This window comes from Epinephelus lanceolatus, chromosome 3, assembly GCF_041903045.1.
Source record: "Epinephelus lanceolatus isolate andai-2023 chromosome 3, ASM4190304v1, whole genome shotgun sequence".
Classification (NCBI taxonomy): Eukaryota; Metazoa; Chordata; class Actinopteri; order Perciformes; family Serranidae; genus Epinephelus; species Epinephelus lanceolatus.
This window is the reverse complement of record NC_135736.1, coordinates 31,630,683-31,733,619: the sequence shown is the minus strand read 5'-3', so window position 1 is coordinate 31,733,619 and position 102,937 is coordinate 31,630,683. Positions and strand designations below refer to the sequence as shown.

General features: G+C 40.8%; 1 protein-coding gene across 1 annotated transcript; it reads right to left on the bottom strand.

Moving 5' to 3' along the window:
• Positions 1-46,739: 46,739 nt before the first annotated feature.
• tacr3a (tachykinin receptor 3a) lies at positions 46,740-102,121 on the bottom strand. Its single transcript, XM_033625017.2, has 5 exons — positions 101,471-102,121; positions 94,465-94,653; positions 92,945-93,095; positions 58,393-58,589; positions 46,740-55,800 (listed from the first exon to the last, which is right to left on the bottom strand). The coding sequence occupies exons 1-5, from the start codon at positions 101,836-101,838 to the stop codon at positions 55,467-55,469; spliced, it is 1,239 nt and encodes a 412-aa protein (XP_033480908.1). The 5' UTR covers positions 101,839-102,121; the 3' UTR covers positions 46,740-55,466.
• Between the last annotated feature and the right edge of the window lie 816 nt (positions 102,122-102,937).

Here is a 102,937-nt window from a genome sequence, read left to right as displayed (position 1 = left end):
CACAGCCGCCTCAGTGTTAGTGTCAGCTAACCAAGCTAAATATCACATTACCACCAACGCCTGTCAAGTTGCGGTCATCAGTTTGTGGCTTGTTGTCACCAGCTTCCACTCAAACTCTAGCCTGTTGTAGTGTCACTTGTAGTTTGCACACAGCATAACACAAGAGCATTGATGACAACCATGTCCTGTCCTGCCGCCTCCCCCATTTTACACAGAAGCTGACCTGACTCTGTTGCTGCCTTCCCTGCTCGATACAGACCATGTGCTTTCTTTGCACAAGGAAATAATATAAACCAGGTGTTTTACCTACATTATCAGTGTGTTTAGAAAAAGACTGCATGCTTCTAACAAGCAGAAGCTGTACATTTATTGTGAAAATGTGAGTGTATTTTGAAAAGACCCAATGCATGTGACAAGCAGAAATTGACACACCATCCCAGAACAGACACAGGACCTTGCACTTGGGATATTTGATGAGTTGGGATGAAAATGCGCTGGTGCTGCAGTGGTTAGCTACAGAAGAGGATTAGGGCCACTGTGGGAAAAAAAGTGAGTTCTGACTTTAACCTCAGAATTCTGAGTTTAATCTCAGAATTCTGAGTTTAAACTCAGAATTCTGTGAGTTCTGACTTTAAAGTCAGAATTCTGAGTTTAATGTCAGAATTCTGAGATTAAAGTCAGAATTCTGAGTTTAATCTCGGAATTCTGAGAAAAAAGTCAGAATTCTGAGTTTAATCTCAGAATTCTGTGAGTTCTGATTTTAAAGTCAGAATTCTGAGTTTAATGTCAGAATTCTGTGAGTTCTGACTTTAAAGTCAGAATTCTGAGATTAAAGTCAGAATTCTGAGTTTAATGTCAGAATTCTGTGAGTTCTGACTTTAAACTCAGAATTCTGAGATTAAAGTCAGAATTCTGAGTTTAATCTCGGAATTCTGAGAAAAAAGTCAGAATTCTGAGTTTAATCTCAGAATTCTGACATTAAACTCAGAAGTCAGAATTCTGAGTTTAATGTCAGAATTCTGAGATTAAAGTCAGAATTCTGAGTTTAAAGTCAGAACTCACTTTTTTTTTTCCACAGTGGCCCTAATCCTCTTCCGTAGTTAGCACTGTTGCCTCACAGCAAAAACATGTTTTCATGTTAGTATGGGTGGTTGTCTGTGTGAGCCTTGTAATACTCTGAGGACCTGTCCAGGGCGTACCGTGCCTCTTGCCCAGTTTCAGCTGGGATAGGCTCCAGCCCTGACTCTGAATAGGACAGCAGTTCCCAACTGGTGGGTCACGGTCCACAAGTGCATCGTGGGTCCATTCTGAAGGACTTTATTTTTAAGCACACTGAATTTCTGGCACAGAGCTTTTTATTTTGAAGTGCCATTTCCTGCTATAGATTAAGTGACTAATGGACAGCTACTTGGCAGAGACAGCAAACCAGCTCAATGCCTCGTAAAACACAAGTATGAAGCTTATTGTATTAAACTGTGTGGACCTTGAAGTAATGACTAAGGAGAAATCTGGACCCTGGGTTGGACCAGTTGGAAATCACTGGAATAGGATAAGTGGTTACAGACAAAAGATGGATGGATGGATGATATAAGAAATAAAAACACACTGAAATCTAATGTTTTATCATCAGTAATTTTAAATAATTGCGCACATTTTTGCCCTGGTAAATGCTTGATTGATCTGGACATGTGCAGGGTGCTTTGTGTCACAGCTCATGTGCTGCTTCAGGTGTTGTTTTGCGTCACATCTCAGCCATCAGTCTATTGACCATTTTAAACTTGACAACATGAACATTCTAAATGGACCCCCGTCTATTTCCTGGTGGAATGTTAATGCAGTAGCTGACAGAAAATGAACAGGGGCCAAAGCTGTTGCCCTAGCAACCCAGTAGCAATTAAACGGTCTGTAGTGCTGGCTACTGGAACACACCACCTCACAGGCATTGTCCAACAGCATCTCTCTCATCATCTGTGCTGTACATTAAAGCAGAGCATCCCCTCTGAAAGCACGCACCTATGGTGATTTATCCACCAGGGACTCAATTATCTCGAAACAGGCCCAAATTAATCACTGAGGTAAAACTAAATTTCACTTTTAAATTGCCCACGAAATGAGCTATACATTTGAAATTTAATTAAATACTATATTCCAGCAATATATGCATATCAGCTGTTTTTTTTGTCCACTATGCCAGAAGGAATCACCCGCTTTATGTGGTGTGTGAACCTCATGAATAGCATATCTACAGCTGCTTACACCTGTGTTGTGTGTTTGCATGTTTGCGGCTGAGAGAAATAAAAGCTGCAGCTGGCAATTAGTGACACTAAAAATATTTTTAGGTGTCCTGTAGCTCATTTCACATTTTAGCGGTTTCTGAGTTACACGACATTCTATTTCTGAAACCGCATCCTGCAGGGAATGATATTTATGAAGGCCATTTATCACTTGGTATTGAGTTCTTGCTGAAATGTGCACCGGTTAAAAATATCCTTTGATGTTATAAAATAATTGCAATTTCTTCATTAAATATTCCTGTCACTACCAACAGACAGCTTCTCCTCAGCAGCACAAACTTCTCCGACTGCCAACACCTGTATTACTAACGCCACAGGTGAGACCACATTATTTCAAGTCTAACCAGCTAATGAATGAATGTGACAATAACACTTTAAAGGCAGCACCCAGGGAAGAGCAGTGGTCCATATTTGGAAACCGTCCTGCATAGTGATGATGGCAGATTAATCATCCCTACGGTCCTTGGAACATGAAATATAAAAGCAAGCTGGAAATGTGACACTTTTTGAGCTGCTGCCAGTTTCTTGAAAAATACATGTTTCACCATTGAATTATTGTCATTTAGCTACTCAAAAACATCCATACTGAGGATTATTATGGGGCAAAAACCGTTGACCTTGACATACAGCTCTGTTCAGACTGTCTTTCCATCTCATTAAAATGCCATTTCATGTTAGGAAGTGTAAAAATAACTCCTCTTATTGGGAAATGAGGACCCAGGCTTAACAGTGACCATCATACAGATTATCTACACGGGTACAAACACTATGTATTCATTAGATTTGTATAGTTTAGTGTTTAGACTCATATTCACTATTCACAATAATAGAACTCACAATAATTTCCTAATAATTTCCTGTGGGTGAAAGTCCCTTGGGTGGTGTTGTCGACAGCATAAAAAATAACTCCTGCCACCTGAGTCATTTAGATTGGGCTTTTAATGTGAGAGGTAAAAATGGTAAGAGTAAAGCGCTGCCGTGGACAATGTGGACAATTTGTTACCTGCAGAATTATAACAACCAACCTCCGATCTGAGGTCAAGAAAATACAGCCCACCAAAGTGAGCCCTCCTTGGTCGCGGAGGTTGGCTGTAGCCCTGCACTAGATAAACAACCAAAAATTTAGCATAGCATTAGTTCAGGCAGGACAGGGTGTCAAGCTCAGCTCACATCCCAGCTACACCAGCTCATCTCAAACAGCCCAATCAACTGATGGAGCAGCTGATTGATGGAAGGGAGTCAGCTGATAGATCACATGATTCGTTTCAATGCAAACTACTGGCAAATCTGATTCAGAGCGCCTTGTTTAAACTGCTCTGGCCTGACTACTGTTGCTGCTTCCTCCTGACCTATCAATGGCATTTCTGTTTGTCATTGATGCTGCTCTGTTCTGTTCTCAGGGCATCTTTGCTGCTGCTCTCCCTGCATTAGACTTTCCATGTAGGCGCATGGAAGGGCAGGGAGGTTTGCTCTGTCTGCCTCAGGCTTGCTGCGTAGGCCCAAGGAAAGGCAGAGGGACCCCAAAACAGAGCCATCCCGCCAAATATAATACTGCAAATGGAAATAAAGTTTTCTTTGACTAAGGTGTTCCTGACTGAACTGGATTCTAATGGCAGACAGCTGCAGGTGACAAAGAATTAATGAAGCTTGTGGCTGGATATGTGGTGGATGAAATGTTGCTCCACAAGTGTCTCTCTTTCTTTCAGGCAAGTCCTTGGGTAAATACTGGCCACAGGCAACAGAAAACTTCCAAGTAAAAAATTATTTGCAAGCTATCCAGCCACATGAAGCTACACTTGGCCTACACTGACATTAACACAGAGGTACACATCTGAATATCTGGGAGTCACGCAATTACCAATTTATAGGGTGCAGTGGAAACATGTTGTCAGGGAGTAATATGTAAAGTTATAGTAATACATTTGAAAAGAGTTACGAGTAATGAATACATTTTTAGAGAAACGAGCCCAACAGATAAGATATACACCAAACTTCTTTTTTCATATTACATACTTGCCAACTCTCCCGATTCACGCGGGAGACTCCCGATTTTTAACCCTATCTCCCGCGATGCTCCAGGTCAGTAATTTCTCCCGCTAATCTCCCGATTTTACAGTGAAGGAAACAAGCAATATTGTGGGGGATATCTGTCGCAGTATCTGGCAACCCTGGCCTGCCTGTGCGTATGAGGCAAGCCGGTGACGTGACGCAGTCACTCCCTGGAGGCAGTGATACGCCAAGTAGCGTTGATACTGCCGGAAAAGAAGAAGAAGAAGTCACTCGCTGGTTTCTGTCTTCCGCTCAGTTCAGCGCCCAGACAGAGATGGATAGAGAAAGAGAGACACCTGACACTCCTCCGAAGAAAAGAATAATTGAAAAAGAAAAAAAGAAATATGCTTCCAGATTCAACACAGTGTGGGCCGAGACCTTCCCCTGGGTTAGAGCCAGCCGGTGTAGTACCCACCATGCGTTTTGCAAGGCTTGCAATGTTGATTTGCACAGTCAGTGGCACGCACTTTTTAATTTGATGTGCAATAAATACTGCATACTAAATGCATTGCAGTGTTACCGCCTTATTATTTAGCCTTCTGGAACTCATTTCAACAATTAAAACTGCTCATTTTTTCATTGTCCTCAATGGTAAACAGAATCATTTATTGAATATCAAAGAAACAACATTTTCAGAACAAGTTTCCTTCATCAGGTTTAAAATACAAGGCAAGAAATGACGACAATTATACGCACACCTGGCGAAGGTACCTTGTTCCTTGGGCCGATACACCGATGAAAAAAATCTCCCTATTTTTCACAGCCCAATGTTGGCAAGTATGATATTATGAACCTACAATTTAAAAAAAGATACAATTAGAATATACTGAAGATGTTGGCTCATCAAACAATATCTCCTTAGCAAAACAGAAAGGAGGTTTAAAGGAGTATTGAGATAGAAATGTCTGTGTCTGACATTTTCGCAGTTATACTGACTCAGTTGACTCAGAAAATCTGAATGGGATTTTGCACTGAACTGACCTGAACTGAACTGAACTGTGGTTGGTAAAAGGTAACAGAACAAAACACCACAGCACTCCAAGCTCCTGTTTTTAAAAGCATTTGCGTATACACTTAGTACAGTCAAAGAAAGTGACATAAAATGGACAGATGGAAACAATGTAGAACATGTAAGTAGAGCGCACGCTGCAGTGCGTCAGCCATCTGACTCACCCACTCACTGATCAGAAGCCCTGGGTAGTTTGACGACAGATATAGATGTGGCTTTGGTTTCCATGTCAGCAGTAACGTCCCTGCAAAATTTTCTGAATGACAACTGCCGTCAGAGGCAAAACACTTAAAGCCATGCTGGCAGCATCAACAACTTAGCAACGTGTGAAATATGTCAAATGACCCTCAAACACTTATCACACAGCAGCATTTCCTGGCTTTACTCTTGAGTACCGGCACAGTGATTGCTTTAAAAAGCATGTCAGCTGGTGAATCTGTCATTTGATTCTTCAATCAATGCCAAAGAGATGTGACGAAGACTTGGAAAAAGGTGTCATAGACAAATAGCTGTTTGCAGTCAGGCCTCCTGTAGGGGTACTGAGGTCAAGTGATGAATATAGCAGAGAGTGGACATCATTTCTCTTATTGTACTCTGAATGGGGCCCATTCTGAATGGCATGCTGCAAAAGAAGTACGAGCATCTTCTCTTGGCTTTTGCAGTTTCATCCCTCTCAAGGAGAAAAAGACTTGTGATGGTGATCTTGTGGAACAATCTCTAAAGAAGTTCGCAATAGATTTTTGCTTTATGGCACTTGGCCAAAATGTCTTTTAAAATGCTTTTACCTGGTTCCTGGCAGCAGGTGCTGCGGCCCTGTACGGCAAAAAAACTTTTAAACAGAAACAGCACATCTGTCTATTCAAAGACGTTCCAAGAGGAAAGTCTGTAGAAATCCCCCAAGAGATTACTTCACTGAGTGCATTGCATTTGTAACTGACTTGGTGTAAGAGGGTGTCTGTGTTTAAACAACTTCCTCTGCAATAAAAGAAAATAATGAATTTGTAAGCCGTGCAAAACTGTCACAACTGCAGCCTTCTAACCAGTCAATTCTACTGCAGTGTTGTTGCCAACAAAAAAGCTGCTTCCAAGATTTACACATGAAGTATGTAAGAGCCAGTCCATGACGCCAGGGATCAGCATGCCCAGGGCCCTGGCCCTGCCTGCCACACGTCACCCAGGTCTGGCTCCGGGGGGGCGGGGGGGCGGGGGGGGGCGTCCCCATATCAGACAAGTCCTCAAGGTATGAATGTGCCGTTACATCAAGGTCTCCTTGAATTGCTCTCAGTCTGGCCCCTTCCCTGGGACCACTTTGCCTTGGGAGACCCTATCAGGGGCTATTAGCCCCAGACAACACAGCTCCCAGGTGCACAGGGACACACAAACCCCTCCACCATGTTAAGGTGGTGATTCTCGGAGGAGGGTAGTAATAGGGTAAGGAGCACGGGCATCCAGAGAGAGCTTGGAGTAGAGCTGCTGCTCCTTCTCATCGAAAGGTGTCATTTGAGGTGGCTCTGATATCTGCTCAGGATGCCTCCTGGGCGCTTTCCTTTGGAGGTGTTCAGGGCACGTCCCACTTGTAAGATGACCTGGGGCAGAGCCAGAACACGCTGGAGGGACTACAAATCCGATCTGGCCTAGGAACACCTTGGGATTCCCCAGGAGGAGCTGAAAGGTGTTACTGGGAAGAGGGACATCTGGGGTGCTTTGCTTGGCCTGCTTCCTCCGCAACCTGGCCCCGGATAAGTGAAGAAAATGGATGAGTGGATGGATGGTATGAAAGAGCAGGGAGAGCCTCTCAAAAAATGTATGTCGTTGAGACCAGGCAGTGTATGTTGTCCCTCCACCAAATAATGTCAGACGATATCGAAGATATTGGAACACAGGAACTCGTAACTCAATGAGACTTTTTCCATTTTTTTCTTTTTAGTTACAAAGCAAGTCACATTAATCTAAAAACATACAGTTAATGTGGAGTACAGTTCCAGAGGAGTCTGACTAAGCATGTGCACTTCATGCATTTCATAACATAACTAGGTCAGCGCTATTCTTGAAAGGCTTTGGGATAAAACAGTGTCCCAGATAACATAACCTTAAGTAGTCGTAACTGTGATGTTATGTTAGGTGAGAGGATCCCCCTAAGTCAAAACAAAATACACTCATACAGTAAGCAAGTGAAAATCCTTCGATATAGTGTAACCAAAGAAACTGTTGGCAGAGGACACAGGTCACTGTGAGGAATCAGGTTAAGGAGCAGTAACAGAGGAGTCAATCAATCCATCCACCTATCTATCTATCTATCTATCTATCTATCTATCTATCTATCTATCTATCTATCTATCTATCTATCTATCCAGGCAACGTGTCATTTCCCCTTTCTCCCTACTTTCTTGTCAACCTCCAGCTGCACTATAAAAAAATCCTGAGGAAATAATCATAAATCAATCAATCCATATTTCATTCCCATATTTCATGCATTTGGTCGTGTTTGTACTTGTGTGTCAATGTTTGTGTGTGTGTATCTGTCTGTTCGCAAACTACTAGACCAATCAGCCTAATGAAGCGCCAGCGAAAGTTCAGTCAGGAAGACAAAACTTTTCATGCTCAGGCTGTAAGTTTCTTTCTCACCCTGCCATTCACTCCTTGCACATATGCTCATTCACTATCTCTAGGTGTCATTGTCTGGTTGGGGCAATTGAGTCACCAGCTGATTCAGAATCAGCCAACAGCACAGCGACACACCTTCTCTGTCAGCCTATCATCTTACTGCTCCTCAATCTAAACATAGTTCTTTCATCAGATTGAACTGGAATCAAAAACGCTGTCAAAAGCAAGAGAAACACAAACTCTATCTAAATTATGTTTACAAGTTATCTTATTTTTTATTTATTTAACCCATTTTAACCAGGTAAGTCCTGTTGAGATCAATAATCTCTTTTACAAGGGAGATCTGGTCAAGACAGCAGCACACAAAGAGTTACAGCCAAACAGCCACACAATAAAGAAACATAAAGGATACACAGTAATATGTACAAATATAAGAACACCTATGCACAATGACAAGGACCAACCGATTCATTCATCCTTGTACTTATGAGAGCTTTAAAAGCAGGCAGAGAGACCAGTTCACGCAGTTTCAAATCTTTTTGAAGGTTATTCCAGGTGAGGGGAGCAGAGCACATAAAAGCTTCCTTTCCCAGCTCAGTTCCAGCACCAGGAACAGACAACTAAACTGAGTCTTGAGATCTCAGATTATAGCTACAGATCTCTGTTCAATCAAAGTACAAATGTATGAGGGGAGTTTACCCAATATGGCTTTATAAATGAACAAATACCAGTGACTGAGCCTACGAAAGGTCAGAGATGGCCAACCAGTCCTGGAGTAAAGCGTACAGTGAGGAGTGAGGGCTTTACAAGTTGTAACAAATCTCAGTGCATTATGATATGCAGGTCTCCAAAGTGGGATGGTCCGGTCTGTAGAGGATTTCCTGGTTGCATCACCAGTTGTTCTCACCCCGACCTGTTGGCGGTCCTGTTACCTTGCAACCAGCTGCACTTGATTAAAGAAGGAGTTAGCTACGACCGGAGACACCACTTTTGATATATTTCAGGCTGATGGACTGTTTTCAGGTCAACTTATTAAATTAAGATTGTTTACGCTGTGTGCTTTTAGCTGATAGTGATGTTAACAACAGTTAGCCGTTAGCTAGTTAACAACTGTTAGTTAACTTAATATATAATCGTCACCGGCACACAATGCATCTTTGGATAGGCTGGGCCACGAAGGATTCATCTGTTGTATCCTAAACATTCTGGGAAAGAAGGCTGCATTTCTTGGCCTCATTTGAAGGATCCTTCAAAATGGGACAGCCTTGGTTGCTGCGATGTGGCGCAATCTGTCTTCAAATGCAGCCTTCGAGAGTATATATGCTTTGAGAGAAACGTAATGCCTGCTGGACTACAGATTATATCAACATCATAAAAAACACACTCAATGAATGTATATGCAAAGTCGTTAAATTTTCATAATGAAAGTTACTGCAAAATGTATGGACAATTCAGATCGGGACAACCAAAGCATGTTTTCTTATTTAAATGGTTATGCAACCCAAAGAACGTGATTAAGGTTAGGGTCAACACTGGTGCAAATCCAGACAGAATATGCTACACTGAAAAGGTTTATTTTTACCCCAAACACCTCCTTATGATTTCTGTACTGTACAAGAACATAAAATGTCCACTGAACATAATCCATGACGCAATATACATTTAATCCAAAATGTAATACAGAAAAACAATTTAGGAGTATATAACATAACTTTCAGAAGACAGGGTTGATAACACTCCCAGACATTATAAACCGTCTAATACACACTGTATACAGCAGGAGTGCATAACACAGCCTCAGCGTATTGATAACCACCTCATGGATTTATATTCTCTCCCCTGTTCTACTTCCTCAGCACTATTGGGATTCACAGAGAAAATGAAAGAGCTGGCATTAAATGAACCGCCAGCCCAATTCCTCCTACAACTCTGTGTAGATCACTCAGCCCAACACTTTGTCTTGATAACTGACCACTGCTCTTTGCTTCCTCATCCTCTCCTAACTCCCCCGGGGCTCCACCACGTAGTCTGCCTCCTCTGTAACCTTTCACCACTTACTCCGAGCAATATCTGCAGTATGAGCCCTGCTAACAATGAAGACGATAGAGAGAAAGAACAGCCCTCGTTTGCTCAGGCAGGTGTGACTGATGAGGTCAACAAGGTCACGAAAAGTTCACCTCGGCCTGGCAAATACTTGATCTGACACTCAGTTAAAGCAAAACAGTAGCAAAGCAGCTGAGTCGTCATGAATGAAGTTAGACTCTAAGCACACATATAGAACTGAGAATAAGGAAGGCGGTAGAGGAGCCACTCTTGCTCTCTTATAAAAAAGACGACATATCTCATCAAATGTTGCTGCAAATAATTGCTGTCTTCATCTGTGACATTGCAGGCCGTCCATCATCTGGATTGATTTTGACTCTGCAGTCATCTTGTTGATTTTAATACTGATTGATAAACCCCTGAAACACTATCCTGCATGCTCAATAATGTTAAAATGACTCAGCATATTAAACCTTTGAAGGGCCACACTATGGACATTTAAATGTTTCAATATCTCTGTAATTGAAATAATTGCCTTTTAGTTCTCTCCTGTGTTTGTGCGAGACTGTTACATCTATTCTAAAGGTCCAGTGTGTGAGATTTAGGGAGATTTAGTGGCGTCTGGTGGTGAGGATTGCAGATTGCAACCAGCTGAAATTTGTCACGATTAGAATTCCCTCAGTGTTCATTGTTCAGGAGGTTTTTACCAGGGGCCGAATTATCTGCAGAGGTTTCCAATCCAAAACAAACAGATCCGCTGATTTAAACTGGTAAAAACACTGAATAAAGCAGATAACATCACAAATAAGTAGGGATGCACGCCATTGGTGTTGGACAATATCGGCTTTAAAATGAATCAGCCAACATGCTTTTTCTTATTTTGCACAATGAATGAATATTACATACATTAAAACGCATTATATTTCATGTCTCCATCTGCTGGTGGGTCATCACGACAAAAGTATGCATGCATAATATGATGTTCCACTACAGAAGAGACTTGATGATCACTAATATTAGCTGGGAAAAAAGGTGGATATATCGATATTGGTATTGGTTGTCAGTCAAATAGTTGTTATATATCGGCAAAAAATGCAATATCGTGCATCCCTACAAATAAGTGTTTCTCCTATGCTGATTGGCACGTGGCAGACGCGCCAGTCACCCAGTGCCTGCTAATCTGTGCCTACCTTTGTTCTCTGATAACATAATGTGTGCCCACCTTATTTCAGATCCAGATGTTCAGCAGGTTATTACTGTGAGCTGAATTATCCAGAGAGGTCTCCTCTTCTACAAAACAAATGAATCCGGTGATTTAACTGGTAAAAACACTAAATAAAGCAGTTTCAAATTACAAATCAGTGTTTCTCCAACACTGTTCATCGGGGCTGTTTGCATAGCACTTGCTAATGAGTGCTCACCATTTTTTTCTCTGATCCAGATGTTCAGGAGGTCTATAATAGGAGCTGAATCATCCACAGAGGTCTGTTTCTCTCCAAAACAAAGGGACCCACTAATTTGGCCCTGTCTAAAGCCAGTGTTTGGTTTTTCTGTTCTGGATTATTGTAACAACATGGTGGTGCAACATGGTGATCTCTGTAGATGGGGACCAGCTCCCTATGTAGATATGAATGGCTCATTCTGAGGTAACGAAACCACAACAATTCTTATTTCAAGGTGATTATACACTACTGAAAACCTACTTATTATATTTAACTCATGCCAATATATCCCCCTAATGCTGCATTCACATGGAATCAGGTAAACGACAGATGGCAAACCGGATGTCATGTTAGTGGATGAGAGAAGGACGGTAAAACTTGGGCGAGGCTGGCAGAGAATACCGTCCATGGCAACGATAGATGGCAATGCTGTCCAAAGTTAAAATATTTTAACTTTTACCATTCACCGGCCACGGAGATGTCCAGCAGATGTCTCCCATCTGCCGCCTGCCGTCTGCCTGATTCCATGTGAATGTGGCATAAATCCTACACACTGGACCTTTAAATCTTACAGTGTAATTTTAAAATGGTGACCAGTCAATCAGATTTTTTTCTACCTCATCTGTCCTCACTTTGGTTTCACCTTGTAATTAATCTCAGTTCCAAAATCACAAGAATTGTTATTAATGCTGTTGCCCCTACAAGAGCTCAAACTATTTCTCCTAAAAATATAAATATAAATACCAATTTCCCAAAAATGGAAGAGTTGGAGAGCCAAGTACAAAACTCCAGGTTATTTATGACATTTATAGACTTCACATCTACACTTTTAGGACTGAGAAGTGCAAGACATTGAAGTCTCTGATAAAGTCTGGGTAAAGTGAAATAATGTTATACATGTTAGAAAATACTTGTCGGACACATATGAAAACACTTTTCAGTACTTAATTGTAAAGTTTGACAGTTAAACTGTTTTTCACTGTTTTTGTGATCAGGATTTTTTAGCAGGCCTGACATGGCTCGATGACGAACTGGAGCAGGGCTGACCCTGGGCATAGGCAGTATAGATGAATGCTAAGGCGCCGTCATCCATCAGGGGCGCCATTAATGGGGGAAGAAAAAAGTCTAAATGTTTATCTTTTACTATTTTTTCCTAATACTATTACTACTGTCATTTTGAAATATTACATAGGGCCACAACAACATAACAGCAAAACAAATAATAGTGAGGCCTCTCCAGGCCCCCTCCCCAGCTAGTTACACTTTACCTGCTCTCTGGGGGAGATGGGCGAGTTATCCAACGTCAATCCAAAATACACTATATCGTTAATCATTTTTGTTTCAGTTCCTTCAGAGGACATGCCCCAGCATCTCACAGCAGAGAATATTGCTTATTTTTTCATGAATTTGAAACCCAGTTTCATAAACTTGGAGATTTTTCTCATCATTCAAATTGGCTGGGTGAGTAATAACACATTTTTCTGTGGTGTGACGAACTCATTTATTTTTGCTTTATGTGAACATTAACAGGATATTAATATATGTTCCTCATTTGCTACTATCGATGGACTGAGAATCACTAGTAGCCCCTGACACCTCTCTACTAAGGCATGTAATGACTTTAGGCTCAAAAAGTCCTCCAGATTAAACGACAAAATACATCATCTGTCCGTGCCCTCTGGAATGATTCAAAAAAGCGTTTTCTAATCTGATCTCTACCAGCAGGACAACATCATTTGTGCCTTCCCAACAAATCACTGCTGAAGTTCTCCTTGGGAGGACAGTCTCCTTTGGCAAATTTCACAAGATTAGTCAAGCTGTCAGTGCCTCAATACCGCTCCGGCATTGACATAAAATGAGTTTTTGATCCCAATCTACTGCGTGTTTTATTTGCAAGGCATCAGCCGCACTCCAGGGAGTAAACAGCTCTCCTCTATCAGGTTGTTTTCCAAGATAACTGTGGTTATTTGTTCTTAAACTGCAATTTAGAAGCTAAGTAAGTAGCAATTACAGGCCTATTTCAAACCAACCGCATCACATTGAAAAAGCTGTTTAACAAGAGCTCAACAATTTCTCGGCTTTTGCTTTTAACAGTTGCTTTCCAGGCAGCCCAGCCTTTTTTCCCTCCCAATCACCAAACAAGTCAATCAATCAGCCACTGACTGTGCCCAAATTTACTCCAGCTGAACAAAGGTTAGAAAGTAACAACTGCTTTAGGGAGCGAACAAAAAGAAAACACTCTCTACAAGTGTTATTGATTTAAACAAACAGCATCAGGGGCATTTAACTGTTCTTTGTACACCTCTTATCTGGTTTTAATCATGTTTTTTTTTATAGTCAATCAGGAATTGCACCTTTAAAACAGGAAAACTGATATTATTACAACATCTTCCTGCCCTGCTCACCATGTCCCAGGCTCCTACGACAAAAGGCCTTTATCACAAGTAATTTGTTACTCCCGTTCTTGGAATCATTCTCCTTCACACACATACACAATATCAAGAGTGATCCAAGAGTAGATGTCCTTCAGTTGCACTTGTACACAGTTTCTTCACAGTAGTGTGTGCTGTGTTGGATAAACACTTTACCCTACTTTGGTTTTGTGAATAAAAGCAGTTGGAACTCCGACACAGGAGCTCTTTAAAGCAGCAGCCCTGAGGCTCGAGGTAATGGATGACACAGTTATAGGCTATAACAAAAATGCTTGGTTAAAAGCTTTGTGTGATAGGCATCCAAAATTGATCCAGAATCCAAAAGTAAATGTTTGTATTGACTCAATGATTTGTTGTCTCTTATGGAAATGTACCACAGGAGTCACGTCAAGTTTCAAACTAAATTCAGAGCAACTTTTAATTGACTTTTCATAAAGTATAGCCACAACTATAAGCAGCTGGTGGCGGTAATTATTCAGTAGGGTGCCATCAAACCATTGCAAAAGAAGAGGGCGCAACAATGTCTTTATGAAAAGAGTCCTCAAATGAACAATGCGGAAAAAAAAGGAGCAGTGTGTAAGATTTAGGGGGATTTAGTGGCATCTAGTGGTGAAGACTGCAAATTGCAACCAGCTAAAAATTCTCCCAGTTAGAATACCTTCAGGGTTAATTGTTCAAAAAGTTTCTACCAGAAGGTGAATTATCCGCAGAGGTCTCTTCCTCTCCAAAACAAACCGACCAGGTGATTTAAACCGGTAAAGGTGCTAGCCCAGCACATGCTAATGTGTGCTCACTTTTTCCTCTGATAACATAAGATCCAGATGTGCAGGAGGTTTTTATTGAAAGCCAAATTATCTGCAGAGGTCTCTTCCTCTTCAAAACAAGCGGACCAGCTAATTTAATCCAGTAAAAACACTAAATAAAACAGTTTCATATCAAAACATATGCATTTTTCCTATGTTCTTGTCACTTTCAGGGCCTGATAAATATGCTGGCCAACACCAAAAATGTGTTCTCTCCTGAAGGCACCAATGGCAGTATCTGTAAGGTTAAATATGCCATCTTAACACCTGCTTGGAGGTAGATCGTAATCTTTCGTCCACCCTTTTATTTTTATTATTATATATTATCATTCACTGTTTGTGAATGTGGCTCACTTTGCTCTTCCCTTTTTCTTTGATATCCTAAATTTCAGACATTTAGGAAAGTTTTACTGAAAGCCAAATTATCCATAGAGGTCCCTTCCTCTCTAAATCAAACAGACCCGGTGATTTAAACTGGTAAAAACACTGAATAACCAACGCTGCTCATCACGGAGGGGCTACTAACTACAGTAGCTGATGTAAAGACGCAAATGGCTCCATCTAGAACCACTGTTTGATTTGTCTTTTCTGGGTAGAAACATGGCGGTGTAACATGGTGGACTCCAGGGATGAGGACCTGCTCCCTATGCAGATGTATATAGCTCATTCTAATGTAATGAAAACATTTTCAGATTATTATACACTGAAGAAAAATAATTGTTATGTTTCAATTCTGCCAATATATTCTCATGAATCCTACACAGTGAACCTTTAACCCTTCACAGATGTCACTTGTTTACACATGGTTGATAATGATGTGCTCTGTTCTCGCATTGATTTTAAAACTTACTAGCTCACATGCTGTGTGTAAAGCATTGTGCTGGATCTTCATGGCTTAATTCCCTCCATGCAGTTGTCATGAATGAAAGTTGGAAACATCAGAAGCGAGACAGCTATTATTTCTGTGGCTGCTGTCGTGTCTCATGTTGATCTGATGGCATTCAGTTTGGATCTGTGTACTGTAGGTCCAAGTTAATTAGACTGTCATCATGACTTTTACGCACAAGTGATTCAGGCACTTATTCAGACATGAAAACAATACATTAAATTGCCATCACATTTACGTGAAAGAGCATACATGTCTGAAAGGGGGAAAAGTCAACCTATTTCTTTTTAAATGGAAACAATACGGCAGAAAAAAAAGAATATGACCTGTAGCTTTCTACCCTGGACTGATTTCACATACAAACACACACAGAGATGTTGTATATCCATATAGTCTACTTTGAAAGGTTGCTATGGATCAGGTTCAGTTGTGTTACATTCTTATCATCACATGCATGCAAAATTATCACAAGCACACCACTAAGAAGTTGCTGCAGTAGCATTCACGCCTGAACTCTGTTTGATTGCTTAGTTGGTAAATGCCAATGAGATTAACTTGCAACATGGCGTTGCTCACATTTAATCAAACTCGCTCCAACCTCATTAATTTGCACAAAGCCATGTTAGATAACAATATTTAATCTGCCACATATGATAAGGTTAAAGTTTTCACTGCTTGTTTGGATAAATTCATTAACTGTTACATGAAAATCATTTCAGCCATAGTATAACAATACGTCAGACATGAAAATGGATGAATTGTTGATGCAAATGTGAAATGTCAGATGTGGTACATGCTGCGGACATCATCATAATCGTTTTTACTGATATGTGACAACAAAGCCATTGTTTTACAAATGCTGTGTTGTGTTGCGAAGAGCAGGGTTTAAAGATTAATGATTTTATTGAAGCGTTTTGAAAGAGTGTGATTTCAAGCAGTCAAGCTGTGTCATTTCTTAATCTAAATAAAAATACTGTAAGTGACATTGTTTTCTCCCCCTATATTTTATTTATGACAATGTTCCATTTTTACAATACAAAAAACAAAAATGAAAAAATAGACATGACAGAGTGTAATAAATTAAACAACTGCCAGCTCACAGAAAAAGTGCACATCAGTCCATATGATCGCTGTCTACGAGTGGACTGAGGGTCAGAAATCCATGGAACCAAGACAATGGTGCTTTCACACCTGTCCTGTTTGGTTCAGTTTAATCAAACTCAAATTTGTTTGCCCCCGAAGTGCGGTTCGTTTGGGCACACAGCACTTGCACTTGGGTGTGCACCAAAACAAGAGATCCAGACCTTCTAGAAGAGGTGGTTTCAGCCCAGTTACAAACGAACTCTGGTGCAGAGCGCCCCCTTACACTATGGGCTCCCGGGCCTGTGCCTGGTAGGCCTGTTCAGAAATCCTTTAAAGGTCCCCAGCTGTTGTGGCAGTTCAACTTAGGACCGAAATGCAAACACCACCAGGAAACAGGGAAAGGTTAAAGGCAGTTTATTGTAGTTTAAAGAAGTGTAGCTGAAGGCTTGAGTGAAATGATGGCTGAGGTGGGCAGGGAGTGGTGAAGCAGAGCAGGCAGATTATCTGAAGGCAGAGCGGTCCGTATCCGGAGGCAGAAGATGAGAACAAGGCTGGACGTGGCGGGTTATGGTTGAGGCTGAGACACAGAACAGAGTGTGAACTGATGTCCAAAAGTACAAAAAGACAAAGCATCAAAAAATTGAAGTTGGCCTTGATGTCTGTACCTTAGAGAAAACTGAACACTCTGGCAGAGTCTGGATGTCTGAGCTGGGGTTTTATACTGCAGTGGCTTGATTGTAGATGAGGTTTAGGTGTGCAGGTTCAGCAGCTGCTGGCACTCAGGAGCATCGGCAGGAGGAGGGAACCAGAGGGCCATGCCCAGCGAAACACACAGAGACAGACTGAAAACAAACATGAGACAATATGTGCGTTTACATGGAGCCATGTATTCCTTTTGCATTCGGGTTGGAAGCCCTACCCGAATAGAAATGCTCCTTGTAAACACCTCAACCCGAATGAAAACAGCCAACCCGAAAGAAAATCTAATCGGGTGCACAGGGGTGGAATATTCCTTTTCAGAACCCGAATAGAAGAATTTTTCTGTCTTGTATACACCTCCTACCTGATTCCAGCCATTCTGGTCTTTCTGCGCATGCTCGCTTCCTTGCCCTTCTGGTGCGATGACGTAGCGCATAGCAATGGGCTGAGATAGAGCAGTCGGACTCGTTGCACTCACTGGATTCCATATGCCAAAGCACGGTCTTCTATCTCCCTTCTTCGACCTTCTACCTCCCTTCTCCCCCTCAACAGACGAAGCATTAGCAGAACAAGGTTGTTGTCGTACTGCTGCTTCAAGAATATAAGCAACACAAGCCCGAAAAAGGCACTAAGAACGGTGTCATCAAGCATCTTATTATCCGAAACGAGGACTACAGTGTTTTCTTCCGGTAAACGTAAACACGTAACATCCACCCCGCCCTCTATCCAATCAGAAACCTTCCCTGCCCCAAACCTTGCGCGGACCCGAATAAAGGCAATTAAACTGATCTCCCGTGTAAACCCTCATTCGGAATGAATATTTCCCGTGTAAACTCCCTGGAAAAACTTTAATTCCAAATGATTTCATTCAGATTTATTTCATTCCAAATGAGAAGCCATCATGTAACCGCACCCACTGGGAAGGGGAAACAGGAAGCACAAGGGAGAGGCAAAACTGAAACCCTGAGGCGGAATTTATACTTCTGCGTTGAACTACATGTTGCGGCAACGCAGACCTCCTGTTTATTTTTGTAAGCTGAAACCATTTCCCTCAGTGGAAACAAAGCTTTTATTTACTTTTATTTCACAGATAAGAAACAATAAATTGTGAAGACAATAAAGCCTCCACAAAAATAGCATTTTAAGTCTTGTGTGTGATTTATCCTGGCTTCATATGAGCAGAGGAAATCTACGCTTGTCGCTAGGCTAATTTATACAATACAATGTTACCACTGGGAACTGTGAAATTGAGCAGGTGGAGTTGTATAAATATTTGGGTGTCATTTTTGATTTTAACTTGAAATGGAGCAACCATGTTGATTTTCTGTGTTCCAAGCTGGCCCAAAGAATTCACTTTCTTAGAAGACTAAGACTGTTTGGAGTTAACCCTGACACCATGCTAACATTCTACAATGCTGTGCTGGACAGCATCATTAGATATGGTTTGGCGGCTTGGTACGGCACCGCCACTGTCCAGCTAAGAAACAGAATAACGAACATGATCAAAACTGCCATGAAGGTGATAGGCAGAACTGTTTATCCTTCCCTTCAGAACACTTTTGAAACAGTGGTGGTCAGACAGACGCACAGGATTCTTAAGGACCCAACAAATATTTCACTGCCCGAATACCAGCTCCTGCCTTCAGGCAGATCCTACAGGGCTAGCAGGTATAAAGGCAACAGATACAAACTCTCTTTTATACCTACATCCATAGCGCTCCTGAACAAAAAACCAGCCCTGTTCCCTCCGTAGTGAGGAATAGCCTCAGTCTAAACATGGTCTCCTCTTAAATTTAGTTTTTAACTTTTAATAATTTAATTTAATAATTTTCAGTTAAATTATTTTAACTGTCCAACTCTTCCTTAACTTTCTTTTAACTTCTCTATGCACTTTACGCTGCCGGGCTTAGTAGTGGCCGATGCCTGCATGGTGGCCGGTACTTGTCCTATTGTACACTATGTGTACTTGTAAGTCTTTGGAAAAACTTTGTCTATTGTTGTTTGTGTACTGTGTGTTGTGTGTCAATGTAAACACAGTTTTCACTCTGAGCCCAAGACGAATTTCCTGTAAAGGACAATAAAGTTTATTTGATTTGATTTGATTTGATAAAATGCCATAGGCTTGTGCTAATAACGTCAGCATGTTATATTTGTTTGGAAAACATGTTCAGTATAAGACATTTGTTTTGGTGGTGAACCTTGTGAGTTGTGATATACTCAAATTTTGTAACTTTACCTTTGTTAAATGTTGCTGTTGTCCCTGGCTTCATATGAGTAGAGGGAAAGTTTGCTAGCGGCTAGGCTAAGTTATACAATGTAAAATGCCATAGGCCTGTGCTAAAACATTAGCATGTTGTATTTGTGGGGAAAATGTGTCCAGATAAAGACAAATGTTTGTCTGTGAATGCTGCAAGTTATAGTGAAGCCGATTTGTGTATTTGTGTTTCAATTGTCCCTATTAATCCATGTTTAATGTATGTTCAATCTGTGTTTTGAGTCAACTAAACTTTACAGCACGTCACAGAAACCCCACTGCTGCCTAGTGTTTCTGAGGTGTAACTGCAGAGTGACACACACCACCGCACAATTGTAAATGCTCACAACAGTGTAGGCAACGTTTGAAGACTACGGCATATGGTCTGCCGCGCAAGTATATATCTCGCTTAACACCTAGATCTTAAGAAACTTGGGGTGGACAGTGGACAAAGTATACTGAATTTGTTCAAGGTACAGACACAAAAATATATAATTTAGCCATTTTTTAAAGCAAGGAGAGGAAACTGATTTTCACTCTCTCAGGGTAACCTTTTTCACTGTGACCTTACCACACACGAGGGCTTGTTATAAAACTAGGCATGACCCAAAGCATACTTGGAGCAAACCAATATCACAGAGAGACTGACAGGGATTAGCTTGCTACTCTATATATCGATGTGCAAATGACAAATGCTATCTCAGGAATTCCTGAGCTTGAGGCAAGACCAGAAAAGGTGACCTCGGGTCCTGTCCCCTGACTCACACTTTTCACAGGTAGGTAGCAGAGACAGAAGGAAAGAGTCTGTTCAGTTTGGTCTTGGAGAAGTGGAGCTGAAGCATGACTATAAACTGATAATCATCTTTGTTGTGGCAAATGAGACATTAAGCCGGCAACCACTGATTGCATTGTCTGCAATGATTACTGTTGTTGCTAATTGTAGTTAATTATTGTTAATCTGTCAATTGGTGAAGGAGCAGAAAATAAACTCTTATGTCTGTTGTCTGATTAACTTAATATATTCTCTCCAGCATTAGTACCACTTAGACTTTGCTCCAAATAGTGTCATTTAAGAGGAAACATCACTCTGTATAATACTGATGATTAATACAGAGTGGGTTTTGCTTTTTAAAAAAGACCAGGGGTAAGTGAGTCTGTGTCTAGAAACAATCTAAACGATCGCCTCACATCAATTTCAGACGAGTACCCTGTGTAGACAGCTGCTGAACAGAGCTGTCTGAATCTATCAGTTAAACTTCTAAACACATCACGTCAGAGTTTTATGCTTATCAATGTAAAAGTTCTGAGCAGGACCTCAGGGAGTCAGGGCTGTGAGGCACTTCATTAGCAGTAACCTTGGCCGGCACAGCATCAGCGCAGAGCTGTCCACAGTATTAGGTAGAGTATAATTAGTCCAGTATCAAATCAATGAAATGCTAATGATGTCTTTTTATGTTCCAAATGTGAGCTTGCTTTTATGGTGTGTCCATGTACTGAATATAAAATCTAAGAGGCGGCTTGATTGCACATAAAGTCGATGGAGCAATGTGGACATGAACATGTGAATTTACTCCAAGTGAGTTTAAAGCAAAGACAAATCCTTGTGGATTGAAAATGTTTTAAAGATAAATGTTTGTGCAAGGCTGCATAATGTGCAGAGTCAAGAGTCTGGAGGAAAGAAACTCAAACAGGAGTTTCTTATTACATTTTGATAGCAGCCTGAGCTGTTACAGAGGACACAGTCCCACAGTTGGTAGCCACAGTTACAATCAGTGCATCACTGGCTGTTTTGGTGAGTGAACATCACAGTTCAGCTGTTAAATTTGCATGAGTAATCAATAAAAGGTAGCAAAATTCCTTTTTGTGGCTTAATGTGACTGCACCATCTAATGTAAGTTATTCTGGCACAAGTAGAAATGCTTCATAGCTTCACTTCCTGTATTCATGTCAGGCAGGTGGGTGGAAGCAGCATGGGAAAGATCCAAACGCAGATAGTCCAGGCAGACAGTGACAGTTCAGTGATTTTTTCCAAGAAGTGAAGGTACATATGCTTATATGCAGGCGGGAAAGCAAGACACAAAGCATAACTGACAATCTGGCAACTGACCTGGGAAAAGGGGCCGGTAAATGCACTGACAGGCTGACTGGGAAATTAGATACTGGTGAGCAGGAGGATATGGAGGAGACAGGAGACCAGGATGAGGGGAGCATTTGGTGGAAAGGTGGCATTAAAGCTTGATAGAGATGCACGGGCATGAGGAAGCTTGACTGTGGCTCGAAGGAGGTTGAGAGAGAAAGAATGGGCCAAAATAAAGTGAAGAAGCCGACGTGACAGTTCAGACATCAATTAAAGTCAGAACTCAGATAACATCAGTATGGAAACAGCCTTGTTTGTTTAAAAGGGCTGAACACACCAAACTGACATCAAACTAGTGGTGATGAAAGCCAACTATTGCATCTCCTCACGTCGACAGTATCTCAGCCAAAAAGTTGCACTTGAACAAACCGCAAAGACTACAGCCAACAGCTAAGTAGCATGGCTAACTGCACCTGCGTGAGAGGAATCAGCAGGTGGTGGTAGTCTGTATTTGTCATTCAAATAAAGAAACTGGAGGGGTGCCCACTGGCTTAGTGGATGGAGCAGGCATCCCATATCATAAGGCAGTGTCCTTGCCACAGCAGCCGTAGGCTCAATTCCAGCCTGCAGCTCCTCGCTTTTGCTTGTCCTATCCAAAAAAGCCCCAAAAAAATCTTTAAAAAAAAAAAAAAGAAATTAAAAGACTGACATGGCAGACTCAAAATGCTAGTTAGCCAGTTAGCTCATTAAAAACATTAAAAACCTGGTGTTAAAAGAACAAAGAATATATACTATCTACTAACTAATGCTATGCTAATCACACAAACTGTTACAAACCATTTTGGCTAACAACACAGTCTTACCTCATACAACAAGTTTGTTTGATCTCACTCCCTCTCGACTCCAGTTTTTGTTTACTTTCCTTACTTCTGTTTCTGTTTTCATGCACTGCTCTGAACTGCCAATCAGAGTGATTTCATTCACTATTGGGCTCCACTGGTTCCAAGGCTATTAATTGTGCTAAAACAGCCAACGCAAAAGCCCATAAGGGCTGACCAGTGCCAATGATGCGGGATAAACTGCCAAAACCAACGTCTGGCCGTCAGCTTGGTGTGTCGGGGCCCTTTGAAAAATAAGTGCCAGGCCCCTACAAAAGCTGGAGGACAACAGGGTAGAAAGTGAAATCACTGGTATCTGGTGCCATCATGAATACATGGTCAACTCTTCCCATAATTGTCATTGTCGTCCCACAGCAAGAGGACTCCTGGTTTGAACCCAGGGTGGGGTTCAAATCTGCGTCTGCGACCCCTAACAGGATAAGCTGTTATGGAAAAAGAATAAATCAATGAGGTTACAAACCACACACTCAAATTAAAAGTTAATGTGGAAACAGACGACTTTTTTCAACTTTTCCTCGCTAGGGTGTACTAGTGGTATTATTGTTGGCGCAGCTGTCGCAAAAACAACTGGATTGCTTTCTGTGTCCTTAGAGTTGAGCAACTAACAACAGCACAGGACACACTGCATTTTGGCTCCCACAGTCACTTTGGTCGTTCCAGCATTTGCCATTTCCGCTACTTGGGATAATAACTGCAAAGGAAATACACTGATAACTGGGGATAGCTATAAAAACGTGAAAAAACAAAAGTGCTATCCTCTTCCTGTTTTGGTTGTGCAATGGTCGATGCACTTCCTTTGTGCTGTAAATCGAGCAGAGGAGAGATCGTACCTGATGGCAGACAGAATTGCATCGTGAAAGTTGGGCGTATAGGGAGCCAATCTAACAAATGATGATGTCATTGCTCTGTCGCAGTTACAACGGCAAGCAACATTTACTTCATTATGATAAGATAAAGTAGAAAAATTAAGCTACATAAGGTTGAAAAAGGCAACATAGAGAATATTATATTTGGATGTGTGTATTTTTCGACATGCTGGAGAAAGTCACACCACCCATTGTCAATCGCAACGCCTTTGTGCTGCTGTCACCACAAGCTTTCAATAAAATCATCAGTCTATGTTTGTTGACTCCTATCTTCGTCTCCATCACCCCCTGCTGCAGATATGGACTGTCTTTATGGTTCGGACTCATGTACTGCTGGCTCAAAGATGAACAGATAAACTTGTGTGTTTATGTCCTACTGGTCTTCTGTAGCTTGCAGTCTGGGCCTCTCCCTGCAGTGTCTCTGTTTCATATTCATCCCCCTGTACCTCCTGCAGTCCAGCCATAATGCTGCTTAACAGAAGCCTCACTGTCTCCTTCTCCTATAAGTCTTGTACTCTGCATGGTATGTATTTGTCAGCTAGTAGCTCGCCCTATGTGTGACTTCAGCATGTTGTATGCGATCCATGATTCAGTCGAATATTTTCCCTGTGCAACCTTCAGAAGAAGACCTAAATGTTCTATCCAGCAGCTGTTTGCGTCCCCAAATGTATTTCCATGATCTCACAGACATCTTTTCCTCAATGATTTCTGCCTGAGGCAAGAGCAATGTTTATGTCCAGTATTTCCACAGAGGCTATGTGTGATGGAGTTAATGCAATGCTGAATAGGCCCATAAGTATCTGGTTTGTAATAATTTACTATATCCTCCTGAGACCTGAACTTTTGTTTGGCATGCAATTCTAATTTCTCCTCTCTATCTGGGATCAGTGGGACCTGATAAGTATAAAAAAAAAAAAAAAAAAAAAAAAACACTGTCAGTGATAATTAAGTCCCAATGTCCTCAAATGAGATGACAATAAAGTCCCAACGTCTTTAAATGAGTACTTTTCTGATTAACAGTGTCTTAGCTTGTTAGTGTTGCTAAAATAAAAAATATATTGTATTGAGATCAGCTGCAGACTTTTTTTTTTATTGTGCTCTTACTACCACTACCAGCTCAGTGGCCTTGTGGTAGAGTGTCCGCCCTGAGACTGGGAGGTCGTGGGTTCGATCCCCGGCCTGGTCATACCAAAGACTATAAAAATGGGACCCATTGCCTCCCTGCTTGGCACTCAGGATCAGGGGTTGGAATTGGGGGGTTAGATCACCACATGATTCCAGAGCGCGGCACCGCTGCTGCTCACCGCTCCCTCAGGGGATGGGTCAAATGCGGAGAACAAATCTCACACACTCAGGTGTGTGACAATCAGTGGAACTTTACCTTTCCTTTACTTTACTAGAAAGCACAAAAATGAACGAAGGCAACAGGTACCCTGGAAATCCAGAGTTCTCGCTAGAGCACAATTTGAATTTGCTCAGCGAGTCACTCTGGCAATCAATAATGATGCTCATTACCCATGCCGTTGGAGCCGAGCTGCACCAATCACATCGGTGTATCTGATATAGGCGGGCCAGAGGCGAACTAAACAGATGATGACAGTGCTGCGACAACGAAGTCCGGAATCAGTCTGTAAACATTGCAAGATGGCTACAGATGAACACCAGTTGTTTGAAACAGCTTTGGCTGGTACAATGAACGAGTTAGACTTGGCTTTTTCTCTAAAAGAGGAACAGAAGACGGCGCTTGAATCTTTCCTTTGCAAGAAGGACATTTTTGCTGTTTTGCCGACTGGATACGGCAAGAGTCTAATCTACCAGTTAGCTCTGCTGGTAGCTAAGCGTATACGTCACCCCGTGTATTGTTCTGATTGGTCGTAGTGTTATCCAATTGCGTGCAGTGATATTTTCAAATGCATGCTTGGTGGTGCCCGTCGAGTTGGGCCATTTGCATTACTCGTAGCCAGACCCTAAATCTTTCTAGATTTGGGTCTGGATTTCCAGGCTAGGCAACAGGTCTAAGTAGAATGAAGTATAAGATCAAGTAAACCCAAAATATGATGTCCTCATGCAACACGGGGTCTCAGAAGGATACACTCAATCAACCATCCGAAATGTCATTTGAAATATTTATTAATTAGGATAACAACATAGCTAATCATTTGTTGAACTCAGTGGCACTCACACCTCATGTGGCAAGAGACACTCTGACCCTGTTTATACGTGGTTTGAAAATGCATTTCAGTGATCTGAACACAAGTAGACAGCCGAGACACATCGCCGCTCACACCTGTGTTCATTATTTAACACAGTCTTATATCCATCTCATTGTCCACCACGCAGTCTTATATCCATCTCATTGTCCCACACGCAGTCTTATATCCATCTCATTGTCCCACACACAGTCTTATATCCATCTCATTGTCCCACACGCAGTCTTATATCCATCTCATTGTCCCACATGCAGTCTTATATCCATCTCATTGTCCCACACACAGTCTTATATCCATCTCATTGTCCCACACACATCGCTGTGTGCTTTATGATCTGGTTTCCTGGCCCTCCATCAGCCTAAGGAGACAGCAGCACTGGTACATTTTTACTTACATACTCGGTAACCCCCCTCTGAAACTGTGTAGCCTCCTGTCACTCACTGACAGCTGATATGATTTTCACTCGACTAAAAGGCAGCTCTACCAGATACACAGAATTTGCTCTGAAATTGGTGGAGCAGCTTTCTCCTACTTTGCACCCTGGTCATGGAATAACCTTCAACACACTACAGCTTGATTTAGCCTTTTTGGGAGAGTCCAAGCTCTGATAAAAACATGTTTAACCTAAGAGCGATTGCTATTCCTAAACTGGATTTTATGTTATGTATCTATTTTTCACGTGGCCAGGTCACCCTTTGAAAAATAGAATTTAAAGCAGCTGTGCGGAACTTTTTACCATTAATAAAACTGTCCCTAGTTCGTATCAGCCCCCCTTGAAGATCCGCATATTTATTTGAACCCAACAGCGACAAAAAAGCCTTTCTCTATATGGCTATTTAGCATAGCCTCACTCGGGTCGGACACAGTGGAAGTCAGCAAACCAGAATACGGCACCTGGAGGTGGAAGTAAGTCTGCACTCCTGCAGCGACCCGCAGCCATTAAACCACAGAAGAAGAAGGAGCCGTGTTTACGAGTAGGATTTAAGAAACAGGCTAAATGACATGTAGTAGGGAGTAGTGAATGATTTTGGACACATTGCACATTCTTGTACAGTAGATGGTGGTATGCACCTGGCAGTTGTTTGCGATCCGCCAATAAATTGAGAGAAGAAGAAGAAGGAGCCGTCTTTACAGAGTGTGTTTTCAAGTATGTGGTACGCAACGGGCATTGCTGAACACATAACAGTTTTACCAGATGTATCTATAAGGACTTGGTTGTATTTTCGATGTCATGGCGGATAAAGAAGGAGCACGCACCATCTAAAAGAAAAAGAACAGAAGAAGGCTAAACGGGACAGTGATAGGGCTCGAGCCCAAACGCATGTAAACCTCGGTCAGGCATTCACCAAGTGGAGAGAGCTGAGAGATTTGAAAGGTTTTAAAACTGATCCCGAGTTGGCCCTTTTGCTAATCGACAGGTATGTAATTTTTGTTTTTGTTTAGAGAATATACCGCAACTTGTTAGATGTTGTTTCACTTCAATATATGACAACATGGAAGTTATAAGCAAGCTAAATGTAACGTTAGCTGATGTGAAGCGCTTTTGTCTAGTAACGTTACAACAAACGCCACAAAATTATCTGTGACTGTGACCATGAACACAAATATACAGCAGGCAGTTGTCCTCAGTTTATAAGAAATTCAGAGCTCCACCAGAACATTTATGATTTTCCTCTCGCTCTCCAAAACAAATGCATGCAGTAATTGCCGGTTGCAGTTGCAGAGATTTTACGACACCAGGCTGTGGGTGTCACACCGCTTCGACCAAAGGGGGCACTATAATCAACGAAAATGTAAAGTTCCGCACAGCTGCTTTAATCTACAGGGACTTCTGGTTAAATAAAGATTCAATGAATAAATATGTCTCAGCTGACCACTTGTGTTCAGAAATTTCTTACTGTCTACATCACATACACTAGAGGGGACACAGAGGGCCTTGCAAACAGTTAATAGGTCCACACTCTCACCAGTCATAGTAGTAACGGTTGTGACGGGATAGCTTGAGATATTGCTATCATCAGAATTCAACACGTCTTTCTGAATGGGCAAAACAGTGGACAGTCATGCAACACTTTTGTCAAGGGACATGTACCTGCTAATATTTTAGGAGGACAGACTTGTCCCAACCAATATTTGAGCAAAGTCATTCACATTATTCTCATTGTAACAGTTCTGCACATGAAAATACTGGACAAATCCAACTTATAGGCTATTGATTCAACATTCAGTATGGGACGATGCCTGATCAGAAGTGTTTTAAGTTAGTTTCGGTATTCCACCTCCAATGAAGAGCATCACACAGCCGCTTAAACTTCCCCTCCTCCAGAGAGAGTCTCAGATAGTGCTCTGTGTGTTTTAGACGGTCTCCGGAGGGTGCCACCGTATCAGCACAGCAGTAATGTAATGCACAGCTTGTAGGCGTCTGAGCAGTGGATCAAGTAGAGCAAATGCATCCCCATAATTTATTTAGGGGAAGAAAAGTTATGTTTCTGCCACCTCATTTTTCTTCTATTTAAAATATAAATCATCATACATTCCCCACAATCAGGTGATTACATTTAAGCAGCCTGTATCGATAATAATTTTACTATTTTCATCAACTGGCAAAAACAAGTAGGCCTAATAATAATATAAATTGAAAAAACAACAACACACTTTTTGACCTCCCTAATCGCTGATCAGTCGATCAGAGCAAAAGCCTGACAGCACAGCACAGTGACAGAGGCAGACAAGCAGAGCGAAGCTTCTCCTCACAGCACCAAAGTGTCTGAAATAAACAGTCAAATGTTCAGCGCTGGAAAGTGATTTCTTTAGATTTTGTTTTAGTTTCAGTTTTAGTCAGACTTTGGATGAAACTCTTTCTAAATATGAGGCTGCACTGCTCTCCTTTCATCAGCTGCCTTTCACTGTGCTCCCATTATTATTACCTCCAGGGGCGGATTTATTGCTTGGGGGCCTTTCTCCAACTGAGAATGTTGGTAGATCAATGTAGGTATTGGCAGCTATAGAACTTTTTTTCTTAAGTGAAACTATTAACAGCCTGCAGCAAAAGTTGAAGTCGAAGTCCTGCACTCAGCAGAGGTTTTATCAGCACGATGTATATAAATTAACTGAAAGTCTGCTCAAGGTGACGCATTTCATTCTTATATAATGCAGACTAGTTTATCAAATAATAATGCACCATATTTTAATTGTTAAATTTTGTGAGTAATAATCTGAATCTGCAACATAACCACTAACATGTATCTGTTAGGTGAATGTAGTGATACAGTGTTTTCCTCTAAAGTACCAGTATACAGTTATGCGGATATGTTTGGAATGTACAGAAAGTTTTTGACATGAACATCAATCTTGCTGAAACAAATAAATTAATTAATCATTGGTGTGAATAGGTGACACTTGCATATTTAAAGAACAGAAGACACAAAGTAGGTTGGAAAAGTGAACTATGCCTTCACATGTATTGACTCAGCAGGGATAACATTAAATGAGAAAAGTTGATCTACAGGAGACAGAGTGCCCGAGAGCCTTACTGTATTATATTCTATAATTTAATTTTATATTTCAAACTGTCACCTTTCACTTAAATTTTGTTTTTTACATAAATAAAGATATTTCCACCTTAAATTGGTACATAAAACTTTATCAGGATGCATGTTTAGGCTTGTATTTTGCGCTGTCCACTTGATCTGAGCACCCAAGATGTACATTAAAACCAGGTGTGAACAGGATCTGTGTGTCCTCTTTGTCAAGCTCTGTAAATCCCCTCACAGCCAGGTGGCTCCTTTTGCCTTCAGAAATCGGACAACTAGCATAGTAATACAAATTCCAATGGACTGTACCTTGAACTTGAACTTGTACCCTGAAATTTGTCACATGAAGAGGAAACACAAAATAAAGATGAGTTCTTCCCTCTCATACTGGTGATTTGAACTAATGTTCCCACCTCCAGCTCAACAGGATTGGCCTTACGCCAGAACTAGGTCGTCATAAATATATTGTATATTAATAATAAATAACTAAACTAATACACTGACAGTAGAATAAATTAAGATGGAATATATCAATTGTTTATAAAATTAAAAAAATCAATAAAATATGAATACACAAGATAAATTAATAAATAGGCACAACATAAATAATTGAATTTAAATCTAAATAAAACAATAACCACAGAAGTAAATGAACATATTTATTATTATAAAATTTCCATCCCAGCTCTATTCTTCATGTGTATATGCATTTCATTTCAGGCTAGCTACAACACCAGCAAAAGCTCATATCTGTGCACGGTGTCATTACATCATACAGAATATAAAAGACAACTAAGTAATTATTTTCAATAAAACTTATTAAGCTCCACAGGATTTATTATTATCATCCTTATATAAATACACCATGACATAAATAAAGTAGGCCTGCAAAGGGGGGGAAACAGTCAATAGATATCTAATTATCTATTCAATTAACATAATTATGACCTATCTATCAAATCACCTCAGCTCCTTCCTGTAATCATAAAACACGAGCAGTAATTACCAGATTATGTCAAATTATTTAATTGTACACACTGCGCGTTCACTTGAATGATATTAAAGCTTCATTAGTTACAATGACAACAAGACCTTAGGGTATCTAACCAGGCAGATAGTTGTGATATCTATGTCAGATTGTGTCAGTGAGCATCACGCCTGGAAGACAGACAACATTTAAATAATCCTCCACCTCGGTGATCACTCTCCTCACTGGGAAGGGCTGACTCTGTGTCCAATCACTGACACAGAAATCAGACAATTTTCTCAAACAGATGCATTGAGGGCTTTATGAATAATAATCTGATGTCACAGAGGCTGATTACTTTGGAATATATTTAGAGAAATGTATTTATTTACCACCACTGCTCCGCCCTGTATCCTCCTGAGACCAGAGCTTTTGCTTGGTATGCATTTTTAATTTCTCCCAGCTAGGATTAATAGGACACAAGTATATTAAAAAAATAAGCACTGTCTTTAAACAGGAAGCAGTTTTGGAAAAGTCTTCATATGGGAAGAAGGGGTTTATTTTTAATAGTCAAAGTAACTGCCTGAACATTGCTGTACAAAAACAAAATAGCAAACAATGCAATATCTCTGAAAGCCTTGTGATTTGTGAAGGTGTGACGCCATATTTATTTTCCTTGCTCCAGCTAGAATTGTCGTTTTTGTTTGTAGGAATAGTTTGTCACACTTAATTGGTCTGTGCTGTGATAAAACATTAATAAAGTCCCCATGTCCTCAAAAGCGAACTTATTAATCAACAGTGCTAACTTGTTATTATTGCTAAAATTGGTCAAATTCATATGCAATATGAAACTACAAATATTATTAAGTATCAATAAACAAGTTTTAACCATAAAGTTTGATCAGGTTTTGGACCTTGTCCACTTTTGTGTTGGGATTAGCTGTAGAATGACTTGACCGAGATGGCGGCCATCTTGTTTTTACACGGATTATTGTGCTTTTTGCTAAAATGCAATGGCTTATAAATGTGTCTACGAACGAGGACAACAAGTCTACGGGTGCTTTCAGACCTAGAGTTGTCTTGCTTTGGTCTGAATCAGGGACTCATTTTGTTACAAAGTTGTATAATTGCCTAGAGTTGGTTTGTCTTCTCACGGCAGCATTTACAAGTGGACCAGATCAGATGCCTTGTGTGAGAAACCTGCCCTTGATTGGTCAGAATTTCCATGTGGGAAAAATCCAGGAAGAAAACAAAATGTTGAAGAAGAGTACACTTGCAAGATAAATGCAACACTTTCTAATGTCACAATGGAGGGACAACTACGCAGGTTGATTTTAGCGCTGCTCATCGTGGACTATATTGCTGTCATTGTTCATTTTAGTCAAACCATACAGTTTGAAAACGAGGCGCGGCTCCAACTAGAAAACAATGTTCTGATGCACTGGATGTGCTGAATGTGCATATTAAGGCAGTACAGGAGGAGGTGCACATTAATAATCCTCCAGGACTGTAACATGCTCATGTTTAACCCAAACAATGTGTCATGTGACTGCAGTTGGTTCAGATCGAGGTCGGAACACGTTCTCACCACAAACAAACCGCACCAGAGTTCGTTTGTAACCAGACCGAGACCACCTCTTCAAGAAGGTCTTGATCTTGTAGTTTTAGTGCACACCTGTGTACGATTGCTGTGTTCACACCTGCCCAAATGAATCCCACTTAGTGGACAAATGAGCTTGAGTTTGATTGAACCAAACCAAACAGGGTAGGTGTGGAAGCACCCTAATACACACAAAAGTTAAGCTGAATGAAGTATGCGGTGCAGCAAACCTAAAATGTAATGTCCTCATATGAGGACACAGGGTAGCAGGGGGTATACACTTGGAAGCTTAAAAACATGCTCATTTTGCTATGGAGTGTGGTTTATCTCATTTGACAGGCTGCTGCACTAAACTGGCAACAATGTGCCCATTAATTCAGCAAGACATCTGTCTGACTGTTTACCTCTGCGGTAGACTGGTGACATGTCCGAGGTGTACCACCCTGTTGTAGTGTTTAGAGGAACTCTGTATGTGTAAAGTCATTTGCTGTAAATATCTCCAATCATTCATTTGATTTGAATAAATATTGGTGTTTCTGTCAAGCCTTCGCTCGTACGTATGCCAGCCTACGATAAACTGGAGATAAGATTATACACCGAATGTTGTTCAAGAGTACACAGGATTGTGTACTGCTGTAACTATCCCTTCACAGTGGATAGTTAATGTTGGCCAGTGAATAATGAATACTGCAGCTTGTCCTGTGTGGCAGTAACAGTGGAAAGTCCACCGAGGATTAGGCACGGAGGATTCATTTTTAACAGTGTTTAATCAAGTCAGCTGCAAATACTGTCGCTGATGTCTAAAGTTTGTTGGTTGCTATCGGTGCTAACAATTATAATATAATAATTCTAAAATTTTTATAACAAGATCATATGAGAATATAGAAACTGTTTGTTATGAAAAGACATCTGGAGCTTGTTGGCATACTGCATGTTGTAACTGGATTCAACACAACCCAATCACCAGAAATAATGTTGGCATTGTACATTTCTGCAAACCACAGATACATTGAATTTGTATGTTACTTTGTAGTGAATACACTGAAACTTGAATAACTAAAATTAATTAATTATGATTAGGAAAAGATCATGTTTTGGCTCAAAATACCCATTTCTGGGGGCACGGTCCCCACTGAAAAAGCAGCAATGTCGGCAATAGTTGTTTTGGCACTATCACTGCTGGAAAAATAGCGACACTTTACGAAGTTCGGGTAAAATAACACAGCCTTTGTTGGTCAAAAGGTAGGTCCAGTACACAGAAGGACGATCAGCTGAGGCAAACAAATCCAGTAGGGGTGAGGCAAAGGCATATCAACAACAGGCTAAGTCTGTTGGTCTGGAACGCTAGACACACAAGGAGCTAAGACAAACTGGCACTGAGGCCTAGTCCACACGAGCACGGGTATTTTTAAAACCAAACTTTTTTGGCCTCCAGTTTTTAAAAAATCTGCGTCCATACGAGTAGCACTATCAAGCAATGTAATACACATGCCAAAGCAGTAGGTGGCGATATAACTCCTAACTGTAAGGCCATTGTAGCCAATCAGAAGGCAGTAAAATGTCATTACCGGAAAAACAACAAGCGCGAAAAATCAACAATGGCGAATCGAGGCATGGTGGAATCTTTTGTGTGGACTGACAGCGAGGTAGAATTACTGCTCACTATTACAAATGAATATAAAGTGAACAAGATTCAGGAAAATGTGGACTGGGAGTTGTGCCAGTCGAAGTATGTGGATATCCAAGCTCTTTTTATTGAGCAGTACCGTGAGACGTCCTCCGACTTCTCTTATCGAAAGGAGGACATAACCAGGGCCATCATCATGAACAAATTGAAAGCAATACGGATGAAATACAGGGGAAATCGTCTCTCGCACACACTGGATCGGGTAATAACACAGCTGTTTTCTGTTTACGTCGCACACTGTGACGTCATACAATGGAGACGAGACAAAATAACTGCAGTTATCCTGTCCACACATGACTGCTGACACTGGACTTTTCCAAAAAGTTCACCCTGGACTCCAGTTACAAATAACTCTGGTTACAGGGGCCCAAAACTGCGGTTACGTGTGGATGAAAGGCCAAACTGTGAGCAAAGAGTCACGGTTTTATAAATACCCACGTTGGTACTAAATACTCTGGGGAGGGGAAGTATAATGAGACACAGGTGAGGCTAATCAGGGCGGGACAGACAATCAGACACAGATTGCATCATCAAAAGGGAGGGAAAACACACAGGGACAGGAAGTGAAGTGCTCTGAAACGAGGGGAAATGTGAGTTTCAAAGTAAAACAAGAAACAACAAGCTAAAAAGACACTGGAAACACAGCAACAGGTCCCTTAAAAACATCCACGTCTGGGGGCTTTAAACCCTTACAATGCCAACATTTGAGCTGATTAAAAGCTATTGAGTATGGAATTTTTAATGCTCCACAAGCATATACACCTTGTTACATAATATATACATTACTAAACATTTATTCAGTCTCAGTGAGGAGTTGTTGCAACAATATTGTTGTGCTTTCTGTGTGTTATTCACAGTGATTTATGTCTTCGTTTCTCTGCTCTGTAGGTACCTCAGACCATGTGGACTCACACAGTTTGATGCTCCTGGTATGTCATGCAAGACTTAACTCACACTGAAGTCTTTATGTTACATTCCTTCACTCAAATCAAGTGTTCATGAGGATGCAGCTGAGGTTAAACATTCTTTTCAAGGGCTGTAACCCATGAACAGGTTCCTTAAGTACTTCCAAACAGTGCTTTGCAGATAGACACAGTTTAACATTATGCTTTTCACGGCTTGCTTTTTTTGTCACATGATTACACACTTAAAATTCCCCGTTGATAGCCCTTTTTTGCAGCAGACATTGAGGCTTGCAGGAGAAGCACATGTGTAACTGATAATATTAATGATAGCTTTGTTGATGTTAGATACATTACTGTGGTCAGGAAGTGGAATACCTAAATAGACCGGAGCCATTATTTATGTTATTTATTACATCCATGTTTGACAAGTCAAAATCGTTGTGCTGCTGAGAAAGGCCTATTATGTCTAGACACTTACACAACACTCACATCAGTCACCTTATCCACACAGTTTGGTTTACGCGGAAAGTCCAGAAATTGTAAACATCTCGGGTTGAACCACAGGAGAACGCACACATTTATCACGGTAACCTTTTCAGTGTTTGCAGGCAGATGGTGCTCGATCTACCTGCTTCAAACATCAGTCATAAATAATCAGGACTTGAGGACTGGCAGCATGTGGCTGAGCCCTTTTTCTTTGTCATGCATCTGTTATATCCGAGGCAGAGGTTTCAGGTCATGGCTCTGTACTCGAGACCTGCTCACTCACATGCTGCCTGACATCACTCTTGTACAACTTTGTATGGTTCACTGGACCAGCTCAGTTCCTGTGGGTAGCTCAGAGTCAATGTGTCTCCAAAGCATTTTTGGCTTTTTTTTCCTGTCTGAATACACCTTTTTCACACCAGACATTTTGACTTTGACTGGCAGCAGAAGCACAGGTGTTACTGATGACATTCATGACTGCCCTGTTCTTAACTGTTGCAGTAGTGAGCTGGCATACACAATACCAGGACCCCAAACCTGGATCAGCAAAGTGGAATTCAGCCATCATTAATTTCATGCCTGTGCTTTTCCTTTTGTGAAATGTAAACATGTCCTTCATAAAACCCAGCCTGGTCTCACTTCCTGGGGTGAAAATACGCCACTTAGGGAGTGTCACCAATGTGTCTCAGACGCTAAACGGTGTCCTCAACGTGATATTTTTTTTCCTACTATGGCGAAGGCAAGACCTGCCCTACTCTGCCTTACTCCGCCTCCGAGTGACTTACCCTGACATTCTTGCCCTAACCAAACGTATTCCTCATGCCTAAACCGAACCAATCCAGGCAAAAAAGGCAATGACTACTAGCCAGTCAGAGGGAGAGTAGGGTGACCTATGCCTTCGCCATAGTAGGAAAAAAAATCAGCACTCTGACATGCCTGTGTGATGCAGGGGGCACCATTTGTGTGAGAACCACTGCGCTTTCCACCAACTCCAATGTAAACTTATATGCGTTATTATCAGACACCTGTTTGTCCTGTTTATACCACAGCGATTTCAACTGAATACGGTAAACTTGAGTCACATTTTGACTGATCATTTACACGACAGTGGTGATTTGGGTGCCTGAAAATGCAGCGTTTTGAAAATGGAATGCAATTTTTTGGAAACAGCACCGTTTCCATTGTCATGTAAACTTCCAATATGCAGTTCCTCTGAACGGAGACTTTTTGCACATGCGCATTACAGTTCCAGTCACTAGGCATGTGTGAGAAAGTCAACCATCACAACAACAGTGACTCCTGAGCTTCTCCAGCAAAGTGTAAATTTACTGTAGTCAATAGTAGTAGTGTGCACAGGTGCGTGTTGTTTCATTAAAAAGTCACACCGCCAACTACAGGTCTGGCATGTATACTACAGCATTTCTGGTCATTTTTGCGGATCTGTGTGCACGGCGATTGTTACCAAAATGTTGTCGTCTGAGCGCAGAACTTTTTTCAAAATCAAAATGAGAAACGATTCTGTTTTCAGCCAATCATTTTCCTGTAAAACATGGCAATGGACATAGTTTTGAGAGCATGAAAATACACTCAGGGGCGAGATGGATGGGTCCAACAAAGATGGACTTTGGACCCAGGAGAAGGGTGTTTGAGACTAAGGGAGCGATCACACCGAGATGAAACGCTAGAAATGCGACGGCAGTAAAACCATTGTTTTCCTATGATATGGTGCGTCTGACTGGCATTTTTTTAGACGCTTGTTTTTGTAGACGCTTCTTTTTAGACGCATGTAGACGCTGAAAAGTTAAAATATTTTCAACTTTTTGAGCGTCAGACGCCAGTAGCTAGCGCGCATTGAATAAGCGCTTCCAGGGTTTCAAGCTTCTTTGTAGCGTCCGCGTCTCTAGCATTTGATTTCTGTGTGATCACCCCATAACAAACAACATTATCGGTTGCGGTGTATGTACTACTAGTCAAGGCCAGGTGTTTTTTTTTTTTGTGGCGTAAACCTAACAGCTTACCTCTTGTGCGTCAAGATTCGATGCAAAAAGCTGCCCCCGCCATCATTTTAGTAACATCCGGGGCCTCTGCCCAAGAGGCAAATCCTAACAAGTAAGAATGAGACCATGTTCCGAAAGCTGAAGCTAGAGCCAAATGGCCTCATCCCCAAGAGTTTCCTGTCAAGGTAATTAAGAGAGCCTTGATTAGCCTCGACTGTGACTCTCAGCTGACGTTGACTGAGTCTGCCTTTTTGAACTCCACAAAGTAGGCTACCTTTTAGTAAAAATAAACTTTACACTGTCCTACAAACATGTCTGAAGTCACACTCAGTGTAACAGAGGATTAAGCCAATGTTTAGTTATGGTGCTGATGTTCACTGAGATCCATTACATTAAAATATAAATATCCCTTCTAAGAGAAAAATGACATGTCAGTGGGAGCTTTTAATAGAGTTAGGTGTCATATTCACTTCACAGTAAGCTCACATCTCATGGTTTCACAATACGTCCATCCTGTGTTTAACTTTTATTTAACCTGGTAACTCTCACCATACTGAAACTTTCTCACAGTGCTGGCTAATAATGTAATGGCCATGGGATTTAAGTTGTTGTTATCTCCTCCAGGCAGAAGTCTGGAGGGGATAATGTGTTTGGTCATGTGCTTGTGTGTGTGTATGTGTCTGTCCACAAGCTAATCTTGCAAAGTACTGGACCAATCAATGTAATATTTTCTGTGCACATGCATGACTGTGTGCTCTTGTGGCTGTAGTGATTCACAATTGTAGAACAACTTGTTATATTGACCGTTTTATACCATTTGCTTACTACCCACTTCTCTTAACAGCTGGTGGGAGGGATAAATTTTCCAGAAATAATTTCGGCTACTAACAACAAACCCAACCATCTGTCACAGGCCACATTTTTGCCCCTGCGTTGTTTCAGAACCGACATCCATAGAGAAGTTTGGTCATATTTTGAACTGGAGAACCTTGAGATCAATTCAATATCTGATATGTTGTGATCCACTGACATTAGGCACTATACGAGATAGAGACATCCTTGTTTTTGTTTTCTTCATCTACACCTACCTAAGGGAGCTGAAAGGGCTTGTACTGTAGTAGTATCAGAGCTTCACTCAGCAGTGGTGTATGAAAACATTGTTTTCCTTGCACACCTGGGGCTTCTTAATACACATCAACTCGAGTTGATGTGCGTTAAGAAGCCCCACTCTACAGCACTGATGGTGCATGTCAGCTCTCCAGAAAAACAACAGTTTTATCACATTACCTCCCCAAGGGGTACCTTCACAACTTCCTGTGACATCCACAGAAAGTTTGGTAACTCATCTGCTGAATTGCAAAGCTTAAGGCAGGATTCACAGTGATATTTGTTTAATATGAGCCATGTTCAAGAGAGCAAAAACTAAACTTTCAGACATGCAAATACGCAAAAATTGACCCTTCGCTAAGCCCCGGCCCTTTGTGATAGAGTAAGCATGGAGCCCACACTGTAACTAACTGCACTCCATGGAGAAATATTATCATATTTTTGGAAAACTGAAACAGTGATTGCAGAGAGAAGCAGACAGAGGGGTCTACAGTCTGTGTTTGAAGGATATATCCAGGATGTCAAACTGACTCAGCAGCAACAACAGGTTAAAAAGACAAAGATAGTTAGAAGCTAAAGCCGAACTATAGGCTACAGATCACAGTGTAAAAGTGAACCACCACATCACTGCTGATCGCCACAGAACACAATGAATATAAAGGGAAACTTTGCTGATATTGAACCAGCTGTGTGGCATCGCAGTGTGTGCAGATGAACAGTGTTTGGCCCCCTTGATTGCTGGAAGAAGTGAAACAACGTTCATCTGCGCACAATGCGATGACACAGAGCTGGTTGAATATCAGCAGCAAGTTTCCCTGCTTCCCTTCACTGGTTCCTGTACAGCAGGGTCGGTCTTTGTTTCGCTGTTATAATCATTACGAAGCAAAAGCAGCATGTGTATACATTCAGTAGGCTATATCTTCAGTAGCTAGCTAGCTAACCCTACACTTTCCAGGGTTTGATTTTGGTTTTGGAACAGGGAAGAAACGTATCTTTTTTCAACCTCTCCAGGTAACGAGTATCATTAATACACGACGTGCCCCAGGCACAACATTTAACTCCAAATCCACAAAACCAGCCTGAAAATGAAGGAAATCTGAAACGACTGCATTAGAGTCAATGGAGCACAGCTGTGTTGTTGTCGGACCCTGGTCTCTGAGCTGGCCGATGTTACGTTGTGATTGGCCAGTCTGCATTTGGGGGCGGGATTTAGTGAAGGGTCAAATGACATCTACTGTGAATCATGCCATCATGTACTAATAACGAAAAGGAAAAGATATCTTAAATGCTTTTTGTGGGGGCTGTTTCTACACAGATAAGTGTTTCCATGTGAGACCACGTGAGACGGTCTCTTAGTAACACAATCTAACTAATAACCACCTGCCACTGTTCAGAGTGACATTTGATGTCCATAAACCAATTAAATGTCAGATCTCAGACCACATAGCTTATCAAATCGGTGTAAGTCAGGAAGGGAGATGTCACATTTACCTTGATGTATGGTGCACCAGCTGACAGTTTGGTTTCGCCTGCACAAAGTCACACAGGCAATTAACTTCTCACTTTTCCTGAGTGACAAGCAGCAGTTTGAGATGAAGCTCAGCGATGAGCTGTACCTCTAATACTGTTTCATAAATCACAGAAAGACATCTAAGAACTACAAAGCTTGAAATAACTGTTTTTATATAAGAAAGTGAACGTCTGCCAAATTCAAATTGCCATGAAATTACTTAATTCAAACTTCTTACATGATATGCACGTTGAATAATCATTTCAAAGGCAGTATGGAGATTGTGGTAAATTACTTTGGTCTAATTTGCATATGGAAGATAGCAGCATGATAATCCCGTCTCACTGTGGGAGGAAGTAATCAACAGACAGAAATCTTTAATATCAGTGATGTTGCAGCACATTTTGTCTCTGCACATTAAGAGGCTTGAAGAGACCCCTCAGTGTGTGTGGTGAATCCTTTCAAACTGATTGCAATGGATTCCCGAACAGTGGCAGATACTAAGAATGGTTACAAATGGATGTGAGGAGCATGGAAGAAACAGGACAGCAGTTTCCACACAGCTGTTGTTAGTGGCTTTACTGAGGCGAAACAAGGAGAAAGGAGCACAAACTTTTGACTTCTCATTAGAAGGATATTCAAAGACTTGCAATCACTCATTGCAATTCAGTCATGTGCGATATTGGTGCAATATCAGTTGCATGAACCTGCAGGCAGCCGGTCAAAAAATTGAAACACATGTTGGATGTGATCCATACAAAACAAAGAAAAGTGATTTTTCCCACAACCTGACTGATTTTCCCGGCGTGAACATGACAATGTTGCAAAGTTCAGACGGGAAGACTTTCTTTGTGCTCATCCATTCACAATTCTCACCATCCCTATCCCACTGCTTCCTCCAATCAGCTGACTATGGGTGTTCACTCTTCTATTTCAAACTTTGCCATGATCTCTCTCAGCCAATCAGGATGCTACTACAAAATCTTTAATCTGCTCTCTCCTCTGCTGCTGTCAGCTGTCATTTTAGGCAGAACTGTCGCGCCCTCCTCCACCCCATTCACCTACAGCCATCGAATCAATAGTCCAGGAAAAACTCAACAAAGGCCCATTTCTCTACTCATCCAGATTGTCAGCACTTTTTTATCTTCTCCACATCTTCCTCTCATCTCATCTTCACCACCTCTACGATCACCAGTGTCAGTGCCCCTAGGGAGGGGGCTCCTTATTCTACGATGGATTCATTATCCTCTTTAAATATATACCATCTCAATGGGGTCTAATCGCCAAAGACTTTTCACATTACTCATACATATTAGCACAAGTAAACAAATATTCTTTTCACAAAAAAGGGTCTCTCCTGACTGAAAAGTGAAAGTGTACAAGAGTGTAGTGGACTATAACTATTTTGTGTGTAGTTTGGTCCATGATGAAACAACTGCCATTTTGCTTTTGGCCAGGTCAGTAAATATGAGTATTATTATTATGAGTATAACTATGTTTTGCATTTCAACTCTGTACATGGATACACCGCGGTTACCAGGTAACGTAAACTAACTTTAGCCACTATTTTCAACCTACTAGGTCAACTGTTTCCTGAGGTCTCTTGAAACAATGTTAAAATCTGAACTGTGGCTAAAAACACGGGGAAATTGCCACAGCATATTGCAATTGCAGCCAGGTAAGGACATTTTAAACACAACACTGTAACGTTTAAGTTTGACATTAGTTGACTCTGCTCCTCTAAAAAACTGAGGTGTTTGATCCACATCTGAGGCCATGGTTCCTTGCTGGAAAACCAGCGTTGCCCCCTGTGAGTTGAGAGTGGTACTGCCCCAAGCTAGGGAGATGAAGTATCTTGGGGTCTTGTTCATAAGTGAGGGTAGAATGGAGCATTAGATGGATCAGCGGTTTGGTGCAGCATCTTCAGTGATGTGCAAGTTTCGAGTTACTGGTCCATCTACGTCCCAACCCTCACCTATGGTCATGAGCTCTGAGTAATGATCGAAAGAATGAGGTTGTGGATACGAGTGGCTAAAATGAGTTTCCTTAGTAGGGTGGCTGGGCTCAGCCTTAGAGATAGGGTAAGGAGCTTGGACATCCGGTGGAAGCTTGGAGTAGAACCGTTGCTCTATATCTCGTCTGGCCTGGGAACGCCTCGGGGTCCCCCAGGAAGAGCTGGATGGTGTTGCTGGGGAGAGGGACGTCTGGAATGCTTTACTTGGCCTGCTGCCCCCGCAACCTAGCTTTGGATAAGTGGTTGAAAATGGATGGATGGATGGATGGACTTCTTTCCTTTACATCTTTCTAGTTTCTGGACATAAAGTGGCCCTTGTTTTTCCCCAGTATGATCGATGGGAGCAGCTCTTAACGGCACTGATCATGGGCATTTGTGCAGTGTTGGTAGGCTTTTTCCTCCAGTTCCCTGACCTTCACCAGCACACCAATATATGACATCATATAAAAAGAAGCTATATTTCCCATGTGCAATAAAGTGAATTTGACCATTCAGCCTGTCTACTTACAATATTTTTCATTTTACTGTTCACTGATTTATTATATTTTGGTTTCTGTTTTTACTGATGCTTCTTGTTTTGCCCTCTCCTCTTTGCAGAGTCCCTGCTGTGGGACAAATAAAGCATTTTCTTATCTTATCAATCGCTGAACCTGCTCCCTGCAGTGTTCTGTTAACATAAAATCAGTGGCAACAACAGTAAAATGTGTTTTGGTTTTAGAAGGGCAGAAGCAGTAAATGATTTTAACTACCAGACATTAAAGTGTGTACATTGGAAGCAACAGTGCCAAGGGAATTGACAGCTTTATGCTACTTCCCTTCTCCACCGCTGTGGTGGGTAAGAGGCTGTTCTAAAAATTGACTGACCTGCCAAGTGGTCTGACACAGACCAGCAGACTGGCACTCCTCCATGTGCAGTAGACATGGATTGCTGAGTAACAATTGCCTTATTTAGTGGTGCAGATCCACGCTTCTACTTAGAGTGAAAAAGCACTTCCTCTTTAGAGACAGGACCTTGTGTCAAAAACATGTGCATTGAGTTTTCAATTCAACATCGAGTAGATTCAGTGTTTACTGGTCTTTAACGCTGGGAATCAATTGATCGGAAAAAAAAATTGTATGTCACTGTCTTACATGTGATCGAGCCATGATCTGGTGATATGAATATATTAAATGCTCTGTTATACTTTGTCATATAATTATATATTCAAATGCAAACCTGACAAATGCATTGTCACAGACCAGACTGCACTATAAAGCAGTGTCGAGTAGCAGAGACGAGCTGCTGCATACCTATTGCCTTATTAAGCAGTGCTCACCACTGTAGAGTAAAATAATAGTTTAATACAACCTTGCTGAATAATTGAACAACCTCAGGTTTTATGTGCTTGAGAAATTAATATTTCAGCTCCATACTCTGACATCTGCTATTAGTTTGACAAATAGAATCTGAATCTGATGAGGTCTGAACATCCCCTCCTTTTTATAATTCTTTACATTTACAAAAAGGACATCTTCCCGCTGCTCTTCCAGATCAAGTTATACTTAAAAAAAGAAAAATACACCCTCAGCCATTACTATCAGTCATAGTGTACGACATATAGTAATTTATCTTTTGATCTTTTGCTGCATCCACTCTCTGTGTCTTAGCATTCATCACGTGCGTCAGCTTCACTTGGTGGCTTCTTATATTTCCCACGATGTCTACTGTATAAACAACCTCCAGTAATTAAACCACGAGCTTCTGATTTAACCAACCAGGGCTGATGTCACAGATAATAGATTTGGTCACAGACACAACATCATTGTCATCTGCTGATGATTGAAGTAATCAAGTAATCTCAAAGGTGGCTGTTTGTTGCCTGGTTACATGCACATCTGTCTGCCGAAGCATTCACTTGTCACTCTGAGGACGAGGCACATATGGAAGCTAAAGCGCACAATCCACAAAGCAACTCTTGTTTGGAAAGCCATGTTGTTATATTGTTTGAGAAGAAAGGCAAATGAGACATTGAGCCATTTAACCATAATTTTCATAATTAAGGTCTTTCGATGGGACAGACCAACTTTGAAGTCAGGAGGAGTTCGCTAAAGTACGACCCCTGGAAATAGCCAAAAGTGCGCCAAAATTGGATAGTAAATTCAAAATGGCGGACTTCCCATTCAGTTTAGAGCATGGGTCCAAGAGGCTTCTTTGTACATCATGGAGTGTTACAGGTGCCTACCAAGTTTCGTACATGTAGGGGAAAGATGCTTTGGGGGCTGCTTTGCAGAAATATTGTAGGGGGTGCTACTAAGCCTTTTTTTTTTGTGCCTGAGCATGAGCCGCTTAAAATATCAAATTTTTCACCAGATGTGATGTACAATACAGGCCAAAAGTTTGGACACACCTTCTCATTCAATGCGTTTTCTTTATTTTCATGACTATTTACATTGTAGATTCTCACTGAAGGCATCAAAACTATGAATGAACACATGTGGAGTTATGTACTTAACAAAAAAAGGTGAAATAACTGAAAACATGTTTTATATTCTAGTTTCTTCAAAATAGCCACCCTTTGCTCTGATTACTGCTTTGCACACTCTTGGCATTCTCTCCATGAGCTTCAAGAGGTAGTCACCTGAAATGGTTTTCCAACAGTCTTGAAGGAGTTCCCAGAGGTGTTTAGCACTTGTTGGCCCCTTTGCCTTCACTCTGCGGTCCAGCTCACCCCAAACCATCTGGATTGGGTTCAGGTCCGGTGACTGTGGAGGCCAGGTCATCTGCCGCAGCACTCCATCACTCTCCTTCTTGGTCAAATAGCCCTTACACAGCCTGGAGGTGTGTTTGGGGTCATTGTCCTGTTGAAAAATAAATGATCGTCCAACTAAACGCAAACCGGATGGGATGGCATGTCGCTGCAGGATGCTGTGGTAGCCATGCTGGTTCAGTGTGCCTTCAATTTTGAATAAATCCCCAACAGTGTCACCAGTAAAACACCCCCACACCATCACACCTCCTCCTCCATGCTTCACAGTGGGAACCAGGCATGTGGAATCCATCCGTTCACCTTTTCTGCATCTCACAAAGACACGGCGGTTGGAACCAAAGATCTCAAATTTGGACTCATCAGACCAAAGCACAGATTTCCACTGGTCTAATGTCCATTCCTTGTGTTTCTTGGCCCAAACAAATCTCTTCTGCTTGTTGCCTCTCCTTAGCAGTGGTTTCCTAGCAGCTATTTGACCATGAAGGCCTGATTGGCGCAGTCTCCTCTTAACAGTTGTTCTAGAGATGGGTCTGCTGCTAGAACTCTGTGTGGCATTCATCTGGTCTCTGATCTGAGCTGCTGTTAACTTGCCATTTCTGAGGCTGGTGACTCGGATGAACTTATCCTCAGAAGCAGAGGTGACTCTTGGTCTTCCTTTCCTGGGTCGGTCCTCATGTGTGCCAGTTTCGTTGTAGCGCTTGATGGTTTTTGCGACTCCACTTGGGGACACATTTAAAGTTTTTGCAATTTTCCGGACTGACTGACCTTCATTTCTTAAAGTAATGATGGCCACTCGTTTTTCTTTAGTTAGCTGATTGGTTCTTGCCATAATATGAATTTTAACAGTTGTCCAATAGGGCTGTCGGCTGTGTATTAACCTGACTTCTGCACAACACAACTGATGGTCCCAACCCCATTGATAAAGCAAGAAATTCCACTAATTAACCCTGATAAGGCACACCTGTGAAGTGGAAACCATTTCAGGTGACTACCTCTTGAAGCTCATCGAGAGAATGCCAAGAGTGTGCAAAGCAGTAATCAGAGCAAAGGGTGGCTATTTTGAAGAAACTAGAATATAAAACATGTTTTCAGTTATTTCACATTTTTTTGTTAAGTACATAACTCCACATGTGTTCATTCATAGTTTTGATGCCTTCAGTGAGAATCTACAATGTAAATAGTCATGAAAATAAAGAAAATGCATTGAATGAGAAGGTGTGTCCAAACTTTTGGCCTGTACTGTATGTGCAAAGTTTCATGACTTTTCGAGTATGTTAAGGCCCCAAAAAGGCAATTAATTTGGAGGAAGAATAATCTTCCTTGCATTTCAATAGGGTCCTTGCACTGCGTGGTGCTTGGGCCCCAATTAGCAGTTGCTACTAACCCTGTAAAGAAACGATTGCTATCGTTATATGGCATTGCTCAGGTTAAACCATTTGTAAATCATGAACAAATATACAGAAGATGAATGCCTTAGAACTTGGTTTTATGATCGTTTTAAATTTTGCTAACTGGTAATGTTGCACTGTTTATTGGAAATCAATTCTTCTTCGCAGCTCTAAAACAGGTGTTACCAGTGGATACAAAGTGCAACTGGCTGTAGACTACTGCTTTAGAGCTGCAAAGACGAAGAATTGATTTCCAGAAAAACTGTTGTTTTATCCGGGAGTGAAACTACTTTAAAGGTAATTAACAAATTACTAGTATCAGATCAGTGCATTGACTCACGGCCAAAATACACGGGTCATGGGACCATTATAATTGATTGAAGCTGCTACACTGAACACAGAAGCCGTGCTTGCTTGTGCGGGCACCACTCTACTCAGCTCTATTTTTGCATCGCTGGTCTATTTTTCAATAATCACCTCATCATTTTATCCTATTAGACATTTGTGTGAAATTTTGTCACAATTAACATAAAAATTCCCAAGTTATGGCCAAAAACATGTTTTCAGAGGTCACAGTGACCTTGACCTTTGACCTTTAACCACCAAATTCTAATCAGTTCATTCTTGAGCCCAAGTGGAAGCTTGTGCCAAATCTGAGGAAACTCCCTCAAGGCCTTCTTGAGATATTGCGTTCACGAGAATGACAGTCACAGTGACCATGACCTTTAACCACCAAATTCTAATTAGTTCATCCTTGACTCAAAGTGGATGTTTCGTTTTTCAAATATCGGGTTCACAAGAATGGGGCAGACAGAAGAACAGACAAACGGATGGATGGGCAACCCAGAAACATAATGCTTTTGGCCGTGGCTGTCGTTGGCGTGGAGGCATAAAAATAGCTCTTAACAGGGTTGTTCATTCAGATGTCTGCTGCTGTAATCTGTGGATTGTGGAGGTTTAGAAAGCTTTTTGGTTTAGTGTGAAACTCCAGTTGGTTCCCTCACAGATTGTCCACTATAATGAAACAGTTGATGTATAAAATTCTGGTACTGACTCTGCTCCAGTGTTCACACTCTGTTTTACAGTATGAATTTTAATTTATTAACCATTTTTTATAGCAAGACAGAGACAACAACACATGTTGACACTTAAATTAAGGTCAATTTAATGTTATAATCCGCAACATTTGAGTTAATCTCAATTTTGGTGACTCTTTTGGTGATGAGTGGTCATTGTACTGCATTTCAATGGTCTGACAGCAGCTTCTAAACAAAAAAATTAATAAGCATGGGTTGTTGTTCTGCTGCTGACTGAAATGAAGAGAATGACAGAATTACAGTCTGTGCTGTACAGTGACCATGTCTACAGAGAGATTCATCTTTAAGATTATACGTACATTTTTTGGTGTGTTTTTAATCATGGAAATTAATCAGTTTCTTTTCCTTAGGAGTGCATTATTTTTGTCTTGTCAGCAACAACATTTTTACTGCTCATACCAAGACAATAATGGCTAATATAAGATCTGGGAGCGGTTGCACAAAACACCTTAGGTTAAGATTTTCAGGTTTTCTTCAAAATAAAATTAGTTGCACAAACATCTTTGTCTTCTCCTTAAAATTTGCACTTATGTATTTATGGTTTTATCCTTGTTTTTGTCTTATACTTTAGGAATCCCTAGACTGTTGCACAAAAGATCTTAGCAACCAAAACAAGGTAAAAAAGAAAAACAAACAAACAAGAACAACAACAACAAAAAACAACAAGTATGTCTGACTCTATCTCAACTGCAGAGTTTATGGTAATAAATGAAAAAACTAACACACCCTGAGAAGAGAGTTCTGTGACCAGGAGACCAAGAGAGATAGGCTTTTGATTTTACACTCTAGCTTTAATTGAATTAATTTTTGTTGCAGTTTCTTCCTACAATCATTTCCTGTTTTCTGGTATTTGTTGATCAAATTTACTTTGTAGTATGTGTTTTCTATGAGTGCATTCCTCCAGACGTATAATCTTTTCCTCCTCTGTCTTCTGTTCTTCTGCCATTTTTTCACCATCTAACTATAAGTCAACTTTGTCAGACAATAACAGGCATCACAAGTGAGTCCAAGCAAACAAACAATCTCTGTGGAAACTTGTACCATTGTAAAATCTCCTTCAATGCAGTAAATGAGTTAATGTTTTTCTGAAGGACACCTTTTAAGGGATTCTGTGCAACTGTGTCCCTCAGCTAAGGAGAAATTAAGCCTTAAGTGTCATACTTAAGGAGAGAACTAAGGTGTTTTGTGCAACTGCTCCCAGTATCTGTATGGCTGTGGGTTTTTCAGTGTAAGAGCTTCCTGTTCACACGTATTTACAACAGCATATGTGAAATGTTTAACAAGCTGGGAAGAGGTCGCTATGGCAACAACATTGTGATAACAAGATAAAGATGATGTAATAAACATCAAAATGCTTACATATTATTATGAGGAGTGGTCGGAAGTGGAACTTAAAGTACGTCTACATCTCTCTTTCATGAATGCAGTTTGCTTCCATGGGGTCAAATCTATGATGCTCTATGACAGAAAATTGAGATATTTAAAAGTTGCGGATTATTACCGCGGCCTGCATTGTTTCTGACAACAAACATAAAACAAAACACTATTTCTCAGTCGCTGAGTTTTTTTTCCTCATTAAAACTGACTGCGTTTGCAACAAGTCACAGCTACATTTCGTAAGCATGTCATGTCACTTGTAAACACTCATGAAAAGAAAGTAAATAAGACCATTGCAGTGAAGCCACATTAAGCAAATACATTAGCACTGACCAAGCAACAAAAAAAAAACCAAAAAACCTTTTGGAGGTCTCATTGTAAGAAATATGATATAGAATTGTAAAGTCATTTAGTATCATCAATAACAAAGAGTTCTTACAATTCCTCATCTTAAATTACTAAAATAATTGTCATTTGCCAGCAATTATAATATTATACTAGTAGTTTAAAGGATAGTACAGTAGTTTATTTCAACCTGAGTTTTGTTTTTGAATTAGAGCGGTGAAATTAGTTCTTCTGGCAAAATATAGGGGACATAAGGTAGTGTAATAATAGTGTGCCACAGGAATGAGTCCTAAAACCAGGAACTGAGTTAGCATGTTACTACACACGGTTCCCTCGTCTCAAAGTCGATTTTTTTTAATAGGTTTTTGGTTAGATGCCTGAAATAAGGTCTGTGGATAACACGAGCTTAAGAGACTTTCACGTTTGGTTCTATGACAGAATGCATCAAGAAATCCCCCAACTCGTGAACTCTGAAGCCTCTATGTGTCCTCAAAAGTTGATTGCTAACAAGTGGCTAAATGAGACCACAGTACGTCATCGCACTGAGCAGTGCTAAACGTGGTTTCACGATCTTGTTATGGTGGTGAGGTTATGTCACGCAACCATAGTTTAGTTTCTTTTTTTTAAATAGCCTAATGTTTCGGTGAAGATTCTCATTCATCCAGGTCATGGTAATCATAAGTGCTATATCATAGGCAACTGGACTTGCTTGCATTTCTTGAAGACATTTTGCCTCTCATCCAAGGGGCTTCTTCAGTTCTAATGGACTTGTCACATGTGAGTCGTTGACCCGCCTGGCCATCATATGTGTCGTTAGGGTTACCAGGTGTGAATGGGTGTGAAGTCGTCTTGGGAGGGATCCCAAGACTGCATTGTAGGTGGGTGATAAGTGGTGTCGTAGGTCACCTCCTCTGTTTAATGATGGGCATTCCAGTTTGACATAGATGGCCTCTTTCAAACTATCTTTCCTCTCTGGCCAAGATGAGAACATTGCTGTCCTCGAGAGAATGTCCCTTCTCCTTTAGATGTTAATGGACAGCTGAGTGTTGACTTGAGGAGCTGGCTCTCCTGTGCTGTCTAATGTTAGCTTTTACTTCTGGTGACTGCATTTAGACTTCAATAATCATGAAAGTGGTGTATCATAAACGTTTGTCACAGAGCTTATTTTCAGCAGTAAACCAAAATCCATTAAAGAATCCCCTAGACTTTTTGAGAGGGAATCAGTGCGATGCTAACTTCCATGTCAGCCTACAGAAAAACATCATTCCTTGGGCACTCTATGACGTCAGAGCTAAGAAATGAGGCTCAGGTTGAAATTAACTAATAATCCTTGAAAGACACAACAAATAATATGGTCACCACTTGACACAGATAGAGGCACACATTGTACTGTACATTCGTACAAAACACATACATTTATACAGAGAAACATGAAAATAGATCGATTAGCAGTACATACAAACATTTAACCAACTTCAATATAATGATCAGATGACAGCTCAAAAATACATGACACTGAAATGCACAACTTGTTTTTCTTCACATTCTTAAGTAAATACTTTCATGAAGTCTTCAAACATTCAAAACTGTTGGTAATAATAATTAAGATGTCATTTCGTTCCACACATGACAGAGTCAATTTCCTGGAACCTTTTACCACTTGTTAAACATAATAACTTCCCGTCACACACTGTCAAATCTTTACTGCAACTATTAGGACATTTTATATATATATGTATATATAAATATATCTTTTTAAATATTTTAAGTCTTTTAAGAACGTATGTTTGGTGAAAAAGTAACACAACAAAATGCTAGGCTACTGATAAAAGCAGTCAAACAAAACTATTGTTACGCTTAGTTCCCAGCCACGAGTCATGTCTGTGTGTTGATGTGTACAGAGTGAGAGGGGATACACTGGTCCAATGGTTTACAGCATATAATCCTTTCACAGTATGGTTCCACTTATCGTACTGTAAACCTAACGTGCCACAGGCTAGCTATTTGCTGGGGCAGTCTCAACACTTTATGCGCACACAAGCAGGGGAGTTAAATAAAGATGTAACTCAGGATAACAGCATGCTGGAACAATTTACAGAAAGACCAAAGACTGCAAAAGGCAAAAATGAAGGTTATTATATTGTAACCCTAGTTCTATTAGCACAGGCAAAGCCTTCTACTGGACTCTGTGGTAGCGGATCCCAAATGGTGGGTCACAGTCCAAAAGTGGGTCATGGATCCATTTTGAATGGACCACAAGTGACTTGTGAACATGTCAGGTTTGTTAAAAACTAATTTTGAACTATGGTGAATTTCCTGCACAGAGCTTTTATTTTGAAGTGCTATTTCTTTCTGTAAAGTCATTGACTAACAGACAGATCACAGGCTCGGCCCTCTGATGGACTCTCTGGATACAGTGGGTGAAGCCCTATGAATTATCGTCCTGTCGCAACATAGCATCGACACATACTGATCCTGACTGGCTAAAAGTTACTCAATGCTTCCCGCCTACTTCTCTGTAATCTTGGTTGCTACAATGGAGAACCTGGGGGCCCCAGCCTGCCCAGGTGAGAAGCAACCGAACTGGGTGGAGCTTTAGCCTAATCCACAGGGGTTGAAAGACAAGCAGGAGACACCCTGCATATCACATTTCCTGGTCATCGAGGAGCATGGGTACACATAGGTTTAAGGAAGGTGGAGTCAGGCGCAACACACATGACATACACCCAATCCTTTAACAGTCCTGCGTCATTCCAGCGAGCACAGACTCTGAAGAAGAGCCTGACATGTCCAAGAGATAGAACTGTATGAAGAGGCAGGGCATAAACCATGACACTACCATACAGATGTCTTTGACTGTGCATGGACCACAATCAGAGGGTTCCTGCCAACCTGCCTATTATGCTCGGGGGCCAACACAACCCACTGTGGGGAGTCTCAGCAGAGAGATGTCGGCTGTGGACTCCTGCGGGACACCGATAAAATGTTGTAATCATCATCTGCAAACAAAGTTGTTGTCTCAGTGGGGATGGCCGAAGGCAGCAGCAGAATTCTGGCGGTTGGATTAGGATCTGAGGGTTATGCATCTCAAGCTCCGGCTCACTCTCATCGCAGAGAAGCCTCAGGTCGAACATCTGAAATGATCCCACCGCTGCTGGCATTTAAACTTGGGTAGCGCCCAGCAAGCCTCACAGACTGGTGGCTGCTGAACACCGCTCTCTGCATAGTGTGTGCCAACGGAGTGATAAAGCTCCTGAAACGGTGACTCCATCCATGGAGAGAGATGATTGGTAGGCAAATTGAAGTTAAAAAGGATGGCAGACTGCAGTGTATGCTGCCTTATATACTGCAGGCTCCGTATGTATACAGGTAGGCACATCCTGATTGGCTGGCTACATTAATGCAAATTTCAGTGGGCACATGCTTGCTTATGATTGGAGGAGAGTATAGAGTATACAGAGTAGGGCCTGTGTGAGATAGATCTGTTTTGCTTTGTATGAAGGCATTTAAAAGAACACTATACAGTAGAACAAAGGCTGCACTTCAATGTGCAGCTTTTTTTTATCACTGTAAAAATGACAGCCATCGACCCACAAGGCTCTCATTAGTTTGTTTGCTTTTAGTCTGTCCATTCTCCAGCAGCCTGTCTATTGGCGTGCGCAAATGTACACTGGATTTTGCCTCTGGCTTAATGCCAGTTACAGGCACAGCATGTCCAACCATTACACAACTGAAAGCCGAACTCCATTTCAGTACTTGCAGAGCCAAACTCAAAGCCACATACAGAGCCAAATGGAGTTTAATCAACAACAGCCATTCCATCGGTGACTTTCGGCTGCCGCTCATTCATAGCTTCAGGGGCAAATAGTTGCAGAGTAAATTCTCTGCGTCACATAAAGTTTGCAGTTAATACTTATAGATGGAAATGAAACTACGACATACTTACAGAATTACAATCACCATGGCGTGTTTTCAGATTATCTCCATTGTGAGATGATCTCTCACTCAGAGCAGCAAAACGACAAGCGGAACTGATTAGTTTCATTGTCAATCATTTGAACCGTGGGACCCAGACCTTCATGAAAGTGTGCAGTGTGCTGACTGTATTTAAATGCTAATCTCAATCAGAGCTGAATGTTCTGTAATGAAACAGGTACTTACAGTAGTGTTTCATTATTGCAGAGGGACTGGATAAGGAGAAAACTTAAGGCGTAGCACTTTGAATTTAGATGATAATACTGTATTAGAAGTGTTAAGTTTGTCTGCTTTTTAACATTAAAAAAAAGTAGTCCTGGTCTTAGTCTTACGTCAATTGTCCTTTTTTTTTTTTTAATTATATTTAGTCAGCCTGATACTGTTTTAGTCTGTTTTTTGTTGACTTTAATTCTGGGTATTTTAATCTTATAAAGTCATCAGATTATATTAAACATTCCACTCGGTCTGGTCAACTCTGTTCTAGTGTTGATATAATATGATGATATAATTTAAAGAAATATATCCAGACCTGGAAGACGTTCTGCTCTGATATTCTGGAAGATGTTACTGAACAAAACCTTGTTGTTGTCACTGTTAACTTCAACATAAGTAAAGCCCCTTTTCCACTGGACAAAGAAACCCACTAACACCTGCTAACATCTAGCATTTGTATTTAACAAATTACTATATTTATTGGTTCAAGCTCTGATTGACTTTGATCGGCAGTGACGGAAATTTAACACCTGGGTGGATGCGCTAATTTTAGCTCCTTTGCTGGTGTGATGTAATGATGGGCTGTCACATATTTCATCTGTTTCCATCCAAGCAGTGTCCAAACATTTTTTTAAATGTAGTTGGCACCAATTTCTAAAGAGAGACTGCATAAATAAGAGATATAAAAAGGAGCAATGACTGTAACATTTTAAATGGCATCCATACTGCTTTTTACTGTTTAAAAACTAGCAGTCGCGTTGAATGTACCACACCAGAAATTATTTATCAGTGGGGTTTCCTGCATTTAAAAACTGTATACATACACTAATTTGGTGGAAAAAGTCCAAGTCCCAAGTCCCTACTGTACCAGCCCATTCTGATTCTGCAATTTTCAAATACTGACACTTTATCACGCCCCTCACTGTGTGATATTGATGCCAAAGACATCCTTTAACATGTCAATGAGCCAGGCCACCAGGCTTTCAACCAACTCCAATGTAAACCCATCCATGGCAGTACTCAACGAGAAAGGCTGTATGGAATGGGAGAGAGGGGAGGTAGATTGGTCAAACAAAACATGACTTTCACAGAGTAGACGGCGATGTGTATCTCGTTTGAAACCAAAAGTATGTGCTGCTTTTCACATAATGTCACGTAACTTACGTACCTACATCCTACTGTTTTAATGTAGCGTTATGTACGTATGGTTGTTGGGCAATGATGTAACTGAAGTGACGTACTTACACTCTACATAACAAATGTACTCATTTTAACCACAAACATGTTTTGTCTAATCCTAACCAAGGAGTTTTGTTACCCAAACCTAATCTCGACTGTTTCACAACATTAACCATGTGTTACAATGTGTTTCAGCTGTAATGACATGCTAAAGAGTGCCCTGTGCATCGGTATCACACACTGAGAGGTGTGACATAGCGTCTGTATTGACGACCTGGGAATGAGAACAGGTTGACTGTGCTCATTGTGTGCCGCTGGTGTAGTGCTGATGGAGAAAATAGACCAGATGCTGAAAATGTCACTGCAGATTGTGAGCTGGATGTGGAGCTCTCTGTTGCAATGTGACCTGTCTGAGCAGCTGGTTAATGGGCGCTGAAAGGAGAGTGGGCAGAGCTTTGTGACATTTTGTAATTTAAAAAAAGGAAAAGAAGAAAAAGATTTCAATAAAGTCCTTTCTTTCAAACTAAATTTCCTTCTTGTCTTTTTAGTCAACAATATTGCGTGTTGATTTAGTCACAGTTTGTTTTAAATGATGTCAGTATCCCCTCGTCATCGTCTTGTCTTGGTCATGGAAAAAAGTTGTGATAGGCATATTTTAACACTATTTAACAAGTTCAGCATTGTTCACTTCATATGTTGTTAAGGGTGCTCCTGAGCATGGATGGATTATGAGACAATGGGCTCCTGGGGCACAGACATGTAAAGGCCCCCCTATATTAGCACCACCCATCCCAGCCCTAGTTGCTAGCCATCAATTCAGATTTTTTAGGAGGCTATTTTGTAAGTAAACTCTGACTTCATGGTTATGCTATTAGTTGAGAACAAACCCTGAACTTAGGGAAGGCTGTATGAATCTTTTCCAAAGCAGAGGCCTGTTTAACCAAGCTGCAGTTTGCGACATGAAATAAATTCCTCTCCGGTTGATGCCTAAACATCTAACAAACACCACAGTTGTGAGCCATGCATGTGGATGGAAGAGAGTATATGGAATTTACAAACCACAGTCCTTTTTTAATTGTGATGATGACACTTTTGGGACCTGTGTGTAAACTTTGCTCGCAAATTGAGCCAGTCTCACAGTGACAGCTCTCTCCACAGAAAAACATACAAAATAATATCACGATATCTATTCTGCTGTGAAACATACTTAAGTTGCTTCACTGTAGCCTAATACTGTCCGCTGTATTATGTAGTGAAAAAGAAGCAAGCATAAAATAAATTATATTTGCATCACAATCTGGCTCCAATATTAAAGGATATGGGGCAAACAAACACACAAACAAAAACACCATAGTAGAGGCTTCACTACTTTTGATTAAGCTGTGTGGGTTTCAAATAATAACTGCTAATAACATTCACTCTAAACTGACCCCTTGAACTTCACATCTGTGCCCAGTAAGCCCACTCAGTGATCCATCCACACTCCAGGATATCTTTAATATTATCCATTGAGCTAAAATATTAATAATCTCTGTGTCCACTTGGTCATTCTTTGCATGTTAAAGTAACTGCTTCGATAAAATGCTTTTACATCTAAATTAAGCGATGACCTGTGCACCATTTGTATGTACAGAGTATTATGTGTGTTCTTTTCTTACATGTGTGTGTGTCAGTCTGCGAGAACACCCTTCAAGAAAACTCCTCAGGCTGAGCGCTTGGAGCTCCTCCATTTTGCGTTTTTGCATCGCCACCGTTGCATCCAGAGACTTCCGAGTGGCGAGATGTGATGTAGCTCCTCTTCCTAGCCGACAGGGAGTGCTTCCTTCCGGACCCACCGCCGGCGCCGCCATCTCCCTCGGTGGGGTCATAAACCACCATGACGGTGGTATCCATTCGAGACAGCGTGTACATGCTGCTCTGGCGTGTTGGGTGAAGCCGCGTGGAACGTAGCTCCAACTCGTCATAGCTGGATACCTTGATGAACGGGCACCAACGAAACGCTCGCTTGAAGCCAGCTCGGAATCTGGTGCCACATCGAGAGGGAGAGGGGAATAGTTGGAAAACACAAGGCAGGTTATTGTTAGGAAAATATAGAAAGAATAAAATGGAAAATGAATAAATGTTGTTGTTTTTTAAAAAGATATTTTCATTTAAAGGTCCTGTGTGTAAGGTTTAGGGGCAGGCAGACATTTTATAAAATATCTATAACCATGTTCTAGTAGTGTTCAATCACCTGAAAATAATAATTCTTGTGTTTTTATTACCTTATAATGAGACATTTACATCTACATATAGAGATGGTTCTCCTCCATAAAGTAGACCAGAATGGACAAAGCAAACACTAGCTCCAGATAGGGCCATATGCATGTTTGTGTCAGCCACTATTGTTCTCCTTGACGCTTGCCACATGGGAGACGTTGCAGTTTTGCAACCTCACCCCTAGATGCCACTACATCCTACACACTGGACCTTTAATAAGACCAGAAGCAGAATACACTGTACACAGTGCTGTACCAAAAGGTTGGCTCCTCAGCTGAGAAGAGATTGTGCTGAGGTGTCCCTGACGCTTTTAAAAAGCCAGTTACTGATGAACGTCTAAATGTTTGTGCGGTGATGAAAAGCACGTCAGTTGGTGTGGAAGTGGAGTATTTACTGTGAGAGTACTCAACGGGGAACCAACAGTACTTGAGAGCCTGGCTGCGGATCCTTCTCTGAATGCACTGAGGCTGTATTCATTCATACTCCAAAGAGGCTTCAGATGCTTGAGAGAAGCAATATGTATTTCTTTTAAACAATAAAATCTGTTTTTATAAGTAGACTCAGGGATGTGATAGCCTTACTACAAAAGAGGCAGTTCTTACAGTCACATTGTCATATTCAGTCTATAAAAAGTAATTTTAGCTGTCATTGTTAAAAAATAATTTCATCATTTGAAAGATGCTACAGTACGTTTGTGTTGTAATAAACCCAAGACGATGGTTAAAGTAAAAACCCAGAGGGATGAATGGAGAGAATGTAAGGAAACAAAACAAACAAACAAAATAGCAAGTAATCTTACTAAATTGGTCACTTTGCCATGTCATATTAAAATTATGAATTCATGCCTGACTTGTATCCTCTAGTATAACATATAATGGAACTTAATTACACTCAGTGATGTGATGTGACAACGAAATCAATTACACTTTTGTGGTCACATTCAAACTGGGCATGCACTGATGACTGACTCAATACAGTCACTCACAGACTCCACTATTCAAAAACCAAATTAAACAAAATGTATCTGTCCTTGTCTCCACTATGCGACAGATGTAAAGTTGCAGAGGGCTCTTTGACGCACCTTTTATAGCTCTGTCTTCATCTACACAATTAGTGGTGCAAAATATTTCAGTGGTTCTGTGGCACTGGCATACATTCCCCCTGATCCAGAGCTGGCACTCTTTGGATGCTCAGGGATGACTTTGAACTACACATCTGAGGAACAATTAGCATTGATGCTCTGGACTGTAGCTGCCAAGAAGATGGATCTAACCAGCTGGAAATCACCTACATCCCCTAGCTTCCAGAACTGGCTCAATGAAATGCTTATTATCATACAAATGGAGAAAATACGGTCCTATAAATTTGCAGCATCCAATAGATTTTGGAGCATTTGGGGTCCATTCACTGACTATTTCAAAGGTAAATAATTGTCCTATAATTGACCTTTACCTGAGGCCTTTTACACCTGACTATTTGACATCCCGAAACATTTTAATACTGAGGGTGTGTATGTCTTGCAGTTTTTTTCCTTTCCTTTTTTCTTTTGAGTTTTTCTTTGTTATGTTTTCTAGTCCGTTGTAGTTTTCATTTTGCTATGTAAAAAATAAATAACCTGGACATGCACTGTGTGATTTGAGTCTGATTTTTGAGCCCTGCAACTCATTTTAGAGTCAAACTGAATTTCAGCTTCGGCGGGCCTTGTTTGCTGTGCAGTGTACTGGGGTGGAGCGAGGACCGATCATAACCCGATCAGCTGCTCCTGACCGGCTGTCAGATATTCAGATGAATTTCTCACATATCAGATATTTTGGCTGGCTGTCGTCAGGCTCTCGCACAGTTGAAGCAGATTCCCCAAAGTCAGTGCCTTTTTATCACTCAATCAATTGTGCAGTGTAGCTTATACTCAGTCTGGTTTGTTGGTGCTGCTAACTCACTAACGTGTGTGTGTGTGAGTGTGAGAAAAAAGAGGGAGACAGGGAGAGGGGGAATCAATACTTGGACAAATCTGTTTTTGCATAAATGGACCTTGAAGCTCTTCTTGGGAGGTCTCTCTCTACATTATTTTCAGCAGTATCTCTGCTTGCAGACAAACTTCTACCTGCCCCAGAACTTTTAACTGAATCTTTATTTGCAATTGTCAAAAGCTGGAACAGTCCGTAGAGGCCAATTTTCTATTTTACATGTATAGTGTGAGCACAGGTTGTGGCTTGATGATCGGACCGTACAGTGTGAACACATAAATCATGAGCTTTGGATCAAAACAAAATTTCTACAGTGGGCTCAGTGTATGCCCAGGTTCAACATCAAATATTTAGTTTTTTTAGATTGTCAGCACCACGCTGTTGTTACCCACCTGCTGTTGAGGCAGCAGTAGATGATGGGGTTGTACATGGTGGAGCTCATTGCCAGCCACAGCACTGACAGGTAGACCTGCTGGATGTACTTCCATCTGCTCAGACGCTTGTTTAGACCCGTCACAATGAAGTAGACGTGAAAGGGGAGCCAGCAGAGGGCAAAGGTCACCACTACTATGATCATCATCTTCACCACCTGCAAGAGGAAGGAGAGAACGATGATGAGAAACATTCACAGGCTGTCACTGTTGGCTGTGTTTAGGATTCCTGGAAGCAGTGAGGGAGAGAGTGAAAAACGGCAGTGTGTGAGTCAGGAAAGTTACACAGGAAAGAAAACAGCAGTATCTTTAAAACTAATGAATATTTGGGGGGTAGAACGTGGAGCATGTCATTTCAGTCCATTTCCGAATGCCAGTCACATCACGCTGAAGGCAACAGCCAGGTGATGCATCACTGTAAGGCTGTAATGGAAAGCAGGGCAATAAATTGTTGTTGTTCCTTTGATCTAATAACATGTTCATGTATAATCAAAACTCACAGGGGGCTTCGTCACATGACCATGTACGCCAAAACCTTTTAAGCACAGTAGCAATGTAACATCAAAGTCTAAAATAAAATTAAATTCACTGCATTAGGATTAATTCCTCAAGTTTTCATCATCTCGTTTTCAAGAGGTTCCCAGGAGAAACAGAAAACAAAAGCACAAGACAAACCACAAAACACAACACCTAACAACACAAAGGAAAAAATACTCAAACAGACAAGAGTTATAATCATTGAAATTGTTGTCTTGTTTGAAGAAGGAGCCATCTGAGTGTACAAAGCAGGGTGCAAAACAACTGAGTACAAATCTGCAGAGACTGTTACATTATTTAAAACACTGAAGGAAAACAGAGTGGTTTTTAGGCATTTCAATAGACAGTGTGAGCATAGTCCAGCTTTCTGAAGGAATGTACTGTCTTTACAAGCTGGGGTTGAGGGTCTGTCTCACACCAAAACAACCTAATCCCCTGACAAAATGTTGGCATTATACATTTCTGCCAACCATGGACACATTATATTACGTTATTATGTAGCAGATGTTAGCGGATACAAAAACCAGTTGGTTATGTTTAGGAAAAGATTATGTTTTGGCTTAAAATACCCGCAGCGATGTCTCAGTAAAAAACAATTGCTTTTCCTTACACTATCCCTGCTGGAAAAACAGCGACAGGTCACTGAAAAACACCCATGTTTGGGGGCTAAAAGACCTGGGGTTGTATTCACAAAGCTTCCTGGTGTTAAGAGTTGCTCCTACTGAAAAGAAAATTCTTAGAATTGTGACATTTCCGCCTTAAAGTTAAGACTAGGTCCTTGTAAAAGTAAAAGTTATTCACATACAACTGCTCAACTCCTGAGGGGAAAAACTGTCAAGAGCAGGGAGGAGGATTTTTAAGAAGCTTAAGTGAGTTAATGAAATGCCACAGAATAGATCGTGCAGGGATATTGGGTTGATCTCATTATAGATACACACACATTTCCCACCCAACACAATAACATTACAATGCCAGAAATAAAATTATCACACTAACAATGACAACACTTTCACAGTCAGCAGTTCATGTCCACTGGGTGTCCACACCTTGCAGGCTCACAAGAGGGTGTGTCTGTGACAACCAATCACATCTGAAGAATGTGTCATGCCTAGCAACAGGGTTAACCACATCTCTTCACTTGTTGTGTGTTGGTCAGAAGTCTGCAGTGGTCTGCTGCTTGGCAGGTATCTCACTTGGGTGACACACCATCCACCGCCCTCTACACCTCCAGATGAAAAATTTAGCTCTTATATGACATCACTTTAAAATGTTGATATAATATGAATGAAAGGTGCAAATGTAACAAATTTGTGGTTTGCAGAAACATACAATGCCTACATTTTCTTTAAGACATGGTTTTACTGACACTAAACAGCACTGCGAATGATAAGTTAGTTAAATTAAACTAAAATTCTGAGAAATGTTGGATTTTCTGGCCGTACAACAGGACTCTCTGAGCAGATGCCTTAAAACTAATCTCTTAATCCCTAATTAAGGTGTTCAGAATGTTTTCATAGTTTGATATTATTGCCCGCCATTAACAAGGTTAAAATTACCGGATGTTTTGTATGACAGTAAACCTTTTTATTAATTATAATCACAAATACAATATGCTAATAAAGATAATTTTAGACCACGACTTTCACCGTTAACTTGCATTCAAAATACCATATAAATTAAATACCATTAGAAAAATTAGTTGCCATTAGTTAAAGTGGTACGTTTCATTATTTTACCAACCAGACAACATCCTCAATATTTAAATTCATGCCTGGGGTGTTAAAGTACAGGAAAACCATTATGGTTAATAAAAATGCAAACATTATTTGCAGGGTTTGAAACAGGATTTGAATGCTGGTCCCCTGCTGCTCCCATCTTTACTTTCACCTTGCACCATGTAGGGCACACTACCGCCTGTGTTGGCATTGGGCATAAACTGAAAGGTGCAGAATTGTCCAATATGGATGCACTTACTGAAATACAGGGCTGCATTTTACTGGAAATAAAAGTTACAGGAGAAAGACAAATGATAATAAACAGTGCTTCTACTATTTACATAGATAATATCATTCACTTGCAGGCCCCTTTGTAATTTAATTCCTCCATCTATCTATCTTTGGATTAATCTTTCAATCTCTTTTTCTAACTGGAAGTGAAGTCAATGATGTATTGTCTGTTTGATAACCAGGAACACTATTCATAATACAGTGTTGCTCCTCAGAGGCTGGCTGCTGAGGAACACCGCCGGAGACAAAACAGAGTCCCTCCTGAAATCCAAACAAAAGTCCAGGCACCCCTTGTTTTGAGTGCTTGTTTCAAGATGTTTATGGCATAACACAAGATGTAAACCATGCTAGGTGGCTGCTAAACAGTGGTGAAGCAGTCAGTCACTATGTCTGCTTGATGATAGTGTGGACATATAATGAAAGCTGTGATTCTCTCAAGACGATACAAGTCAGGCTTGTAAGGGAAGTGCAAAGTCGTTGTTACAGGTGCAGTGTAAATGTTTCCGTTGCATGTGACAAGCTCTCAGTGGTGTATTAAAGCACTGAGGGGTGTTCAGAGGGGAAGGTGAGGAATCCAGTGTGTTTATTTAAAGTATGTGCACTGAATCAGTCAAATCTGTCTGCAGTTATGTAAAAGTGAAACTGCATTTCAGCTCAGAAGTTTGTAGCTCAGAGGTTAAAGGATGGCAAAACCTACATGAATGTTTTTTAAGCCACTATCAACTACATGATTTTGCCAGCTGGTAACAAACAGCTTGGCTATGAAGTCTTTAAAGGGATACTTTGCTAATTTTCAACCAGCTTTGTATCATATCAATGTGGGTAGTATCTGTAAATGAACTTTGGTGAACTTCCCTCCATCTTACCAGCACCTTGATCTCCCTGCTTATCTCTCAGCTTGAATCCACAGCAGATTTTCGCTGGCTCTAGGGCTGTTTTTCCCAAGTAAAGATTGTACTTTAACATTTTTGTATGCTCAACACCACAGACACAAATACTATAGATGGGGATCAAGAGAAAAACCCCACCCTTTCGCTATCAAACTCAGACCAAACTCAGGTAAAACAGTAAAACTAGGCAGCGCTGATCAGATATAAACCAAGATTCTGTTACTGTGCTGCCCATCTCTCACCTAAAATGTCTTTAGAAGTATGTTTTAGTGCCCTGTTAAGCTGTGATATGAGAATTTGTGGACAGGAAGCTGGTGCCGTACTTTTTTTGGTAGTGTAAAAATGGAGGCTGAAAAAAACATGATCAAACGGTAAAACTAAGCGGTGCTGACCAAATATGTACCAAGATTCTGTCACGTTTGGTTCCTTTCAGTCACTGGTCTCCTAAAGAAGAATGTGGAGGACAAAGAGAGAGACCACACAGGCCCATTTTCTGCTGAATGTCCCCAACAGTTATGATGAAGATAAGTGGCACAGTCATTTTTGCACGTTGTTGAACACTTGACTTTGTATTGGAACTTCGAGCCACACCTGAGATGCAGGGCAACAAACTGTCTACAGCCTCTTTAACCGTGGCTTCAACTCGCCATTGCTTTGGAGTGGAATGCTACCCCACATGAAAATCAATCCATTAGCTGTATTTTTTGTATCAGTGTCACCACTATGTGTGTATTGGTACACCAAGTTACGGCACCATTGGAGAGGGCCCTTTCTAAACAATATGTTGATCTATTGAATGGTGGACACCTTCAGAGGACAATGGACAGATTTACCGAACTAGAATATCCAATGTGTGCCAGTGCCATCATGAAGACACACCAGCCTACTATAATAGTAAGGGGTGGCACTCCATTGTTCTCCAAACCGTTGTTGAACACAGTTACTGGTAACTGTGCATTCACACCAAAAGCATCATGAGCGTCTTAAGCGGTTGGCAGCCATTCATTTTTGCGATGTCAGCGACCAGAGCGTCAAGTAGAAGTTGAGAGAAGCTGAACTTTATGCAAATGAGCAGCGCCGCTGCTGAAGCAGCAGCCAATTGCAGACCGGGATTCGGGTATGGAGGTCTGGGTTCTCCCGGAGCTGTATGAGCCGGTGAAATTCACCGCTGGCACTCATGACGCTTTTGGTGTGAATGCACAGTAAGGGGTCGAACAATTAATGTGTTTGACATGTAAATTGATAACGTTACACACAGTCCTTTATTTGTAACAGCTTCACAGATGTCTATATGGGCTGGCCTGGTTGCACACATAATACTTAAGGCGAGACGACTCTGTTCTCTCTATTCACAGATGATACCTACAGAATGATAATGGCAAAGCATTCTCGCCTTGAAGAGGCTGTGTAAAAGGGGCCTGTGTGACCATTTACTATATATAGTTTGTGACATCTACCACAGGTCTATAGCACAGATGAAAAAGCTATCAGACATTGGTTACACACACAATTCATATCAGCAGGATCAATTCATTTAACAGCCAGAAGTGTTGAACTTCTTGTATTCTTTTCTTTCTTAGTTCTCTTGTTAATGCCTTATTTTAAAGCTAAGCTATCCCATCATTGCAAAAGAGATCCCCAGTAGGCTAAATATGTAAATAAACTTGAGGAGGAGAAACATATTTGCTAAGTGCTCTTGGGTCTTGTTTAAAACAGTCCATATTTGGACTGCCAGAGAACTCAATATAATCCATGTAACTAATGTGTAAACACACAGGATATTTTATATGTGGCTGGCTTCTCGAGCATTTAGACTATGTATCTGCTTTAACACAGTCTCTACTTAGACTCATTATTTTGACATATACCTAAAGCACTACAATACAATTAAATTATTTGCAAAGTGCCCTCTAATTTTAAACATGCATTCAAACTCGTCATCCCTGTCTTTAAATGTTGCTGGTGCCCTAAACAAGCAAACAAGTGTTATTGTGCCTGTGCTATGAGCCATTTTTAACAATCCAAAAGGGAACAAGTAGAAACAGCATTTCTTCAAGATTATCTAAAATAAATTACATGGCACCTATCATATTAGGCATTATACACATGCAACATTATAGTCAAAAGACAACAATAACAAATGATATAATGCCCAGCTTGGTCAATCAGCATAAGAACAAGCATCCTACCCCACAACTTTAACTGTAAATCCAGTCATGGGGGCCTAGATTTTGAGCATGATAAAAAGACAGAATCCATAGTCTTCCTTACATGGCTACATAAACAATATTAAAAGTATATCCTGTGAGGCGCAGGAGGTTTAGGTGAGCTCATGCAGTGGTATAAACATTGGACTCTCTTTAGAGCTGCAAGCTACACAAAGACTCGTGTAGATTTTTTATCATGAGGGATAATGACAATGTCAAAGCACACATTTCAAGCCATGTGCTCATATTATATAATATTGTTAATGGCAATAGTGCGGCTGCAATTTATAAAGTTCTTAACTGAACTGAGTGTGTGGACATCTTGCAGAATGTATTGGTATAATTCACTCTGTCAACAAGAAAAATACAAGAGCTGTTTTGTTTATTCGTTTACAATAATTATTCTCTGTGACAGACATCTACTGTTTGCATGCACAGTGTTTAAACATTCACTTTGACAGCCACGTCAAAGTTGCAGTTGCAGTTGCAGAATGAGAATGAAAGTAGTAGAAAGCCTGACTGGTGCACAATCAGAGCTGAAAGGGAAGATGGAAGACTAAAATGGGCACTCTGAGGGAAATGGGTTGTTTTAAATGTATTGTTTGTGATATATATCACCATTACAACATTACAAAGTGTTAAAATGAAACAGATGGAGAGCAGATGCAGATGCTTTTGAATTACAAGACAGAAAAATAAAGCAGGGAGTTGCACTGTGTCCAGGTTGTTCCTATGCATTGTTTGTATGTATAGCTGTGAAAAATAATGTACAACAATTTGTATTCAATCCTCATAATCATGAGCCAGTTATTTATAACCCATCAGAAAGGCAGTGATCACATGACCAAGGTGCTGATGGGAGTAAAGAAGGAATTAGTGTAAAGAGTGAAAGTCCATTAAGGAGGCAGATGGGGGCGGTGGATGTGTCAAACACAGGACTTTCCCCCGGGGGACTGGTTTTAGGAACCACGGGAAAACGAGTAAACTTTAAAATATTTTAAATTACGTTGTCATCATGATCCTTTTTACTTAACCCACGTACAGTACAGGCCAAAAGTTTGGACACACCTTCTCATTCAATGCGTTTTCTTTATTTTCATGACTATTTACATTGTAGATTCTCACTGAAGGCATCAAAACTATGAATGAACACATGTGGAGTTATGTACTTAACAGAAAAAGGTGAAATAACTGAAAACATGTTTTATATTCTAGTTTCTTCAAAATAGACACCCTTTGCTCTGATTACTGCTTTGCACACTCTTGGCATTCTCTCCATGAGCTTCAAGAGGTAGTCACCTGAAATGGTTTTCCAACAGTCTTGAAGGAGTTCCCAGAGGTGTTTAGCACTTGTTGGCCCCTTTGCCTTCACTCTGCGGTCCAACTCACCCCAAACCATCTCGATTGGGTTCAGGTCCGGTGACTGTGGAGGCCAGGTCATCTGCCGCAGCACTCCATCACTCTCCTTCTTGGTCAAATAGCCCTTACACAGCCTGGAGGTGTGTTTGGGGTCATTGTCCTGTTGAAAAATAAATGATGGTCCAACTAAACGCAAACCGGATGGGATGGCATGTCGCTGCAGGATGCTGTGGTAGCCATGCTGGTTCAGTGTGCCTTCAATTTTGAATAAATCCCCAACAGTGTCACCAGCAAAACACCCCCACACCATCACACCTCCTCCTCCATGCTTCACAGTGGGAACCAGGCATGTGGAATCCATCCGTTCACCTTTTCTGCATCTCACAAAGACACGGCGGTTGGAACCAAAGATCTCAAATTTGGACTCATCAGACCAAAGCACAGATTTCCACTGGTCTAATGTCCATTCCTTGTGTTTCTTGGCCCAAACAAATCTCTTCTGCTTGTTGCCTCTCCTTAGCAGTGGTTTCCTAGCAGCTATTTGACCATGAAGGGCTGATTGGCGCAGTCTCCTCTTAACAGTTGTTCTAGAGATGGGTCTGCTGCTAGAACTCTGTGTGGCATTCATCTGGTCTCTGATCTGAGCTGCTGTTAACTTGCCATTTCTGAGGCTGGTGACTCGGATGAACTTATCCTCAGAAGCAGAGGTGACTCTTGGTCTTCCTTTCCTGGGTCAGTCCTCATGTGTGCCAGTTTCGTTGTAGCGCTTGATGGTTTTTGCGACTCCACTTGGGGACACATTTAAAGTTTTTGCAATTTTCCGGACTGACTGACCTTCATTTCTTAAAGTAATGATGGACACTCGTTTTTCTTTAGTTAGCTGATTGGTTCTTGCCATAATATGAATTTTAACAGTTGTCCAATAGGGCTGTCGGCTGTGTATTAACCTGACTTCTGCACAACACAACTGATGGTCCCAACCCCATTGATAAAGCAAGAAATTCCACTAATTAACCCTGATAAGGCACACCTGTGAAGTGGAAACCATTTCAGGTGACTACCTCTTGAAGCTCATCGAGAGAATGCCAAGAGTGTGCAAAGCAGTAATCAGAGCAAAGGGTGTCTATTTTGAAGAAACTAGAATATAAAACATGTTTTCAGTTATTTCACCTTTTTTTGTTAAGTACATAACTCCACATGTGTTCATTCATAGTTTTGATGCCTTCAGTGAGAATCTACAATGTAAATAGTCATGAAAATAAAGAAAACGCATTGAATGAGAAGGTGTGTCCAAACTTTTGGCCTGTACTGTACGTAATTTTACTTACCTAAATCTAGTCTACATTAATTTAGTTTAATTGACTAATTCGTTAAATATCATTCAAACCATTGTTTGTGCATTTTTGTGAGATAAACAAACTGTTCTATAAAAGATACATTACAGTGGCTCATCCCCAGGTTTCACAGCAGCGATAGGCTACTAAAAATAAAATAAATCAAATTCACACTGGGATTTTTTTTTTTGTATTTTGAGTGTAATTAAGGTACTAGAGTGCTCAGCCTTGAATGTCTTTAAATCCAAAACACCCCTGTGTGCACCTGAACTGTGCAGAGCTGCTGCGACTAGATTTGTCTCTTGTTAAAAACAACTAAGGACAGTAAATGCTAAAACATTGAAAATAGGGAATTAATTTACGATACATACTGATAAATTAGTAAATTAGTTCTGACTGATTAGCACTGATAAATTAGTAATGTTTGTTTAATATCTGGCCCCTGGTCCCCATGTAGATTTAATTTGTGTTTTGAGGCCCAAAGGCAGCCTGTAGACAGAAAGTGATAGTGGACCTAGAATTGTTCCTTGGGTACACCACAAGTGCAGGGATGGAATGTACAAAGAAGTCCCTTATATTCAGCCTATTCTCATTCCAATCTCATCAAACACTGCTGCTTTGTCAGTGATCTCGATATCAGACTGACACAGAGAGGCATCTTTTATGGAGATATGATACACACCAGGCAAGAGCAGTTATTGACGTACCAGGCCACAACTGAACATGTTGAATACTGCTGCTTTGTCAGTGGACATCTGCATCAGATACTTAAGCGCAAAGGCACCTTTCACTGTAATTGTAACGCTGCCGGCAACTACAGTAGGATAAAGAGCAAAAATGTCTGTATAGGGCCTTATGAAATAGACCTAAAATGAGAAAAGCCATTGGCCAAGAAAGTTTTTTCAGTAGAGGTTGATCTATAGGGTGCTTGTACTAGATGCGGACAAACTCCTGCAGACTGTCTAACTTTAAAAAATAAAATAAAAATAAAAATGGAAATAATAAATAAATACATTTATTGCGATGTAACTAGACCTTCATCAGGCAAATCAGACGGTGTTAGAATGTGAACAAACAGTGGGTGGGAATGTTTTCTAATGAGCAGGATGTCATAACAGAAATGAGACTGACAGGTTAATTTCTTCAGTGGGTGAGCACAGGACCTGCGTCAGTGGAGATGCTCATGCTCAGTTCTGTAAATCAAGGGGAGATTTGAAGTGTTATCCTCTTAGCCTTGTTAATAATTAAGAAGCTCCTCATATTTTGAGTGGGTGGCTGAAGGACACTGGTGAAAGATGCACTTATCACTGAACTAATGGTCTGACCTATAAGCCTGAGAATGTGGCCACAAGAAGTAACCAGAAAGCAAAATATGAATGTTTTGCCTGTTTAAAATCACAAAACTGGACGTATAGAATAAGCCTTGATTAACTGGACTATACTGTAAGTCAACTACAGCTCGTACAAAGAAATGCAGACACAGTTCTATTTTCCAGTGAAAATTAGAACTGAAGATAAACTCCCTGTCACTGACATAGCTCTGAATGTTCCTGCACAATACACTGTATTTCTGACATAGCTATGAATTAGCCTCTCCAGATCACTTAAGTCTGGCCTTTTAAAATCATCAAGAGTCTACTCCAAGACTGGAGAAGCTGCATTTTTATGCTCCCGTGAGCTGGAAGTGAGGGTGCAAGAGGGTGTGCAATGTGCTCCTTCAGTTTCCTTTTTCCAGAACAAACAGGAAACCTTTTCATTAGGTATGGAAGACGCCTGTTGACGAGAACTTACCAACGCAATTTGTTATGTCTGGTCAATTAAATGTGATAAAATATGTTGTGTTTTTTGGTCTTTATGCATTTATATTTTTGGGAACTGCCCATTGGTTCGACAGCCCATTGGTTCGACATCCCATTGTTCCGACCATATTAAACTCATTGTTCCGAAGTCCGTTCCGAAATCATCATGACGCCCTGTGATTAAGGTCTGGTTAGGTTTAGGCACAAAAACCACTTGGTTAGGGTTAGGAAAAGACCATGGTGTGGGTTAAAATAAAAAAGAAAGTGACAAACACATATGCTGTGAGCCTGCTCCGCCTCAAGCCAGTCGCTGCGCACCATACGCCCGTCGTGAGCCGTTCAGCACCGCGGACAGTCGGACTAATGGGATGTCGAACCAATGGGCTGTCGAACCAATGACATGGACCCATATTTTTTACATCATTATATTTTACTGCATTGTGATTATCAGTATGCCTTTCACAAATTACATTCACAATGAGGTTAATTTTGGTTGCAGGTTACACAACAACAGGAACATGTTCCATAATATCTATTTAATGAAGGGAAAGGAAAAGTCCGGGGAAATTCAGCTGAAGGTCTTTCAGACAATCAATGTTTTTTCCTCTATGGTCAAGTGATTTTACTGCTTGTCAGTCAAGGTAGCCTTGTCAGTCAATAGCTACCTTGAGAAGTATGAAATTAACAAACAGCTCACACACAATATCACAATGTCCACTTATTTATGGTGGAAATAAGTGTAATAAATGAGCGGACACTGGGGCCCTGCAATGTGTTGGCTGTTTATTTGTTTATTCCATGACCTGCTGTCCTTTTTGGTTTGAACGTACATGCATACTCCGTTCTACCACGAGAAATATCTCACCTTGTGAACAATTAAAATAACAAATAATAAAAGGAAAACATGTGCTACATGTTTAGATGTGACAGGTGCTGATCTGATGTTGCAGCGCAGCAATATGTGCATCTGCAAAAAAGGTGGAGATGGCAGGATGCCGTATTGAGGGCATCTACTTGATTGTGAGAAGACACTCTTTATTCATGGTGCCGATTAAAAAACACAATGCATCTTCTCTTTATTTAAAGGTTTATTATGCAGGACTTCCAGGACCCCTCCATAGCCCTTTGTTTTATTTTTGTTTTGAGATGTTTGTGTTATAGATCTGGGGATCTCTGATTAATATGGCTCTAGTCTGATCCCTCTCAAAGCCCTGTTTACTGTACGATGAAATTGCATTGTATTATCAAAGAATGCTTCCTGATTGTGTATGTTTTTCCTGGATTCACTGTGTTCCACCCTTTATGTGTTTGTGTTTTATAACAGGTATGGTGTCATTTGTATGCCTCACAGTACTTGATTCAGTATTTAGACTATAATTACCAAGATGTGAAGCTTCTACCACCAGGGCAGTGCACAGATGTGTTGCGTAGTGCCAGTTTTTAGTATGCCTGCCTGTCCATTGTTGATATATGTATGCTGTGATGAAGGTCTGAAAGACTGAAAGCTCAGAATAAAGTGAAACACTTCATATGTCTATGTGTATGGAAATCTTTTGTACTAGTTTATACTCATTGATGTTTCCAGCACCTTGCCAAGACTTAGATAGAGTGGTGGCTGCTCTGCATTATAAACAACTTCACCAGCGAAAGTGAAATCCAACCCCAGATTTTTGTTTTGGAACAAGCTTTGTCATCTCTTCTTGCTATATTTGAGCTTCTTCTTCACTGTGTTCCTGTTTTTCATTGCTTCCTGTTGTATGCATGCTGCTTACAGTCTGGCACCTGGTTGGTACCTTTCAATAAAGTTCCAACCTCACCTTTGCACTGTGCCCATAACGTCTGAATACAGCAGAATAACAATAAAATAAGAAGATACAGGCAGAGGGCAGAGTCTCTGCAGATAACTACACAGCCACACACTTCTAGAGGGTCATAAGTGATGATTGAGAGGGATTACGTTTGTACGAGTCAAACAAGAAAAGGACAACAGAGGAGATACCTTCACATCAATGGCACTGGCACTTTGAGTACCCTTCTGTTTGTGCACAGATGTCCTAAATCAGTTGACTATTTTTTGCATTGATCTTATCCTCTGGACCTTTTTGTGGATGTCCAGCCCAGTTGCAGTGGTGTGCAGGTATCTCCTTTGCTGTCCTTTTTTGTTTGACACACCCAAGACAAACTTTTTTGTTGCTCTAACTGGGCGCAGTTTCACAGCAACCCTAAGATTTTGTATGAGTTAATACATTGTTTTTCCAGGAAGATTGTGCATATCTCAACTCAGCTTTACTAAATGAGGATACTGAGAAATGTTATTGCCAAAGACTTTTCTGTGAAGTTCATTCTTTATAATTTTATTCTGATTAAATGAAAGTAGGTTGTTTTTAACCACTTAGCACTCACCATCTGTTCCTATCAAGCTCTCTAACACAGAGCTTCAAAAAAACAGAGATTTCCCTGAATATATACGGAAATACTTAAAAAAAAAAAAAACCTGTAGAAAGTCCATCAATAAAGCTTCACACAACAAAATTCAAACAACACAGACACACTTTAGTGGATAACATAAACAACTGTTAAGTTTTGCAGGACTAGAAAATTAAAGCAATAAGACAATAAAATATTGAAAAACAAAACAAACAAAAAAACATAGTGGTTTAATGTGGTTAATCTGAAGGGCCAGATTGTTAGGTTTGCAGGATAGTATTTATAGAGCAGTATTCAAGTAACACACACACACACACACACTATTGTCTAAGAGTTGAACCTGTCCTTGTTCCATGTCTAATGTTCAATAAATATACGGCTCTTAAGGCAGACAGAAAGAAATAAGAATTGCTTTGTGACACATCTACATAGCTATGATTAAAAAGTATCTACACAAACGAGTCAGTGTGTTTAGGACAAAGACGTGAAAACTGAGGTCTTTGTCCTAAACACACTGACTTGTTTGTTTGTGTTGTGACCACACAAATAGATAATAAGAGATGCTAAGTAATTCTCTCTGTCTCAAACTTTTTATCTTTGTCCCTGACGCGGAGGTCATTTTCCAGAGGACAAACAACAGAAGAGAGGTCTAAGTGAGGGAATGATATGATTGCACATCACGCACATCCGGCAACTGTCTGCCAATAAAACAGAATGGAAACAAGGGACCCGACCAGCAACTTAAGTAGAATAACACTGAGCAAAACAAATGGCCCTTTTTTGAGCTTATTTAATTTTCTGAACATTGCTTGGCTTTACGCTAAGTGTAGTAAGGTTACTAAATATGATTTATTTTGGCAGAGGTTACTCTCTAGGTTGCTGGAAGACAGGATTGCATTGTTTGCAAACCCACAATTCATTCCCACCTAGATTACCTGCCAGTGAAAGGTTGAATTATTTGAGCTTAAGTGCTAAAAGAAAGATAAAGGACTTTGATTTTTCTAATAGTTTGTGTAACTTTAGTTTGTCCTCCAGAAATAATGTTGACTCTTCCTAATTAGTAAGGCAAGAAAAAAGGCAAGGCAAACTTGATTTATAAAGCAGTTTGCATAAATAGGGAAATCACATTGGGCTTTATTAAATTTAAATGGAAAATGGGAAAAGTAAATCTATTCATCAGCCATAATTTTGACCAAACTCTGCAAATGGAAAAAAAGGGCACAACAGAACAAGATGTATAATTTGATCAAGTTTTGTGAAACCTGTTGCACCCAGTCAATATGCTGTAGATCTGTGTGCACATTCAGGGACCCTTTGATGGTTTTCATACTTGGATTGAACTTGAAAATCCGACACAAATGGGCTCAGACAGAGCAGAGAGAATAAGACATGAGTGAAGAACAAATATGAGATTTACATACAGTAGAGCAGACCTCAAAGGGAGGATGTCTTATTGCTTTTTACCACTTTGATGTTTCATGATTGCTGCACTACAAAGACCAGTGGTACTGGAACGAACAGTGAGAAAAAAATGTCATATAATGAGAATAATAATGGTAATCATATTGTACCCACGAGTCTTGCAGCAGGATTACTGGTGCTACTGTGCTGATATACAGACTCTGACAGAACATGTAATATAAATATGTATTTCTTGTATTAATTGTGAGGCCTATGGAAACTTGTGGTCACTGACATGTTCCCAGACCTCAGACACCCATAAGAAAAATTATATGACGGACATTTAATAGAAAAAGAAGATAATCTCACTGTACGCTGCTAACCAGCCACAAGCTAACCCCAAATACTGGCAGATAACAAGACATTTTGACATTTTGTGAAATATGTTTATCCCCTTTCTTGCAGATTTAGATGAGAAGATTAACACCACTTTCAGATCTGTCTGTTAAATACGCAGTTACAGCCAGCAGTGGGTTATCTTAGCTTAGCAGAAAGACTGAAAGAAGGGGGCAGTTTGTCAGGCTCAATCCAAAAGGTATGAAAACAACCACCACACCCATGTTATATCTCTTTGGTTTAACCTGTAAGTCAGGCATGAAATGACATGCTGTGGTTTTACCGCAGGTTATATGCAAGACTATTTCATGGCTGGGCCACTGTCTTCTGCTGGTTGCCTGGCAACCTTACTGTGCCTCTCTTTCAAGTTCAAATTGACTGATTTGTCTGGCATTGTGACATCAAACAGTGGTTTCTCAGTTAAAATAAAAAAAATGACCAAGGAGCTTCACGGGGGGATTGATAAACCACTCAATGTCATGGGCAAGACTAACGCTATTGTCAAGAGTTGTCAAGAACCAGTGAGGAGCTGGTCCACTCCATTTCAGCCAGTGCACCCCTTAACACTGTTAAGACACTTACTGTTGTAATCTGTCAGGCAGCGGCAGCAACCATGTAACTGTCAGCAGACAGAACAAACAACAATGCGGTGTGCAGCACTAAAGCAATGGTAGCTTTCCTGGCTGACAAATAATGGCTGTCATGGACAGTTGTGTTCACAGTATGATTTTATGTAATCCTGAATAACATTCATGACAGATTATGTGTATCTACAAATTTTAAGAGAAAACGCACACCAAATACTCTTGAGGTGCTGATCACTGGAGGAAGATCAGTTGAAGAAAAAAGTGTCGCACACTCTGGCACCATATGCAGTTTATTTAAATCAACGTTTCGGCCTTCTTCAAGATTTAATCTTGAAGGTCATGTGGCCGAAACGTTGATTTAAATAAACTGCATATGGAGCCAGAGTGTGCGGCAGATTATGTGTATCTGCCAGCTACAATAATTGTCAAATGATGTGCAGACCCTGCCCACTTGGGGCACCACAGCTGTACACCAGCTTATTAATAGTGCTGATCCACTAAGTAACAACAGACGAGACAGATGCTGCTATCAAGGCTGATCTAAATCTATGTTTTCTCAATATCGCCCAGCATCATAGTTGGATTTTTCTTCTCTCCACTCCACTCTTAAAAAACACAGTAAAACAAATATATTTTGGCATGGCTACACATTAGTGTGGACTTAAAATTATGTCAGATTCAGGTGGATATGGGGGTCTCTGGAAAAACTGGTTCCATTGGTTCGGAAAAATCAAATCTCACTTAAGGCCCTGACACACAAAGCCAATGGTCAGCCTCTGCTCAATGTTGGGCGATCGGTGAGCATCTACCGCCCTTGTCTTTTTGGTGTGTTTTGCCCCGTTAGCCCTTGTCAGCCTTTGTTGGCTTTTTTTCCAGCTGATTTAACATGTTGAATCAGTAGGGGAGTCAGTCAGTGAATGAAATCACTCTGATTGGCAAATCAGCTCAGCACATGAGAAGAGAAGTGGGAGTGATAAGGGTAAACAAACAGCCAAGGTCAAGGAGGACTGAGATCAAAACAAACTTGTTACACAGTATAAGTTAGGATTGTTTTGCTTTAGCTATTGAGCTCTTCAGAAGAAACCTTTCATGATGGTTTGTGATTTTGTTCACTCATGCACAGTAAATATCCTTTGTTCCTTCACCATCAGGTAATGTTATTAATGTGCTAACTGGTTAACTAGTATCTTGAATCCGTCAGGTCTTCTGGTATCCCTCTTTTGGTGACCAATACAAACTACCGCCGCTTGCTGCAGGTGCACAAGATACGTTCTAGCTGGCCGCAGTGGTCTTCACGGTGTGTTCAGTTTAAACTTTCTGGCCAAGACACAGGTGACTTGAGGTGATGCAACAGTTGGTTTTTGTCTATGCTAGCTCTCTGATGTGGGTTTGGTGTGTCTAGGCCTTCAGAGTGGACACAACGTCAGACTGAAAATAGAAACAGAGTGTAATGAGTTGACAATTCTGTCTGATTTTAGGCAAGGGAGTAAGTTTGCCTGGTCAGGAAATAGTCACTCAAAGTGTTGTAGTGGAGGGTACACGCAGGTATATGGGATATACCCACCTCTCTTTCTGGCCATTTACAGTATTGTCACTTATCAGCCATAAAGCCATTGCTATAGAGATGAGTATACTCACTTCCTCGTCAGCAGTACACCCACCTCATCAACTACCGCTGCACTTATATACCCCCTGTAAAATCACTGCTTTGGTTTTTGCCTTTGCCATTATTTTTGGACAGAACCAAGCTAACAGTTTCTTCCTCTTTAGTTAAGATATTTGGCTTCTGGTGTGGCTTCATGATTACTGTACAGACATGAGAGGGGCATCAATCTCTTCATTTACTGTGAAGCTTGTTTTCAGAAATGACAAATGATTACCAACAGCATATTAAGTGCCTCATTTTGCAAATAATCAAGCTGTAGTGCATCTTTGAGGAAGGAAAGGAAACTTGAGCACATACATATGAATACACATTTCTTATTCAGAGGCTTTGTGAAGGAAGGGAAATGTAGTCAGTTCAACTCATTGTGATTCAAGGTAACTCACAGGAAGTCGAATAAATAACTTTCATTCAAGGTCTGAGCAGGAAGAAGCACAACTGATATTATAGAACAAAACCAACCAACTAAGAGTGAGACTTAAATACAAACTTATCTGACGAGGGGATGAAGTGCAGGTGGAGAAAATAGTGCAGAAGCTCAGGTGAAGGAAATAATGTGATTAGACAGGAGAACAGACAATAAGCTGACTGGCTGGGAAAAACTCTGGAGCAGGGGAGGTGTAATGATGCTGTTGCAGGGCAGGTGTGTAGATGGGTTAATGAAATGCAGCACAGGGACACAGGAGGGAAAAAAATACAGCAAACAGAAACTCCAAAAGCCAGAAACTCAATCCCCTTGATAATAAACTGATTGGAGTGAAAACCAAGACAAACTAGTGTAGGCAGCTGAAATGAATCTATAGTCTATTACACATACGACTCGCTCCAGTCTTCCCAAAACATCTGAGAGTATCAGGACATAGCAGACTGTGACACTAACCCTACTTTGAGACAATTAGCACTAGAATAATTTTAACGAATTCTTAACAAAGCGTCAGGATGTGTACTTAAATCTCTGAATAACAAGTCCACCACTGCAGCAGAATGCTGTACCACAAAGCGTGATTAGTGGGTTTGTGAGGTGTGTTGAGTCCAAAGTCAAAGTTTTCCATCCGACAAAGGTGGCTCACTTCTAACCTGGCTAGATCGCCATGGTGACTTGCGCCTGGGCCACACTGCCTGTTTGAGCAGTGCGTGACGGCTACATCACTGAACTACTGCAGCTCGCTCACATGTGGTGTTCACACATATAACATTGCTGCTGCTACACTGTATTTCCACATTTAAATCTGATACTCCACTCATTTATGATGCACTGCAAGCTGTATTTTCAACAACACAGTCCTGCAAGTATTTCACAATAAATAGCCTTTTATTAACAAATGAAGGGAATCTGTCCACAGAAATGTTGTCAGAAGGCTTTTATTTTGAAACAGAAACAGGAAATGTTGAAAATAAATATATATGTTTCATGTCCATGAGTGAGTTTCCATTGAAACTGTAGTAAAAGTTGGTTCAATGTTAATATAATTATCAAAGGACCATTTTCATAGTCTTTTTTTGCCAAAAACCACATGCACTGGTCATGCAGGCAGTGTGGCAGCAGACCTACTCTGGTCAGAACCTCTGTTTTTTTTTTATACGAATTTTGGCTTTACATTGGCTAAAAAGTGACTTATACGGTTCCTTTAAGTAGTGTCACTCTAACATCATTGTGAATATATGAGCCATACAGATTGTCAGCTGATGGAATACATTATAAATGCACTTTATCCAAGTTGTTGAGCCGTAACGTTACATAAATGCCACCGAACAAAGCTGTGCGAATTACCGTAGCACTTACTGTATATATCACACTGCTTTTTTTCTCCCAAGGGAACCTACAGTAAATAAGTGATGCCGAAAATCCGAGAAAGAACCTTTTCTTGATTTTATTCACACACTTGTTGTTGCTCTAACTGAACTACTGACTGTGTTTGTAGTGTTCTCTGATCCTTTTGTCCACACTGGCTATAAACGATGCCCTTCATAAAATCACAGGTAGGCCTGGCATGCATTATTAGTTATTGATCAGGAAATGCAATATAATTCCTCCAATCCACCGTAATATTATCAGTTAGCATTATTTTTTTATGCTTCGTCCTAATTTGCCTACTAACACTACTAGTATATTACAGCTGATAGAACACTGATAAGAAATGAATTAGTTTAATGGTATATATCACAGATAATATTCAATCAAAAAATTTATTTCATTCTGATTTGCCCAAAAACTAAAAATGATTTCCATGTATTCACCTTTATGGGACAGTGTCAGTCCTAAATGCAGTCCTTGAGCAAGCGAGGATATATGTTTAGATGTGCTGCATCAAGTTTAAAAGTTCAAGAGCTGGAAAAAGTGCACCTACCACATTGATTACTAATTTTCTGACAGCATTCCTCTCTCACCTTTATTGACGACACAGTGTTGCTTTTCATTGTACCGCCTTTTTATATTCTTCAAAGGGAAAAGCAGACGGCACAGGCTCAATCAATTTTAAGAGTCAAATGACTTGCTAAACGTATAATTTGACTCATTTTATGTGAGCACGCACAGAGTGATTATTACAGAGAAAGCCTCGCTCTGTTGAATTGACTTTGTGGTACAGCCCTCTGGTGAGGTTCCTGTGCAGACCCTGTATTAAACCATTAAGCAGCAGACACTTTGTTCCTGTTTGATTTTACTGTCTGCCCTTGCAGTGAAACACATTCAAGGTTATGCTTCTTGCATAGTCATAGTTACTGAAAGCAAACATGTGCATTCACGCTAGTGGTCCACAGCAAAAGTCTCCCTAATGATGAATGCAAAGACAAGAGTCTCTGAACAGTGAGTCTGTAGCCTCCTTTATGAGAAGAATACAATTGTACCCAGCTCCATCGATTTTAATCAGGTAATTTTAATGGCCATGCCATTTTCTTGTACAATAACAGGACAGAAGAAAGCTAGCGGGTGACAGATGCCCAGGGTGGAATAAATTCCATCTGTGTCTTATAATTGGACATGGCAAATGTTCACAGGTGTTTTTATTTTTCTTGTTAAAAGATACCAACGCTAACTAGGAGAGACAAGTGCAAGCAGTTGGCTGAGCCCTGTGGTTACCATTGTCTTAGCCCTTCCATCAGGTTTGAGAGTAGAATCTTAAGTGTATTCACTCCCACTTGTATAGGAGGGTCAATCTACACTAAAGTAGCCCACAGAAACATGTCTGTAATCTAAAGGCCATTTGATATCAATTCTATGTCATGGAAAAGGGAGCTAAAGAGGAGAGTGGCATTTTCTCACTAAATGTCAGGGTTAAAACTAGATGTGCTTGCACTTGGTTCCTTGCTGTTAGCAAGCTTGTGGGGGGAGAAACGAGCTATAGGCAGAAAATTGACAAACACATATTTAAGCCAGCCGGCAAGGAGAATATCACACCTGGAGAGCACATAGTGGGAAGCAGATGAGATACCATAGTATCCAAAGGCCAGCACTCAGTCATCAGAGTCAGAGTTCATTATTTCGTCATGTGTTGTTCCAGCCCTGTCTCCTAGAAACCACATTTATACTGTATACTACCGTGCTGTTTCGAAGGACATGTAACTGCCACCTGGAATATATTCAATGACAGTATTTAATTAAGCATTATGTTTTTCTACCAGCTCTCTCATTGAAAAACAACCTCATACGTCAACTGTGCAAGCAGGTTATTTATGACCCATACTTTAGTGTCTGTAGTGGTTACTAGAGGAGAAGAGGAGGAAGTGACAAGACATAGCATATACAGTGGCAAAGTCTGCGTAATGTTGTACAAATATCGAAGAAGCCCCTATAGAGTGGCCGGGAGGCATGGTGGATGGGTCAAACACACACAGAACTTTCACCCTGGATATCAGCGTTTGTGTCCAAAAATCAATGTCGACTTCTTTAAATGTCAACGTAGCCTAGTATGCTAGTATGCATAGCATGCTGTAACATCTGTCAAATGACATACGTCATGTAATATTGATGAAGACAGTACTTATTTAATGCCAAACCATGATGTTTTTCCTAAACCTAAATAAGTAGTTTTGGAGTGGAACTGCAACTGTTTCATGACGTTTAGGAGCTGTTTAAAGAATAGTAATATTTTTATTGACTTTTTGGGGCTGGTCATATCAGTTGTTTCTGAAGTCACTGGGTCCCCTGGAAATTTGCCTATTCTGTCATTCAGACATGAGAAAGTTGTTTTCTACTGCACACAAGTTCTAAGGTATTGTTTGGGATGGATGGTGGGTGAAGCAGCATACTCGCTTTGGTTAAGGTCAGGGAAATATTTAAGTTTTGGTTAACTTTTTAGTTCGGCTTGTCTTCACAGAAGGTGTTTTATATCACAGATGCACTTTTTATTATTCTGTTACTTTGGCTAATTACAACTTGCGACGAAGGGTGGCAGGGCTATGCCGGACATTAAGTGAGGCAGCCCAGTCTCACACCCAACTTGTCAAATACCAGCTTTTAGTCAGTGGCCCTCAGTGTCAAATACCGACGCACCAAGGCACCCTTTAGCAACAGTATGAGACGTATTTTTGATGCCTTGTAGCACAAAGAGCAAGAAAGTCCACATAGAGTGGGAGGGGAGGTGTATGTCACTTGACATTAAATTACATTAGTAACAATTGCACTTATTTTAAACTAAACCAGGAAGGTTTTCTTTTACCAACATTGGAAGTTTATAATAAAACCGTACATTTCCTGTGAAAACAGTTTATTTCATATGACACAATGCATGTAACAATGCTGGAGAGGTACCTAGACGTCATAGTGTGACATGTCACACCACTGAAGAAGCTTTGGTGGTGTGTTGGAGGTCACCAGACTCTACTAGAATAATCAAAAAGTTGTCTCTCCATAACAGGTGTAACAAAGCTAACAATAGAATGAGGGAGATGCCTACACACACCTGAGAAGAGATGGGATCTGCTAAAATATGTTTATATTAGATATGAAGGGCCTTTAAAAGTAAAACTAGTGGCTCTGAAATTAGCTAATTCCTCATGTACGCCTTGCAGTGGCGTTTATGAACCATTAGGACTGCAGATATTAGTATTTACTTGTGTTACAGTTACAGTATTAGTCATCCAAGGGTAAGTTGCAGGTCATAGTGTTCATAATGTTGCAAAGGAAAACAATTACAAAGCCAAATGTCTATTATAAAAATAATTAAAGAACATCTTGTAAGAAGCTAAAGATATACTGAGTCACTGTACCTCAGTATCAAAGTCTTCACTACCACAGTATTTCACATGTACATTAGAACAAGCAGTGGGAAACAGATGGAGTAGTTGAGGAAAACATATTACTTTGATGCTGATTTGCTATGGGAAAATAAGGTCATGAAACTTACATGCTAATAAGCTCTTGAATGCATAAAATGGATACTGAGTTAGATTGTAACTGTGCTTGCGGGGCTTGCCCCAGCACTAGATTTATGCTTCTTCATTCATCCAGTAAATGACTACCCATTAGTTAGCTTGAAGCCAGAATGAGTCCCACCAACAATTTGAAATGCTGTATGATGAGAACAAACCTCAGCAAGTTGCACGCCTAAATGCCACTGAGTGATTAAATGAGAGAGAAACTGACTTAGTAAAAAACAACGTGAAGAGGAAAGAAAGACAACAAATCAAGAGGATGGTGAGTCTTCACTTCACAAACAAAACAATTAAAGAAATCCCCCAAAGCAACTCTGTATACTGAACATTATACTGATATACTATTAATACAGAAACATAATAATATGATATAATGCCAACCCGGATTATGTTTTTTTTTACCCACATAATAAGGAAATAGGTTTTTGTACTTGACTTGTTTTCATAAACAGAGTTTGGCAAAATTTCCCCCCTAAATGAATCTGCCAAATGTTCAGTCTTGTAGTATATTTCATTTGTTTTCTGTACACTCACCATCAACCCTGACTGCCTGCCTACAACTTCTGTGCAACACAACAGTGTAACAACGAAATAAGAGGCCATCCAAAGCAGCTTTGTACCTTTAACATTTACTATACTGTATATTTACTGTAAGTGTCCTATTGTATTTATAGTTTGTTTTTGTTCATGTGTTTGTGTCTGTAAATTCTGTATTGTCTGTAATATTTCATATAATTCATACGCTGTTAACACTGCACAATAAGCAGATGTAATATATACTGTATACATATAATGAGGCTGTCAACTCTTTAAATATTGAAGCTTGGTCAGTGGCCCTACACATCAAGCTATGACCCTCTAGGTACCCCTCCAGCGTCAGTTTTAGACGCTCAGGGACGGCATGTCAATTTAAGCTTGTTACATGCATTGTGTCGTGTTTCAAAATAAACTTCTGCTTCCACAAGAAATGTACAGTTTCTGCTTGTTGAAAGTGTGCAGTCAAAGAACATAGGCAGGAAACTGTTTTTAATTTTACACTCCTTAGGTTTAGGCAACAAAGTCACATGATTAGGTTTAGAAAGATCATGGTTTGGCTTAAGTAAGTATGTTTGTTACTAATTTAACGTAATGTCATGTAATATTATACATCACTGGCCTAGGGTGCTACACATACTAGCACACAACGCTGTTATTAAAACAACTCAAGTGACTTTTTATTTCACATGGGACACAAACAACTGGTCTCAAAGTCTGGGGCTGTATTCACAAAGCTTCCAAGTACAAAGAGTTGCTCCTAGTGACGAAATTCCAGGAAAATTGTGATGTTTTCTTAGAATTTCCCCTTAAAAGACTAGGTCTTTGTTAAGATAAAAGTTGTTCACAGAGCATCTCAGACCTTCAAAGAGCAGCTAAGGTGAAAAACTGTTAGGAGCAAAGAGGAGGACTTTTAAGAGGCTGAAGAGTTTCTTATGCAGAGGAGTGAAATGGTGGAAACACAAAGAGTTCGGAGAAATATTCTCCAAACACTGGATGACACTGAGTCAATGAAATGCTACAAATTAGAACATGCAGGGATAATATGTGTGGTTGATGTCATTAAGGAAACGCACACCTACCGCAACAAAAATGCAACAGTGCAGGAGTGATGACTTGGGTCTGTCTCAGCCTTCCATCAGCAGAGCAATCACACTACCAATGACACTTTCATGGTCAGCAGTTCATTTCATTTCCACCTTTGTGAATACGGTCCCTGGAGTTTAAATGCTGCCACCCGGTGTGTCTATTACTGCCACTAAATGGTGCCTTGGAGCATCTGTATCCAATGCTGAGGACTGCTGACCAAGTGTTGATATTTGACGAGTTGGGAGCAAGACCAAGTTGTTACGAGAATATATCAGCTTAATTGTTATTTGCAGAACACTCACTGACAGAAAGCTTCATTTGTTTTCCTACAATATTATCTAGTAGCAGCTTCAGCCTCATTAACAAGTTTATGGCCACTTGGTTGCTGATTTTGGCTAAATGCTGAAAAGGTCTTTCCTTAACTGTAACCAAAATGCTTTTTTTTTTTTTGGCTTAAAACGAACACACAGGAAGCAGGATATGAATCAATGATCTCATGCTTTGCATGTCCACCACCCATCCCAATCTCCTCCCTAAGACTTGTGTGCGATACAGAAATTTAACACTTCCTGTACTGCAAAAAATGTTGCTTGTGAACCAAATATACTTCTTCAAAAGCATATTTGGAATACATAAATGTCATTTTCCGATTGTGCACTATGAGAATTAATCATCATATTACATTTTCCAGTACTTGCAAGCTTTATATAACAAAATGAGACAAATAATTATGTGAAGGACCTGGATAAGTGGCATATAATGAAAAGACAGATTAATCAGTTGAACATGATGAATTTTTCTGGTAAAATCTGCTTAAGAGATGACGAGCTTCCCAGCCAGTGTAGCAAGCAGTAGTGATGGTGGTGCTAATTTACACTCCACAAAAAAAAAAAAAAAAAAAAAATTAGAAATGGACAGCCTCCCTTGCGCACAATCCACATACCTGAAACAATTAGCCTGAGTGTCAGACTGAAGCTCTCAGAACCTTCAGTCTGACATCGCCTCCATTGAAGGCGATTTACAAGGGGGAGGGAATTTGATTTCTCCCTAACCAATCAGTAGAGATCAACGACTCACCCAGAATCTGACGTCATTAGTATCCATGCCTCGGGGGTGCCAAAAACAAGCGAGCATTGCCCGTTTAAAATGTCTCTGTCGTCGTGCACGCCCAGCTGCATCGCCGTTAAATCCAGTTTAGCAGCTTCCTTAATTTGGTCCTCCATTAACGCGAGTAGTGGCGAAATACCTCGATAGCATCGTTAATGTGGTCTATAGGATCTGTAGCGGTCGCCATTGTTGCTATCCTCACCAGTTACCCACCGGCGTGCAGCTTGACATCAGCGTGGCGCTGACTGGCTAATCGCTAGACCCCCGGTGTTCATTGGTCCGTCCATCGTTTGGATGAGATAAATCGCATATTCATTGCAGTATGCCAGACCAGAGATGCAAGCCTACTCAGTTGAGTGGGCGGGGTCTATGGTCTGGAACCAGGCTATGAAACAACCCCACTTTAAGTTCATACTGTAAAACTGAGTGCTCAGTGCTTTTAAGGACTTTTCAAGACCTGCAGTGACCCTCTTTTTAGGAAACAGAGTTGGTCTTTATAGCTAGTAGTTAAAACCCTAATCAGGAAAGAATGGAAAAATACCAGGGGGTCTGAACAGAGTAAAAAGGCTTTATTCAAGAATGGCTTTCACCTAAGTGTTCCAGCAGGAGCCTTTGAACGGATGTGAAAAAGACAGAAATTCAATTTTTGTCTTAGACAATCAATGGTGTGAAGACAGGTTATGTGACAGTAGCCACAGTACTTAACGCCAGCACTCACCCTCAGAGGAAAGCAGCCAACTCCCATTGTGTTACCGTGTGCCTTGGTGAATGGTGAATGGCCCTTAAGAAACTGCGTCTATTGTGATTATCATTATGGATCAAGCCTGTGCAATTTGCTGTACACAACTGCACTTGTCTCCGTCAGTCAAGACAGATCTGGTGACACCTGTCCAGTCAAGATTAGATGTCCCATTATTTGAGCAGGTTAGCATCACACTCACATACACTGCAGCTTAACATTATTGTACTTCATTTCAGGAAAAATCTGATCTTGTAGACGTAATCCATCCCGAGCCTTACATCACCCCACCAACCCCCCACACAAAGACACAGCACTCTGTCGTCAAGCACCAAGGAAGATAGACGATCGATGGTGCTTACAACACAAGTTGAACACATATTGTCTTAAAGAGCTGTATGACAGACTTATGACAGGTCGTTATTGCTGCACTCGAGACTGACATTTCAAAGCACAGCCCTGGAGAGAGCTTAAAAAACACCACCTGTGACATGGTTATTGCAGCAGAATGGATTAACTCAAAACAATAGACTATCTGTATCTCAATAAAGATGATGAGACATGATAGAAAGATGGAGCTTTTTATTGCTTTCTATCCCCTCACAGACCTGTGATGACTGCACAGGAAATTCATCATTAAGGTGAAACACTCAAAAGAAAATAACACTCCTCATGGGTTACGTCTATACAAAAGACACACTTCCTCCATCTTCGCTTCAGTTCATTCATCCATTTCATTGAGGTGACCCTTGCCCCTATCTTTCCATCAACAAAAACAAATTACTGCATCAGTCCCTTCAGTGGGTTATAGCTTATTTTGAAGATGCCGCTGAAGACGTTACTGTTCAGTACACAATATAGAAAGTTTTGGTCATGGATGAGGTATTGTTTCCTTAAAGGGCCAGTCCACCCTAACAATCTGCTGCCAACCAAATACAATAGAGGTGGATGTAATTTTCTGTCATGTCTCATCTCTAGATAGATTAGCATCACATTTGGGACGGACATTTATGGACCCTAGACAATGTTTCCAAATGACTGTTGATCATTTGACATTTCCTTTAGCACCACTATGAGACTGTCGTTTGGGTTTTGAATAAAATATTGATTCATTTTCCATTATTGCTTATCCTGTTAGGGGTCGTGGGGGGGCTGGAGCCTATCCCAGCTGACATTGGGCGAGAGGCAGGGTACACCCTTATCACAGGGCTGACACATAGAGACAGACAACCATTCACACTCACATTCACACCTACGGCCAATTTAGAGTCACCAATTAACCTGCATGTCTTTGGACTGGGAGGAAGCGGAGAAAAACCCACGCTGATTCGGACCGAACCAGGAACCCTCTTGCTGTGATGCATCAATACTAACCACTGTGAGCACAGTGAGTAAAATATATGAACAACTATTTAACATATTGTCGTGAAATGTGGTACAGACATTCATGTCCCCCTCTGGCTTATTCTGGAATGCTTAATAAGCATTACTATTACGAGGTCTTTACACTGGCTTCCTGTCTCTCAGAGAATCAACTTCAAAGTCCTACTGTTGGTTTACAAAGCACTAAATGGCTTCTGGCCTTCTGCTACAGCGTGAACCATCCAGACCTCTCAGGTCTTCTGGGACAGGTCTGCTTTGTGTCCCAAGAGTCAAGACTAAACATGGACAAGCAAGGTTTAGTTTTTCTGCACCACATATCTGGAACCAACTCTCAGAAAACTGCAGGTCTGCACCAACTCTCAGTTCTTTAAAATCAAGGTTGAAGACTTTTCTGTTTGCTACTGCCTTTTACTATATCAAATATTTATTCTTACAGTGCACTGTAACTTTAATTCTTCAAATCTTTTAACTGATGCAGTGAAATTTTTTTTCTTGTATTTTATACCTGTTGTAGTATATTTTACTTTTTATTTTCTGTTCTCTAGTTCTGTAATGAATAGCTTTTTAATGTCTTGTTACAATGTGTTTCTTTTGCACCTTGCCTTGCTGCTTTTGATGTTTTATGTAGAGCACTTCAAATGTCTTTGTTGCTGAAATGTACTATGTAAATAATCTCACCTTGCCTTATGGAATAATTCTAGTGATCAAGCGCATCTGTACTTCATGCTTATTGCTAATTAGCAAACATTAGCATGCTATCATGCTAAACTGACACCTGTTTACCATCAGCATCACAGCATTATCAGTGTGTGCATGTTAGCATGCTAATGTCAGCATATATCTCAAAGAACTGCTGTGCCTAAGAACAGTCTTTTAGAGCTGCTAGCATCGCTGTGGACTCTTAGGTTTTCTTAAAACATTGTCAGTATCATTGCTGTTGACTTGTTCATATGCATTTCTTAATATTATAGTCACCCCTATTTTGTATTTACATCTAAAAACCTTGTTTGTAACCCAGATTTTTGAATGTACTTTGATAATCTCAGACGTTGAGGTGTAATTATGGCAGTCTAGTGCAGTGGTTCCTAAATGGTCCAGCCATGTGATCAAGATTTCTCCTGAATCATTAGTTCAAGGTCCATGCAGTTTTGATATATTCAGCATCATTCTTGCATCAATGAGCTAGTTTGCCGTCTCTGTCAAGTAGGTGTCCATTAGTTACTCACTCTACAGCAGGAAATGGCACTTCAAAATATAATCTCTATGCCAGTAATTCACTGAAAACAAAAATAAGGCGTGTTTTTATAAACCTGATGTGAGTCACATGGTGTCCATTCAGAATGGACCCATGACCCACTTTTGGACCACGACCCACCAGTTGGGGGCCACTGATCTAGTGGATGTATCAGTTAAGTTTGACTACTTCTTGGTCTAACCAGAGGCTCATTTGAGATAACCGCACCTCACCTGGAAAGTGGACAACATGAGGTGGTAGCAGTGGGGGACGGTGGAAAAAGAGCCACAGTCAAATCAGACAGTTTCCAGCAGTCTGTGCAGGAAGTCACAGAAACACTTGCATCCTGTTAGGTCTGATTTATTCAAATGTTATCAGACCCATATATCAGTTTGTTTGCAGTTTCCAATTGTTTTGAGATAGAGTTTCCTCTTAAAATGCTTCACAGGATATCTGTGATTTCTGTTCAAGGTTTATCCTCCATTTTACATGAATTCTCATACAAGTCAGCATCGTATCAGTTTGCTGCTGCATAATAATCAGCTGAGCAGACCTGTTCCCCTCAAACTACACAAACAGATTGAAAACATTTTACAATCAAACACAAAGGAAAGAAATACAAGACAACAGCTTTCATTAAAGATAAGTCAGATGTAGTCAGGGATTCACAACTACGCAGATGTCATTTTAAGATTCCTGACAATCCACTTACCACAAGTCTTTGTGATGCTAAGTACTAACCCTCCGGTCCCCCTTATAAAAAATCACACCTGTCCACTTCGGGACATTTTTCGTCCTTGTTGAAAATCAACCATAAAAATATGAAATATTATTTTTTGTTATACTTTTTTTTGCTTAAACCTTTTAACCAACTCAGATTATACATACCAAATATTCATTGTGTGTGTGTGTGTGTGTGTGTGTGTGTATGAGAGCGAGAGAGAGAGAGAGAAGAGAGAGATGGAGAAAATAGTAATGTAACCTTGCAGCAACCTGCAGCTCATAATTTGCACTTTTTAGCTACACAATTACACACATGCCCATGCACACACACACACACACACACACACACACACAATATTTTTTAAGTATCTATACAGCCACAGCCCCCAGACATCCATATCAACACCAACCTAGCTTTTATTTTAATTTTTTTTTGCAACAATGGCTCTCAAACCTCAATAATGAAAAAATAGGAGAGAAATACAGGCCATTTTTCTGCTTTTTATTTAGTGTGTGTTTGCTCTGCTGGGGAAGCAGGAGAAAATGTATGATTCAGCTGGATTTTAGTAAAAACTTCCATTTTGATCCCCTAACTCTGGAATGCATGAGTAATATCATCAAATTCATGTTTCTAAGTTGCCATGAGGATGTGATGAACAAATACGGAATTTATGGTTTTACATTTAGCTATATTTTCACATAGGGATTTGACATTGTGTATTTTGAGTCCATGTACACACACACACACACACAAACTAATATTGCAATATTTTTATACAGCCCACACTGTCACATCCTTATGAGCACAGCAAGACCATTTTTTGATCTACCCTGCATTTGCCCTCCCTGTTAGGGGCCTATAGTGCTTCAAGTGGCCAAACCAGGAATTGTATTGAAAAGACAGCAGGGCCCCAAAAATGGAAATTGGCCCCATCTGTTTTTTTTTTGTTTTTTTTTTTTTTTTACCATTCTTGGGTCTCTCTAACCAACCTGACTGCCAGAGATAGAAAAAAACTCATTTTTTTGTAAATTGAAGGAGAATCAAAAATGTCATTTTAATGGGTTTCAATGGGGACGTTTTTTGTCTGAGAGGGCGAGGTGTCATAAAAGGGTGCCATTTGTGTATTTTAGGCCTGATTTAGGAGCGGCTTTAAAATGTCAAAATATCACCAAAAATAAGGTTTCTGACCAAATGTCATGTTATATGCATGAACACAGCCAAAGTTATCAAAAAATAAAAACTGAAAAATGACTGAAAAGGACGTTTTCCGTCTGAGGGGGACCGGAGGGTTAAATAATTAAAACAGCTAATGTTAATACACAATAGACTATGTATAATTTATAACTTGTAATATGAATGTAAATGGATGGTAAATGGACTGCACTTGCATCGTGCTGTTCTAGTCTTCTGACCGCTCAAAGAGCTTTTACACTACAAGTCACATTCACCCACTCACACACTGGTGGCTGAGGCTGACATATAAGGTGCCACCTGCTACTCAGTAACCATTCATACACTCACACACCGAGGGAATAGCCATCGGGAATAATCTGGGTTCAGTATCTTGCCCAAGGATACTTTGACATGTGGACTGGAGGAGCCAGGGATCAGACTGCCAATCAGTGGATGACCGCCACCCCAATGTATTTAGGGTGCTTTCAGAGCTAGAGTTCACTTGCTTTGGACCGAATCAGGGACTAATTTTGTTACAAAGTTGTTTAATTGCCTAGAGTTGGTTCATGTTCTCACAGCAGCATTTACAAGCGGACCAGATCAAAAGTCTTGCGTGAGAAAGCTGCTCTTGATTGGTCAGAATTTCCATGTGGGAAAAATCCCGGAAGTAAACATAACGTTGAAGAAGAGTACACTTGGAAGATAAATGCAACACTTTCTAATGTCACATTGGAGGGACAACTACGCAGGTTGATTTTAGCGCTGGTCATCGTGGACTATATTGCTGTCATTGTTCATTTTAGTCAAACCATACAGTTTGAAAACGAGGCGTGGCTCCAACTAGAAAACTGTTTTGATGCATTGGATGTGCTGAATGTGCATATTAAGGCAGTACAGGAGGAGGTGCACATTAATAATCCTCCAGGACTGTAACATGCTCATGTTTAACCCAAACAATGTGTCATGTGACTGCAGTTGGTTCAGATTGAGGTTGGTACACCTTCTCACCACAAACAAACCGCACCAGAGTTCGTTTGTAACCGGACCGAGACCCACTCTTCAAGAAGTCTTGGTCTGGCTTCGGGTGTGATTGCTGTGTTCACTGGCCCAAACAAACCACACTTACGGGGCAAACGAACCAAACAGGGCAGGTGTGAAGGGACCCTTACGCTATGAGTACTATACGTCATCATAAGCCAAACAATGTATTCTGTTAAAAGCAATAATCTTTAAAATCTGACAAACGCAATCAAAATCTTTCCAGTTCAACAAAAATGAAAAGTTTATATAAAAACTGCGTCCGCCTCGATCACGTGAGGTTATCATTGTTCACTTCTGCATGACATCAGAGCAAGTTGGGGTGGAGTCGGACACAAATCTAACTGGAATGCATTGTACAGCGATCCGTGGTAATAAGCAGCCCTGGCTCATCTCAAACGAGACTACTACCTGTGTTCTGACCTCAATCTGAACTGTAACTGCATTACGCATTGTTTGGGTTAAACAAGCATGAGCATGATGCAGTCCCGGAGGATTATTAATGCCACACTGCATACTAGAAGCATTCAGGATATACTTGATGACAGACCATCTTGGCATGACACAGCTGTTTATGTATAGAAAACTAAAAGGTTTTACACGCATGCTTTTTCCTCCATGCTTTTACGTTTTCCTAATTGTATTTATTCAGTATTTTTGTGGAGTACAGTATATCCAGCTTGTTTTGTGATGCTTGACAGTGTTGCCCTGAGCTGTTCTCTCCTTTCTGTAACCTTTTCTGACCAGAGCCTGCGAGCACAAAACTCTCAACCTGCATGACATTCATCCCCAAGAAACAGACACTGTGCCATGTAAACCAGCGATGAGGACAGGTTAGAGGTTGAAAGAGAAACATGCTGCATCTCGTCTGCAAAATCCAGACTTTACACACACACACAAACACAGACACAGACACACACACTCAAAGCAAACTGCTTGTAAATTCTGCACTTAAATTACCATGATGACAGTGTGAAATATCACAGTGGAACAGATGGGTATACCCTGAATACTCCTCTGTACAAACAACATCCACACACCCAGACACAAATATTCCTTTTCACTTATTGATCTTCTCATTTACGCGGAGAGGACTCCCCAAAGACCCATTTTCTTGCTGGGAGGCTTAGAAATAACGATCACTGTGTTGAAGCCGATACAGATTCTTAGGAAAAGGTGGAAGCATGTAAAGGCAAACAGGCAGAGGTTTGGACTCTGTAGTCACAGGCAGAACGATTCTGTTTGTGCTCGGGCAGCCACAGGGAAATCATATAGTGGGGAGGCATAGTAATGTCCAGTGAAGAAATAAAAAGGAATGGACATCCATTAAAATATCTATTAGAATTAACTGACCATGCCTGTGCCAACTATATTATTTTATTTGCCGACGATGCTGCAGTGGGTGCTTTATTTGCCTTTATCACCTTTTAGTGTCTGCTGCAAGATGTGTTTTCTAATATTTGATAATTGTAGCGGTAAATGGTCTTATTGTAAAAGCGTATCTTGAATGCACTCCTGAGACATAAAGGCCCTGTTGTTAGACACTTCTACCAAAGTGTGGACAATCTCACAGTGCCTCAAGACACTGTTGTTGTTCAGGGCTTGTGCTTGTCCGTGTGCATGGATAAAGACGTGATTGAGGACAAGTGACAACCACAAAGGTTGTGTTCTGTGGAATCAAGGGTTTATCCCCTGAAATGTTCACAGTGCAGTGTGTCTACCTGCCGCACATACAGACAGCAAATGTCATTAATCTTGTTCAGAACAATATGCTGTTGCTGACGTTCATAATTCTAAATGTAAGCATTGTATAATTGTCCTCTACCTGACAGAGAAAATTAAAACTGAAAGCACGACTAGAGAACTTTATTACTGTTGAGATTAATTAACTTTATATTTCTTTTCAATCTCGCCAGTGGGATTGAATTTAATATTCCTATTTTTGATTAATCTGTTAAAGAGCCCAGTGTTCTCACTTTGGTGGAGAAAAACAAGGTTAATGGTTTCTATAAATTCCTACTACATGTACTCATCATTTTTAAATCAGAGATATTTGGTTGGCGTGTAACAATACATCAGTCTAAACTGAAATACATCAATCTAAACTGAAATAATATATCAATAATAAACGATCCAGTATTATCAATGCAAACTGAAAACATCCATACATATAATCATCTTTAATTTACGCCTTTATTTTGAAATTCCATTGGCACGTCTGTGTCCAGGCGGTTCTCATGCACTGTTCAAACATATACCTATAAAAAGTTATACACCAAAATGCGTATGTACCCAACATACTCAGGAAGGTTGTGCTCATGTGACTAATGTGCCGACGGAAGAAGGAAATAGTATCAAGAGTGAAAGTCTGTGCAAGGAGATAGGTTGAGGTGGTGGATTGGTCAAACAAACACAGGACTTTCCCCCAGGAGACCAACATTTGGGACCATGTTAAACCAAGTTAACTCAGAGTTATTTTAAGGTAAAATGTCACCATGTTTCTGTTCCTAAACCTAAACTATGCAACTTTATGTTAAGTACACAACTTTACGTTATGTACATAACGTGAAAATGCCATTTGTGGAGTGCTAATTTGTAAGATATCATACTTAACTGCTGTATGAGGACACATTGCTGTGTCACCATTTCCGTCCAAGCGCACCTCCTTCATTACCATCCAAGCAGCTCTAGCAGCATAGTGCCAGGCAGATTATGGTAAGCAGCCAAGAAAAAGACAATTAGGATATCTACTGATATTATCTCATGTCAGTCGCCGGCTCCTTAATTGAGTGGAATTAAAATTCTATTGTGGTGGACTTTGTGATACAGCATTATCACATCATTGACCAAAGAATTGATAAAATATTGTGTCGTGATGAAACTTGTGATTTACACCCCTAGATATTAGTTCCATTAGTTCCCACAACAGAAAGCACAGCGAGTTGTTTCGGTTCATTAAAACATGTAATATATGACAGGCTTAAAACTGTATAAAATCAGTCAAAGGGTGTTGCTGTAAAGGCTTATGTCTTATTTCTACCAATGATGTCATGTTTGCACCAGCTTGTTTTTCAGCAGGATACACTTAACAATTAATTAGATTTAGAGGTGGAGATTTCCCCCATCAGACAGTAAATGGTTTTACCAAAGCAATTAAATTAACAGAGACAGAGGTTTTATTCCAAATCCTAAAGGCATAGATGGATAATTGTTCTGCTTTGGCAGATGCTTTTTGAATGCCTTCATGTTTTTCAAAAAAAAAAGATTACAAAATTGGATGACTCCCAGGTCTCTGTCAAAATGGCATATTCCCTCTTCCTTTTACTGTTTGCATAAGTGAGATAATAAGTACCTGCAGCCACAGGCTGCTCAGTGGCAGAGAATTACATTATTCCTGCTCTCTGACTTCTGGCGTTCAAAGATCATCATGTTCACAGTTACTAATTGGACTGCCCCAGGTCATATCTAAAGTTTTGAATGGATGTTGGACTATTTCCGCTCATGAATGCTTACCTTCCTTTTAGCCCTGAGCTGTCCATGATAGTTATCAGATGAGTCTCCTGGGATCTCTCCTCCCCACAGAGTCACCCCCACGATGGTGTAAGTGATGCCCATCACCACTAAGGGCAGCACGTAGACTAGGACTGTAACTATGATATGATACCTGGGGACAAAAACAAGGAAAGGCAGATGACTGTTTACATTTATAAAGAATTTATACTCATATATAATTTCATACACAGTAGATTTTATATTCTACTGTCAATCCAGGTTGAGCCTCATATTTATGATACCTGTTGCACCAGATGAATGTAGATTTGATCTCAGTGTCACATGGAAATCATATTAAATGCTACACTGATACAAACTGAGACAGCAAGTTATTTCAGCAAATGCTGCAAAACAATGTGTGTTTACTCAAGTGACAAAGATTTGAGGAAGTCAGGTGACACAGTAGAGTGAAGTCTGTATGGAGAGTGTCGGAGTGGATGAAGGATCAGCAAACATTAGATCAGAAAAGGCTTTTATCAACAGTACTAACAGGTCTTAATGAGCATTCATTACTATGTTTTACCACAGGGTGGCTACTCAGCAGTGGGCTGTTGTGTTTGTGTTGGATGCAAACAAATCTGTCCACGCCATATTACATTCTTAATTTTCCACTGAGACTTTTCCGTTTATGGATTTGGGATCCAAATGGCTGAGCTAGGAAGACTCAAGAGTCAATGCTACTGAGGTTCGTCAAAATTTAAAGGGACATTGTTTAGCATTTTCAGTTGTTTATTGGCAAAAATCAATGTCTGCATTCATATATATGTCATCATTGGTGTATTATTACCTCCACCAATAATCTGACTTACAGTATTCTCGTAAAAGGAGAATTTCAGATTTGTTTGTACATTGGGAGGGTAAGTCGTTTGGGGGGGTTCCATAACGTTCCGCCATCTTTTCGTTGAGAAACCGAAGGAGAGGAGCAAGAGGTGCTTCGCTACTACCCCGGCAAATTTGAAAGCCTGCACTACTGCAGCATAACAAAGTCCCACTCTTTGAGCATAATGCAGGATCATGCATATGCAGCATCATGGGAGACGGAATCCTTGTCGCCAAGAAAGCGCAAAAGGGAATAAAAAAGGCAACGTGACTGCCGAATTCAAAAAACGAAGGTCAACATCGGGGTAACCTTTCCCAGGTGGAGAGAGCTGCTGGAGGAGAAAGGTAATGCAATCACAGGCCAGCGCCGCTTACACCTGTGTATAAATTGTGTTTTTTATAAAGATTATTTATTGGCTTTTGCCTTTATTTGACAGGACAGATTAAGTATGAAAGGGGGAGACAGAGAGGGGATGACATGCAGCAAATGGTTGCAGGCTGTAATTGAACCCATGGCCGCTGCAGCAAGGACAATGCCTTTGTATATGGGACACCCACCCTAACCACTGAGCTACTGGGCACCCTATAAAGCTCAGCTTACGTAGAAAGGACTGCCTGATATCAAAGCAAGCTACTAAAGCAAGTTACAGAGTATTTCTCACATGAATGGGTCGTCGGCCATTCGGGGCCAGGCCACGTAGCAGAGGGTCCTGCGAGGCAGAGCGTGGGTGGTGGAGAAGTAGCAGAGAGGGAAGGCAAGGACCACGGCCAGACTCCAGATACAGATGATAACTCCTGTGGTGGCCTTGGCCGACAGACGAGGCTTCAGGGGGTGGATGATGGCCATGTACCTAAAGGTTAGAGGTCAGCAGGTTATAAGACATAAGTGTGTTTAAAGCCTCAACAACATAAATCACTGATTAATTGATTTAATCTTTATTTAACCAGGAAGTTGACCAGACTCACTAAAATTAAGTAACGTCTGCTTATACAGGTTATACATTACAGTGAGTGTGACTTAAGAGCTGTTCAAACAACGAGTCATTTCACTTTCTTGGACTGGTTATTCTAAAGGATTTCCAGTGGCCTGAAGATGTTAAAATAAACAGTATTCAATAAGAAATTATTACAGAACGATATGGTATGATGTGTAAAAACATTTGTGCAACAGAAATCTATATATTTTCTCTCTTACGACTTTATCTAGCCACCTCCTTAGGTTTATCTTGGGAAGCACTGCTGTATGTGATTAAGTCTGAATCAAATTTTCTGGCCTAAAAATCAATGGATGATTCAAGCTTTTTCACTTTTTTTCTACAGTAGTATTACACTTGATTTTCTGCCTAGCAGCCTGTAAATGTCCAATTACACTGTGGTGTTTGATATTGAGGGAAACTGATGGATGACTCAATCCAATAAACTGTGATGATATTTCGTTTGAACCACACAGAGAAGCGCTCAGAACTGGCAGCAGATTATGAGCTGAGCATGAACCCGACTCAGGATGCTACATGATTTTCAATTGCCACTAACGCGGGCTTAGAGGCACTAATTCAATCTCCATCAGATGGTAAAGAATGGGTCTTGTCCTGTCACCTCAGTGACTGGAACTCTCTGAGGGACAACAACAAAGATGCCCCATCTATTCACCAGTAATTGCTTGGCATTTATTCCGCATGTCTCGCTGGCCCTTGTGGTTGGCAGTGTGTGAATAGTTTGTTAGATGCCCAATCAAGTGATGGCCACAGCAGTCTGTGTTATTTGGGATCCAGTGAGCTCACACAATGCTGTTTGATCTAATAGACTTGTAGCTACTGAACAATAACCACAATGCAACGCCAGTAACACTTGAATAATATGATTAAACGTACACACACACACTCCTGTTTGATATCCAACCGCACACATCAAAGCACGTTCAGCCTCGACTGGGCATGATCACAGAGACATTACAGCGGCAAATTCATAAATCATTTCATGTTTTTGTGTTCAACCTGGATGTCTGGTGTGCCTTAAGCTGCATGGAAGCTTTCAACAACTATTGTTTGGAAATTGCGTCACTGTGGTGTGACAACACCAACTAAACAATCACTTCATCACCGCCTGGTGTTGAACTAGCAGAGATTACCTTGGATGAGACTTCCAGTGCGAGCGGCCCAACAAGTGCACGGCTAAATGTCAAGCGTTGGCTCATACATCCTCAGAGGAGAGGAGTGTGCTTAATGTTTCAGCCACCCTCACTTCACAGAATCTTAAAAAAAAAAACACTAAATGGTGAGTTCAAATGACACAGCTAATGGCATCCAGCCACGCAGATAGCTTTGGTTTTGTTTGTTTGGATTTTGGGACATTCAACCCCCATATGTATGCTGTCATCACAACACAATGAAAGTGAATGGACTATTGTGCTGTTGAGAAAACTGAAACATGATTCTTTTAAAGATTTCAACAACATCTCCTCCTCCCTGGAACAATGTCTTCACTACACTGGATACTCCACAGACAACACTGTCAATAGTTTTCATAGAGACTATTTCTGCCCCTGAAAGTGGCTCCATTGAAGCTACAGTTGGTAACCTTTTCACACAGCACTAAATGAGATGAATAATCTGTGGAAAAAAAAAAAAATGTTATTCCTCTGCCTACTCTACTGCCTTGTAGTGCTTCTAATGGCATTACCGCACATGAATGAAAACTGCAAGTCACAGCTGAGAAGTCTCAAATACAGCTATAAATTGTGTCAATCACTGCTCGTGAACTGCTGTCAGACTGTAAAACTAAGTGCTGATCAAATATGAATTGAGATTCTGTTGCTGCATTGTCTATTTCTCGCCTTAAATGTTTTCAGAAACACATTTTAGTGCACTGTTTAGCTGTAAAATGAGAAAGTTGGTCCATCAAGTGGGCAGTGCTTTGTTTGGATTGACTGTTTTCAAGGTCTCACTCCAAAGTTGTCAAAATCCGGAGCTTGGGCAGTGACTTGTGGCATCAGACACTGACAAAAAAGCTGTCCTTTAACGTCGGCATGATGCGTATCCAGTTGCTCTTTTAGTTTAATGGTGATCTGTGGCATCAGGGGGAAACGCGGCCAGACAAGAATGAAAGTTAACGTAGGGAAAGTTAAAGTCTCGCCACCAGACAATCAGAGATCTCCGGCTTCTGATAGTCTGGGGACACTCCTTTCTAAAGTGTGTTTAACACACTGGCGAAAACGGCCGGCAACAAAGCAACGTCTCTTGCATTTTTGAAAAGGACACGCCCTCCTGGAAATGTGCGCTCCCCCTTTTCTCGTCCGCAAGGAAACAAACACACAGAGAGGTTGAAAATGGATGCCGAGAGATTTAACTCCGTTTTATCAAACGTGTGCTCAGTCCACAAGATTGTGGAAATGAAGGACTTACAGCAACTTGAGCCATTTTGCACCGCTACATGTGTTTCTAGTTGGACTATGTTTACGAGCACAAGAGTTCAGCGAGCCACCGAAGGACCGCCCTGCGGATTTACTACTGGTTCTGCAACGTAGGGAGTTTTTTTAAACTCTAAAATTGTATCTGCCCATCTTAACACAAAATCAGGGAGAAAGTCATCAGTCTTTAGTTAAGCAAAGCGTCTAAAGACTGACTTGTGAGTCTAATATGTGACAAGGTCAGAGGGAGAATGTGTTGGTGTCTGGAGCAAACTTGACATGACTGACAGCTGCGTAAGAGACTCCTTGGTTCTGATTGGTTGTTTTCATTCATGTACGGTGATGCATTTGGAAGTGCTACAAGGCAAAAGAGTTTAATTTCTTTTCACAGATTATCTGTCTCATTTAGTGCTGTGTGACTATAGTGACAGTTTCAACAAATCTGATGAAAGTCTTTTTTATAATAAAAGTTACAAACTGTAGCTTTAATGGAGCTCCTGTCAGGGGATGAAATATGTGAATGAAAACTATGAAAACTACAGTGATGTCTGCAGAGTAACAAGTCCAACGATGACATTGTTCCAGACTGTGTCTTGATTGTTTTCGGTGTGCCACATTAGATTCGAGGAAATAAAGCTCCAGCGAAAGTTCAGTCAGGAAGACAATACTTTTTATGCTCAGGCTGTAAGTTTCTTTCTCACCCTGCCATTCACTCGCTTTTTCTAGGTATCAATAGGTTCGTTCGAGATGAGCCAGTCCTGCGCAGATTCGATCACCGGCGATCGGCGCACAATGCATGCCGGTTAGTTTTGTGTCCGACTTCATCCCGACTTGCTCTGACGTATTACAAAAGTGGACGGTGATAAAGCTGCGAGAGCGAGGCGGCCGCAGTTTTTAGTGCCAGGCGCTGCAGTTGCTCTCCACCGACTGCACCGCCTGGCTCTCACCTGATCTAACAGCTGATTGGTTCAGCTGTTAGATCAGGTGACAGCTGATTGGTTCAGATGCCGACTCAACAATATGACGTTTTAGATAAACTACTCATTTTTGTTGTATTTTAGAGATTAAAATTGTGTTTGTCTGATCTGAAGGTTTTTTCTGTGAACAGAAAACATGATGTGTGACTGATGGTGAAAACAAACTGATAAATGGGTCTGATCACTTCTTTAATGAATTGACATCATTCCAGACAGGATGTAAGTGTGTCTGTGACTTCCTGCACGGACTGAAGGCTGCTGGAAACTGTCGGGAAACTGTCCGACTTCACTGCGGCTTTTTGTCACCGCCCCCCGCTGCGGCCGCCTGCTCTCGTCTACTTTCCAGGCGAGGCGCAGTTCATCTCGAACGAGCCTATTGTCTGGGTCTGTCAACTGAGTCATCAGCTGATTTACAATCAACCAATAGCACAGTGACACACCTTCTCTGTCAGCCAATCATCTTATCGCTACTCATTTTAAATATGCTTCTTTCTCTGCCGTAGCTCTGCTTGCTGCCGTTGTGTGCACCCTCCACCTCCCCATCACCACCTAGTCTTTACAGATTCATCAGCCTCATACACCTCAGCAGCCAGCAGCCACCACCACTAGTGTCTGGACTCCATGGGGGGATTTATCCTGCTGCTGCTCAGATTTCCCTCGGTCACAAAATATCTCCCTCTGGTGTTCAAGCGTCAAAGACTTGTTAAATCTTAATCAGCACAAATCATCTGCTGATCTGTTCATATTCTGCATTAAATATCATCTTTACTTCACTCTTCTGTCTCTCTTGATTAAATGCCATTAGAATCAGTAAAAAGACAAGGAGGGACTTGTTTCACAGATTATCTGCCTCATGCCCTTCTTTCAGAATAAAGTGACAGTTTCAACAAATATGACACAAACCTATTTTCATAAAAGTCACTAACTGTAGCTTTAAACACTGTTCATGACAAAGTCTGTGGATCATCATGAGTAACAGGAACACTGTCTCTAAAGTGACACTGCTTTTGTTGAATGTTATGTCGTTATTTTTGCTGCTGAAACACAATTCCATTACATACCATAATGGTGTAGAAGAAGAACTATAACAGATGCAGGTCTCAAAAACTGAACAAACCAAACCAATATTTGCATGTGTTTATAGTGAACCGACCCTGCAGAAAACAGCACTTGTTATTCTCAATGATGTGTGCCTCGTCTCCGGTTCTCCCTGCACACATAACATTGAAGACTGTATCACTGCAGAAGACCTAATGATAAGCCTACATTCTACACATCCACAGCTTCAACACAGGAAAATAGAGGTGAGAAATGGGAAAAGGCAGCAGCCGTGTTATCACAAAAAGCTTCAAGGCTTTGCCAGTTACCTTTCACACAGCAACCTGTGTTTGTTTTGCTCCAGTGCCTTAGGAAACACACTTGGCAGTACAAAGAGTCAACAGGAAGGACAAATTCACAGATGATCACGAACTGTGGCCTCATGCCATTTCAAGACATCAGAGCGGAGACAGCACCATACTGGGGTTACGAAAAGCATGACCGGAGGTTACATCTACATCATGTAGGTCATGCCGATGTTCTCTTTCTCAGTACGCAGTTGACGGAATCAAATGGACACTGCGGACCAAAAATACAAACCCATGGAGGTTGCTGTAGAGGAGCCAAAATGAGCACAGCCTCGGGAAATACACTGCTCTCTTCGTGTGTCAAGGAGAAGTACTGGGAGAGGAAAACACCTCACACAATATCACAACACACTGTCACACTTGTACACTATCGCTGCTGATACACACTGCGCCTGGATGCAGCTTCAAGGTGCATTTTGTTTTCATTATGTTCGGCCTGTGGCTGCTTCCTTCATCAGTCTAATCCCTTTATTCAAACATTATGACGTATGACGGTCCACTGATCAGTATCAAAGCCCAGCTGATAGTGATGACTGCATCACCACATTACTGGAAACGACAGGGGCAGGATGAGAGATGGAGGAACAAAGACAGAAAGAAGTGTGAGGGAGCAAAGAAGATAAATATGAGTGCATAAGACAGAAAAACAAGAGAATCAGAGAGCGCGAAAGTATGGAGGGAAGACTGATCTCTTCTGGGGTGTTGGCATACAAAGAGTCATTCACTGCATTGCAGACTCTTTGCAAAACAGCAGCTTCAATCCACGATTCATTAGCAGTGAAACGTAAAAATAAATATGTGGAATAGGCCCGTGGTGGGTGAGATGGCAATCACCCTGCTGGGAAACCGCCTTTCCAGTATAATAATGCAAATCACAAACAAGTAATTATAGCCCTCCACTGGGAACTGAAATAAACGTATACTTAAATCAGCAGGGAACATAAACTCAGATAATGCCACGAGATGCCTTCAGCGGAATTTAAATTCAACTGATGGGGACTCCATCAGTAAGTTCTTATGAAAATGAGGGCACAAGCTAAAACACCAAATGACTTTAACTGCATGAGCGTCTGCAAATGGAGTGCACTTTGTCCTCAAGCAAGACTGATGTGAGTTTGCGTTTTAAAGCACAGGATTCAATTTTCTGCCACTGCTGGTGGAACGTAGCCAAGTGGAATGATCAGACAGAAGATGTCCAAAACATCATGCATAAAGCACTTGAGAGCAAAGTGTCTGGGTGACAAGGATTTTGTTTTTACACGACATAAGCTTGAAATATACATATTCTATAAGCGTAGATTTCTGGTGGAGGAAAGACTTGTCCCTCTAAGTATTAAGAACAAGTGCATTTGTCCCTCCCAACAATAAAAGCATAAAAGAAGCAGTGGGGTTTGATCAAATTAGAGATATTTACACCAGAAGTTGAAGCAGAAAATGCACAAATTGCTGTATAAACATTCTCCAAAAGGCAAGAAATTAACCACCACCACCCCACCTCGTTTCATGTGTTCTCCAAAATGCTGAAATAAAACCTCCGCTCTTGTTCTGTGCATGTGACTTCATTCAATTTCTTCTCTGAGAGTTAAAGTTTGCTGAATCTGCATCACAATGGAATACAGCTCAATGGCTTTAATCCCTTTTCTCTTTTTCTGTAATACACAAACTACACTGATTATAAATGTACCCCAATACATACAATATTTACACAGAGGTGCACATAAGAAGAGTCTTAATCTACATTGTTACTGCTTTAAAACGTTATACATTTACCCACATGTAACTGATCACCTATAGGGAAAGAGGTGTGAGTGGCGTGGGGACAGTTTAGCGTTATAAATCATGCTTTAGATATTGTTCTTGCAGCATTTCATGCGCCCACCTGTCCACAGCTATCGCAGTCATGGAGTAGATGCTTGCAAACACGGATGTGACTGGGAAGAAGTTGTGGAATTTGCAGTACGCTTCGCCGAAGTACCACTCCCCGTGTGCAGCGTAGATAAAGTTTATCAAAGTGTTAAACGCGGCCATTGACGCGTCCGAAAACGCCAAGTTTAGGAGGAAATAGTTCGTCACCGTCCTCATACGCTTGTGTGCAAGAATGATCCAGATCACGATGAGGTTTCCAAACACAGCCACCGCCAGCACGGAGCTGTAGGCGACGGACCAGAGAGCGACGCGCCACGGTGGCTGCACAAACTGGTTAGTGTAGTTCGCCGTTACGTTGGTTCCGTTATGTGGAGCTGCCATCCTCTTCTCCTTTCCTCTGAATATAGTGAGTGTTTGGGTTGTTTCAGTAGTCTGATCTACTGACTGAGGTGCAAAGCCAGAGTGGTAAAAGAGAATTTGCGTGTGTGCACCATAGCGCGCAACTTAAGCACATCACCATTCCTAAAACATACACCTCTCCTTTCCGGACCCCTACAGTGAGTGTCGCACTTTACAGTAAAAAGTTATACTAATAAAAGCGCGGTGAAACACGTAACAAGTATCCTTCAGTGCCTGTTGAATGTGGGTGTGAGCGCACAGCCTCTCCTCCTCCAGCAGCAGCAGCAGCAGGCAGGGCGCCGTGCGCACTCAGTGACGCACAAATGGCACACATGGTGAAAGAGATTGATTGATACTTGTGGCTGCTGTTTTAAACTTCATGAATAACAGATGAGCCACGTCGTCTGTCTTCACGTTATAATCAGTCAGCGCACAGTGTGTACCTTTATCTCCCGTGACCCTTCAGATGATCTTGTGTCAGCACCATTTTCAAAGAAACCACAAACAGGATATTGAAATATTGCAGGCGGCATGTGCACAAGAGCACACTCTATTCAGCCCTTACAGTTCAGCATCACCTCCTTCTGTTGGGGTTTCCACCACTGTCAGATCTTGTGTCTGTTTTAATGCCTGTCTTATTAAGGTCTTAAATCAGCCTCACAGTGCACCAGAGAATAAAAACGCACAATCCTGTATCTGAATGGCTCTGACTCTCCCTCTTTCTGTCACATCAATATTCACAACTAACAGGCTGAAGTCCCCTGAAGACATCCAGCTGTTCACATCGGATAAACCTCCTTCATCTGCTTCCATAGCCCTTAGTGCTGCGGTAACCTCTACACGGGTACATTTACATGTCTTCCATGGCTGATCAAATCCAATCAGTCGAGTAAAGCTGTTTCTGCTGTGTTTCTCTCAGCAGCCAGTGCCCAGAGTCATTTCATTCTCTCAAACACTAGTTATAATATGATCGAGGGATTTTCCTTAAAAACATGTAATGGTTTTATATCAGCACTCAAATAAACACACATAAAAGGAGCTGAAATTCATACTTTATCAGCAGAACATGTAACGCTATGCT

Excerpts from the sequence above, each read along its gene's own strand:
- tacr3a (XM_033625017.2), bottom strand. The coding sequence starts at position 101,838 with ATGGCAGCTCCACATAACGGAACCAACGTAACGGCGAACTACACTAAC. Across the intron at positions 94,654-101,470 it reads ACTGCGATAGCTGTGGACAG|GTACATGGCCATCATCCACC; the intron begins GTGGGCGCATGA and ends TCTAACCTTTAG. Across the intron at positions 93,096-94,464 it reads ATGGCCGACGACCCATTCAT|GTATCATATCATAGTTACAG; the intron begins GTGAGAAATACT and ends TTTTGTCCCCAG.